Source organism: Ixodes scapularis, unplaced genomic scaffold, assembly GCF_016920785.2.
Source record: "Ixodes scapularis isolate PalLabHiFi unplaced genomic scaffold, ASM1692078v2 PGA_scaffold13__105_contigs__length_92229423, whole genome shotgun sequence".
NCBI classification, from domain to species: domain Eukaryota; kingdom Metazoa; phylum Arthropoda; class Arachnida; order Ixodida; family Ixodidae; genus Ixodes; species Ixodes scapularis.
Genome location: NW_024609839.1, coordinates 81,976,152 through 82,120,330, shown reverse-complemented (window position 1 = coordinate 82,120,330; position 144,179 = coordinate 81,976,152). Strand labels below are relative to the sequence as shown.

General features: G+C 47.2%; 1 protein-coding gene across 1 annotated transcript; it reads left to right on the top strand.

The window, feature by feature from the left end:
- Positions 1-37,183: 37,183 nt before the first annotated feature.
- On the top strand, positions 37,184-134,531 carry LOC8038837 (carbonic anhydrase-related protein 10). Its single transcript, XM_029984383.3, has 10 exons — positions 37,184-37,277; positions 67,917-67,964; positions 101,037-101,173; positions 110,022-110,213; positions 111,474-111,569; positions 115,726-115,792; positions 128,400-128,554; positions 131,441-131,569; positions 132,105-132,141; positions 134,384-134,531. The coding sequence occupies exons 1-10, from the start codon at positions 37,235-37,237 to the stop codon at positions 134,407-134,409; spliced, it is 930 nt and encodes a 309-aa protein (XP_029840243.1). The 5' UTR covers positions 37,184-37,234; the 3' UTR covers positions 134,410-134,531.
- The last annotated feature ends 9,648 nt before the right edge of the window (positions 134,532-144,179 follow it).

Sequence of the window (144,179 nt, the reverse complement as noted above, 5' to 3'; positions counted from 1 at the left end):
TCGAAATATCCGCGAAAAATCGGAGGCCTTACGCATGCTGCTGTCAGACTACGTGTGCCAGAGTCACGTATTAAGATTTGAAGTCTCAACTCGCATTGAGAAGAAACTAGTGAATAACTGTTTGTTTCAACATCGGGACAACAGGCTAGAAAATATGCTTTGTATAGAGAACTGAGACTTTATAAGTAGCTCGGACCAGTAAAACACATATTTGATGAAAATTATATAATCATATGTCAAATCTCTGATTTTTCCGAGCCATTCCAAGCTTCACGCTGTTTGTGTTGTGTGTGTGTGTGTGTGTGCTTGTGTGTGCGCAATGCTATACCAGGTGTTCAAAGTTAAGCTCAACTATTTTCAAGAAAAGAACTACGAGAGGTACGCGGAAGCCGTTTGGGACATTAGTACAAACATGATCGTAGGGTATGTGTTTACATTAGAAACTTCGAGGCTACCGCATTTAAGGATTGTTTCATTTTGTACGATACTCCCTGCCTTCTGATATATCCGCATCCGAATTTCCCAGACGATCTGGCGATACGCAAATATCGTTTATTGTGCCCAGCTTTGCGTATTGCATGCATTTTAGCCGAATTGAGTATCAATCCATCTTTTGCAGAGACATTGCTTCCACGACATGGTGATCCTCTGGCCCGAAAAACACCTCCCTACATTTCCTTGGCTTATTCCGAACTTCTTGACCAGACTCAGGCCCCCTATTTTGCTTTTGACCATGGAGGCGACCATATTTCCCTGAACATGATACAATAAAGGAGGCACCCCCCCCCCCCCCCCCCCCCCCCTCTCTGCTCCACGAAGACGAACGAGGGAGAGAGTAGGAAATCTACAAACCCTCACAAAGTTCACTATAAAGGCCTATCTCTTAACACTAAACTGCTTGGTGGTCTGGCAGCACTGTGCACGCGGCCATCTTGGTAGCGTCAAGTATCTTGAGTTTCGGTTTCTGAACTTTTCCAGGGCACGGAAGCCCTGCCACTAAGTGCGATTCGGAAACATTATTGTTTTCTGACTTCCGATCACCCAACGTGGACACAGAACTAGGCCGTCATGCCTTTCCTTTCTGAGGAAACTTTTAATTATTTTTTCGATGCAAATACGGATGGAGCCGTACTGTTTAGCGGTAGACTGTTCCACGCCAATACATGCAACTCAAGGTTAGTTTTTTTTTTCTTTTTTTTTGTTTTTGTTACTGGCGAAAGTATTCTTTGATAGAAAGCTCTGTGTTCTAAAGAAAACTGTGCCCTGGGCAATATTTTTCAGGCGTTGCGAAGAGCTTAAATTGGTTTCAGTTCAGATAGCATATCCTCAAGCACATGTTGACAGATGCTGAGCTATGAATGAAGATTTGTTCAACCCTGGAAGAAGAACTATTGACTTCTCAACCCCCCCCCCCCCCCCCCCCCCCCCAGCTTCTTTGTACTAAACAAATTGTTCACCTCGCTGCGACGAAAGGGAAAAGAAAAGAAAGAAAAGGTGTTTGTGAAATGAAGTTGGCACCGCCCGTGTTTCTCCATTCGACGTCCGCAACCTAAGTTTTCGCCGCCGCCGACATCCAAGTTTTATCCCCTGCGATGAACCTAAGTCGAACACGCCACGTTCGATGTAATCGAACGTGGCGCTCGGCAAGAAAGACAGCAAAATCTTGTTTCTGTGAGTGTTGAGCAAACAGACACGTCGTCCGTGCCTGTTGTGTTTTCTATTCTACATGACCGCGCTTTAAATATTCAAGGACATTATATCAGCGAACTCTCCTGTTTAGTTTTAGCGGTGTCGTACAAGCGTCGTCTACCGACGCCAGATCAAGTGTACAGAGATCGCCGCAACGTAATGAAATTGTTTTCTGGCTTTCCAAATATTTTTTTTTTTTTTATATGACATTAAAATGAGGGCTCTGTGGTGCTTTCAGCTTTTGTTGTTCACTGTTAACCATACGCATCTTCAATTATGGTTGGTGGCGTAGGTTATTAAAACTGTTATATTTTTGCCTCGCTTAGTCTCGTCCGCATACATTGAGCTGCTTGCGCATCAAGAAAAACTCAAATCGACACTATAACTTGCAAAAAAAAAAAAAGAACAAACAAATATGGTGCAACTCCGTGAAAAGATAGGGCCCAGGTCAATAGCTCTAAATGGCTTCACGCCGCGAGATAACATCCGCATGTTTCTTCGCGTTGTCACCGATTGTTTTAGTCAAAAGCTGCGCCTCAAAAAACAAACGAAAATCAGAAGAAAAAAAAATTGTGAGCCCTGTTCACGTTTGCGTTTACGGCATGCACGAATCGAAGGCTTATCGCTGCGTCCGCAGTGGAACGCAGCAATGAGTTGGCATCGCGTCTCTCGCACGAAGCGTGGTCACTTGTTTACATGGGGTCCTTGCCGGTCGGGTCACTGGTTTCGTTTTCTCGCCGCCATCAAGATGGCTGTCGTAGTTCTCGGCGCGCTACTAGATGGCGCTCTACATTTTGCGTATGGTCTATTACAGTAATAAAAAAGTTAATTAGGGACATTTTATTTATCGAAACCTGACACCTAGGATTATCCATGCATTATCCACCCCTGGGAGCATGACCTAGGTGTACCTCTTGAAGGTTTTTCTTAGAAGTGGTTGAAGCTTAACTTTGAACACCTGGTATATCAGTACACAAGCATCTTCACTAGACGCGGCTCGACGGCTCCCTATAGGGAGCGGGCCATTGCCTTTCAATGGTGAGATATACGGCAGCACACGGGTTTAGTTTACTTGCTTTTAAATTTCTTCCCTGGTGGTTGGTTCGCAAAGTTCGATACTGATCGTCTATCTTGGAAGCTTTTTATTTTCCCCAACTAAGCATTTTGTGACACTGCCTCGTTGAGTTTTAGAGCGCAGCTCTTAGGGGCCCGTTTCCGGCTTGAACGGCGTCGGCGTCGCCGTCGGCGTAACCGCGCGGTGCATCATGGGAAATGTCCCATAATGCACCGCGCGAGCCCCCCACCGGGGTCACGTGACTTCGTGGGGGGCACGTGACCCCCCCCCCCCCGAGGTCACGTGACCCCCCGGTCACGTGACTCCCCTGAGGTCACGTGACCCCCTCCTCGAGGTCACGTGACCCCCCGAGGTCACGTGACCCCCGCCGATGTCGCGTGACCCCCCGATGACGTCATCAGTGATGATGACGATGACGATGTGGATGCCGGTGACGTCATCAGTGATGATGACGATGACGATGTGGATGCCGGTGACGTCATCAGTGATGATGACGATGACGATGTGGATGCCGGTGACGTCATCAGTGATGATGACGATGACGATGTGGATGCGGATGCCGGTGACGTCATCAGTGATGATGACGATGACGATGTGGATGCCGGTGACGTCATCAGTGATGATGACGATGACGATGTGGATGCCGGTGACGTCATCAGTGATGATGACGATGACGATGTGGATGCCGGTGACGTTACCAACATCCGCATTGTCATCGTCATCATCACTGATGACGTCATCAGTGACGTCACTGATGTCGTCACCGGCATCCGCATCGCCATCGTCATCATCACTGATGACGTCGTCAGCGACGTCTGATGACGTCACCGACATTCGCATCGTCATCGTCATCATCACTGGTGAAGTCATCAGTGACGTCACTAATGACGTCATCGGTACCCGCATCGTCATCGTCACTGATGACATCATCAGTGACGTCAGTGATGACATCATCGGCATTGGGGGTCACGTGACCCCCCAAGGTCACGTGACCCCCCCTGGTTAGTCTAGCCCCCCCCCCCCCCCCAGCGCCCTTCCCTCCTCCTCCTCAAGAGCTGCGCTCTAATTCGGCGTTACAGGGAGTTGTAAGCGGCTTTCACTTTTTTTCAATAACATTTTATGCGTGTTCGTTTCTACACTTCTTTCTCGTCTCAATTTATGGTTCGCACATTGAATCACGAGGCCTTGCTGGTGATTATTCAATCATTACAGCCTGTTTGCTCATTCAGGCGTCATGAATTAAAATGGCTCCCCCATTATTCGCTTTTGTTGCCTACCCTGAACTTCACATAAAGAAGTCATCTTCCCTCTCGAATTGTCCAGAACGAAGAGAGGGGTAGTGTTTATGGCCACCAACATGGCAACTGAAGTGGTGTCCATTTTTTAAACAGGCCTCACCCTCTTTCATCATTAAATAGTATTTGAAAGTTGCAAACAAAAGCAGCCCAGTCGGGTATGGGCCTGGAAAATACCTGAGAAAACCTTGAAGTGATCTAAATATAACAGTGTGGAATTCGGTTTTAAGGTTCGAACGTCTCCTGTTTCTTGTTGGCCAATTTTCGACGGAACAGGGCACCGACAATGGAAACACCGTGCCTACACAAGAAAGACTGCGCCTTTCTACGGTAGGTTGCCTTCTGGACATTCTGAAAATACGCGCGGAAAAGATGGACTGAAAACGGGTTGTTTCTTTGATACTTGTAACTCTGCTGTCCATCGTCGTTTTACCTTCCCTGATGTTCTCTAAGCTCCAGCCTATAGTCCAAAACACCGCAAAGATTCGATCCTAAAAGCGTTCCTTTCAAAATACGGCTATTTATTTTTCTTCATTTCAGGCACCTGCCCATGGCTCATCTCAGCGTTCCATCGTTGAACTACTGCCACAGCTTCTCATTTGCCAGCCAGAATGTGCAGGAGACAAGCCAAGCACCGCGAGAAGTCCTAACACCTTTGTACATTCGAGCCCCAACTGAAAGGATGTGGAGAGAAATTGCAGATGCTTTCAACGACCGTTGGAAGTTTCCAAACTGTGTAGGTGCGTTGGACGGTAAACATCTTGCAGTGGAGGCTCGTAAGATGGCAACCTTCAAATATAAAAAGAAAAAGCACAGCATTTTCTTTTTTTGGCAGTGGTTGATGCTCATTGCAAATTTGTTATGGTTGACATGGGTGAGTTTGGCTCTTGCAATGACAGTGGGGTGTTCAGACAGTGCCCCATTGGCCAGAAAATAATGTCAAGTACTCTCCAGCTGCCTCGTTGGAGAGCACTTCCTTGTCATCCACGAAAAATACCTTTGGTGTTAGTTGGGAACGAAGCGTTTCCCCTTATGGCGAACCTCATGAGACATTATCCGGGCCAAACCTTAATATTCCTGGAACGTTGTTACAACTACATGCTGTCGAGGGCTCGACGCATCTCTGAAAATGCATTTGTCATTTTAGTTGCACGGTGGAAGCTTTTCCGACAAACAATTCAGGCAAACCTCAACACAATGGACGACCAAATGTGGTCTGGAGCATTGTTTCACAACTTTATGAGAACATGCAACGACGAGGACACAGGGCCCTCAACAAGTTCACATGTGCCACGCGGATGTGACGAATCGGACGACAACTCTCCATATGGGTAGTGGAAGACAACTGCTCGTAACTCGGGCCTTCAGACTCTAAAACCGTTGAACAGCAACCATGAGTCTCCAAAGGCTATTGATATACGTCAAACTTTTATGAACTATTTCTGCTCGGCGGCTGGAGAGATGCACTTGCCGCAACACACTTTGAGAAGTTCCATGCATTAATCGCAACTCCCCTCAAGCTATATTTTCCTACTAACATACACATGCTTCCTCTCACTCCATGTTGCACCGTCTCGTCTCCGGGCTTGGGCACCGGATGAGAACGCTGACCCTTGCGTAGAAACGGGACAGAGGGACAGGCGGATGTCTATAAGAGCACAGGCGAGACAAAGGGAGGGGCCTTGGGTTCGGTACCTTCAGAGAGATACGAGCCACTCTCTGACGGCGGCCAAGTCCGTGGCTCGAGTCGTCGAGGTCTTTGTGTATTCGTTCCGTCAACTTTCATTCATTCGTATATGTATTCTATTACATTTAAAAAGTTTAAAACCTAGAAGTTGTCCCGTCTGATCCGCTGACTGCCACCAAAGTCAAACGCGAGACCCTTCCTTCGGTCCACCGAGTAAAAAGAACATCCAATTCACCATCAAGAACCTTACTGTTACCGACGTGTAACCCCCCACAGAGTAACCTAAAAAAAAAAAAAAAAAGCGAAAGCGAAATGTTGATATTTGCTTCCTTAAAAATAATGAATATATCGCAGAAATTGGGGCCAAAGCTATGGTCACGTGACAAGACCTGATCTCGGATTCCCCGGCGTCTTGAGCGGTGGACCGTTGTCGGTGTGCTCGAACGGTAATGGCGGTTACAACGCTTGGGGTAAACCTGTTTTTTTTTTTTGTGCGGTTTTCCTTGATACTGTGCGCTCCTAAGGGACGCCAGCGCGGCTCTAAAAAAACAGCGACGTCTTGAGAATATGGATGTATGGGCTATCCTCAGGGAAACTGTTTCGCTGGTAACTTGTTCCCCGCTGCTGAAATCTGGTCGTTGTGGACACGGACCATCAGCGCAAGCAAATTTCGGTACCTCAAGCGACTGGATTCTTCATCTCATCCAAAGAGGCAATTGGCGAAAGTTACTTTATAAATTTATCTGGTGCAAATTTCCGTCTGCGGGAACCGCAATGATAAATCTCACGGCTTCAGCTTGATGTTTATGTCTGGGGCGAAAACCCATATTTTGTTGCCTCCGCGGCGTTTCGCGTTCCTACGCGTGCGCAAATGTTATCTCGACTCCTGTCTTCTGCGCCGTCGAATTTTTGTGTATATCTCATATAAGAATCTTGTTTTACCAGGGCTGACAGGAAACTGAATTGGCACGTTAAAATCTATAATTTTTTTCTTTAAATGTTTGTGATTCGCTACGGCGCAGTTACAGGTTGTTTCTGTCGGCTGTGCACGTTTTTCACTATTCGCGAGTTTTGGCGGGAATCGATAGAACAATGATATCACAATGTATCGTGCCCCAATGCGCCGATAGAGTGAGGGAGAGGAGGACGCGAGACCTGAAGCCTTTGTGTCCACTGCGCTCGTCGAATGCGCTAGAATGCGGAACCGCGGCGTCTGGCCCGTTTGGCTGTCGCATTCGCACGCGTCTGACGAGTGCGATAGAGACAGGCTGCTAGCTTTAGGTCTACTCGCTAAGTAGTCCGACTAGAGCTCGGCGTTTTGATGTGCCCGCGAGCTCTCGCCTCCTATTTTCCCTCGGTTTCTCGGCTGAAGACTTTCAGTAGCAGGAAGAGGAGGAGGAATTTCGTAAAGTAGTAGAAGAGTTGCCACTCCGGAGTTGGAATGATTCCGGAATCGTTCCCCATTTTCACGACCCCGAAATGGAATGGGAATGGAATGGCGGCAACGTTGAAGGGAATGGAATGGGAATGGAATTAGGTGCCTTTTGCCCGGAATGGAATGGGCACGGTTCCTCTTTTTTTTTTTTTTTTTTAATGCTTACGGTCAGCTAAACCGAGCCAGTCAGTGAGTTAGTTGCTCAGAAATAAAATGAGCGGGAAACTGCTAGCCCGCGAGGAGCCCTAACAGACTTATATGCCAACCAAATGCAATACAAAAAAACAAGCGTCAAAGCAAAGAGCAAAGGGGGAAAGGGGGGTAACGTGGCGCCTTTCACGGACGCGCAGGCGTCGGGCTTCGATGGCGTTACACGAGAGCGAAACAAGAAACCAAGCAAAAGAAAAGGGAGCGGCAAAGAAAGAAACCGCCATGCACAACTCCTCATCGTACTTCTTGTCATGATTTTTTTTTTTTGTTGTTGCGACGGTTTGTAGAATGCACGCGCGCGCACAGAGTGAGATCTGGGAGCGGAAGCGACTCATAACTCGCAGAGCTCTGATAACTCGTTGACTTGGGCGCCGTCGAAAGATGATCAGGTATTGTTTTCTTATAGTTCGAGGTGCGTTGTTTAGCAGGCAGCCAACCCTGCTGCCTTCCACGTTCATTCGTGCGCACTCCTTTGAAGTGCGAAATGTGGGTTTGCTTCGACATTAAAACAAAGCGAGATTCACTTCCCTCTTCTCCTCTTGCGCTTTGCTCCGAGGCTTGTTTTTTTTTTTTTTTTTCTGTACTGCGTTTGTATTGTATGTTCGCCTATTACTTGGGTCTTTGTTCCGATGCTTGTTTTCTGTGTTTTATGTTTTAGTGGGTTGAGGTTACAAGCAAGCTAGCGGATTCCCGCTCATTTCCCTTGACTTTAGTCTCTGCATACTTTGTTTCCCCTTGCGATGGACCGCTGCGGACGCTACGAGTCACCCTAGGCGATCCAGTACCGTGAGCGGGACTGCAGGGTGACGCAGCACTCGATGGCTCTCGTGCTGTCTGTTGAGGTCCATCGTAAGGTGAAGCAGACTATCGTCGCCGCTCTTGGTGTGACCGAACTGACTAGACCTGCAGAAAGACCGTCCCGCGCCAGACGAGATGCGACCGTTGCTGTGAGGGCAGCTGAGAAGGAGAGCTGGGTGCTAGCTGCCACTGAGGTTTTGGCTTCCGCGCGTCTCGTCTGTCCGGTCTGCATTCGTGCTCTTTGTCCTGGACCCTATTTGAGGCGGTGAGAAGTCAGTTGGACAGTGTTAATGAGGAAACACGGGGAATGTCAATTCGAACGGTATGGCATTACCCCGTTAATTGTATCTTGATGTGAAGAGCTTTGTCAACGCTGACTTCCCGACCCGTCGCCACTACGCGAACAACCGACACCGAGGTAGAAGAATGAATCGGTTGGTAACGTCTGCTGCCTGAACCCGCCACTCGATCAGCGCGAAGAGGAACATTACAATTCGGACGAGAAGACAAGATAAATACAGATTGAGTCATCGTAGAAGACATTTTTCTACATTAGTCGCGAAGAAAATAAACAAGCTGCACGCTGAAAGTTGTGCAACGAAACTGTACACGGTGCAGTCGGCGTATATCATCGAACTTTATTCGCCGTCTGAAGAGGAAACACGAGAATGGGTATGCGAAGGGTGGAAATGGGCAGGCGAACCATCCAAAAATTGAATTGAGTATGATAAGAAATATCGAGATTCGTAAAGCAAGCGTGAACTTATACGTTTTAAAACAGGTTTCATGACATGGTCTATTCGGTCCCTCGTGCTGCGCCGCAGAGATTGCATTTTGTCAGAGGATGTGTTCTGCCGCTGTGCATGGAGTCGCTTCCAGCAGTGTACTAGCTGTGTTGCTGTATTTGGAGAATACAGTAATATAGCTTATTCCTGCGCCACGGACGAACTGGATATTTTTATGGTCTTATCAAACAAACACGCTGGCCGCGTATGTCTTAAAAGTCAAATGCCAAAAAAAGTTAAAAAAAAAAAGAAAAGAAAATGAGTGGATTTAAGTTTTGCTGTTTGTTGCGAGCGACGTGGTCGCGAGACCGATGTCTTAAACAAGCATTCACATATCAAGGGGATTTCTCGATGTTTGTAGTACATTGTAAAGAAACACTTTCTGCCACCAGCGGTCGGCTTAGTAAAAATCAGTGCTTTTTTAAGGAATTTAACTTTTTTTTCTTTTTTTTTTTTTTGCAATTGTCTCTGCATTTGATAATGTCAGCTTTATGCTGCTTATGCCGGCAACAAAATGTAGCTGTCAAGTGCCAATTTTTGCGTTTAGGAATTAAAGGAATGGAATGGAACAGTTTAGCCATTCCAGGAGTGGGAATGAACTCAGTGTCTCCATTCCTAGGAATTGAAAGGAATTGAATTATCGAAAACTCTAATTCCCCGGAACGGAATTGGAATGGAATGGGGGTGCCCATTCCGCAACATTGGTAGAGACGATAGAGTTTGTCGCGCGGGGAAAAAGCCGACCATGTCCCGTCCGAAAAATAGAGAGAGACGTAAAGAACCGCAGAGGAAGAAGACAGGAGATAGGGAAGGAGGAAGGAAGGAAAGAGGAGGAAAACCGGCGGTCAATGTTAACATTCACTTGTCGCTACACATACACCCCCCCCCCCCCCCCCACACACACACACACACACAACGCGTGCTGTTCTGGAATTGGCTGCTTCGAAATGTGCTACTTCCAGTAGCACATTTATTTGTTCTACCGCAACGTGCAGCAATAAAAAAAAAGGATGTTAAAAAATCGTATGTGTTTGAAGATAGAACAAACATGCACAAAACAAAGGGGGAAAAAAAAATCAAATCCGTACAGTTTTAATTTTTGAATCAGCAAATCGTGATCAAGGTAGTCAAATGCTTTAGTAAAGTCGATAGATAAGCCAAGAGTTAGTTTTTTTTTTTTTCATTTCTTAGAATATTTTTTTTTGTGTAAGAAGGGCAAGTTCAGTGTATCTTTGCTTACGAAAACCAAATTGAAAAGAGCTTAATAAGTTATGGTTATCTGCAGATTGGGTCATTCAAGATAGTAATATTATTTTCGATACTCTTAGAAAACACAGGCAATATTGAAACGGGTCTATAATTGCCCATGTCGTTTCTATTACCTTTCTTGTATGTAACCTTTGCCAGCTACATTCGTGTGCGAAGAATTTAATTGCGCAAACATAGATTAAAATTTGCGTCAAGCAATGGGGAATTAGATCAATCACGTATTTAACAGGTTTATCTGTAGGTCATCGCAGTCGCAACTTTTACTATTTTTAATCCATTAAAGACTGATATAACCTCTGTATCAATTACCGGGTTAAGAAACACTGATGTGCAATTTCTTAGGTTTATTCATCTGCAAGCGTTCGACTCGGCCCTTTCTTTATCTAAATGAACAAAGTACTCATTGAGCGAATTTGCTAGTGCTTGACCCGACACTTCGTGACCCTAAAAGGTTTGTTTTCTTGTTTTTTAGATCTTTTGGGGTGCACGTACAGTTTAAAACAGTGTTAAGCTTTTTTTTTTTCTTTTTTTTCTAAACAACGTTTTTTCTGTTGCTACTCGCTAGGAAGAAATTACGAAAATAATTTTGCCGAGCGTTTCAAAGTTTTTTTTTTTATTTAACCGGCTCCGGTCACGTTTAAAATCAGCACGCGTTTTAATCTTTCTAGTTTACACAAATTGTTAATATGACATGTTCTCCGTGTGAATTCTCGAAAGAAATTCTTTTGTAATCCATGGTTTACGCGTTTTTCTAGAAGTCTTTATCGATACGCATGAAAAACAGACTGCGTAGAGTTTTTTGGAATTTAGTCAGAAACACGGTGTATGCAACGTCTGGATCCGTTTCTCGAAATAGATCGTTCCAGTTTCCAACGTCGTAACGGACAGCAACCGAAGATCTCCGGCGACTTTCCCCTTCGACAATTTTGGAGCCACCCAGTGGGGGACGGTGGGTGTGTAACTGAAACACGTGTTAACCCCCCCCCCCCCCCCCTTCCTCTTTCTCCGTTCACGCCGCCTGTTGGCGACAGTTCGTGGTTGGCTCACTACAAAATATTAACCCACCTTGTGCCACCATCCAATCTTGTGCTGGAAACAATCGCATCTCCTACTCCGCGGGCGTCGCTTCGCCGCAGTGTACGGGTGCTCTGTAAGAAGCGCACTCAACGGAGCCAGCCAACTCGTCCGAACAGACTACGAGCAACAAGTAATACTGCGCAACTTCGGAGTAGTGCCAGGGGGTTCCCTTAAATATGCGTGCCCGTAAGCTGCGGCCATTCTGCTCGTACACCATGGAGACATGATGTGAGAATCGTTCGCGGACATGTTTGCTTCGAACATCTCTGCAGACAGTTTTTGAATGACCAATGTTACAGCAACGTTGAAAAAGGAAGAAGTGCTAACGATATAGATTGAGAAAGAAAAAAAAGGCGTTTAAAACATGGCCTTGTTTTTATTACGAAAAAGATAATTTCTACGGAGTTTCTCCTGTTTGTTTTTCTTGAGGTGGTTGCTATTACCTCCGAAATCAAAATGCCTGGTCTCAATACCAGAAAACACAACGTTCTAAAATGAAAGCGAAAAAATGAAAAAAAAGTGCGATTGAATTTCCGAAAAGAGCGAAGACGACACGATCGCAAAGGGTTGTGTCGTTTCTGCTCTATCGCGACAAAGAGACTCCTACCCTCTCGAAGTTGGAGACGGGCACAATGCTGTCTGCGCCCGCGGTACGTCTTCACTCGCGGCGCGCAAACAGGTGAACGGCACGCTCAAAGCCTTCATCTATTCGGGCTCATGTACTCCCGAACGGCATACATCGTAGCGCCGACACTCTATAACCCGCGAACAACGCCAGAGGCGTCGACGAAGGCGCTGCCATAACACCGACGACGCCAACGCAAACATATCTCGGGGAGAAAACTGTGTCAATATTTGCGCCATAATTGAAGCCCGGAAGGCAGACGACGACGCCAGAGAGCAGACGACAACGCGAAGGCGGCCGGCGAGCCAACACAAGCCGCCTCCTCCTCCGCCCGCGAAACTACTGCGGCTCGGCTGTGGCTTGAGCTACGGATACGACCGGGCTCGAGCCTCGATCAGCGACAGCCATTAGCAGACGACGACGCGCGCACAAACACACACGCGGCGGCAGTGGGCCGTTAGGCCTAGCTGCTCTGACCCCCCGTAAAGCGCGTCCGCCGTTAAAGAGGACTGCCCTACGCACACAACAAAAACAGGACGAGGTCCACTAGATGTCCGACTGACGTATAGGGGGGACCGTCGGAAAGGTTTCGGTACGGAAATCCGCCGTGCGGAAATCAAATTATCGGCGAAGGTTTACGTCCGGAAACCGGCGTCTTTGCATCTTGGGGAGTGGTGGGGGGTGGAGGGGGGGCGAAGGCCGCCAAATGCTGTTAGGAAAGAACGCGCGTTCGTAGCGGAGGACTCCGGGCCCCATTGTCCGGCAACAAAAGCTGCTGCGCTCGGAACAGAAACCTCCAATGTTCGGATATGGTGAGCTATAGCTTGAATCCGACTGGAACGTGCCCCTGGAGGTTGGAGAGGGAAAGAGGAAAGGGGGGGGGGGGGGGCGAAAGGCGAAGCCCTGTAGGAAGAAAAAAAAAGGGGGGGGGGGGGGCAGCTCTGAGCTAGAGCAATCTTGCTGTGCTTCCCTCTGTTGCTTTAGACCCTGCCAGCCATGTTACAGCTCGGAAAAGGGCCTTGGAGAAGAGGAGTGAGGAAGGACGGGAAGGGGGGATGCGAAGCTATCGTGCCAGATTTTTCATTTTCCAGACGACCCGCGTCGACTCTTCTTCTTGGGGCGGCGGGAGAAAATCCTGCTTTTAGAATTCGGAGCGCCGTCTGTGCTTGGTTTTAATCCGGCCTGGCCGAAGGAGGAGAAGCTTGGGTAGCCTCCTCCTCCTCCTTCCCCACATCGGAACTTTAATCCCACATTGAAGAAAAATGGCTGCAAGGCGCGAGAGGAGCGCACGGACCCCTCCCTACGTTCTAAGCTGATTATTTCGGGGAGGACACGCGGGCTAGGCCTGTTGTGCATGCTGTACGCTATACTATAGCCGGCTGCTTGACGGTGCTCGCCGTTTTTGCTTGTTTCTCGGGCGGAGAAAACACCGAGGGCAGGAGCGGCGGCGGCGAAGGCGGCGCTATACTATGTACGTGCTTTGACAACGAAAGCAAAACAAAACTTAAAAAAGAAAAACAACGAAAGAAAAAGTAAAATATGGATGGGAATTGAAGCGGGGAGGGAGTGCGAAAGATCGTCTGCGTCCAAAGTTCTCTTTCTCTTTCCTCTTCAAGAGATTCGAACCACAGACTTTGTAGAGGAGGGGGGGGGGGGGGGGGGGGCTAGAACATTGATCACGGAATCAGGAGACGCGTGCGAACTCTGACGCCGGACGCGTTATCTGGAACGAACCAGATTTGTCTCTTTGTTGTGGAGCCCCGGATATTTTCGTTCGTTTATTGAGTCTACTCGTGGCTATACGTTCCGGATTGAGGCGCTAGGATTATGAGGAAAAAAAATACAGAGAAGAAAAACAAGCTCGCGACACTTTCTCTTCTTCGCCTTTCACGCACACACGAGAGTGTAAAGTTTCGTAAAGCCTGCCTCTTCCTCAAAACTCCGAAACTAAGTTTCCGTACCGGTTCTCATTTTGTCCTCAACACCTTTTTCTGCCAGACTGCAAACGACGTAAATGTGGCATCGTGACATCATAAAAGTTAGGCTCGTCATTCGTTGATGCTCCTTCACACTGAATACTATTTTTACGCAATTTATCGAGTAAAAAGGCTATTCCAGAGGCTTACGTCGATGGCTACAACCTTTCAGCCCCCTTATTTCGAGTACTACACCCTTTTCGATCGTAGCTTTTGCAACTATTACATGAAACACCCTTCATTTTCGCAGGGTGTAAAACGAATGTGGATTGTAAAGAGCGCACACGACCTTTTGGAAGACTGTTCACACTACAATTCCCCGCTACAAAGAGCTTTATTAGAGGCTGTTTTAGTGATTATGTCGAATAATTATAGTTTGTATCAACGCCTTTTACTTGGAAATAGTTTCTGGAACTTGTACAAAATATCCTTTACGTTCAAACGGACACCAAAGCAGCATGCGTGTGACTTCCATAACTGCGGAGACAGCCACCTGCCAACGAGTGTCGTTGAAATATCGAGTATGCGCATACGGAAATGAAGCGGTCAACAAGCTCATGGTTCCTCTCTAGTGCTCGATTCATTGCCTCTTTACCTGTCTTTCCTCTGCATGACGTGACACTTGTCGGTCCTGAACATGTTGCTCCTAAAAATATTTCTACGAGATTTCTAAGATCGCCACCATCCTATTTTAGGGTAACAAGGTGTTGAACTGGGCGAGTTGGTAAAAGTTTGACATGGTGGGTGCAACAGCTTCAAAAAACGAGGACGAATAAAGGAACAGACGCGACAGGACAACAGCTGTATAGTCGCAACTGAAATGTTTTACAGCTGTTGCCCTGTCGTGTCTGTTCCAATCTTCGTCCTCGTCTTTTTTTTTTTGAAGCTGTTACACCCACCGTGTCAAACTATTTTGGGGTGTTCACCATCATCCTAAGAGTGTTGCTGTAACACTATTATGGCTAGATCTTGGAAAAGCCGATATACACCGTTAAAGCTGTAATTCTTTTAGTGTGTTCTGCACATTGCAGTGATTGGCCTGGGCCAGTCCCTCAGAAACAAAAAGTAAAAAAACAAAAACAAAAAAAAAACTCATTGTCGAACGCAAAATAACCGCCGCCTGTGCGAACGACCCCTAGATATAAAGAAATGTAGTATACAATGTAACATCTTTATTTTTATCTCGGTGTCAATAAAACAAAGACATTTACTATCGCTAACGACCGATGCTGTACTCACTGAGAGCGCAGAGCGTCTACAAGTTACAGCATAGTCTTGTTCCCGCCTTGGATGTACATTAACGCCACGACACTGATTAATTGTAGCGTGGACGGCACATTCTTTGCTCTAATGCACTCGCTCTTCTTTTCAAGGCTAGCGAGCGAAACCTAAAGAAAGAAAGATAACTCGAGATTCCACCATCGCTGGTACTCTGCGTGAACGGCCGGCGCCGACTTTTACGACCTGGCATGCCCTTAGATGAGTAAAATTTACAGGGTTCGAGAATGTGTTTAATACACTCTTCCCACGAAGCGATATACTCCTGTCTTAAAAAAGAAAAAAAGAACCGGTACAAGTATTGGTAAAAGAGGTGAGAAGGAATTCAAAGTAAATCTGTTCTGTACGGTTAGACAGTGGTGTTAAGCCTGATTCACCTGATTTCCCATGGTGTGGCTTTACTCGCGATTTCGCAGGTGCGACGGTGAGCACCGCAGCTTCCCCCAGGCTTTTGATGCCGTATGAGCGACGTCGCAACTGCGAAATCGCAAGTAAAATTGCACTATGCGAATCACGGGCATTTTTAAGCGCAGTTAAGTCACCATTAACAACAGTTGCGCTCAACCACAGTTACCACGCTATAGGAGGTATTCACTTTACGCCATATTTTGAGGGCGATGTTTAGAGAGCATGCTCAGAACGAGCTCACATCAATAGCTTGCTAAGACCGGCAATCTTAATGGTGCGGAATGCGCGTTGTAAAATAACTGCTGAAGCTCGCCGTCAGTATGCGCTCAGCAACCGCGCACGGAGATACGGACGCCATTGAATGCTCTTTATACTCTCGCACAGCTAATTCAGAAGGAGTGAAGTGTGCACGTGCGCAGCTTTGATGGTGGCTCAAGTTGCGCAAGCGCACGTGTGCCCCTCGATTTGGCTGCATAGCCACATAACGTTGTCCGTAAGTATAGTGTGGTAACTGTGTCTTGGCGTAAGTGCGGATAAGGGTCAACAAAAACGTTTTGACTGGCGGCCATAGCTGTTTTGGCGACTGCTGAGCGCGTGCGGACGGCGAGCGTCCACAGTTCTTCTGCAACGTGCACTCCGCACCGTCAAGCTTGCCGATCTTAGCAGCCCATTAATGGGGGCCCGTTCTGAGCATGAAATCTTAACATCGCCCTCAAATATGGCGTCCAGTGAATACCCCGGTGTTGATATTCGAGCCACTTGATAACACCGAACTCCGAAAGTGTCTATCCAGTCAATCACACCGCTGGGCGAAATACAGACGTGAACCGCTCGTTGAAGGTGGCTTTCCCACATAAGCTCTATTAGAGCGGGAAAGCCTACTTAAAGGAGACGTTCTGCTTTCGTTGATGCCGTCTTCAGTTGTCTGAGTGAGAGTTTACGCTTCATTTTCATTTTTTTTAATGCGAAAGCACTAGCTGCCTCATGGAGCGAGCTGACGTCATCAGTTTGAAGCGCGAAAACGGCTCCTAGTTTCCGCGATCGCCTTCGGTTCCATTGGCTGGCGCGCGTCGACGAGGCTCCCACTGGCCGCTGCGTCATGGCCTCCCAGATCCCGAAGCGTGCGGAGCGCTAGTACTCAGCAGACGACAAAGGGAGCGGATAAGCAGACGACAAAGGGAGCGGACAAGCAGACGACAAAGGGAGCGGAAGAGCGGTTTGCATGCTTTCGCATTCACAACTCATAAGAAGTGCTTAGGTGTACCTTGAGCTTTTTTGTACGTTTGGTACATTTTTTTATGTACAAACAGAGAGGAATACGAACATAAACCTGGAAAATGAAATCTCGTCTGGCTTTTGTCTAGCATTTAGCGGATCTAGGCGGATAGTTTTCTCCAACATAATAATGGAATCGAGTGTTGGTCTAAGCAGGCGGAGGAAAGTAATCAGACCCATTTGGCATCTGGTGTCTCTGCTGCAGATGACAAATATAGCCAGTGCAGTACAACCTCTAGCCTGGGGACTTTAACGTGCACCACGCAGTAGTGATGCACGACCGCACGCCGACACGGTGCTCATCCAGATCAAATGTGCAGGGGTGAGGATCGAACCCAGAGTACCTTGGTTCTCCAGCGTACCTGGGTTCTCCAGCGTGAGCTCTCGCTCCACGTTCTCCAGTTTCAGTAAGTCATGGTGAGGTAATAGCAGACTCAACCACGGATAAATGTCTTTCTAATCGTCTTGGCTACAGATTTATTCCCACTCATGCCCGTATCGATATGAATAAGCTTGGTACCGGCGTTCTGTCAAGTACCACTTTTGCGTGATGCACGTTAAGGAGCCCAGCCTATAGCGGTCGTACGACACCGGCTAAATTTCTCCTCTACAGCGCAGACACCAGGGGCCCATTGAGGCTGCCTAACTGCCAGCTGTCTAAACGTACACACAACGCGACCACTCTTTCTAAGCGGGTGCCACCGCATATCCGCCATCGAAACGAGGACGGACGAACCGGATTCGCCGCGGCACGTCACTTGGGGATCATACAGAGACGCGTCTCGACTGTAGATGTTGTGTACACCGACAGGTTGTTTGCAAGAGAGCCGGCGTTCGCTCACACCTAATGTTTTGGGCGGTGCGCTAGTGCTGAAACCAGATTCGAGTGAGCCGAAGCTTTTGCGCATGCGTAGTGCCGACAGGAGCTCCACCGGAGGGGCCTGACGTTAAAGAGTTGAGACGGCGCATGCGCGTGTCGCAAAACGGTTTCAACGCAGCTTCGCACACAAGTCCGTGCAAAAGCTTTTTTTTTTTTTTTTTTGAGCTGACGATGCTGTTTGGATTTATACATTTCTGCAAAGCAATGCGGAGTGCAAGTTCGTCTGCTTCTTCAGCAGGGGTTGTGGTGACGTCAGAACGACGTCGAGCTCTGATTGGCTCTAATCGAAGGATAGTGGAAGTTCGACGACGGAGCCATAGAGTGCCCGGTCGCAGATTTGGAGCGCGACGATCTGGTACCACAGAGCATCAAAGAGAGTTTGGTCATACATAGGTTCGAATAGGCGAGCATCTCGGGGCCACCCACAGGCCGTGAAACAGCCCCTAGCGGTGATCTTGAGCTCTAAACATGCGACTCGACTAATTTAAGCCGTTTAGTGTCGCTCGAGTAAGAAGGTATAACTGTTGGTGGCTGAAAACCTGGCGCATGTCAGGTCTTCGTCACGTCCATATTCAACGGTAGAATAAACGAACGTGCGGTCCAAACCAGGGCCGACTTGCTAGAAGCCGCGTCTCAGCTGAGACTGGGGGAAATAAGGCACTGCCAAACCATGGAAGAAGTAGCCAGCTGGGCGTAAGACGTGTCTTTTCGATCGTCAGAGAGCCAGCCGGACCGGTGGCACAGGCCATGTCTTCGATCGACAGGGTGCTCACGCTGCTCGGTTACAAGCTGGACCGCAAGCTGGGAGGCTCCAAGACCCGCTTTCGTAAAGACCGCCGCATGGCCAACACCGGCGCCAACCCCTGGAGTCCCTCGCGTGGGTGCTGGACTCCCTGCGTCGCCGGTAATTTGGCCGGCTCGTATGCAAGTCGGACACGCGAGGAGTCCTCTCCAGGAGCTCGAGACCGGCCTGTTAGAAGTAAGCAGCCCATGGCAGCACCGCGAAGACCACAACCGCGAAGAACGCTGCTAGGCACCTTCCCACTAGTGCCAGTAAGCTGGCGTAAATTTAGGAGCGATCCTACCCAATATCGTTGCACAGACCCTTTAATTCTAGTGGATACTGTTTCGTTTTACGTTCTTTGGCGAAGGGCACACACGGACAACCTATCGTGCCGGAGTCAGGCTGAAGACTGACGTCTCGTTTTTTACATATAAAACGAAATAATAGAAAGGCGCCTCTGGTACGGCGCTCAGGTTACGCGCGAAGCAGAGCCGTATGGCGCGAAGCGGACGAACCGATGTTTATATCTCGGGCTGCGCGCGTCGGCGCGCGCAGCCCGAGATATAAACATCCGTTCGTCCGCTTCACCTTCTCTAGCGTCGACGCGCCGACGCTAGCGAGCTCCAACCAAAGTCCAAAGCGACCGAGAACAAGCGTTCGCGCGTCGGCGACTCCATAACAGATACAGCCGTTGAACTGGTTAGTCGGTAATCAGTTTGTCTTGCCGTTTGATTAAGCATGACCGTATGCTTTCATTTCTTCCTTTGTAAGCCTCCAACGCTCTTCCCAGTTGCCAAAGTTGCCCCGGCGTGTTATTTCCACGCACAAAAACTACATCGCCTACATTTAGGTTTGACCTATGGTTTAGAGCGGTGTGCAGATCTATGTCGGAAAGTGTATTCACGCTGCCAGCGCTTCCATAAGTCGTTCACAAAATTAGCACAATGGACGAACACAGGAAGAAGAAGTAGACAGGACAAAGCGCTCTGTCTTGTCTGCTTCTTCTTCCTGTGTTCGTCTATTGCGCTAATTCTGTCTATTATGTTTAACCAGCCAGGCCATCAAGTTGTTTTCTTCCAGAAGTCGTCCGTTAGGCGTTGTCGGTATTGGACTCTCTCTTTCCGAATTTAAGTTCCGCCTTGATTGTCCCATTTGACAAGCATACTATATTTGTTTTTCAGTAAAATGTCTTCTGGACTTATCGGATTGGGCTCTATGGCGTCTGTGCTGTCAACGGAGAGGCGCCTGGAATTCGCTATTCCTTCGACTTCAGTCAACACCTTCATTGTTGTACTCCTGTTCATCATAACTTGACAAACACGTCACAAAAGCCGGAGTGCACTTATGGTGCGGCGGGTTGTCACGTGCTTCGCTCCCCCTCCCCGATTGGCTGACGGAGGCAATACCGTTACCCTTTACCAAGTGATGTGTGCACAGGTTAACGTACATGTTGTGTGCACGAGCGGACCCTGACCGCTGGCGAAAAGAAGAAGGTGACGAGGAGCACAAGATGGAAGGACTGGTTGTGCTGTCCTACATGCTGTAATCCTCTTCTGCTTGGGCATCACTACGGCCTTGCTTGCTGTAACTAAATAACAAAGTAGTTCATAAAAGAACATAACAAAAAAAAACTTGTGTTTCTGATGTCACGCCCAGGGTAGTGGATCGAAGACTGCTTAGAGGCAAACATTACTAGATTAGCACAGTTTTGGAACTCCTGGGGAGGGGGAAGTTCCACAACTTCCCCCCTCCCCCTCTTCCTCTCCCGCCGAGGGTAGTGGATCGAAGACTGCTTAGAGGCAAACATTACTTGATTAGCACAGTTTTGGAACTCCTGTGGAGGGGGAAGTTCCACAACTTCCTCCTGCCCCTCTCCCCCTCTTCCCCTCAAGTCCGCCACTCGCCACTCGTAAAGCCCCTTTACCCTGGGAAAAGCGGCGCCATTCATTGTTGCGGGAATGCTCAAGACGCGTGCCGCGCGCCACTTCTGGGAAGAACATGGCGTCTGAAATCTAGCTCAGTGCTGCGTTGTGCCGCCATGATCTTCCCATGGGCCGCACGTTGCACGTGTCTCGTGCATCGGCACGCCTTGCGCTACTTTTGAAACATGAAGGGGCTTTAGCCACTCGTCGTTTGAAGCGCCACGTAGAGGCTGCGGTGGCCGAGTGGCTAGCGCACACCGGCTCGGAGCACGTGTGCAAAAGCTCGCGCTGCAGAACCCAGGACCCTGGGTTCAATCCCCAGCCCTGCCCGTTTCGATCTGAATGAGCATCTTACCGGCGTGCGGTCGTGTATCACTACTGCGTGATGCAATTTAAAGACCCCAGGCTAGCGGTTGTACTGCACTGGCTAAATTGCTCATCTACAGCTAGTGACTCGACGCAACTTTGAAATGGCTGACCAGCTACAGTCTGTATAAATATGCACACAACACCAGTTATTTCGTAAAGGCTGAAATCCATGGAGCGAATTATGCGACAAATAACTGACGAACGCAGCCTTACGGCACGCTCGCTATACGCGCGACGTAACACCCACTGTGCTGATGCCACGCGCACAGCAAAAGCCGCCGAGCAAAATTCGTCGACTTTTCGCAGAATATTCGTCCCATAGAGTCCAGCCTCCACAGCAGTTAAGTGCTCTAGGGTATGAGTTTCATTATTCTAATTAACTCTACTTTCTCCCAGTCTCAAAGTTTACCATCATGTTCCCCATCTAGGCGGTGTGCCCCAAAACCTGTGTATTCCCTAGGGTTCTATCTAGTTGCCGTAGAAGCCGTTCTCAAAACGGTTGGCGCGTCATACGATGGGAGGCGGACCTTGGGGAAAGAGGAGGGTATCGTCAAAACACGTTCTATGGGCAGTTCCCTAACTGAGTTGATCTAGTAGCGTTGGCAGAGTCTAAACATTGATACAAACCAAGAATGCTAATTAGTACTTCAATAATTTAACCAAAGCTCTATTGTTGCTGTTTCCACGGTTTCTTTTCAGTTAAGAAAGACGGACAGTCAATGCTTAGTGCAGAACCAATCAATCTATGCTTTTTGGTTGTGGTCCTTGGCGGAAAAGGTTCCTTGCTTTGTTTGTTTGTTGTCATACTATCTCTCGAAAGTAAGACTTCGAGACGAAGTTTCTGTCGCCACACGCACACGCGAGCACTCACTTCGTCGTGCGGTGACGGGTCAATATTTTCTTAATTTAACGTCGCTCGAGAAACAAGAAAAAAAGGTAGGGTTCGAGCTCTTGCGTCTGTCCCAGCCTTTCAGGCGTTTTTCTCTCCATGAAAGCTTCAATGAGGGCTGAAGGGTCGTTGAGTGACGCCACACATCGGCCGACACGAGAATAAAAAGTAATACTTCGGCGGACCGCTGCTCTGTCCCGTTTTTATTTGTTTTGCGGATGAAGAAAAGAAACTGGATGTCGAAGAAGAACACTGCGGGTTTGTTTTTATAAACTCTCGGCAGCGACGGTGTCTCTTGGTTCTTACACAAGAGCCCTGCAAGCGCAACGAACATGACGTGAACAACCTGGGGAGCTCGGTCTTTTACGCGTTGCTTTCGGAGCTTTCAAATGCAGGGCCCTTTATATCTATGAGACCTTCCCCATAAGTGTTTTACTAACACAAAAACAAGGTGGCGTAACGCCATGAAACAATATTTTGGTAAAGTGGGCAAACTTTCCTTTCGCAGAGTTTGCCCACTCGCAGAGTTTGCCTTCTGAGACAAGTCAAGCCCTTCCACATTATATTGATTTTTTTTTTTAATTAATGGCTCGTGTCAGCTCGCTTGAGTTAACAAAAAAAATATAAATACAGGGCAGCAAATTGATGGTTGAGGCATATTTGTAGAAACCACACGGGTGACTATCAATGAATGTAATAGCATTTATCCTTGCACACCGCCCAATTTAGCGGGAAAACTGAATTGGTGCATAGGTCGTGACGTCAATTTTTCTGCTAAATTTAGCAAGGAACTCCCCCCCCCCCCCCCCCCTTTTAAATTTTAGCGTTGTCCTCCTTGAGGTCGTCTTAGACGTCGTTTTCAACGTCCTCCTCTACGTCGTCCTAGAGGATGACTTCAAACAGGGCCGGCACTAGGGGTGGGCGACCTGTGCGGTTGCCCAGGGCGCCATTCATTGGGTTGAAATTATTTTAGCTTTTCTTTATTTATTTGAACACAGCACCCTTCGTTTTTGGAGTGTGGTTATCGTCTGACGAAACGCTTGTGTTGGGCCATTACTCACATGTTTACTATCAACGTGATGCCGTACCTAGTAGATAGGGGCATATAAAAAAAAAAGGGGGGGGGGGGGGGGGGAACCACGGCCGGAGTTCGCCCAGGGCGCTTGATGATGTAAGGCTGGGCCTGACGTCAAAGACGACATCTAGAACGATTTCTAAGACTACCTCTAGGGCGACCTCGAAAGGGACCTCTAAGACGACCTCTATGAAGACATCAAGAACGACGTCTTAGAGTACGACGTCTAGGAGAAGCTTTAGGGTGATTTCAAGGAAGACCTTTAGGGCGACCTCAAGGACGACCTCTAGGACGACGTCGAGGGCGACGTCAAGGTCGTCAGGTCCTTCGAAGTGGGTGCGAATGTGAAGGAGTGCTTACTGCCGCTCTGCATACGCGAAGCGCAATGAGGAGCAAGCACACTAAGCAGTAATGGTGTGCTGCGCATACCTACTGCCCGTTAAGAGGTCAGAATATACAAAGCTGAAAATCTTGAGTAGTAGCCTAATAATGATTCGTGGCGTTTTTCATCGAGCCCACGGGCGCGCATCCAATGCGCGGATTACGTATGTGTTTGACTTGGCTGCACGCCTCTGGGTCAACTGTACTGGGCTACTTTCACTTTCACTCCCCTCCCCGAAATCTTTCATTTTGCAGGGACCTCCTCTCCCCTCCCCCTCATACAGCATTTTGTCATAGGCGCCTATGACTACGTGCCTGCAATGCACAGTGCTCGTCGAATCGAAGCGAATCCGACCAGCGGAGCTCGTGGCCTCACACATATACAGATATTCTAGCGATGCCTAGAATATTCAAAAGGCGGAACCATATGGTTACTCTACGTTAGACTAACTGTATATGCTAGCTGCATACACTAGGTCAGCTGTGTATGCTCCTCAAGCGGAGCCTACGGTATTAGACAAGCAAGGTCAAGCGCTCCGTTGGTCTTTCTTGTTTCGTTGAGCACTGTATATGCTCATTTGTGGTTTTGTTGTGGGCTAGCGCATACCAACTCGGAGCACGTGGAGCGAAAGCTCGCGCTGCAGGACCCAGGAATCCTGGGCTCAATCCCCAGCCCTGCCCGTTTCGATCTGGATGAGCATCGTACCGGCGTGCGGTCGTGTATCACTACTGCGTGGAGCACGTTAAAGATCCCATGGCTAGCGGTTGTACCGCATTGGCTAAATTTCTCATCTATAGCTGGGAGTCAAGTCACCCGTCGAGGCAGACTTAACTTTAGGCTGTATAAACCTACAAACAAACACATGTGCGGTTTTGTTTACATTCTTTATCCAATGTGTTGATACACTCTACGCGTAAGCAAATCTGGGAGCCAGCTATACTCGTTTTCGCCTCGAGGAAAAGGAAAGTTTTGAGCATTGTTCATACACCGCGGAAGTAGTGGTTCTTAAGGCCACGGTCCCATTGAATGTGGCAGTTTAGGTACTTTTTGGCAGGTCATTACTCATCTCCTTTTAAATACTGTTTTGTGGGATTGATGTCATTCGAAAGGCAATGCAATCTTCTTTCATTTGATATTATATGTGTGTTGGTGTTTACTGTTCATGCGCGTCTGTAGCGTTGCGAATATGATGGCGCAGACCCTCACTTGCTCCGCTAGTTCATGTTTTATGAACGATCCATTACAGATAACACGGTTCCAATATAGCAGTTTTGTTAAGATGATGTCGGAGCAGAATGTAACGATACACTTTTTTGGTATTTCCACTACTTTGTTTTTTTCATCCTTCCAAATATTGCCCTAAAATTGACATTTTTCAGCCCACATATTTTTTTAATGACAAGAGCTAGGACAATGAAATTAGCTACAGGTGTAGTGCTTATAATTGATAATATGCAGAAAAAAATTTAATGTTGTGTAAAATTTATTTGTTTAGATATTTTATATCAAACGTAGCACTTTTTTGTGCTTCGAGTCATGGTACTTCAAATGCCGCTGAAGAAATAATTAAACTATGATAAAATCTTTTATAAGATTTAGAGCTACAATGCTTGCCCAAGAGGTGGACGATGGCTCTTTTTCATTTTCAAAGTCATAACGCTCCAGGAGCCCTTCAAACTTACCTGTTTTTGACGCATATCTTTTTTGGACACCAAACAGATTTATTGGCATCTAATAACATTTATTGTTTGGAATAGATATACATTGCGATGTATTAGATTCTCAGAATGATATTGCTTTGGTTTTTTAATAGGTGTAGTGCTTGGCTAATTTTAAAAACAATTAAGAACTGTTTGGGCGTTTGTTGCGCTACCTGGCGGATGGCAGACAAACTGCTGATTTCTAATGTTCAAAAAATTTCCGAGGGCAGCGTTGGCGTCTGTATCATCATCAATCTCCGTGTCTTTTTAGCTTCACATTTAAAAAATATATTGGAAGATTTACTATCGATAAATGAATGGTTTAATTACTGGGTCAGGTTAATAAATCTAAGACAAATTATTACACAAGTGTAGCGTGATATAATGTGGTCATTATTTCATATGATTTAAACCAATAAGCAATAAAGACGAAGAGGAAAAGAATACACCCGAGTTCACTTCATGCCTAGAGTCACTAAATGAGCTCTAAGGTGTCGGCACTCCGTTCACCAAAATTGTTTTGGGCGCCGCCATTTTGGGTCTTGTTCAGAGCAAACGCTACTGCCGATCGTCATGATCCAAAAGTACGACTTCCTCAGCGTTAGATGAGGTGCAAGGAAGTTGATGCAATATGCAATGCTCTGTCGCGGGTTGTCTAAACATTTGAGGAGGACGGAAAAGCGTTTCCTGTGATTTTAGATAAAGCTTCAGATAACTGGCGACCATGATTTTAGGCCACAATATGGCCAAGTGTCGTTACTCTGAACCGTAGCTAATTTACTGGCACAAGCGGGAACAATGAGGAAGAGGCAGGTGTCAAAAGGTAGTGGCTTGTAGAATCCACGGGTCTTACGTGATGGCCCCTCCAGGTATTACAAGCCTATCTTGAACAAGAGCATGAATAGTGTCATTAAATAAGCTACGCTTCAGAGTAGCGACACTTGGCCATATTGTGGCTTAAAATCATGGTTGCCAGTTATTTGAAGCTTTATCTGAAATCACAAGAAACGCTTTTCCGTCCTCCACTTTAAACAGTTTGCGACAAAGCAAAGCAACATTACATGAGCTTCCTAGCACCGAATGTAATGCTGAGGATGTCGCACTTTTGAATCATGACGATCGGCAGTTGCGCCTGCTCTGCTCAAGCACGAAAATGGCGGCGTTCACAACACTGTCGGGGAAGAGACTGCCGATACTCTGATCGCAGCTCATTTATTGGCTCTACTTCCCTCAAATCTCCTTTCCCCTGACTGAAACTGAAACTAAATATGAATAATACACTATTATTATACCTTATTTAGTCATAACCAACTACACACAATGAGAGAAGGAAGCAGCCGGGTAGGAAAAACGCAGGTTTTATGTGCAACCGTTCTTACCGTCTCAAAAGAAACAACGCGCGAGCTTGCGCTGGTTTAAAAAAATACGATCCAAAGAAAAGAGGCGGCATGCTGTGTTCTTTGTGATTGTGCGTCAAATTGCAAATTGTTCCGGGTATGTTTATACAGCCGGAGGTTAGTCTGCCTTAGTGGGCGTCTGGTGTCTTAGCTATAGATGAACAATTTAGCCAGTGCGGTACAACCGCAAACCTGGGGTCTTTAACGTGCATCACGCAGTAGTGATACACGACCGCACGCCGGTACGATGCTCTTCCAGATCAAAACGGGCAGGGGCGGGGTGGGTTCTGCAGTGCGAGCTTTCGCTCCACGTGCTCCGAGCTGGCGTGCGCTATACTCCGTTTCCCCTTATGTTGTACCTCAGAGAAGGCTAGAAGCGCGAGCTCATAGCGTTGGTAGCTGCTCTTAACATACGAGAGCTTGTGTCGCAGAGATGTGCCCTAGAGCAGCCTAGAGCAAGGAGCTCGCGCTTGGACCTTTTACTGCGGTACATCATAAAGTGAAACAGAGTAGAGACCATGCACTCGGCCACCGATTCCCCCCCCCCCCCTCCCCCACCCTTTTTGTGCGTCTAATTTATATACAAGTAGAAGTATTTGAAGATCGACGATGGGCGTCGATCGTCTCGAGGTAATGTAACATAATAGCATTATATAAACGATAAACATATTGAATACTGAACGACTCAATTTTTTCATTCTTGGATTGTAATAAAGCGGTAGCCTATTGTACTTACTGTTGATGAAGAGCAATATGAGGTGACGAGGTAATGATTAAATGATGAGGCTCTATAAGGACGATGACATTAGTGGGTGTCGAACCACAACGTACAGTGCCAGACTTGTTTCAAGTATCGTGTACCCAAAGACCTTTCTTCACCCGCAATAGAATATGGTAGAACCAATGACAATGCTGCTTTACAACTTACGTGGAACAGGAAAACTTCACTGTGTAGAAGTGTGGCTTATTCGTTAATAGGAGGGACGGATTTCTAGCAGCATTCCCTGATTGACTACGTTTTACGCTTGCAGCCACTATCTCAGCTGCTGCATCGTTGCTGGCCGCTTCCGACAAGTGCAAGTGCGGAAGTCCTCAGCCATTGGTCTGGAAAGCAACGTCATCGACACCACTGGCCCACCAGGAGTCGCCGCCATCATCGCACTTATAAAAGCACTCTTCGAGTCGTGGTCACCAAAGGCAGTTAGCGGCGGCAGCGGCAACATCGTCCCACGCTAACTCAGCGTTTTTACGCTTGCAAGTTGGTGCTAACTTTGTTTCTAAACAAATTACGTAACAATTTGGTGCCGCTGCTGTCGCTGCTAAAACTGCTCTTGTGGTTTCATAACATATTTCTTTGATATGTCTGAAGATGAAAGTAGCATATGTGTCGCGTGCAATGAACCACTCCCCCAAAACAACACTGTTATGTGTTGCAGCGTATGCGATTTCAGGTATCATCTCGGAGCATGCTCGGGTGTCTCTGAAAACTCTTTCAAGAAAAAAAAATGCCGAATCTAAGAAAACGTGGAAGTGCCCAACGTGTAAAAAGGCAGAAATGATAGGTAACCTAGCTAGGCAAGAGCAGGGGCCGAGCAACGTACAAGATGATGGCTGTACGCTAACAGACATTAACAAAAAACTCTCTGCGACTTTGACGCTTCATGCCAAAGTTGACGCACTAATGGAAATGAAAGCCACTGTTGACGCTATTGAGCGCTCAGTTCAGCTCATGTCTGATAACTACGACGAGCTGCTCTCTCAAATTCAAGAACAAGGAAAAGAGAAGTAGAACTGAAAAAACGTGTCACAGAAGTGGAATCCAGTAAAGATGTTGAAGTGAAGCAGCTCAAGCGAGAAATAAATAACTTAGAACAATACAGTAGGCGTCAAAATATTGAAGTGCACGGGTTAGCTCCAACCGCAAAAGAACACCTGCTTAACCAACTAAACACGCTCTCTGATCTACTGGAACTGCCCAAGCTCACCGAACAAGACATTGAATCGGTGCACAGACTGCCACCCAAATCTGAGAAAGTGCCAGTTGTTCTGGTCCGGTTTTCTTCATGTGTAACAAGGAACATGTGGTTGCAGAAAAACGCCGCTCTGAAGGAACAAAACTCGACTCTACGTATCTACGAGAACATGACAGCGCAAAATAAGAGACTGTTCTGGCAGATAAAAACTAAAGCAACTGAAAAGGGATACAGGTTTGCGTGGCACAAGGAGGGCAAAATGTTCGTGCAAAAAGCTGCGGGCGATCGTACAGTTAGAATTCAAAGCGAAGACGACCTTGAATTGATTCGATAAAGCGGAAAGGAACGTGCAGCTTCACACTTATATTATTTTTAATGGAAAGCTCACCATTATCTAATCTATGCGTTCAGCCTGAAGAGTTTATAAATGCTATATGTAACCGTAAACAATCTGTGTTATCCTTTTTTCACATGAATGTACGTTCCATGCTATCCAAAGTTGATGAAATTGAAGTTCTTCTTGATACCTTGCGTTTTTCTTTTAGCGTACTCATGTTCTCCGAAACATGGTATACTCCTGATTCAAATGACTTCGTCTTGCCTAATTACAAGCATTTTTCTATACGAAGAAATGCTAGAAGAGGGGGAGGGGTTTCAATGCTTGTGGAATCATCTTTGAATTGTTGCATTATTCCCGATTTTACAGAACTGAATGACTCTTTTGAAATATTGTCAGTACTTTCTGATAATTACGTTTTCAGTGTGCTATATCGACCTCCCTCTGGAAATGTTAACATACTGCTTCCTGCACTTGATAAACTATTCAGCTATGTTAATGACAATAATTATACCCTTTTCTTGGAAGGTGATTTTAATATTGATATATTAGAAACATCAACTATGCGTGATGAGCTATTTTCTGTAGTCGAGTCAAATGGTTTTGAATGTGTTACTACGGATGCAACGAGAATAACAGAAAATAGCTGTACCTTACTTGATTACTTCATTACAAACTGCAACAAGGAAGACATTTATGCATCAGGTTTAATTAGCTGCAGCATTAGTGATCATTTACCCATTTTTCTTCTTGTTAACACGCACTTCACTGCTCGCAAACAGAAATCGGAAGGATTTACAACTCGTAACATTACGTCGCAAAGATTGCAGTTATTTAGGGACTCGGTTGGTACCGTTAATTGGGACTCTGTTTATGCCAATAATTCACCTGATGCAGCATATGAAGCATTTTTGGAAACTTTCAAAGACATTTATAACAAATGCTTTCCTTATAAGTACATAAAGCCTAGCAAGAGAGCAAAAAAAACCATGGGTTTCCCATGATTTATTAAAAAAAATTCGTGTAAAAAATAGCTTATATCATAAATTTATAAATTCTAAAGACAATCATGATTTAGTGGAATTTAAGAAATATAGAAATAAACTGAATACGTTGATGAAAAAAGCCAAGCAAGAATATTATTGCAATCTGTTTGGTAACATTAGGAAAAATGAGCCAGATAAACTTTGGAAAAATATTAACCGGGTATTAAAGCCTCATGATCACAAACAAACTTTAACCGAAATTGTTCACTGTGGGCAAAAGCTATCTGGCACGTCACTCGCAAATGCCTTCAATGATTACTTGGTAAACTTAGCCACCGACACCCCTAATATAATAAATAGTGAAGACCCATGCTGTCATATTAAGGAACATGCGCATTCTTTTTTTTTAAGCCCAACTGATGAAAATGAGGTAATGTTGGCATTTCGAAGCATAAAAAATAGCAAAGGAGACGATGTAAATGACTTGAATATTAAGCCAATTAAATTTGTTATTGACCTTTTGGCTACACCACTCACATTTATATTTAATCTCTCAATGTCTTTAGGCGTATTTCCTACGCTTATGCAAACTGCTAAGGTTGTTTTGTTATTTAAGGGTGGCGATATTAACTTGTTGGGGAATTATAGGCCAATATCAATACTTTCCAATTTTTCTAAGGGATTCGAAAAAATACTGCATAGTAAACTGTCTTTATATTTGGAGCATTTTTCCTTGTTAACGAACAGTCAACACGGGTTCAGAAGAGGAAGGTCCACTGCATCCGCTCTATTGGCCCAAAAAGAAGTAATCATAAATAATATAGAACATAAACTACTGACATTAGCCATATGTATCGACTTTTCTAAGGCATTTGACTTAGTCAACCACAGTATACTTCTGAAAAAGTTACAATGCTATGGTATTCGGGGTCATGTGCTCAATTTATTTAAGTCCTATCTGGCTGAACGGAGACAATTTGTTAAAATCAATAATCCAGTCTCAACTATAAAAACAGTACATACAGGAGTACCTCAAGGGAGCGTTTTAGGTCCTCTATTATTTATTTTATTTTCTAATGACATTGAGCACAGTGTTCCAGATTGCACAGTCATAGCTTACGCCGATGACACTACATTATTTTTGGAAGGCACGACTCTTGATGACATCGAAAAAAGGGCGAATCAGATGCTCTCGCAGCTTCATAGTTGGACGGAAATAAATAGATTACGTATTAACATAAACAAAACTAAGTGCATGCTGTTTCGAGCCAAAAACGTGACTGTTCATTCTAACCCAAATATCACCATAGCCGGGGAGGCAGTCGAGATAGTAAAATCATTCAAGATATTAGGTGTAATATTTTCAGATAATTTATCATGGAATGAGCACATAGAATACATACATAAAAAAGCCAGAAAAGCTGTTGGTACTCTATCCCGGTACCGTACAGTTTTCACCTCATTTGTTAAGTAAATAATTTTTCACGGCCTCGTGCAGTCATATTTTCAATATTGTCACCTGGTATGGGGTACCACCACCATTCAAAATATAAACAAACTTCTAACTCTGCAAAAAAAATCTCTAAGAGTGGTTGCAAATGTGTCCTACTTTTACCATACAGATGCTCTTTTTGTCCGTTTTAATGTTGTCAGAATAACACACCTACATTACTACCGCCTTCTTGTATCTTATAAAATAGCACAAAAAAATCAGCATAGTTGTTTTCTACAAATAGCAAATTTAAATAAAAATATTAGTGTTTATAACACACGGCGAAGTGAAGAGTGGAGTGTACCCACCCCCCGAACAAATTATGGACTGACATCGCTCACATACATACTTCCATCTTTCTTGAATAAGCTGAATGTTGAAACAGATCTTAGCCATAGCTTACCATTTGAAGCTTTAATGTTGATACTGTCGAAGTTGTGAATTTCAGGCTTCGTGTTGTATGTGTACCGTGTCAATTGATATCATATGTTACATTAGAATCTTGTTAATGTCTTTATTTATTTATTAATTTTTTTTTCTTTTTTGGTTTTCTGAACTTGAAGAGTGTTTTCATTTTAGATTTGATTTTTGAGTAAAGCCCTGTACGCGCGCTGCTGTCTTGGAGCTGGGGCCTCGTCAAGCTGCACATGTTGCAGCTTTTTGCCCCAGCTACCTTCTTTCCTGTGAAAGAAAAATAAAACGATTGATTGATTGATTGATTGAACAAATGGCCTCGTTGACGTAAAGTGTCCCCGTTCCAAAATATTCTTGAACCCTGCTGAAACCGCAATGGAGTATGAGGCGAAAAATAAGAAAAATGAGCCTGGTGTGAAAGGTCCCAATCACCACTATAGCTTCTACTACCAAATACAAGGGCAGTTACACAATACACAAAGAGAGTTTTGGGATTTCTTTATATTTACACTGAAGGGCATTGGTATCCAACGTATTCAGAGGGATGACACCTTCTGGTCAATTAAAAAAGAGCCTTTTCCACTCAGCCCGACTTCCGCTGAAATTCCTCAGGTAGACGAGTTGTCCGACCGAATAAACTGCCATTACTCCCGATGTGGGAATCTCTCGATCTTCGTTCGTAGGCCATAGTATCATGAGATCGAGGGGTGTGGCTCTTCGTCCGCCGAACATTTCTTCGGCGGGTGTTTTTACCGTGTAAGATGAGACCGTCGCGTGTTGCTGGAACAAAAACCTGGCGATTCTTCACTGAAGTGTTTCTTCCGTAAGCTTCAAGCGGGCTTTCTTCGCTTCGCACACCATCTGTTTTGCTTGCCCGTTAGTTAAAGCATGGTATGGTACACTAAAGGTGATGCCTGATGCCGGTTTTCTTCTTTTTTTTTTTTTCAAAAACTTGTTTATTTTATTTGAAGCAAGATTTGGAGCGTTATCAGAGAAAAGTATTTTCGGTAGGGTAAAAGTAGGAAAAACAGAGCGTAGAACGTCAATGACGCGTTTGGACGTCGTGGCAGGCATCGTGTAAAGGTACGTTTATACTTCAACGTAACGTCGATGGGCGCAGCGCAGCGCAGCGCACACTGATACTCATTGGTCGCAGATATCAAGTTCCTGGAACTTGATATCTGCGACCTATGAACGCGAGCCTATGAAAGGCGTGCGTTCTGCGCTACGCTGCGTTCACTGCGCACAACGTCGGAGTACAAACAGCCCTTAAACTTCCAACCACTTAGAGTACGCATCGACAATGGCTCCGCAGATGCGGATACTTTCGCCGCCCACTGACCGAATAAAGGATCGTTTTCAATTACTGTTTATGATGGCGCTGGACTCGAGGAAGACTTCTAGTCTTTCCACAAAGTTAGTCCAGGTGCCAGCACTTTTGTTAAAAGCGTAAGTGTTCGAAAAGTCGACAACGTCGGTAGCCACGTGCTGTGCTTGATACTGGACGCTTACCATTCACTGAGAAGAAACTTGCTTCTTCGTCTGCCACGAGTCGTCCGATATCAGGTCATCTCCCGACAAAACAGGTCTTCATTGTCCGCATGTCCATAGTTAGCAATCACGTGAACTGAAAAATTCCCGAACGCTCATAACATGCCGTCGTTAAACGCCGTTCATTCATAGCCCCTTCATTGCAAATAAACGTCTTCCTATTTATTCTGATGGTTTTCATCATATTCCTCCTAAGCTGTACTTACAACATTATGTGTACGGTACTTCCAAAAATATTGGAACGGCGTTTGTTTTCTGGGAACTATAATGTAACAACCTTTGCAACATCTTGCGGATCTCGTGAAACACAATATTTTGTGACCTCACTTTTCAGTCGTCATTATAATGGTGAGGTAAGTACTGTAAATCGCGAAGCAGCTCACTTGACGTCCGCTTCCACTGGTATTTTGGAAGATTGAGTCTACTGAGCGTGCATTCCTGCAGAAGAAGTTTTCAATGATATAATATTGATACGTCAATCAACAAGTGATTCCTTCTTGGTAAGATTTATTGCGAAAACCCGTGACAACCGCCGAACCGCATTTATACCCAGCCTGACGTTCTCGCATACATCCGTTTGATGGGCCACGCTACTTGAACCAGCTGAGCTCAGCTGGCAGCGGCGCGAGCAAGGCCACGAGGGGAACGTGATGGTGCTCGAGCCATCCCATCGTGAACCAATGTTTTGGCCACCCCACGGGTGCGTGTCGCCATCTACTGGTTGAACTAACGCCTTGTTCAAGATGGCTGCCGTGGGACCGCAGCCTTATGGCGAATTCGGGTGGTCAATCGCCGGCGAGCTCACGCCGGCGGCACAGGCAACGAAAACCGCGCCAGCGGCGCACCACGTGACCCTCTCCACCCGAACACAAAGCGCCTGCAACTGGCGTTTTCGTCTGCCTGGGTCGCTCGGGAACTTCGGTAACTTCTTCCACGATTATTTTATGATACAATAGGCACGCTCTAGGCATCAGCAATATATATTCGGACTCTGAGATGTGGGTAAACAAATTGTAATATATTTTGTTTAGATTCTCGAGGAACTGTTGCCATCTTACAAGGATCCTAGAAGGCTCACCAGCGTCGCCATTTTATATTCCATTTTCTTGTTATTACCTTTTTGCTGCAATCCTCAGCATTTTGATTTGACCCAGCCCTCTAAAATAGTAATGCGCGTTCAAGTGTCGAGCTGCAGCACTATCAATACATTTTTTACAGCGGTGTAATAACACGCTGTGTCCCATAGGAAACTGATCTTGCGGAAGCTTCCTTTAAAATATTTTATCTTTATCTCCGTTGTTTTTGCTGTCTTTCTCGGACCACAGAGGGGTGTCTGTCTCAATGGCTTCGTTTTCTACTCGAACACGCTCTCGGCGACCATTGTTTCGTTTGGCTCCCTTTCCCGATTCGGATATGACGATACCGGATACAGTCTGGCAGACAAGCTGCCCGACCTCTTGGAGCTCGGGCAAAAATTGTGCCGGTAAATTGCCAGCACACGCCTGAGAACTGCCACCCGAACGGCGCGCACTCGCCAGCCTTTGACCACGGGAACGCCCTTGGCGGAGATATGGCAAAATATTTTGCCGGGAGATGACCACGCGAATTCGCCATTAAAAAAAATTGGTTGTCGAAGAAACAAGCGATGCTCTTGGCGTTTGAAACGTGTACTCTTGATAGGATAACATATATCTAATCTAAAATGCAGATACATATTGAAGATAGTGTGGGTAGGTAGGCGAGCTGGTTGATGTTGCACATTTCTAAAAAAGTGGAGGCAACAGACGAAAAAGGGGACAACGCCTAAGACGTCTCAACACAGATACATATGTCTTAGTTCTCTGCATAAACGGGGTAATCAGTAATACTCCGCGTGGAGCCGGACTTCTTTAACTACGGCTCTTGGGGTGAAAACGAATATAAAAGCTAGCGCGTGATTCCCTGAGACGTGTTCACCCTAAGCACCCCTCCTCCCCCTTTTTCCCCTCCTTTCTTTTTCTGACGCTCCGTAATCCAGGAGATGTGACGTCCATAAAAACGCACCAATCAGAGTGCCGGAATCGGCCTGTTGAGTTACTTCACAAGCTTTTCCAGATGCACGTTTCGGCTTGATTAAACGACCCGATGTACCCAGATCAATGCAAACCAGACAATTTTTCACATATTCCAATAAATTCAGACTGTTCCCGGCAGAAAAAAAAAATAAAAAAACAACAACAACAACAACTGACGCCGGAGGACAGGCATCGCGTGACAGCCGAACTTTACACCGTAATGTGACGTTATGCGCCGCCGCCCCGTGATTTCGGGTCACTGACATCGTGAGGTTACGTCACGCCACCAGGTCGTGCAACCTTGGGTCACGTGACACCAATTTCTCCCCTAAATTTAGCGGGAAAACTAACAAAAGTCGCGAAGCTTTTTGCGGTAAGAAGCTCGCTAGGGGTACTTTTGTTTTCGGCACTCTGGGTAGTGCTACCCACGGGGTTATGTTCTAAGTTTCATAGTACATAGAAGCTTGGCATTGCACGTGCTTGCACCAGCAGAGGAAGTATCCCCACCTTGGGTTGTAAAGAAATTCCGCCAGGCGGCGATACCCATACTTCTCGCCGCGGATTAGCTATTGAATTTTTAAATTTGGTCTGAGAGGCTCTGCTGCCAACACTGTAGACGTGACGTCAAATGTTGAATTATGGGGGCGGTACAACTTGTCTTACAAGAAGTTTGATGGTGGGAAATGAATGCTGAAATAACTCTCGCTAGCAAAGAAATGAAGGACGTTTACAAATATCTGTAACGCGAAACTAGAGCGCAGCTCTTGAGGAGGAGGAGGGGTAGGTAGGGAGGGGAGGGTATGCGCCTTTTTCTCCTGCGTACCCTCCCCTTCTCGCCCCATTTCCTCCTCAACCTCCTCCTCCTCTTCTCCTCCCACTGAATTTGTTCATGGGTGACGTGACACGAAGCCATGTGACGTCCTTTTTCCCGCTAAATTTAGCGGGGAAACTGAATTGGTGTTGAGGTCAACTGACGTCAATTTCCCAGCTAAATTTAGCGGGGAAACTTAACCCGCTCAATTTAGCGGGAAAATGTCTCCGTTAAATTTAGTGGGTTAAGCTTCCCCGCTAAATTTAGCAGGTTAAGTTTCCCCGCTAAATTTAGCAGGTTAAGTTTCCCCGCTAGATTTAGCAGGGAAATTGACGTCACGTCATGAATCTGAAATTACGGCAAACGCTTTTCCGTCCTCTAAAAATGTTCAAGCAGTTCGTGACAGAAAAAAAAAACACTATTGCGTGAGTTTTCTAATACCGGCTCTAATGCTGAGGAAGTTGCACTTTTGAATCACTGCAATCGGCAGTTGCGTCTGCTCTACTAAGCAGCAAGATGGCGGCGCCTCCACAATATTGGGAAACAAAGTGCCAATACTCTAAGCGCAGCTCATTTAGTGTCCCTAGCTAATGCTTAGACGCCATTTTACCGCCCAAGTCACGCACTGAGTGCGCCAGTGGGTAACGCGCTGGCTCACTGAGTGCAACAAATGATGCTTCAACCCGAGACAGACAGACTTATCGGAAACCGCTTTGAAACGAAACTCTACATGGCGCTTCAAAGGGCGGGAGGCGGACCAAAGGGAGTGATTGGGGGGGGGGGGGGGGGGGGGGCACTCCCTTTCGTGGGAGTTCCGCAACTGAGGTAATCTAATAACGTTGGTCGGTTTATTTAACAAGTGACGTCACCTCACCGGAGAACGCGGAAATATTTGAATGTTGGTCTTGGCGTGACCTTCATTTGCCGTTTTCCCAATAGCTGTTTCGAATGTAGAGATACCAAATAGCATATCGAGAAGAGTAAAGCCCGAACATGCCGAAAATATGTTTAGCTTGGCAATTTGTAAGTTTGGTAAAACCAGATAACGACGGAGGACGCAGATCCGTCGAGCACGTTGCTCCGACACCGACTGCCGCTCTGGGCGAGGAGACAGACCGGGACGCGAGAGGAGGGCGGAGTTGGAGGGGTCACGTGACCTCTTAAAAGGGCGGGGGGGAAAGGGGAGCAAAGAGGGAGAAGGAAGCAGAGTAGGGGGGAAAGGGATGCACCCCTTCTTCGCTGATCGGGAGATGAGGCTCGCCGGAGCAGCACATGTCTTGGCGCAGGCTGCCATGAGGTGTGGCGGGGGTCGCCAGCCGCGATCGTCGACGTCGCCATGCACCGCTCCGTCGTTGTGCTGCTCCTGGCCACGTTGTCCGGTGAGTCTCGGGGTCGGGCCCACGTCTCGGGACGGGAGATGGACAGTTCGATCGGTAGCGCTTCTCCTCAAGCGCTGGTTTGTTGTTTTGTCGACTGCCGCACGGAACAAAGACAGGACGCAGGAAACTTTTGTTTCCCAAAAAAACCTAGTAGGCCGGGGAAGTTTCGCGTGCAATCTACAGATTAGCACGCAGATGTTGGCGGGGTCGCGTACGCAAGCGCGTAAATTTGTTGACGCTGGCTGTTTTTTTTTCTTTTTAGAGTCCTATTTTTTTTTGAAACTTTTATTAAACGCGTTAGCATTTGTTGCTCACCTACGTGCAGTAGTGTTTAGTTTAGATGATCGTGGTTTGCACTGGACCGGAATGGCTTCGCGAGGCAGCAGTGTGGTTCCCGCCGTGCTCTTTGGAAGTTGATCCGGCCGTGCTTCCACGTGGAACTAAATGGCAAAGAAACTTCCCGAAACTCCGCCCTCAAAATCTACCCGTTGGTTCTCCCGTTTGTCACGCGCTTATATTGAACACGTTAATGTGACATCTGCGTTACACCGCGCCGTGATTATTCTAGATTTGTTCTCAAATTCGGGTACTACATCGACACAGATTTGAAGTACAAGGAAGTCCCCGTCTTTCTCCCAAATTCGAAACTCGAGCTCCGCTACGCTGTACGGTCCTTATGGAAGGCGTTTGCGAGTATGGGAAGTTTTAGAATAGCGTAGTTTTCGATTTATCTGTCTTAATGAGCACGGGTACTGCGCCGAGAATTCCCCCTGGAACCGCCGTTCAAAGTCCGCCCACGTGTCCGTTGGGCGCACTTCGTTGCACGACACCGCTGGAACGCGGGAAAGAAACACCCGCGGAACGGTTATCCCGATGATCGAAAGAAACTTGACTAACTTTCTATAGTCGCCGAGAGAATGAAAAAGGCGAAGTGTCTTTTTTTCTCCCCCGGTCTTCAAACACGTGATAGTCGCCTTCCGTCGTGCTTTGGCAGTCAGTGCACGCTCGAAACTCACGAGACGTCGAAATGTTATCAACCGAAATTCCACCCAGCCGTTATCATCCTTTCGGTGTAGATAAATGTTCCTTTGTCAAATATTGGACTCAGTAGATCTTGAATGTTCACAAAGCTCAAAGCGAGAATTAATTTAAAATTTAGAGTTCTAAATAATAAAAAAGATAGAACAACATTTCGAGATGGCTTTGGAACGAAGGGTCACGCGTGTCGCGTGACACATCCAGCTCCGGAAGTACTCATGGTGGCCGCTCTTTCGGCCAAAGTCGCCGACAGGGTGAGAACGACATAACGTCTGCTATGAAAGCCCGGCCTCCAGCACGCCCTCTTCGCCTTCCGTCGTGCTTGAGCTGAGCGTACACGCTGGAGGCCGACGAGATGCCGACGCACATGTGGCAGCTCTAGGACGCTCGCGCTGAATACGGAACAACGAAAGAACCTCCCTGCCGTTCTAGCTCTTTCAGTGATCGCACGTCCATGCTTATTGCTGCTACACAACAAATTTTGAGAGTTCGGCGACATCCGTCACCGCGCTGTAGCAACATCACCTTTGCACTGGAACTTTGACGTCATCACAGTGAGATCGAGCGAAGACACGGATTGGATACGAGCGCCGCGTCAGTGCTCGGATGGGCCTCGTGTCCAATAAAAGCGTCGAATGACGCACTCGGAATCGGGATCGGGTCCAATTGTTGAGCGCCATCTTACCGTGAAGACGTTTCACGGGGGAAGAAGAGGGCGTTCGTAGACCCTGATTATTCTAGCCTGTGTTCACTAAAGCCATAAATGAGCTAGGCTTAGAGTGTCGGCACTCTTTTGCCCGATCTGATCGTGGGTGCCGCCATCAGGGTGCTTAGTGTTGAGAAAATGCAATTGTTGATCGTCACAATTTAAAAATGCGACTTCGTCAGCTTTGAATGCGGTGTTAGGAGGCGCGGGTTATATTGATTTGCTCTGTCGTAATCTGTTTTAACAGTTCTGGAGGGCGGAAGGGTGTTTCCTGGGATTTCAGATAAAGAGCTGGCAAGCGTGACTTTTAAGCACCAAGATGGCTGAAGTTTTGTTATTCTGGAGCGTAGCTTATTTATGGGCTCTAGACTTGATTCACCCTTAAGCTGAGACTGCAGTGAATGCCACAAACACGAGGTAACGGCTGTGAAACATTATTTCGCGGAACGAGCGCTCGCGCTAGAAAGGCACATCTGAAAGGCGGGAGCGAGGGCTTGTTCGCGTCTTGATAGCTTTGGCATGCAGTCTCAGCTTAAACAAAGTATAGTGTTGACTATGCTTTGTTTTAGCTTAAGTTCAGACGTAGCCAATGCGACCAGCGCGAGCATATGACCTTGAACAGTGCTCGCACTGCACGACCGCGCGTACTTGGCAGGGACGCTGAAAGTCCAGGGCTCGCGCTTGTAGCATCGTCTGCGTCTGAACTTCAGCTAAAGCAAAATATAGAGTCACTAAATAAGCTACGCTTCAGAGTAACGACACTTCAGCCGTCTTGGGACTTAAAATCATGGTTGCCAGTTAGCTAAAGTTTTATCTGAATCCCAGAAAACGCTTTTCCGTCCTCCGGAAATGTTAAAACGGTTCGCGGCAAAGCAAAACAACACCACCGAGTTCTCAAACATCGTATCTAAAGCTGAGGAAGTTGCAGTTTTTAATTGTGACGATCGACAGTTGCGTCTGCTCTGCGACGAGCACCAAGATGGCGACGCCCACTAGCAGATCGGGGAACGGAGTGCCGATACTCTGAGCAGCTCATTTAGTGGTTCTAGTGTTGACTATATACTCCGTAGCAGGAGGTACAACAGTGGGCTCCGCGGGCTTTCAGCGCCCCTGCCAGGCACGCGTACTCGTACCGTGAAAGGATCGTTTAAACTATGGTTCAGCGCAGTGTTCTCGTGCTCGTGTGGTCACCGACAGGATGATATCTAAGTGGCTACATTAGACCCTCTTCCAAAGTCAGTGCCAGCTAGTAACCAAAATAGCAACGCAGAATTTATTGTGCCAATGACCGCGGTGCAAATAAGTAAAGCTTCAAAAGTTGAGCTATTGAGCGAAGACATTCGTAGCTCTTCATACTCAGTAAGGTCACAATTGAGTCACCTTGGTGCTTCTAATCATTGTTTCCCATTATCTTGACCTTTACCTGAAATCTCTGGAAACGGCGTTCCGTCCTCCAAAAATAGTTAAAAAAAAAAAAAAGCCCGTGACAGAGCATTATAGTATAGAGCCACCTGATACCATTACATAATTATACTAATACTAGTCTTTAAGTCACGGGTGAGGAGGCAAAGGTAAACAAGCTTTACCTGACTAAGCCCCATTGTGCTCGGGAAGTCGCGTTTTCAAATCATGACGATTATCAATGGCGCCCGCACAGCGCTGAGCACTAAAATGGCGGCGCCCACAACAAAATCGGGGATTGGAGGGGCGATACTCTAGGCGTGCCTTATATAATGACTCATGTCTCCTTTGTACGGCAGTGACATTCCAGGATGCGTTTTGCACTGCACAGTTCTTCCCCCCCCGCCCTTCTTTTTCTCCGCCGTGAACCTAGGGAGGGCAGAGATTTGGACGTAACTTGGGTTACGTCGGACGTAACGCTAGACACTTCGTTTGCACTGCAGAGTTCTTTGGCGATTCGTCCCAAACTTTCGATGGCGACAATTAATTAACGAGCCCGCAGGCGCCACTCACTCGTGTAACGTGCAGTCGATAAAATGTAAAGTTAAAAAGAGAGGCCTTAGGGACGAGTGTGTGCAAACAGACTGAGTGGAACTGAGTTCTGAATAAACGCACGCGCATTGTTTCTTGTTTTTTTTTCTATTGGTTAGAATTAAACAGCCTCACATTCCCCGGTTGGGCTTATTTTGGGACCCTCGCTAAACATTTTTTTAGGAGACAAAAAAATTATACGCTTTTATCCTAGCAAAGTTGAAACTCGCGTGTGGATATATCGTTTGATTTTGTCACCGATGCCACGCTCACGCGTCAGGAGCTTTGACAGAGTTGTACACTGGAACCGCAGTCTCATCTGCTCGTAAATCCTGCAAAAGAAACGCGGCGGTTGCTGCAGACATGACAACAGCGTTGCTTTCAGACACGGCCCCAGCATGATCCAAGCATGTTTTCGTCCCACATGAGCATGTTCCGAACATGAATGTGGACAGTGTTTGCACGACCAGCGTGACGGTGGCATTCGTGAGGGTATACGCCGACTGGCGCCTTGGCCGTGGCGAGCCGAAGAAAGTTCACTCCAAAGCCGGGGAGAGGAACTTCACTCCTCGCCACGACACGTCCCGGCAAGCTATGGCGTCCCCGCCCCGTGACGCGACGAAACCCCACCGGATGCCACCAATCAGGTTCACGAGAGGGGTGGAGAGGAGGTTGAGGCTAGGTTTGCGTGAAGTCGGGCGTCGCAGAGAGTTTGGTCAATTCGAGGCGCCGGCAGAGCGAGCGCGTGCACCAGACTCAGAAAGGGGGCTTGACATGCTCTCTTGACCAACCCGGAGCTGAAAAGAATCCTCTAGCGGTAGTGGAGAGAAACAGTTTTAATCAAAGGTATATGGTTTAATAAGCGCGTAAGGGTTAAATGTAGTAACCCTTGATGGTAGAAAATAGGGTGCACGTGACGTTTCGGTTATGTTCATGCAGAAAGCTGTACGAAACGAATATGTCGCTCCAACTCTGTTTTGCTCGGACAGAGTGTGACCACTCAGACGGCAGATTCCCGGCCCCCGGCGCTTGGCGCACGGATTATGTTGATCGTTCCGCTAGTCGGGCTCTTCCACCATGATTTTGGATGACCGTGATTGAAACATCACGTGCACCATATTTTCAGTCACCGAGAGTTACTCCGACGGACTTGTTAAGTTTGTTTCTCGCGACCACCACCAGGGTATTATTTCCGGCTTCTGGTTGGCCACATTCGAATTTCTGAAGATGCCTTGGAACACGCCCAGCCCGCATTCGGCCAATGGCGCCTCCTCATTTGTCTCCTATACTTCCCAATGAATGGCCAAACTCTCCACATATACGGCCCTGAGGCGTCGCGGCATTGCACGACTAACTGATGCAGTGCGACACGCCGAGCACGTGGGTAGATACGTTTTGCATTGGTGGGCCGGTGGGCCAGTCACGTCGCTTGCTCCTCTTTGACTCGCTACGGCTCGCTATCGTGTTAAAAAAAAATAATACTTTTCTTTTTTTATCAAGAGGGGAGCCGTTTACAGACCACGCCACGAGTTTGCGTACCCCTTTAGACAGTGGGTACAGACTCTTTTTTTTATGATGTATTTGCAGTGTGACCCGCAGCTCAAAGCTGGAACAACGGTCCTAAGATCGGACGATGCGAAAACCTTTTCACAAAAACCGCAAATAGGCATGATCTCGTTAAAAGCATATTTGCAGTTTTTTCTACTGAAAATACCACCGCGCAGTTGGTTTTCCGTAAAATGGTGCGGAAACATTTTTACTTTTAAGTTCCGATCTTTATGCGGTTTTTGATTAATTCCTTACACATATGTTGCAGCCAGAAAGGCTTCACGCGTGCAGAAACCACATATGCGAGAAGGAATTCGAAGATCGGGCGCAAAATCAAAACATGCGAATATCGCTTCACACTATTTTGAAAAACAAAAAATAGGTTTTTTTTTTGTGGATCGTAAGCTGCATTTTCGATACGCACTCATAATGACTGCACGAGCTCCAGCTAGCAACGCAGAGCTGTGGATAACGACCTATGTATTGCGCGCCAATCACAAATATGGTATATTCAAGTTTCGTGCCGCATACACCGTGTGGTGTGTTTTTTGTTCTCCGAAAAATGACGTGGCACTGCTTTTGTTGTTTCTCACGTGATTGAATTCGGCGAATAGCGTCCCGGCGCGACCCGTGGAACAGAAACGCGCAACTCTGGCTCCCCTATGGGGAGCCTATGAAGAAACTTTAGCTGGAACTAAACCTAACTGGAACACGTGCCCCAAAATACGCGCGAAAAGCCCGCAAAAAAACAGAAGACAACAAAAACAGTGCCACACCATTTTTCGGAGAAAAAAAGTAACACAAAAAACACACACCACAAAAAAAAAACAAGAAAAAAAAAACAGTGCCACATCATTTCGGAGAACAAGAAACATACCACAGGCTGTATGCGGCACGAAACTTGAATATACTATATTTGTGATTTGCGTGCAATACTTAGATCGTTTTCCACAGCTCTGCGTTGCTAGCTGGAGCTCGTACCGTCACCATGAGCGCGTATCAAAGACGCAGCTTACGATCCATGAAAAAAACAAAGAACAAAAAACAGAAAAAAAAAAAACACTACTCTCTTTTTTTGAAAAATTGTGTGAAACGATATTCGCATGTTTTGACTTTGCGCCCGATTTTCGAATTCTTTCTCGCACATGTGGTTCAGTACGAAACGGAATCTGCGCTATACGCAGACAAACACGCTTCACTCGTCACGTCTATAGATTTTCCGAACGCGTAAGACAACACCCTCAATCGTCCGAAAAAGAAAAAAAAGTTTAAAGCGATAAGACAAACAAAAAAGAAACCCACGAGAAGGCAGTGCCACCGATTATTTAACTCAGAACGTCAACACGGAGTCGGCTTCGAAACTGAGACGACCGCAGATTCGCGTAACGTCTGTCTGCAATCAGTTCTCGAACGCTGTTTAAACGGACAACGTGCACTAACTCCCAGCACCGAAATACACGAAAGGCACACTGTATATCATTTGATACAATTACAACATTTATGTCATAAACTCCCAGGAAAAAAAAAAAAAATTGATCTCGTATGTTTAAAGGAATATCGAGCCTTTCAGATCGAATCGCACCCGGAGACTAGACATTCGAACAAGGTCGAAGGGCTGAAAGCTTGAGGTATGCACTCCTTTTAGCCCCAAGTAGACAGCGCGGTGGGAGCTGCGCCCTTGACGGACCAATCAACGGCCTCTATTTTATCACGTGACCCCCTCTCGTCGCGTGGGACGGTGCAGAAGGAACGTCACCCCGTGGCGAAAGGTAGGAGCGCGACAGGTTCGACGAGCACGTAGCTCCCACCGCACTGTCAGCTTGGAGGGAAAAAAACAAAAAAACAAAAACAACTAAAAAACAGTGAGCGGCAGTGCCTAAATTTAGCCCCGACTCGATTTATTGGTTCCTTAATGTCTTCTGACAACCCGCTCGGCATATACGCGAGGGAAACGCTTTTTGTTTGAGATGTCTATCGGCTTTTTGAGCGGGAGCGACTCTTACGAGCGCTCCACCATGGCCTCTTCTATACTCGCAAAGCCTGGCAGTTGGACGACGGAGTCATAGAGTGCCCGGTCGCACATTTGCAGCGCGAGGATCTGGTTGCACATAGAATTTCTCGGGGAACTTGGATGTCAGCGAAGCAGGTGTTGCAGCGGCGAGGACCCGAAACGTGGTTTTTAAACCCGACGAGAAAAGAAGCGGTAGCGCGAGGAACGCGAGGAGCACGAGCGGACATTGCATCGCTCGGGAGAAGTGTGTTTCGGCGACTCGCCGTAGCGGGGCGCCCGTCACGTGGCTCTCCTCTCATCCGTTGTCTGCCGCTCTACCTTTTCATACAGGTGCGCCGGTGCAAAGTGGTGAAGCTTGATAGGAAAATACCGGCTCAACGGGGGCTTGGTGAGAGCGGCGCGATCTTTAAAAAAAAATTAGGGGTTCCGCCAGGCCCCTATGCTGCCCCTCCACTGTTCTGTCGATCCAACCAAAACCTACATGAATGGTATGAGATATTTAATCTTATGCCATCTGAGCGTTTGTGCTCCACGAGCAAAGCGATTTTTCTGCTTCCAGGGAACCGTTAGAGTGATGACTGGCATTGTTATCGTGCATCCAGCTCGCAGGTGGTACCTCTTACAAGTGGCACCACTTAAGCAGGGTACCGCTTGCAAGTAGTACCGCTTGCAAGAGGTACCGCTTGCAAATTCCACTTGAAAGTGGTACCGCTTGCAAGTGGTACCGCTTGCAAGAGCTACCGCTTGCAAGATGTACCACTTAATATAACTTTCACTAGGGCTTGGACAACCGTAGCAAAACAGAGTATTGAAGTATGCGCGACTTTAGCGGCTTATAAGGGTTTCCATTCTTGACAATTATGGTGGGCTAAAACAGGTGGTACCGTGCCGTGTGCCAGCTCGAGACATAACGCTCGGCTTTAAGAAGGCAATCGTTGGCTTCGAAATGTTTTTGCCCCGTTATTTTTTCAATACGTTCAAAACTTGCGGCGGTGAGTTTGCGTGAGTGGACTTTCAGGGGGCTTGAAGGGATACTGAACCGAAATCCAAAAAGGGATATTAAACGAACTCCAAAACTTCACTCATACAACAATATCTCCAATCGGAAGGCCGTATTATCAGAAAAGAAGGTAGCGATCGAGCGAGGACTTTGACGTCATGATTCTTCTGGGACAGTTGAGAATGAGGAAAAGCAGCCTCGCTTCTCTCCTCCTCGCTTCGGTTCACCTGCTTGATGGGCGAAGAGGAGAGGGAATGATGATTGCGACGTGACATGTAATCTCATCGGCCTCGTCGGCCGCGTTCAATCGCGCACTTTTCCAGAGATACGACCAACTGTTAGAGATATCGCTGTATGAGTGACGTTCTCGTGTTTTGTAGCGTTTCGCCTATCGCTGGCAGCCTTGTTTTGTGAACTCCAAATTTCGGTTCGGCATCCCTTTAACTTTCTTCCGCGCTGATGAACGTTGATAAACGCACAACGCCGTTCGCGCGGTTGCGTACGGGTCGCGTTCAGAGCAGCCGGGGCAACACGTTGATACGACATTAACGACAGAGTCACCGGTACGACTGTTCCATCGCGCAAACCGCCGACAACATGCAATCACGGAAGCCACAAGGCGCGAGCAGAGATCGCGGAAATACATGTTCCGTTCAGTTCATTGTTTTCCCGTTAGGATGCCGTCCGCTTTAATGAAGTCATGAATAGACCTTTCCACTGAAGGGCTTCTGGCCGGCGTCATTTTTCTGCGTTCGTGAGTATCGACGCGTGATTTGCTCGCTTTGCGAAGCGACGAACACTGCCCGAGCTGGGCTGTGAAGATCTTACGCTGGGCTTTGAGTTTGTCAGCGTTGGGAAGTACTACTTCAAGTACATTGTACTTAAAGTAGTACTTTTAGTGTAGCGTAGAAAACCTGTACTGTACTTAAAGTACATTATCAGAATCTGTACTTTTACTTCGCTTAAAGTATTTTTTTTCTGGTACTTTCCGAGGAAAGGCAGTTTCCAAATTTGGTTCGGTGAAATTAAGCTCTTCCAAAAACCCCGCGCTCGCGTCCTTGGCTTTTCCACTACTATACACAACTTCTGAGGTCGAGTTATAAGAGTTCACCAACTTCTAACAAGAAAATGGTGTGCCATGATATGAAAAGGCGCTCTTGTATTTGACGTCATCTGGTCATTTCTCCGAGTGAAGTAATGGCGGCTATACGACCGATGCAAAGAGGTGCCTTATGAGTTGATTGTGTCAAATAGTTTGCCAGCGAGAGTAAAACAAATGCTCTGTGGCCATTTTACTTTATTCAATATTCTTCATTTCCGCAAACAGCTGATGCACTCCCCGATTACCCCTTGGACAATGCATGCCAGTTTAAAAAGAAAGACAAAATTATAGAAAGGATAGAAGTTTGTAGAGAGGAATCAAAGATTCTGTTAAAAAGTATTTGAACTTTAATTTGAAAGCACATTGTAGTTATTGCACTTTACTTCAGGTACATCTCGGCCGGTGCATTTGCTACTTTACTTGAAGCACATAACCTCTAATTTACTTTGTACTTAACCTCAAGTACTTTTTAGGTGTGCTTTGCCCGTCACTGCGATCTGCAAACATTAGAATGGTGTTTATCTTTGGCCCTATTTCCAGATAAGGATGTCCCCGAGGATGCAGATTGCTTCCGAACGTTAAAAAAAAAACGTAAAAAAAAACTGTAGAAATAGAAAGTTTTAGTAAATCGTTTTTGAACCCGATAACGATACCTCATCTTCTCTCCGGCGGCCTTGGACATGCATCGTATCGTTATCGGGGAGAAAAAACGATCTGCTAAAACGTTTTAATAAGCCAATAAACAGTGTGCAATGAAACTTTTAACAAGGGTGTCTTAAGGTAGTGCATTCATCGTACTAATATGTCGTAAGTGTAGACTTTTGGCTTCCCTTCCCTTCCCCCTCCCCCCCCCCCCCCCCCCCGCACACACACACACAAAAGGCAAGAAACAGAAAAAAAATGAAAGCCGCTTACAACTCCCTGTAACGCCGAATTAGAGCGCAGCTCTTGAGGAGGAGGAGGGAAGGGCACTGGGGGGGGGGGTTAAACTAACCAGGGGGGGGGGGTCACGTTACCTTGGGGGTCACGTGACCCCCAATGCCGATGATGTCATCACTGACGTCACTGATGACGTCATCAGTGACGATGACGATGCGGGTACCGATGACGTCATTAGTGACGTCACTGATGACTTCACCAGTGATGATGACGATGACGATGCGAATGTCGGTGACGTCATCAGTGACGTCGCTGATGACGTCATCAGTGATGATGACGATGACGATGCGGATGCCGGTGACGACATCAGTGACGTCACTGATGACGTCATCAGTGATGATGACGATGACAATGCGGATGTCGGTGACGTCATCAGTGATGATGACGATGACGATGTGGATGCCGGTGACGTCATCAGTGATGATGACGATGACGATGTGGATGCCGGTGACGTCATCACTGATGATGACGATGACGATGTGGATGCCGGTGACGTCATCAGTGATGATGACGATGACGATGCGGATGCCGGTGACGTCATCAGTGATGATGACGATGACGATGTGGATGCCGGTGACGTCATCAGTGATGATGACGATGACGATGTGGATGCCGGTGACGTCATCAGTGATGATGACGATGACGATGCGGATGCCGGTGACGTCATCAGTGATGACGATGACGATGTGGATGCCGGTGACGTCATCAGTGATGATGACGATGACGATGTGGATGCCGGTGACGTCATCAGTGATGATGACGATGACGATGTGGATGCCGGTGACGTCATCAGTGACGATGACGTCATCGGGGGGTCACGCGACATCGGCGGGGGTCACGTGACCTCGAGGAGGGGGCCACGTGACCTCAGGGGAGTCACGTGACTTCGGGGGGTCACGTGACCCCCCACGAGGTCACGTGACCTTGGTGGGGGGCTCGCGCGGTGCATTATGGGACATTTCCCATGATGCACCGCGCGGTTACGCCGACGCCGACGCCGACGCCGCTCAAGCCGGAAACGGGCCCCTAAGAGCTGCGCTCTAAAACTTGTGCTTTCATATGGGCGGGAGGAAAACCGGGAAACCGCCGGGTCGACGCTGCTACTCACATCTGGCGCCACCTGGTACAAGAAACTCGAAAGTTTCTTAGAGATGAACACCCCAGAGCAGATTCAGAAGATCCGAGCGTTTGTGGTACGACACGTAAATAACAACGTCAACCAGACTTTTTTTTATTATTATCTTTCTCTCTCTCTTTCTCTGCTGTGTTGCATATGAAATACGGAGTGTTTCTTTTTATTTTTCTTGCATTTCTTTTTAAAAAACTAAAAGTAACGAAATTTGAGTATGATCAATGCGCCCTCTAGAGACACCGTTGTAAAAAGTTTCAATGCACTCCGTCCATTGGCTTATCTATAATATATATATATATATATTTGTACACCTGAAAGCGCAGGGAAACAACCTGTACACGATGCTCCACCGGAGCGAAATGCCACCGACTCCACGCGTGACAGCTGCGAGGCCAAACGTCGCTGTCATACGTCCGCCAAATCCTCCGGGAAAAGAGCGTCGGCTTCCTGGAGGCGTCCGTCAGCCGATCATCCCTCGCCGTCGCCCCTCAATAAGCCGACGCCTCGTGTGCCTGGATCGCTGTACCGGGCGCCTTTTTCGGCTGAACGGATCAGGCGAGCCCCGCATCGCGTGTCCTGATATACGCTCGACGTATGGACGCACCAACTCCAGTGTGCCTAGATTACGAAGAGTTTCCACCCGCTCGATCGGTTTGTGTTTATGAACCGCGTCTGCAATACGAGCTGCGTGGAGATGACGAAATCGTCGGTCGTCTGCAAACGACTCCGCCTTTCCGCCCGTTTTCCTCCTGGCCACGCAAAACCGCAGCGCATGCGCAGTTGCAACCAATCTCCGCAGGAGGCGTCCGCAATTACGTTGCGAAGGCTCCCCACGCACTGTGAAGGGCCCTCTTTGCAATCTAGGCACTCTACTCTAGAGGGAGGAGGCCGCGCCATCTCGCGATAAAGACGCGAAGGAGAGAAGCGGGGATCTAGCGCGGCTATCCGAGTGTGCCGCGAAAACTGACGCGGCCTAGCGGCCGAATTGTGAAGCAGATGAAAATGAAAAGGGATTAAATCCAGGGGTTGGAGTTGCGTAAACTCGTGTCTCGAGGCACTTCAGCACGGAACTTTAATCCACTTAAAGGCTTTTTTTTTTTCCTTCTTTTTTGTTGTTGTTGTTGTTCGGATTGCGTGAGACTGCCTGAAAACTGACAGGCGCGCAGTACGTAACTAATAACTGACAATTTATTTCCGACCGGGCGCGTCGGTCGTACGAAAGTATTATTCCAGAAGAAGGCTTAAAGGGCGATTCACACACTTGCGTTGAGTACGACCGACTGGGAGGGTTGCTAAGGCAACAGATGCGTCGGCTCCAACAAAACGGGGTCAAAACCGGTTTGGCTGGAGCCGAAGCAGCTGTTGTCATAGCAACCCTCGCAGTCGGTCGGACTCAACGCGAGTGTGTGAATCGCCCTTCAACCTTGTTTCGCATAAATCAACGTTTTAGGAAGAAACAAGAAAATCGCGTGCTTCGCGTGCATGCTCTTTGCATGCACGCGAAGCACGCGAGCATGTGAGGGCGTGGAGAGATCAAAACGATGTTTTACCGCATATCAAAAGTGACGGCATTCAAGATGGCTGCGCCCTTGTGGAAAAGCTGTATACACGGCTCTGGATGGTTGTAAATTGAACCACGCTGCCCATACATCAAAAGTGGTTCCAAAGTCACGCCAAATCACGTCAAACAAGCCGAAGTGTCATGCGTTTGCATGTCGCGATCCTGGCGGTTGGTCGTAGAAATGCTAACAAGAGGCTGCGAATATACCACAAGCGAACGCGACAGCTGCTGTCGTCACGGCGTCAAAAGTCCTGGCTTCCGAAGCTTCCGTGGCCTGTCAAGCTGGAGATTGACCTGCAGCAAAACAGGCGTCTGCATCAGGTTGCTCTCCAGGCGGAATTCGCTCCGCCTGATGACGTCATAGAAGTAAACACACCAGTAACGCGGTAAACACACCATTCTGCTCTTGGAGGGGATGTATACTCCCTTTCACTTTAAAGGGACCATGAAACGAATTTTGGGTTGGGATGAATGATTTCAAATTGGGACTTTACTGATCGCATATCGTTTAGTTGGCCCAAAGAAAGAGGCTAGAAAGTCAATAGCCAGCTTTTCGGTACGAACATTTGAAAATATAGCGGACTATTTTGTACCTTCTTGCCTTCGAAAGCTCTCCGCCTTTTCACTATGATACATCCGCGGTTCCAAAAGCGCGTCCCCGGCGCCAAACTGACGTCAGCAGAGCTCAGCTCGCGCATTAGCCACGAGAACTGCGTCACTCGAACGTATGCGCTCGTCAACAATCAATCCGTCGACGAATATTTGGATTCGCGTTCGTGGCCAATGAGTGCCCTGACGGAACTTATTGTCACTGGGGAATGACAAGTTCTATGGTGTGCATAAACAGCACGGTGGAAGCTAGGAGTCATCGCACCGGTGCCGAAGGAATGTCACGACCACGTGATTTCACAATTCGCATTTGAGTTGAGGATTAAGGCTAAGGAGGAAGAAGTAGGAAAATCGTTTCATGACCCCTTTAAGCGCAAGCGGGACCGAAACCACAAGCGTGAGCATGTGGCCCTGAACAGTGCTGTACTGCACGAGCGCGCGTGCTTGGCAGAATAAAGATTGCACTGGGGGCACGGTGCAAGATACACTCTTTAGGTGAGGACACGGCGGGGGCTGAACGCGCGGCGCGAGGAATCAGATAGAGTTCGTTCGACGGGCATCCGAAAGGCTGCACCATCCCGCTGCCACCGTGCCCGCGGCTGACAGTGTCGCCGCCGGCCAAACGGCGAAACTGTGTGAGAACGAAATACATTCTCTCGTTGCCATGACACCCCGGTACACCGTGGTCTTTCTGCACGTGCAACAACCTCGCTGGAGCTTTGCGTGTGTGGTACATGAGGCGACACGAGCCGTCTTGTACGTGCCCACGGGTCGACGAGTCGCCTGTCGGTGCCGCTTGAAACCACAGTAAGAGAAAGTGAAGAGAGAAACTTTATCGGGCACGTCGCGAGGAGCGCGCTGTCCTCACCTGAAGAGTATTATCTTACACCGTGACTGGGGGTGACTGGGGGCAAGCGGGGGACGGGACACGAAAGGGTTAGTTCGAGCCTGGGCACCAACGAAGTCGGCAGTGGTCATCTAGGGCTTCATATTTGCAACCAAAATTACCGAAAGTGCGCGAAGTTTAGCTTCTGCGGACCCTGCTGGCAAACCATGCGTGGATAAGTTTTTAGGGAATACCATTAACGTGAGTCACGATGTCAGCCTTGCCGAAAGTCTGGGCGAGGGAAAAGAAGAAAAGGACAAAGTGTCACCCCAAGCTCGTGGAACTAAGTCAGTCGTCAACTGCAAAGAATCGTCTTCTCCGGCACAGTAACTGCGAAGAGCCGTGGAAAATGGCGGGTGAACTTCTCCGTCCCCCTAACTATCTCCACAAGCTCCATTTAAACCAACGTCACAATTTTTTTACTCATTTGTTCAATACCATTTTATCACCGTTAGACGCGGCGTTGCGGGCCTTCACGGTACGGGCGACTTGCCTTTCTGCGGGCGCCACTGCTGTCCTGAGCCGAAATAACTATCACTATCTCCTTTCAGGGAAACTGAAGCTAGTGCTGCAACGCCCTCGACATGCAAAGTTGTTGTTCAACCGTATTCATTGAGTGGGGGTGTGCCATCATGGTCTCCACACCAGAGAGAGCCCTCGAATTTGACACTTCCGCCAACGTCGACCAGACGCAGTGCCCTCAGCCAAGATAGGACGAAGATGGCTGGGGTTCACACTCGGGAGAGACATCCAGGGGGTTTCTTTAAAGTTGGACATCATCGAAGTCGGCAGTGGTCCTTTCAGGCTCCGTATTAGCACAATAAATTAGCAAAATTACTTCTTGCGAAGATTAGAGTCGGCGAAGATACTCCAAAAGCAGGAGGCAGCCGTCAGCCATTTAATCAAGATATTCAACATCTGTTTGCCACTGCTCAAGATATGACCAGTTTATGAAGTTCGCCTCCCGCGGATCCTGCTGGCGAATTACATGCAGGAGGTTGAGGTTTTAGGGGAGATAATCAACTCGAGCCATGATATCAGCCTCGCCGAAGATCTTGGCTAGTGAAAAGAAGAAAAAGACCAAGAGTCACCCAAAGGACCTGAATTCCAAGTCAGTCGCCAACAGTAAAAAAATCGTCGCCTCCAGGGAAGGCTGCGGAGCCGCATTTGAAAGTGCATCCACAAGGTTCAGGCACTGCGAAGAGCCGCAAGAAATGGCGGGTGAACCACCTGTGTTTCAGCTATCTTTTTTTTTTATTAACATTGTGTATAAGGGCAGAGGTACCCTGGTCTTTGCTCCCGGCAAGATGAATGCCGGCAGCACTCCCAAGTCCACGGCTTGGATGACGGCCTTCATCAGCCGCGGGTATTAATCCCAGTCGTCATTCTGCGGTGTCCCCAGAAGCATCGGAGGCCCCCCTGAAGACACCTCACTGTCATTAGCTTGAGGTCCAACTTGGTCAGTCCCAATGATAGGAGGTCCCTCGCACTGTCCTTGGACCAAATGCCCCTAAAGTTCATGGTTGCTGCGGTGACCTGTGGTGGCTCCTGTCGGTTTCCTTAGACTTGTAGCAGGTCCGAGACTGTGTACTTGGCAGTCTTGCGCTCGTGTAAGAAGGCCAACTCTGTTCGATGTGGGAAAAGGGCAAGCTTTCAACATGGAGTCAGGCACGCAAAAAGCCCTTTATTCACTTCTTCCTCTTCCCTCGTGTCGGCCAAACCGATACGAGAGGTGAATTACCTCACACATCTCCCCTACTAAGTCTCGCGCCAACAACCAATCACACATCTCCCCTCCTAAGTCTCGCAACAAACACTCACACCTTTCTCCCTCTAAGTCACACCTGCATCGTTCATTGTTCTTGATACCTCTTTGGTGCTCGAACACATCCTCCACTTTTGTGTGAGCGTGGCCGCCATCGGCGCAATGAGGCCCAGCCTCTGGTGAATCAGCACCGTCTTCTTGCACATTCTCGGGTACCTGTAGTTCTGATCCAGAAGCCTGACTGGGTAAGGGAATCAGGTGTGTTCTGTTTCTGCGGATAGAGTCTCCGGCGTCAGTGTCGATCCAGTATGATCTGGGTTCATTTGCACTGCTTTGGACGACTCCTTGTCGTTGCAGGTCGACTACCCACACGTCAGTTCCTTCGTCCAAGTCGACTAAGTCTCGGACGCCATGCCGGCGGTCGAAGTCTTCTTTTTGTTTTCGTCGCTGAGTCATTTCAAAGTTTCTTACGTTGTTGAGATCTGGAAGGCAGGGAACGAGGCGGCTAGACGAGACTGGGAGATTTGTTCGTAACCTCCTGCCCATCAGAAGTTCTGCCGGACTGTATCCATTTTGCAATGGACTCGTTCTATAAGCGAGTAGGGTCTTGTACGGGTCTTCTGTTTTCTTCAGAGACGACTTTATTATTTTGACCGCGGCTTCTGCCATTCCATTGCTTTGAGGGTACCTTGGACTGGAAGTGATGTGGCGAAAACCATAATCCTTTGCGAATTCATCAAATTCGCGATTAGCGAACTGGGGTCCGTTGTCGGATACCACCACGTCCGGTATCCCATGCCTCGCAAAAATAGACTTGCAATGGGTGATCACAGTTCCCGATGAGAGACCAACAAGGCGGACCAGTTCTGGATACCGTGAAAAATAGAGTTATGATTAGCCACCAGGCTCCGTCCCAGAAGAACAAATCCATCGCTATTCTTTCCCAGGGACGCTGTGAGAATTCTGTTTGCAGAAGAGGCATTTTGCGGTTGACACTCTGTTTGAGGCATACGTGACAGTTTTTGATGAGCCGCTCAATATCAGAGTCAATTCCAGGCCACCAAACAGAATCTCTTGCTCGTCCTTTGCATTTGTCTATCCCGAAATTACCTTCATGAAGTTGGCGAAGGACGGTGTCGCGCATTTTCTCAGGGATTATCACTCTAGAGGTACGAACTATTACGTCGTCAACGAGTGAGATGTTGTCTTTATCTTCCCAATAGGGTTTGAGCTCCTGCTCGAGATCTCTTCTTCTTGGCCACACTGTTAGAATGAGTTGACGAAGCCGCGCGCATACTCCGTCTTTCTGTTGTTCACTGGCGACCTGCTGAACACTGTATGATGTCAGCGGCATAGAGGAGACGATGTGTTTGATGTAGCCATCGATCTCATTTTCGAGGTCGAAAGGCTCCGATTGTGAAATAGGAGACCTTGACAGAGCGTCGGCTGCCGTTAGATCCTTGCCGGGGACGTAGACGATGGCATACGTGAAACGCATGAGTCGCATGCGCATTCTTTGTAACCTTGGTGTCAAGTCATCGAGTGCTTTGGACCCAAAAAGTGAGATGAGAGGCTTGTGATCAGTTTCGAGAGTGAAGACTCTTCCTACGAGGTAGTCTCGAAACTTTTCACAGGCCCACACGAGTGATAAGCCTTCTTTTTCTATTTGTGCATATCGACGTTCGGTCTCTGTCATAAGCCTTGACGCGTAGGCAATTACCTTGAACCGTTGTCCCTCCTTCTGGCGCAAGACAGCACCTAGTCCGTATGCTGATGCGTCTGCACTTACAACGGTTTCTTTCATGGGATCGTAGATACCCAAAACTGGGTCTGAAGAAAGCATAGCTTTCCACTGGTCAAATGCAAGCTGTTGGGGTTGGTTCCACACAAATTCATGTTTTGTGCTTAACATCGATGACAGTGGTTCCAAGACCTGTGCACCATTGGGGACAAAACGTGCAAGATACGTAGCCATTCCCATGATGCGGCGTAACTCCTTTTTTGATGTGGGACTTGGCATCTGCAGAATAGCAGACAGCTTTGCTGGATCCGGACGAACCAGATTGTTCTCGATCAGGTGTCCTAAAAAGGAAATCTTCGTAACGCTGAAGAGACATTTCTCTTTGTTTAGCGTGATCCCAGCTTGAGTGAGGCGCTCCAGTACTGTTCTTAGACGACCATCGTGTTGATCTTGTGTGGACCCCCAGATTAGGACGTCGTTCATATGGCATGCAACTCCTTCCAGTCCTAAAAGAACATCGGCCATCCTCCTTTGAAAATGTTCTGGCGCCGAAGAAATTCCGAACGGCAGCCTGTTAAAACAGAACCTGCCAAAAGGTGTTATAAAGGTCGTCAGGGTTTTACTGTCCTCGCTTAAAGGTATTTGCCAAAACCCTGAGTTGGCGTCAATCTTCGAGAAAACGGTTGCTTTCTGGAGCATTCCCAAAGTGTGTTCTACAGATGGAATCGGGTGCCATTCCCTCTGGACGTACTTGTTCAGTTGCGTAAAGTCAACGCAGATACGTATGGCTCCTGAGGGCTCAGGAACCACTACCATCGGTGCACACCACGCCACTGGTTTTGTCACTGGTGAAATTACTCCGAGTTGTTGCATCCTCTCCAGCTCCATCTTTGTCTTGTTGAAAAGAGGCAGGGGCACCCTGCGAGGCGATGTCAGGGCAAAGGCCGTTGCATCAGGTGCTAGCTTTATCTCGTAGTCTCCTTTCATAGTGCCGAGCCCTTCAAAAAGACAGGGAAACTCCTCCTCGGGGCAGAGGCTCCGCACCTGGCAAATCTCTGAGAGAACCTTGAGCTTTTCTATAGCTGGCCTTCCAAGAAGCGGTGTTTTGAGGCCTCGGAGGACGTAAACTTCCTCTTCGTTCGTGTAGTTTTTGAATGAGAGGTTCAGGTTTACGACGCCCAAGACGTGAAGTCGTCTTCCGTCGGGCCCCTGAAGCTGGCGCCTCGGCGGGTTTAGAGTAGGGTCTTTGAAGAGACTCCTAAAAAGGTCTTCGGGGACTACTGTTTCGTCTGCCCCGGTGTCTACCTTGGATAGTACTGGGTGGTTCTCAACCAGTATCATTAGTTCCCACTTTGAAGTTTGGGTGTTTGACGTTGTGCCGAGGAATCCTGGCTCTTGACCGTCGTTTCTTGTTTGGGTAGCTGGACCTGAGGCCGTCATCAAATGTCCCTTTGAGAAAAATCCTTCTTGCTCGGTGACATTTCTGAGAGAAGACGTCGACCGACAAACTGTCATAAAGTGTCCTCTTTTTCCACAACCTCTGCACACCGCGTCTTTTGCTGGACAACTTGCCCGAGAGTGTGTTGCGTGTCCGCACCAGGTGCAGGATCGTTCTGGATTTTTGGCGTCATGCTGGTGACGTTTTGACAAAGTCCTATCCCAAACGACCGCAGCCTTTTGTGGCACTGTAAATCATCTGCTAGTGCGAACCTGGTGTACTGACTCTGGGCTTTCTGTGGGACGTAGCTGTTTCTGTTGTATTCGAACTGTTTCATGTTGACGGGCGATCATGAGCGCCTTCATCAAGTCTAACGAAGAGTCCAACTGTAGCTTTTCTGAAACTTTCTTGTCCTGCAGGCCTACTACCAAGCGGTCTCTGATTAGTTCTTCTCTGAGTTCGCCGAAGTTGCACGTGTCGGCTAACGTGTGCAGGGCCGTTGAAAATTCCTCCACTGATTCACTCTCCCCTTGAGTTCGGGTGTTGAATCGTGCTCTTTCCTAGATTATGTTGCGTTTTGGAAAAAAGTAGGCTTCGTAGTGGGCTAGCACGACATCGAACTTCTGGGCGTTTTCTGTACTTAGCTTGAAAGTGTTGAAGATATCTTCTGCTTGAGTGCCCATCAAATAGACGAGCGTATCAACTTGTCTTTCTTCGGCTGCATCTTGCAATCCAGAGGCTGTGCGGTACCGAAGAAAACGTTTCTTCCATGAGGGCCATTCATTAGGAGTGGCGAAGGAAAAAGGCTCAGGCGGATCTATCTGGAACGATGCCATGGCGTACCTGGTGTCCGATTTCGTACCTTGAGCTTGACCCGAGATATTGCCCGTAGCAGCTACTTTAGCGGTCGCTTCGGCGTCTGAAGAGGAGCCGGTTGCTTCGCGAGCTGACGGGTTAAAACAGGTAGTATTCCGATCCCACTTCTCACACCATGTTCGATGTGGGAAAAGGGCAAGCTTTCAACATGGAGTCAGGCACGCAAAAAGCCCTTTATTCACTTCTTCCTCTTCCCTCGTGTCGGCCAAACCGATACGAGAGGAGAATTACCTGACACATCTCCCCTACTAAGTCTCGCACCAACAACGAATCACACAAACTCCATGCCGGTGCCGACGACCTGGACACTGGAACTGGTGCTGCAATGGCCTCGACAGGCAATGCTGTTGTTCAAACGTATATATGCACTGCAAGGGTGACATCGTACTCTCCATTGCGGAAGAAGCCCTCGACTGCGACGCTTTCGGCAACGCTGTCTAGATGCCGCGTCCTCAGAACGAGATCGAATATATATGTGATCCTTTCGCCTCGCCGAATATCCCTGTGGTAAAGGAATAGGGTGACCTGGAGCCACCGCAAGCTTCTGAATCTAAGTTAGTCGCCAACAGCAAAGTATCGTCGCCTCCAGGCAAAGATCCAGTGCCGCATCCGAAAGTGCATCCACAAGGTACAGGCACTGCGAAGAGCCGCGGCAAATGGCAGTCGAACCTACCTCTGCCCCAGCTATCTCAGTCCTCTCAAGGAAACGAGCCGGAGCTGGCGCAAAGCCCCCGACAAGCAATGCTAATGTTCGGACGGAGTTATTGTCTGGAAGGGTTACATCACAAATTCTTGATACACACCGACAAGCCATGCTGCCGGTGAAGACGAGTGGGCGGAATCCAAGAGCGATGAAGATGGCGAAGCTTTAAAACTGGAGCTCCAAACTCTTAAAACCTCAGAGCCCACACAGTCCAGACTCCAAGACTATAAAAAGAGCCCTCGACACCGGCCCTCGCGCCAACACTGGCCAAACGCCGTGTCCTCCACAGGAGGTCGAACATATAGTGTGACCCTTTCGACAGACGTTGAGATAACCCTATCCGACTCCTTTCCTGTCCTTGACCGCATGATTCTGGAAATGGTCGTTGGTTCTAGGATTTTGGAGAACTCAAGGTCGTTTGATGACCTAGTGGGTGAGACAGGAGAACAAAATAACAGAAGGAAGGCGTGTTTAAAGCCACCATCGGTGACTTTAAATTGGTTGGCACCACGATCGACGCTAGGCGAAACGGCATTGACAAGTCCGATTGAGCCGTGGGACATAATTGACAAGTCCGATTCAGCCCTGGGGCGCAGAAGGTGGGACATAATAAATTAAAAAGCGCAAACCAACTAGCCCACCTTAATATTTAAGTAGAAGGTGGGACATTGCCGCGGTAGACACCCAAACATAAAGATACGTGTTAGCGAGTGTCAGTGCGCCCAATTAGATTAGACAGGAGCCCCATAGCATTCCCTAAGGGAGGCTCATGTGCTTTTGTGAAAAACGGGGGGAGGATTAATGGTTAGTATACCTGACCGGTTCCCGGAATTTGAATCCCGCCTCTGCCATACAAGATTTTCGGCGTCTTTCAAACCTTGATTCACACTTGATCAATAGAGCTTATTTGAGTGCATACTTCGACTATTACAATAATTGTAATGAGTACTGTTACAGCCTTCCCCCCAGGCACGTAGCCAGGATTTTGGTTCGGGGGGGAGGAGGGGGGGGGGGGGGGACCCGTACCAAATGCTGTATGAGGGGAAGGGGGAGAGGAGGTCCCAGCAGATTGAAAGATTTCGGGGGGGAGGGGGGGGGGGGGCCCATGGGCCTCCCCCTGGCTACGTTCCTGCTTCCACCATGCCATTTATGACAATATTTGGCGAATCAATACATGTTGCACAATTTACACAGCGAACTGTTTCATCTCACCGACTACAACGTATCACAAGCTCACATCGAAGTTAAAAAAAAAAAAAAAAAAATCACTCGTTATAGAAAGTTGTAAAATATAACCGCATATCAGTTGACTCAGAGCAAGATTACACGGCTGTGACAACTGACAATCACAGAAGAAGGAGACTAGACCATTCCAGGCGCCCGACCCGCTGACGAAGCCACCGGTAAGAGCGTTTCGTGAGACAGGTTCGAAAGAGCTTACGCAAGGGCTTTGAGTCGTAGGACTCGTTCGAGAGGCAGACACGGTACTTTTTTTCCTCTGGCTCTTATCCCTCCTCCCTTTGGATTTAAATCCACGTTCGCCTCATCCTAATCTATTTTCTACTTGTCGTTTCTTCTTTTTTTTTTTTTTTTTTTGGGGGGGGGGGGGGGGGGGGATCGAGACTGGGCCAACAAGCCGCGCGGTTTCTGTGCTCCGTTTCAGCCTACGGTAGACCGCAGCGGACGCTACGAGCTATCGGAGCTAATCAAATGCCATCTGAATGTAACGTGACTTTCCGGAGTGACGCAAGCGACATGCGAGGCACGAGGTCACGTGATGCGCTCACCGCGCTCGACTGGCTGGGGCAGCTCGTAGCTAGGAAATGTCGCGAACCTGCCGAGGTTCGAGTTCGACCGGGTTCGACAAAGTTCGACCATCGAATGAAGTTCGCCTCTTATGTGCATGCTGACGAGCTGACACCGCCTGGCAGAAGAAAAGCGAAATATTTGTTGGGTGTATTTATTCTATTTATTTATTAACCCGAGGACCCGTCTGCGGGTAATATAGAAAACAGCATAGAACAAAACACGTACAGGGATACAATTGAGACCATAACAAAGTTACCGATCTTATTAAAGTTTTAACTCTCACCACCATGATTAATAAAGACAGTGAGCATTTCTTGAAATTTAACAATGGCTAGTTTCTGTAATAACCTTACTTGGCACGAGATTCCATTCTGCAATTGCTAGTGGTAGTGTTGAATTTGAAAATCGTTTTATCGTTTCACAATATAAAACCCGGTTGCCTTTATATTACTTAAACGTTGTTAATCCTCTAATAAAATGCAAGATAAACTACTTAATAAACATTTTGTTTGCAGACAATTTTAAATTTTCGCCTGGAAGTCGGACAGCACTGTTCGCAAGTCGAACTTCGTCGAACTTTACTAGAAGTTTCGAAGGTTCGCCGAACCAGTCGAAACCTCAGGTTCGACAGGAGTTCGCAATCTTCCCACTCGTAGCGTCTGTTGCGGTCCATTCCAAAGTGAAAGGGAGCGCAAAACGATTGGGATCGTGGCTCGGGGGTTTGGACTCCGCGCCGCAAAACAAAAATAGAGCGTGCGCCGCGCAACAACTGTTCTTCCGCCCGAGCTCTTGGCGTCTCAAAAATCCCCTTTTTGCGCTGATGTCCTTTGGCACAATGATGCTGTCCCGTTTTTCACGTTGGAGATTGTTTTCTTGCAGGAATTTTTGGTACTTTTCTTGTTGTTGTTTACGCGAATGTCTAAATAAACGAATAAGGCCGCGGTATTCTTGCCTGAGTAAGCCAATTTTTACTTTTCCGGTACGAAGCGCGTGGTCTTTATTTCAGGGAACCTATTTTTCTATATGGGAATGCGTGTCTGTAAATAAATCTTTTCCTCTCTATTTTTTTCTTTTCATCTATTTTGGATACCAGCGATGGAGGTTCAGGCCGCGCGACTCGGAGATTTGTCGTCCTGCGTTTTGAAAATGTTTCATTTGGAAAGTGCCACCGTATATCCTCAAAATAGGGACCTTTTAGTATATCGTTTCGATAGCTCCGATAACGATACCCGGTAACGATACCCGATAACGATTCGATGCTTGTGCAAAGGTGCAGGCATCGCATCGTTATCGGGTGTCGTTATCGACTCAAAACTTCTTAATGAATACCTATTAGTTATCGAAACACTAAAAAAGCATTACGTGTGGGGTAGAAAGACTTAAGCCCGGTTCAGACAGTTGCGTTTGACTGCGTTGCGGCTGCGAGAAACCAGGACATCCCTGCTGCTTTTATCGCATGCCAAGATGATTCCTTGAATTGGATTGCACGCTTCATACGAAGCACAGATGTGCCGGTGACTCGCTTTCGGTTCTCGACGCAACGCAGTCAAACGCACTCAAACGCAAGTGTCTGAACCGGCCTTAACTTAGGTTGGAATCCGAATAAAACCGAACATATCCATAGGGAGTTTCGGTCCGATCTCCATGAGCATCGTAGCGACGTTCGGTCGCGTCTCACAACTCCGTGATGAGTACGCTAAAGACCCCAGGCTAGTAGTTGTACTACACTGGCTACATTTATCGTCTGCAGCGTAAACCAGCTACACCTCAAAGGCAAAAAGAATTTCGCAAATGCGACATTGTAGTATCGGGTAGCGTAATCGGGATTATCGGGACGATTTACCAATACTCCCCAATGGTGAACTCGTGCACTCCGGTATAACGTAGAGTTCCGCGGCGCCTCTATTCGCCAAGTTTAGTCACGTGAGGTGCAAAGCATCCAGGGCGTGCAGGAAAGCCGGCGCTACGGCCACCCGCCGAGGCTGAATGCGCAACTCTGCTACCGTAGGTACCTATATACAGGAACTCTAGTATAATGCTCATGTCAATTGTACTGCCTCTCATGAGTGTAACATGAAACGCCTTTTTGTTGTTTCGTTTTTGTTTTTTTCGTGTTTTTTTTTTCCTTTCTGCTAATAAATTGCTTTGTTTCGCGCGCTCGTCGCTTGGAGGAGCAAAGAAAATATTATACTGTTAGCAATACGAACGTAATAGGATTTTAATCCTGATGAAGGCTTTCCATAGTAATTTCACTTTAAGCTATAGTTAAAAAAAAGAACACTTCATTAGCTTCGCTTATTTTAATTTGGGTAAGTGCACGATGGTGTATATAGAACACCCGCAAGCAGACAGTGAAACAAATAGAATATACACAATGTTTCAAAGTTCGGCAATGACGAGGTATTCACAAAAAAAAAAAAAAAAAAGAGCCACGGATACAAACAAGACGCGAGAAAACAACAAGTTGGCTACACAAGCCGCTCGCAAGAGCAGGTACGACGCTTGTAGCAGCAGTACATACCCTTTGAACTTTCGAATATACAACCTGTTCGCGAGCGTGCGCCGCGCGCTCGTGAACTTATACATGTCAGGGGCAGACTGCCGCAGTGTACTTCTGCTTAGGGTGGTGACACTCTTTGTAGTACTTAATTGATGACGACAACAGCACCCGTTCGTCTAGAAAGTACAAAGAAATTACCGGAAACAAAATGCGGCCTCAGCCCGGTCAGAAGTTCGTGCCAGAAGAAAAACAAACAAACAAAAAAAAAAACTCTTCTATCTGCTTAAAAAAAAAAGTTTGAAAAAACAATTTATTAGATGTCATTCATCACCATACGGAAAACGTACACGAAGGCACCTTAGTCACAGTTTGCAGGTCTTAGCCAGGGGTTAGGGCCAAGGGTCATTCACTCGCGGCCATCGGTGACATGCACGACCAGAAGCGTCCACACGTTAAAAAGCAACGTGGAATACCGTCAAGATTCCGGTCTTATCAGACCATAAGTGTGCGCTCGCTCTTAGCACGCGCCGTGAATGGCGTCCGGTAAATTCCTGCTATTGCAAGAAAAAAATTGAACATTACAAAATGAAACAAAATAGAAAAAGGGAGAACAAAAAAATCGAAAAGGGACCGCCTGAGTTGTTGACATTCCTCGGGATCCGTCTTTACGGCCGTGCGATCGACAGGGCTGCTGACGCGATGGCCGACAAACAGCCCGGCGCTGATTAAAGCCTCGGACGAACGCGCGGTGCAAGGCTGCGCGCTCGGCGAGCCAGGGCCGATTTATGGCGTCGCCCGGATTCAACCCCGGACTCGTAAAGCAGCGCAGAACGGAGCCCGTGACTGTTTCTACGGCCGCTACATAAACAAGAAGTGGGGAGGGAGACATTGGCTTCTGCAAATACCACCTCGAACACGGGGGCTAGGCCTATCCCCAAACTTCATCGCAAGTGGATGCACGCACGCCTCCCCAGCTTGCGTCAGCGTCGCCGGCAACGCGTCCCGCAGCGTCTCACTACCCAGCGCGACACTAGCAGACGGCGACGCCAAGATGGACGCGTCTGCCGCTTTGCGGCGACGCGTCCGTTGTGTTTGTGGCGTCGCCGTCTGCCAGCGCGACGCTAGCAGACGGTGACGCCATGACGGACGCGTCGGCCACCTTGCGACGAAGCTTGAGCATGTTGACCGCTAGGGGCGGGTCGGAGATCGACCAACGATGACGTCACGCTCGGGCCTCGTCTCCTAGGTGGTATTGTTTGTGAGCTCCAAGCAAACAAGAAAAACATTGTTAAGGTGCGGTTCGGACTTCGTGTCCCTCCCGTCCCCCCCCCCCCCCCCCCCCCCCCCCCCCCCGGAAACGAATAACATATATCCGTTCTAAATCACCGGGTGTCTTCACAGAAAAACAAAACAAAAAAGAGCGGCATTTCGGGTTACTTAATGTTATTTGTTAAACACGTTTGTTTAGATAAAAAAAAAAAAAATGTGCGCGTAACATTGTCAAGAACACAAGAGAGGGGAGGGGAGAGGAAGGGGAAGGGGGGAAACAGGTATAGTTATTAACTGCTTAAAATGGTCAAGGCGTGGCGATGTCCGCGTAATTTTACCATCAAAGCATAGCGAAGGAGCTTGCGGCATCAGCCGACAGCAATACCGAAGAACGATGCGCAAAGCAAGAAACGAGAGCAAGAGACGCTTGTCTGTCACCTTTCTTCAGTTTCTTCTAATTTATCTTCAAGTTCCCTTCTCAGTTTTTTTTTTTTTTTTTTTTTCACGAAATGAGAACATTGCGATTTGTAAGCGACGTCCCGGGTTCCTTAAAGTGACCATGGCAGACCGGACATGGAACCCGATCCGAATAGCGAACGGGTAACGTCATGTACTTGGAGCTACATTTACGTTTCACCCAAGTCAGAGCGCGGTCAAAAGAGCCAACCGAGCGGTGAGAAAGGCGTGTGACGTCACGGATGCATCAACAAATGCCGCAATGTCCGCAGCCACATGCCCGCGAGGCGCGTTTGTTCCCTGCACGACGGTCACATGTTGGTCGCACACAAACTTTCCGCAAAGCTGTTTCGAAGCATACATATGCGGGAAGATGCCGTGCTTCGAACATTCCCCGAGGCATACCCCAGATGTTTCGTCATCATGTCGGCAGAGAACGCCGTGTATTTTGTATGACAGTGTGACTGAGTGGCAGTCAATGTATACCCACAGGGATATTTATTATCCAGTTTTTAGAAGGACGTTGTCATATCACGCGACTGACTAAACAAAACGCGGCTGTTTGTTTCTTCTTTTGGGCAAAAATTGCTCGATTGCCGCTATCATTTGACTTCGCCTCTACCCAAAACCGAAGCGACGGCAATAGACACCACTCGGCGTCGGGTCCGTTCTTCGAAGAAACCAATCCTGCAAAACTCGAAGGGGAAAAAAAAAAAAAAAAAAAAGAAAGAATCTCGGGCATCCAGATTCCGGGGAGGAGATGGTTCGCCCGTTCGGCGGGTTTGAACTGCAGGTCCGAGACGCACAGAGGAATGAGGAGGGGGGAGGGGGAGCGTGACTCGCGGGTGACACGTTCTGCTGCGTCAGCGTGCGTGTCCGGCGACAGGTCCCCCGAGGACGCGTTGCCATGACCACGTGAGGGAGAGGGACGGGAGAGCAGCCCTGACGGACGGGACACCTCTTCTCCACGTGGGTTCACACGAGGAGAGTCCCGAAGCTGGAGGCGGAGAGTTTGAGGGAGGAGAGATCAATGTAAAGAAAGAGAGAGAGAGAGAGAGACGCTTGACGAGTTGTCGGATCTAAGGTTCTCCTAGTCGGATCGGGTTCAAAGAGCTGTCGAATTGCTTCCGGATTGAGCCCCCTCAGGCCCCCCTCCCACTTTTTTTTTCTTTTCTTCGAAAGTGTCTCGTCGTCTGTCGGTGAACTAAAAGCAGTGTTGGAGGAAACGTTGGAGGAAACACGCGGAACGTGTTTTATGAGTCGTTTTTTATGAGAAAATCGTCATGAACGAGCGTCGTGCGCGAGCGGCACGCTGGGAGCGCTAGACAATCCCAAAATGCCAAATTTAGCGGCGAAATTCGCGTTCTGACGACGTCTCGTGACGTAAACACCAATCCAGTTTTCCCGCTAAATTTAACGGGCTCAATCGACGTCACGTGACCTGATGCCACGTGACCAATAAAGTATTACAGCTTCTACGCCGAATTCGGTGGAGAAACTAGGGAGTTTTTGTAAATCAATTTCGCCGTCCCGCAAGGCCCTCCGAAACTCGACGATAGCGGGAACTCCACAGTCAAGGCTACCGGCGCGCAGGCGCAGTGGCAACTTCTTCATTGCGGAACGCTTAGCGGAGGAAGCAACGCTGTTTACGAAAACTCCCTACTGACGTCCCATGACCTAAACACCAATCCAGTTTTTCGGCTAAATCTAGCGGGGAAAAGCGACGTCACGCGGAAAATAAAATTATTCGGTTTCTTCACTATATTTAACCTGGGAAAAGAACTAAATTGCTTCCGGTTTGTGCGCGGCACATTGGGTGGTCCCCGGTCTATGTCAACATGATCAAGCCTGTGTCATTAGAAGTGACGCAGTAATGTACGCGTTAGGTGTCTTCTTAATGACTAACCGGTAATTATTTTCGTTGCATTTTTCTGTGTACCGTCCATTAAATTACGTTACTTGTTACTTTAGAATAATGTTTTGTTCGTTTTAGCGGAAAAAACAAACAAATTGTGTACTGTGTAACGTGAGGAATTGCACGCTAGAGCTAAATTTAGCACTTGCATTAGCGCGTGCTTGGCAAGAGTGTTTTGGGATAGCGCTTCTCCGTCGCGACGGCAAAATACTAAGCATCTGGCGCTCCCAACGCCACCAAGGTAAAGTAACAACTTATATTTCACACACGAGATTCTGTTACTCAAGAAAAAAATAGTTTTTTTTTCCGTTGTTCAGAGTAACATTTTAGATTAGCTTACTTGTGAGAATGCGAGGTAAGCGGTCGACCGACCGGTTCCGCTTGCATCGCCTCGGCAAGAGAGGTCTCGTGTACTGATCCTTCGCGACACCGCACCTTTGCCGAGAAATGCTCGCGCGTCGCAAGCAGCAAGTGTCCGGCGATCGTTGCTTACCTCGCTGGGTCTTCCAAACTGTTCGTGACGCGCACCACCCTAGGAGTGCCTTGTCGTCCTGCGTTGGAAAGCGCAGTCGCGAGGATCCCGCCGACGTCGTGCTCACAACGCCGCCAAAGCGGCCGCAGTCGCGGTCCTGAGAGCCGCCATTTTTTAACTGTGCTATTCTTGACTTTAGCCGACTTCACATCACGAATCCTTCTTGGAGCGGCGCACAGACTCTTTATGTACGCACGTAATTTCCAAAAAAAAAATAGCGTACGCTAAGATAGCGTGCGCAAAGGCGCAAACCGCAGTTCGCGTTCGACGGATGCGCAGTCATGAAGACGCTATTCTTTGCATACGCACTTTTTTTTTTTTTGCGTACGCTGCTTTAAAACGCCCTATTAAATTGAATTCTGTAAACTTGGCCGAAAAGGGGAAATATTACGTTTTCCGCGGCATCATTCTTCCAACCCGGTCAGAAAAAAACAAAAAAAAAACATTGTACAAATTTGATTTTGAAATAAAATAAACGCCGCGAAATCACTTCGTAAAAGTTTAATCGTTGTCCATGCAAGTTCGTATCTACGGCTTAGCGCTGCCAGATGATACTGAAATCGGAAGTAACGCAAACGTTACGGTCATTAGATTTTGAAAGCAACGGTAAAGGTATTTCGTTGCACTTGTCGGACAGTAACGAATCCCAGTAACGCGTTCATTTTCGACGAACTAACGAGCTAAAACTGCGTCGTAACTTATAGTCGGTAACGGGCACGGTGAGTCCTCGGCCGCACGTTTTGACTTCAGTCGTCGACAGAGCCACTCGGCACACTTCCGCGTTTCGCAAACGCCAAAAACGACGCCCATAACTAATCGTCTTCGTACAACCAAATGGGGAAGGTGGCAGACGATGGAAATCAATATGGCGGAACGCGGCTTAGTGTAAGAGAAAAGGGGGTTCGTCAAACCGCTCTATGAGGGCAGAAAGCAAGGGAGAAGGAGAGACGAGACATCCGGCAGAATTAGACCGGGCAACTCGAACGTGCTCAAGGACACGCTCTGCCGTTCTCTGTAAACATACTGCCATGATCATACTAGGGAAGATCTAAGATAGCTAGGCATGTTTTTTTGTTTTGTTTTCTCTGAAAAGCGCAATTGTCTTTTGCAGGAGTTCTTGCCAACTGGGACGACTGGTGGACCTACGAGGGAATATCTGGTGAGTACACGGCGGCATAACTAGCTCGGGACGTGGGCAGTTCCGAGCATCTACATGGTGATTCAAGGAGGCCCCAGGCTCTTGAAATCGACCGCAAAATTCGGGTTCTTAACCTATCGCGCTACGACTTTGTGCAGCGTTGCCCACAGATGGTGCATTTTTTCTTTTTGTAAAATTTGCAAAAGAGCGAGCTTACCCGAGGAAAAAGTAAAGAAAGAAAAAGGCTTAGCTCCTATGGAAACGCAGCGACGCCACCGGTCTTCAAACAACACGGCGCCGTTTCGCACGGGAGACAAGAGATGGCGCAACGAACGCCGCCAACGAACGAGCATACGGCGTCGAGAGCCGGCGTATTTAGATCTTTTCGACTCAAAAGCGGCGCGCGTTCCGCAGGCGTCGACAGTCGCAGAAACAAAAACTGGCTCGGTAACAACAAGGAACTGCAGTTGCTTGTCTGCTAAAGACGCCGGCTCTCGGCGTCGTATGCTGGTTCGTTGGCGGCAGTTGGCGTCGCGACCGCTTGCGCCATCTCTTGTCTCCCGTGCGAAACGGCGCCGTGTTGTTTGAAGACCGGTGGCTTCGCTGCATTTTCATAGGAGCTAAGCCTCTTTCTTTCTTTACTTTTTCCTCAGGTAAGTTCGCTCTTTGCAAATTTTACAAAAAGGAAATGCACCATCCGTGGGCAACGCTGCACAAAGTCGTAGCGCGATAAGTTAAGAAACTGAATTTTGCGGTCGATTTAAAGAGCCTGGCGTCTCCTTGAATCACCCTGCATATATGATATCGCTGGTGACAGGGACGAGCAGGTTTGTTGGTTCGACAGTCAAGAGACGTTGACGATTATACCTTGACGGTCGGTACGAAAGGAGGCCCGGTAATATTCGTAACTATAATAACTCTATTGCCTCTGGCGGGATTAGAACTGAAAGAAGATCCCTCGGTCTCCAGCACGAGCATTCTTGCTTCGTTAAAGGCCGATTGACACGTTCGCGTCCGAGCGCGACCTCCTGCGTTACGACGGGTTGTGACTGAGCTTACAACCGGAGAACACTAGAGGGCCTAGATTGCAGAGCGGGTCCATCGCAAACCATCGGGAGCGTTTGCAAAGTAATGGCGGACGCTTTCTGCGGAGATTTGTCGCAAGTGCGCGTGCGCTGCGCTTTCGCGCGGCGAGAAGGAACACAGGCGGAAAGGCTAGGTGGCGCAAACTACAACTATAACTATAACCCGCCACCGCCCGTTACAAAGGGTATGCGGAACGCAAGTTCGTCTGCTTCTTTTGCATGGGCTGTGGTGACGTCGAACGCCGAGCTCTGATTGGTTCTGACTGAAGGGTAGTGGGTAGACCTCGAAGCAAGCTGCCTTAAGGCCTACCCACTATTCTTCAATCAGAGATCGGCGTTCTAACTTCACCACAACCCCTGCAAGAAGAAGCAGACGAACTTGCGCTTTGCATCTGTCTCCACGAGAGAAGCAGGCAGAGCCAGGGTCTGCACCGGACGCAGAAAGAGGGCTTGACATGCTCTCTTGGTTAACCAGGAGCCGAAAAAAATCCCCTAGCGGTAGCAGCGAGAAACATTTTTAATCGTAGATATGTAGTTTTAAGAAGCACGTAAGGGCTAACCGCTAACCGCCGAATTCAGAAACCTCACTCAAACTACACTCAAACTGAAGGGCCCCTCCACTTCCTCGAGGAAGTGGAGGGGCCCTCTAGTTTGAGTGTAGTTTGAGTGAGGTTTCTGAATTCGGCGGTAAATGTAGTAACACTTCATGGTTGAAAATAGGGTGCACGTGATGTTTCGATTATGATCACGCGATCACGCAGAAAGATGTGAGAAACGAATGTGCCACTCGAACTCTGTTTTGCTCGAACAGAGTGTGACCGCTCGGATTGCAGATTCCCGGCCCTCGGCGCCTGGAGTACGGATTACGTCGATCGCTCCGCTAGTCGCACTCTTCCACCATGATTTGGTCGGATTGCAGATTCCCGGCCCTCGGCGCCTGGAGTACGGATTACGTCGATCGCTCCGCTAGTCGCACTCTTCCACCATGATTTGGATGACTGCGATTGAAACACCACGTGGACCATATTTTCAGTCACCGCGAGTTACTCCGACGCACTTATTAATTTTGTTTCTCGCCACCACCACCAGGGTATTATTTCCGGCTTCTGGTTGGCCACATTAGCCCAATTCGAATTTGTGAAGACACCCTTTAACACGCCCAGCACGCTTTCGGCTAATGGCGTTTCCTCATTTCGATGGATAAACGGATGGGTGAACATTGCTCCATCCATCCAGGCGGAACCACTCGCAGACGACCAACGCGTTCGCTACCTCCTTGCGGCCCGTATCGCAAACGCAGCCCTAAACCACGTAACCCCGAGAGAGCGGTTGGAAATTCTGCAATGTAGGCTCTCTAAGGAGCACACTGACGGACTGGCACCATCCATCAGGCAGCACCTGATAGAGGACGGATTAAGTAGTTGGATGAAGTTTGCTTTCATCGACGGAAATGAGAGTAACGTAGGACTAGCAATGTTGACCGTGTCGGTTTAAGAACGCAACGACTCCAGTTCTTCCACCGTGTTTTTCACGGACACCATCGAACTTGTCGTTCGGGACTGATGATAGTAGATTACCTCAGTTGTGGAACTCCCGCGGAAGGGCGTACCCCCCCCCCCCCCCCCCCCCCTCACTCACTTCAGTCCGCCTCCCATCGTTCGAAGCGCCATCTATATTTTTGTTTACGAACTGCGTTTTCCATAGAGTACGGTGAAACGCCATCTAGACGCTGTGCTTGGAAACCTACGTATCCCATAGAATACACTGGAGTTACCATGGCAGCCTTGTGGCGCGTCGGATGACGGGAGGTGAGTCGTGGTGAGTGAAGGGGGCCACTGCTCGTGCATCCAGGCGTCTATGAGCAGTTCCGTAACCGAGCTAATCTAATAACGTTGGCTAGGACTACAACTCGTGACGTCACAGGGAGGCAAAAAACCCGGTCGTCACGTCACGGAAGGGAGTCATAAGAGGGCGGCATCGAAACACCTCGGGGCTCGGACTGACGACGCGTGGGAACACCCTTCAGGAGTCGATCATTTAAAACACGCAAACACTCAGAGAACCGAGAAAGCCAAAGTTTCCACCGCAGCGGCGGTTAGGTCGTGCGAGCTGTTCGGAGCGACGCGAGCCAAAGGAAAAACCTTCGAGGAGTATAGATCAGCCTCAAAGTCCCTCCTTATCGGAGAACGGGTCGTTGCCGCGTCGAGGGTTTTAACCCCACCGTTTTGTTACGAGATAAAAAGGGGATGCTCGTTACACACACACGCACAGACACGCTCAAACGCAACCATGTATCGAGCGCGTCATGCGTCCCAAAAATATGTTCCGACGATCCGCCGAACGACGCAGGTGCCCCCCTCCCCCCCCCAAACCCAGTGTTCGCAGACAAGGGCCCGTGTCGCTCGCATGAAAAATGCACGTCCCCGAAAAGAGAACAAGGGGGGGGGGGGGGGGGGGGGTCGACACCGTTGTGCCCCCCTCCTCCTTTTCATCCGGGGTCCTCCTAGCCCCAGACCATAATCCGATAATGGGGGCGGACCTAGGGTTCGGACCCCGGGGTCCCGGAATGAAAAAATGGGCGGCTCCAAATTGCAGGGCCAGCGGGACGCACCGTTGATTAAGCGGACGGAGGGTACGGTACGGTCGCCGCCGGCGCACGCCAAGGTTTGGCCCTCCTCTCCCTTTATATTTTGTGCCTCTCTCCCGCGCTGCGTCCTGCCCAAATCTTCTTCGTTCACTCCCCGAGGGATGAGAGGGTGGGAGAGAGAACACAGGGTCGGTGATAAAGTCATTCGCGTCTCCACCGACGATGGGGACTGAGAGGTTGAACGATCATCCCCGTGCCAGGCCGCAAGCAGTCGGGGTTTGCCGAGATATGGGGAACCGAAGCATTTTTACGTGAGGGAGATACCTTGGAGTGGTACTGTTATCGCGTAATCGAAATTTTTTTTTTTCTTTGCAGCATAAGTTGTATATTATCAACACGCTGTTTACAAACAAGCGCCAGCACCACCGCAGTGGCTTGCAGTCAAAGAGTTGAGTCGCTCTATAACATGAACTCCTTTCTGTAAACTATATGGTATAACATAAATACTAGGGATGTGCAGTTCGTCCATCAGCCTACCGATCTAGCGAGTAATTTATTTACCACCATCTAACATTTTAACCGATTGAATGTGAGAGAGTGGAACATGAGTGACTATCAGTATACTTCCAAAAAGCATTTCAAACGAGCTGAACTGTATTTGCTGCTCAGTCTTTTGTCGGGACATATTCCTTTCAAATTTGCATTGTGCATTGTTTTTAATGCTCTGACTGCCTACGGTAAAAAAAGGGGGGGAGTGGGCTGGGGAATCGGTAAGACACCACGCTGCTCTTTAAATGCGATTGCGGCTTATGTTTACGATTGGGCGATTGTCGCCGACACTAAACTGGCGGTCTGCAACTAACTCTGACACAGATAGCACGAGCACTCGACTCGAAGACTTTTTTGCGATATCTCTCCCAGCTGGATGTTTTTTTTTTATATTGAAACTATTAGCGTAATGGAGTGCTAAGTGGGGCAACCACTCACCCAGAAACCTTCAGTGTAGTACTTTAGCATGCACGATGAAATAAGAAAAAGAATACGGAGGTCAAGGGCGTGATAGCTGTATCGCCCACTGTACACCTCGCTGTTCCAATGAGACGAACGTAAGCCCCTGATTACGTAATACAACTTTTTTTTTTCATCATGGCGTCGAGCTAGTTTGGGTAAAAAAAGGCTGCAGATAATAATTTAGGCGCTGAAATTGTGAAGAATTGAACAGCTCGGTGTCGAATTTTACGTTCCAACGGCACTTCACTCATTCAGCACTAGTCGCAGCCGAACACTGACGCAGATCCCTTTGGTGTCCCTTCAGTGTCGTTCGATGGTTTCACGTGGGCGATAAAGAAAATCCAGCCGTAAGGCCTTGTCGTCTATAGACGTTCGCAAGTACGGCCTCTGGGAGGCGACATCTTGCTGCTAGTGTGGCGCCGCCCCGTGTGACGGCGGTGCGGAAATGTGTGCTTCCTTCCCCGGTGTGTGGATAGCGAAATCTCGGTATTCAAGAAACGTCTCCAGAAAGCTACCCGTCACCAGAGAATTTAGATCGGTTGGAGAATGGAGAGGACAATGAGTAAAACCTGCTCATTCCATAAACCAAAATGGCGACCATAAAGGGGAGGGGGGCTGGCGCTACTTTTTGAGGATCCAGTCGGCTGATGACTCAGTTTGGCTGAAAGAACCAACTCGGCTGGGCGCTCCATTTAGGCTAAGTGTTCAGTATGGCTTTTCGCTTTGGCTAAATGAACAGTTTGGCCAGAATCTCCATTTCGGCGAGATGCTTCGGGACTTTTAAACGGCAGAAAGTTTTGATTTGCAATCAAAGCATGATGCAGACAAAGTTCAGCCTCTCAAGTTAATTGCTGACATCTCAACCTACCATACCTCAGACCCTTTCATTGAATGCACGTGTGAAAGTAGTGAACCCCCAGAGGACACACCATGAATTCTCGCAAAGGGATGGCAGGCGCGCTCATCAGCCCGGACAAAAAGCAAGCCATTCTTCGGCAGCAACGAGTGTGGCACCGTTTCCTGGGTATCGCGGCAGTCCGACGTACATCCTTAGTGCCACACGGTGAAATGTTTCAACTTCACGTTGTTCTGCTGGTCCGATGTTGAGAAGTGGCAGAGTATAATGAAGGCGGGAAAGGATTAAACCTTTATATAACTGAAGGAGGGCGTGCTGTGGTGTTCCCCAGGTATGGTCGCGGAGGCACCGCAGAACTCCGAGAAGGCTGTGGCACTTGGATAGCACTTTGCGGACTTCCGGTCTCCAGGTTACCCGATCATCCACCAACAACCCACGATATCTCTGTGTCCTCACTCTCTTGACTGGCATCCCAGTCATCTTGAGTTGCAGCGCTCGTTCCGGGGTGCATCCCCTCGGACGGTAAAGCAGCGCTGCTCAATGGCATTGCAGATTGTATTGAGTGCTTCTTGGAGTTGACAACGAATCTACCTTGCCCTTCGTGTTGGGCCAGCGCACCAAAGAGCCACATCATCTGCATAGATGGATATCTGCACAAGGAACGGTCCCTGCTGGCGAAGTGAGTTTGGAAGAGTTGCCATGGCCACATTGAAAAGTAAAGGACTAAGGACACTTCACAGAGGAACGCCCTGAGTCACAGAACGTGGACTGCTGAGTGCTCCCGGGACCCTGACCCGGAGCGATCTACCAGAGAGAAATGCCTGAATATATTTGAGCATTTTCCCTTTTGCTCCGAAATGTCTGAGGCACTGGAGGATAGCATTATGCGGAGGTGTATCAAATGCCCATTTTATGTCTAAAAAGACACAGTGAAGCATGTTGCGGCGTGCTTTTGCCACTTCGAGTGCAGATGCCAAGTCGCCCATTGCGTCTGCAGTACACCTCTTCGCACGCAATCCTGACAGCTGGTGTGGCATCGCTTGTGATTTCTCTAGGTGCCATGTCAGGCGCCTCAAGACCAGGTGCTCAAGCAGTTTTCCCAGGCAGCTTGTCAGGGATACAGGTCTATAAGACGAGGAGGAGTGGCTCGCTTACCGCATGCCAAAACCGGAATTACAATTGATTCTAGCCAGGTCATAGGCAGAATGCCTGTTTTCCATATTGAGTTGGGTGCCTCTAACAGTTGAGGATGACGAGCTTGGTCTATGTTTTTCAATGCTTGATACGTGATTTCATCTGGGCCGGGTGCACTTCGGCGTTTGCAGTGTCGGAGCGCATACTGCAGTTCAAAGATGGTTAAATCGTCATCTGCTGTAGATGTCTCATACATGGAAGCGCCTATCAGCTCTTCGGGCCAAATTGAGCCTTTAGCCAAATTGGCCCTTTCGGCCAAACTGAGCTATGAACAGAATGGTTACCTTCAGCCGAACTGGGATGAGACCGGTGTGGGCACTGCCGCAACCGTCCTTACCGGCGGAAACCTCCGACGGACGTTCGACCCGAAACGGACGTCACAGACGTCCCGGACTAGAAAAAGCGCGCGTCGGTGGATAGCCACCCCACGATTCCGCAGCTGCCGCGTCAAACGTCGTCGTCGTCGTCGTCCCTAGAAGCGGGGCTCGCTTGGCCGATTCCGAGCAAGTCCCCGCGTCGTCGAAATTGCGAGAGACGGGAAACGTCGCCCGCCCGGCTCGGCAGAGAGCGCAGTGCAGCGCGGGGCCGGCAACAGCCGCTGCCTCCTTCAATATGAACGCGAAACTATACGCCTGTTGAGCGGCAGATCTCACGACGGCGGCAATATCGGCGAGCCTCTGTCCCCCTCCGCGTATATGCTCGAGCGGCCAGCGCAGCGCGGAGAAGGCATTCGTCAAAATGTCCCATGTTGTGGAGGAGGAGGGAAGGAAACATACGTTCTCTTCTCAAGGTTTTCTCTTGAGTTTCCCATCAGTTCAGCCCGATGGTCGCACTGGCTGATTGTACGGAACACCGGGGAACGAGTGTGGCACGCACGAGCAAAAAAATTGAGAACATGTTCTCGTGCGGAGTAGCGCCAACAAATGACTGAACCGTCGAGAGATTCGTACGATTCTCGAAGGGTTCCGATTTGTTTCGTGAAAACACGCATGGTGGGTTGAATGTATATAAACCGACAGTTATAATAACGCCGCGGCGATCTGCGATTGGCTGGATGTATGACCGACCAGTCCCTCTCCACCATGTTTTTGTTTCGATGGCGGGTCGTGACTGGCTGAGTGATAGACACGTAACTGGGCAGTCGTATTTCTTAGATGGCAGCCGCAATTTTCTGGGTGAGCAACACGGTGACAACTTCCTTTATAGTAACCTAGATTCACGAACACTCCCCCCTCCCCGTTTTATTCCTCCTTCCCCCATCCTGCAAAATTGTATTGACAATTTGTACGCCCACCGGCAAAACTTAATGAGCTTACGTTCCACTAAATTTTGCAGGATATGACGCCACTTGGCATCGTTAGATTACATGGCTATTGTTCTGGGACAGTCCGTGAAATAAAAAGTTTTCAGTGAAATATTCAAATTCGAGTTTATTTGCGTTTTATGGTACCCAGGCAGTTGCAGTCCTCGGGAACATTACGATCATTTGTCAAGGAAAAAGCATAAATAGATAATATTGTGAATATGGCCTTTAGGATTCAATGGAAAGAAACTCTATACTCGTTCAAAAACATTAATCGCTGCTTATTGATATATGTTAAGACTGTCATATAAAATATTCCCGGGGAACAATGCGATGATTGTTGTTGTTCAGTTGTTGTTGGACACCCAGCAAGGCATTGGTATCCAGGAAAGTTGTTGATGCGTGACCTAGCCTCAAGCCACTTTGTCACATGACATACTCTGGCACCAATCACGCGACCGCGTAACCCATAGCGGCACAAATACCTGAGCACGTAACCGATAATGACAAAGACCATCTTGCCACGAAACTCACAGTGGCACACACCAGTGACTCCATAACCCATGTTGGAACGCACTACATCACCACGCAACCCATAGTGACACACACCGCGTGGCCACATAACTCACAACTGAACACACCACGGGACCACGTAACCTATAGTGGCAGAAATCAGATGACCACATAGCCCACAGCAATTAGCAGTACAAATTACGTGAGCACGTAGTTCATAGCGGCAGACACTGTGTGACCACGAAACTTAAAGGGGTACACATAATTGACTCCGTAACCCATAGTGAAAAACACAACGTGACCACATAACTCATATTGGGACGCACCACATGACCACGTAACCCATAGTGACACACAACAGGTACCCCACAGTGACACACGCCACGTGACCACGTAACCAGTGGCGTGGCAGTGGCAGATACCACGTGACCTCGTAACCCATACCGGCCCAAACCACGTGATCAAGTAACTCATAGTGGCATACACCATGCAACTGGCCGTCCGCATTCTACGTAGAAGATTTTGTCAGGTACAACCGAAGTGCTAAAAAATTTCGCAAGCCTAACTCCTAAACATAGATGTCAAGCTAGTCATAACGTCTGTTTGAGGGGATGATCTATACGCCGTCCCAATGTGGGACGTCGACGAGACGCAGCATGACCTTCCAACGCGACCTGTTGCACGGCGTCCCGGCTTGCTATAGCGTGCCTAGATTTGAGACTGCTTCCGAATGCTTGACTGCGGTCACGTGGTTCATGAGCCACCTTTGCAATACAAGCTGGGAGGAGTCTGTATCGAATCGTTCATCGAGTGGGATCTGATGAAAGCCGCCGTTTGCGCCAGGGAGGCTGGAAATACTTCGCACGCCCTAGCTTGCCCTGCTCACAAACGACGAACTGAACGATCCCATACAGAGTCGAAGGCGTCGGCCGTCCGCAAGCGTCTCCGCCTCGTACAGCTTCCGCCATTTTCCGCTCGCTATCCTCCTTGCCACTCACCCAACCTGCACGGGAGGCCTCCGCCATTTTACTGCCGAAACGCTCGCCATGGTTTTCGTTGTTCCCTCTCTTAAACCTAGGCTCTCTATGGTTGTTCGTCTGCCACATCGACGACGACGCTCCCTCGGCCCGCGCTGATTTCCCTCGAGCCGATGGCAAATTTGTCCGTTCACCCCTAAGCTGGCAGTGAGGCGGACGCTATACGTGTTCGTTGGACCAATCGCACGCCTACCTTTGGTCACGTGATCACGCTCCCGCCGATAACCATGCGTAGTTTGCGGGGTCAGGTGATGAAAGGGGGGGGGGGGGCGGCGGTTGATTGATCCGGCGAGAGCGTTCTTGTACCATACTGTGGAGTGTAGTCATCTGGCGTGCACTTGTTCCCGATTACGGAAGTTATTGGTTCTCGCGTGCCCATGATTTGAATCTGGAGACAGCGACGTTGCGTGTGTCGTTTTCTTCCGTGCTCTGTATAGCTGATTTTTAGAGAGTGTACTTTGAACGGTTGAAGTTGGTCCACCTTTTTTTTTATTGTGATTTGTTACTTATTTCGTATCGACAGGGAGAATCTAGCTTGTCAATAAGTCGTTCTACAGATAATTATTTTTAGAATAAAGCAATGAATCGTCCATTTCCTCACCCCAATCAATGAGCCCTTTAACAGCCCAGTCCCCTAGAATCGCTTCGTCAAATGGATTTTTTGTACTGTTAGAGGCAATACATTAGGAATAAAAGGACGCTGTCCTGTAGAACCCCCGATTTCAATGATAATTTGGAAGAGTTTCTCTCCCCAACACTTGTAGCTTCCTTACGGTTAATAAGAAAGCTAGCGATTCACTGTACAGTAACGAGATGAATGTTGAGTTGGCTTATGGAGCAAACGTTGGTGGGGCATGGCATTGAAAGCTTTAGCAAAATCAACGAAAATGGAGTCAGTGGTTTTAGAAACATGGATATTGTGGTGCAAATTAGTAGCAAATTCAAAATGTTGGCTTTCGCACGAAAATCCTTTCCTAAAGCCATCTTGGTTAATGACAAGAAGGTGGTGGTCATTTAAATAGATAAAAATATAGAAATTTATATTATGACCCATAAGTGTACATGGTATGCGTGTTAAGAGTATTGGCCTATAATTACATACATAATTTATACCTCTATATTTGAAAATTGGCACCACTTTCCCAAACCTATAGTTCTGCCGGAAAGTTCATTTCTTCTACTGACTCCTTGAAAATAAGAAAAAGCAAATAACAATATATTGTTCGGGTTATTTTAAGAAGTTGTGGACGTATTTGGTCATCACCGGGTGCAAAGCTTGGACAAAGTCGCTCAATGCTGGCCAAAATTCCTTCTTTTGTAAATGTGACAGGCTCAAAAAATGCAGCGGGTGTAACGCGTACTAAATCCCATGGTAAGGGAAACAGCTCCTCAGTAAAAATAGATACAAAATACTCATTAAAGACGGATGCTGATTCGTTTTGGGAGAGCTCCTGTCCATGATTATTATAGATGTTGGACAAAGTTCGCTTTTTCTTGGGACCAATGATCTTCTAAAAGTATTTTAGGATTAGTTTTCAATAAATTTAGGAGATCACTCATGCAATACTTGCTTTTTTGCCTTCTTAATTTCTCATTTGTTTTTCTTACCAGACTTAAGCTGAGACAGTTTGTTCATACTTCATATTAAGGCCAACAGAACTAGAAAAAACATACAGACAGGATCATACACACCAGCGGAGTGTGTGGTCTTTTCTTTGTGTGTATGTTTATTCTAGTTCAGCTGGACTTATCTCAAATCTGTTGTATTCCTTGTGGCACCGGTTATACTTAGACCAATCTGAAGCAAAGTCACTTAACTTTTGTTGGACAGTATCTTTAATCTGTTAGTAAACCAAGGCCGTTCATCCTTCGTTTTAGTACAATTTCTGGGATGGAAGTACATTTCAGTCTTTTCAACTCTGTTTCTAGCATATTCCAGTTTGCTTCAACAGATCAAAATCGCATAGGTATGTAGATGCGACACCTTGCAAAGAAGCAACAAGGGCGTTTTCGTCCATGTTTACTGTAGTCATAAATTGCATTTGGGGCTGTAGATCTATTAGCGGCGAGATGTTTTTGTGGCGCCCTCCTATGGTTCCCCCTTGTGACGTCATTACCTTGCAAACAACAAGTTCGATGGTGTTTGTTATTAGCATGGTGGAAGCTTGAAATCATTGAGCTCTTAAAGCAACACTGCCAACACCGTCAAAATTAAAGTTTTTTCATTCCTCTTATTTACGTCGATGAGAAATCCCCTTTCCTACGTCATAGTCGGCGTTCGGCCAATCGTGGAAGGCCGACCACAGCGACGCTTTCGGTCGCGCACGGGGCTAATATTCGGTCGGAAGTCGCGTTTCAACAGAGACCAATATTATAGTCACTGATTTTATCAAGAACATAAACTGTTCTTATATCACATGGGGAAGAAACAAAAATGAAAGACGTTTACGATTCTCTGTAATGTGAAATTAGAGCGCAGCTCGTGAGGAGGAGAAGGAAAGGACAGTACAGAGGAAGAGTATGCCCCTCTTCCTACTACTCCTTCCTTCGTCCTCTCCTCCTCCCATTGAATTTCCGCGCTAAATTTAGTGGGGAAACTTAGCCCACAAAATTTAGTAGGAAATTAAGCGAAAACATTTCTGCAAAATTAAACGGGAAATTTGAAAAAAAAAAAAAAAATTTCGCACTACATTTAGCGGGTTAAGTTCCTGTATATATTTAGCGAGGAAATTGCCGTCACGTGACTTTAACACCACTTCAGTTTCTCCACCAAATTTAGCGGGAAAATGACGTCGTATGACTTGGTGTGACGTCACCTATAAACCAATTTAGTTTCTCCGCTAGATTTAACGCGAAAATCGACGTCACGGGAGGTCAACATCAATTCAGTTTCCCGCTAAATTTAGCGGGGCAGTAATGCCGACGCCGCAAAACGCGGAGACGGGAGCCTAAGAGCTGCGCTCTAAAACTAAGTCTAGAGTAGCAGTGTTTTTCGTGGGCTGAGTCACGACTCGAAAATGATTTAAAACGCTTACCATATCAGCTGGCTTCAACTGGCTTTGAACATGAAGTTTCAATGTTTTCTTCTTTCGAGTTAACACCAGGGTTGTTAAAGTCCCCGCCTAACATTTTACAACAATCAGGGTAGCGATATAAGACCCTTTAAATGAAATCAAACAATATTTCTGAAAGGCTGCTCCCTCGTCCCGGTGACAGGCGCCGAGAATAAGTCACGAACGAGCGAATTCTAATCGGGCCCAAACTACTTCGAGGTTGCAGTATACAGATAACAGTATCGCAGTAATAGATTTGCTAACCGCAATGAGGACCCCCATGACGTCATGCCCCTTTCCCCCCCTCCCTTCCCCACCCCTTCCCGAATCCAAGGAAGCTCGACGGGCGAACAGTTTCGTAGTCAGTTGAAGGAACGCGCGGCGTGTCTTTCGCACTCCTTGACTCGTGATTGGTTCTTCGGCGATCTTATTGGCGAATGCTGCGATCTGATTGGCCCGCGAAGAGATAATGAGATGCTCGGGGCTCGTCGCGGCGCTGCGGTGGCGCTGCTGTCTGCTCCGCGCATGCGCAGACGAAATTTACTCGACGTTAATCGGGTGTCTGCGCAGGCGCACTCCCCACACTCGGTGTGGGCAAACGCCGACTCGTTTCTGAACGGCGTGTCGGTCTACAGACGAGACCCGAGAGCACGCATCGGACACGAGCACTGTCAGTGGCCCACTGTGCCACGGTTCGGTGTGAACTCCGTCGAGCTCGCAACGCAAACGAGAGCTTCGTCTGCGTTCGGCGAGGTCTCGGACCCAATCACACGTTTCGTGATCGCCAACGTTGCCTGATGGGGTTTTGAAAAGGGTCTATTGCGGGCCGTCACCGACATACAACCTCCTCCCCCCCCCCCCTCCCAAAAAAAAATAAATATATATATATATATTACAGCAAAATTAAATTGCACTGTCGAAAGCCCATTCTCCACCCAAATGTAGGCCTAATGTTCCAAACCAGATGCCATAATTTCAGAACTATAGGCGTTATTTTATTAGAAAGTTCCTTGTACGTGATTTTATGAAATTTTCAATGGGCGAATGCCGGCCGACGGAGCTCTCGAATGCATGGAGCTGAATAGCGCCGTTTAGTGTATACGGGCAAAAACGAGCTTCAGAAAATCACGTAACTTTTGAATGCGATAATAGATAGTCCAGCAATTTTGGCAACTGGTTTCGGACCGCTAGCGCTGCATAAGGGAGAATGAGCGTTCGGTGAGGCCTAGTTTATTTTCGCGGTGAAAAGACACTTTTTTTTTCTTTTTTTTTTACGTTTCTCTTCACATTAGTGACATCGACGCACTATTTTAAAGTTTCCACTACAGGTTAAAACAACAACCGATCCTACAACGGCCATTTGCTGTTTTCACCTCTAGTGAAAACCTCAGAAACACCACGAGTCTGACTGAATGACTTCTTAAAACAACACTGAACTCACAAAAAGAAAATAGATGCCTGCCGATGGCACGTATGTCATAAAACCAACTGCCTTCCTCCGCCCCCCTCTCCCCCTTCCTACCACCCCCAGAAAAGATATTTAGAATCTAGCACAATAGTCTTGTCACAGGACTCATTTTAAGTTAGAAGGAATCCCAAAACATGCTTTCATTTCGAGATCTCCCATCCCAAAATAATATATAATATAATATATCTTTATTCAGAATTTGCGTCTAGGCTGAGGAAGCAAAACGCAATCTAACGCCGCCTGACGAGGCCCCACCAGCCCTACACATATCACTCAGCAGAAAAAAAAAGAATAATAATAAAGAAAATGCCTCAAATAACTAATCAATGGCGGACATATCAAAAGCGGTCACGCATTGACCATACAAAGCACTTACAACTGCCTATACAGAAATGGTTACTTTATACAATACTTAATACATAACAAAGTTAAAATGACGGAATGACAGGCACAAATTAACACTAAGGAGAGTCTGATAAGAAGTGACTGTTTGCACTCTTTTTGAAAGCTATAAAACGACTATAGCACTTATAATCATTTCTTCAATCTTTCTTCAATCTCCCGATATCTGTTTAAAAATTCAGGAACCTGATATTCCAAGCTTTGAATTCCATAATTTGTTCTCGTCTTTGGTTTGACATATTTTTCTTCTCTGAAATTGTATTTTTTTTTTTGTTTTTTTTTTGTTTTGCTTGAGGATACTGCTCATGAAATGCGGCTTGTTTCAGTCAAAGCTTGGTCATTTCAGTCAAAGCTTGTTTTAAAGGCCCGTTCACACTCTTGCGACTGCTTGCGACCTCTTAAACCTGGGTTCCTTAAAACTTCTTAAACCAGAGAACACACTGACGCCATCTATTGGGAAGCAGTGTAAACTCGGCGGTCCGGCATATTTTTTTTTTTATTTCTCGCGCAATATCCTTTCTTTTTTGGCTCGAAAAGCTTTTGTCAATGTTATAAACGAGCCTTTCTATTTGTATTACGCACATTTGACCTCGGAAATCCCGCAAAACCTTCGCTTTTGTGAAATGCAGTTCTAGGGTCACCGCAAAGATGGCGCCACAATGTCAGTGTGTCCCCTCATTCTAGAAACATTTAAGAAGTTGTAAGAGATCTCGTCTCTCTCAGTCGTACTCGGTCGCAAGAGTGTGAACGGGCCTTAAGACTACTCCTGGCTCGAAGTCTGACTCGAAAAGTAAATATAGCGCTATCTAATTATTTTCTGGCGGAGAATGTTCACTTTACGAAGTACACGCGTCCTACAAAGGTACGAAAAAAAAAAAGTGTTTTTATGAAGGGAAAAAAAGGGGGGGGGGGGTGAGGGGAAAGTTCAATGTCCTGTAACTGTTGGAATATAAAACAGAAGTTGTTTAATACACGCACACATTTTACTGCAGATATTTAATTTCGGTTGATGAATAGACGGTGCAAATAAACAGAAAAAAAAATACAACGGGATAAGTTTTGTTAACTAACCCCATTACTTGCTTCTTATATATATTTTTTGTTCTTCTACATTAGTGGAGATTTCATTCACGTCCCTTATGTCCGGCGCCAAGAGACATATATGCCTCGGCACGCGTCTCAAGGCGCCATTCCGCTTTCCGGACGCTTCTTCGCCCGCCATTACGGGTTCACAGCTTTACGACTTCAATGCATTACGGATTTACTGCTTGCTTATTGTTTATCAGCGGGAGCGTCGAGCTGCAGTTATCGGCTACAGCTCGCCTCTGTCTTTTGCAGTTTACGCAATCATTTTTTTTTTTTTATGTTTTAGTGCAGAAAACTTGAATTTGGCGCCGTTTGCGGGAAAAAATTTTCATACGAAAGTCACACAAAAACAGCAAAAGTAAAAAAAAAAAAAAAAAAAAAAAAAAAAAAAACAGCAAGTGTGGGATGTGTTTCGCCCGAGCAGCTTTGCACCTTTTTCGAGTAACGAGCGCCGTCTGGGGAGTTGTCAGCGAACTACAAATGAAAAGCATCCCAATATGCTTCCGCCCGTCAAAACGCATTGGCATCGTGCCGTTGTATTGGTTTTCGGTGCTTTTTATACCTTATACTACCGATACGAAAAAACAAAGTGTTGGAATAGACTAAATACGCGCGAAGATAAATGCTGACGATGTTGCTGTCGCCATTTTCGCAGGGCACCGCGTCCCGCTGTCCTGTGAAAATGGCGACAGCGGGAGTGTACGCATGCGCAGAAGCTTACTGGAAAAAGGTCCATTGCGCATGAGCTGAAATTCTGCGTGCGCACAATGCGACGCCCGAAACTGCTCAAAGCCGGAGACGGGGGAAGGGGGGGGGGGGGGGGGGGGGCGTTTCAAGCGCTGGCGTTTTCTAAGTTCTACAATTTTCTAATAACGTGACAAAAATGCGTGTATTTACCCAGTACGCCCCGAAAATGTTCACTATATACAGTGCGGTATTTAACATATTAACGGGAGGCGCATTAACGAGGCACAATTCTGTGTATCTAATAAACAGGATTCCGCGTTTTCGGAGTTCATTTCTCATAAAATTCGGAGGGTGTTTTTTTTTTTTTTTTTTTTTTTTCGGAGTTTATTTTTTTGCTGAACATTCTGAGTTTATCAGAGTTTATTGTTGTTGGACCTTTCATAATCGGGAATTCGGTATCTATTTTACTGCGTTTCAAATAAAAAAGAAATGAAAAACAAAAGAAATGATGGTTGGGTACCGCGGCCCGTCGTCCTAAAGGAACCTTGACGAGCTAAGAAACAAATAACTTTAGTCAGCTGTACGAGGTCTTAAAGGGAACTGAAGTGGCATCTCCTCAGGTCCACTGACGCTGTGCTCGAATCAAGCTTATTTGTAAAACACCGTCTTTCTTTTTTTCTTTTTTTTTTTTTGCTTTTTATTTTGCCGTGTTAACCTTAAACTTCGGAGTTTTTTAGAAATCCAAATTGACAAAAAGCGTACCCGGTAAGTATTTTTCGGGGTTTTTTTTCGAATTTTTTTTCAAAAACACGGAACCGTACTAGCAAGGTCTGTTCGAGATTGAGAGAAGAGAGCTCGTCTTCGTATACGGCGCTCTTTCATGCAACTAAAACGGGGCCCGGGTTAGTAGCCCCACCAACCGTACCTTTGTTTTACTGTCTACGATTGTTTACATTCTAGTAAGACGTGTCATGTCGATTCTCACAACAATCCCCGACACAATGAAAGTAGTAGGCCATGTCTCTCGAATGGCCGGCTAAGGTCGAGACTAAAGGCCCGTTCACACTCTTGCGACCGAGTACGGCTGAGAGAGACGAGATCTCTTACAACTTCTTAAATGTTTCTAGAATGAGAGGACACACTGACATTGTGGCGCCATCTATGCGGTGACCCTAGAACTGCATTTCACAAAAGCGAAGGTTTTGCGGGATTTCCGAGGTCAAATGTGCGTAATACAAATAGAAAGGCTCGTTTATAACATTGACAAAAGTTTTTCGAGCCACAAAAGAAAGGATATTGCGCGAGAAATAAAAAAAAAAAAATATGCCGAACCGCCGAGTTTACACTGCTTCCCAATAGATGGCGCCAGTGTGTTCTCTGGTTTAAGAAGTTTTAAGGAACCCAGGTTTAAGAGGTCGCAAGCAGTCGCAAGAGTGTGAACGGGCCTTAATGCAGAGCAGAAATTCCGACGGGTCGTACGACGCGTCGGGAGTTAAAATACGGCCGAATCCGACCAGGCCTCGTCCATTTGCCACGCTTCGGGCGTTCACGTGACGCCGTGTGACTGGCCGGCGCCCGGTGCCGGTTTCGGTCACCTTTCCGACGCGTCGCGCAACCCGCCGGACGTTTCGTCGCGCATGCTTGTCGCGCTTTACGCACATGACGGACGTCTGACTGGTCAAGTTTAGGTTCATTCGCACGGCATTCGGAAAGACGGCGTCGGCTGTTGCTGCCTTTGGAGTCTACGTTCGCTCGTGCGTCTATTCAGCAGACGCCTTGTTGCCATGGTGACGGTGATCATAGCAGACGGACTTTATCGTGCGGAAGGAGACGGTGGTGCGATGAAATCCGGTGCGTGCTTCGGCTCTTTTGCCGCATGCTTTTCAATAAGCAAAACGTGGAAAAAAAAATCCTAGATCGCTGCTGCTGTTACGCTGGTTCTCAACGAAATACGTAAGCATTTAGCGAAAATGTTCCGACTCGGCCATCGAGGAGAAGTCCAACCTTGCAACGGTTCGCATAGCGTTGTGGCCAGGTTCACATGCAGCCGACCTGAAGGCCATTTCACGTGGCGGGATTCTTCAGGTGGAAACGCGCGGACGTCGTGCACACAGAATCGCTATTCACTGAGAAGGAAATGAAGCGAATGAACAAAGCAAAAGAGGACGGCGGGAACCGCGGTGCGACAAATCCAGTTCAGAAAAGTCCAATAGTCGAGACCACTGGGATCCAAACCATGACCGTTCAAACGGAAGTCGGTTGCATACACCAAAGACATAAATAATTACGCACTTCAAAAAAAAAAAAAAAAAATTCGAATGAAAGATTTAACGGAGAGGCAGATTCTCTCCAATGCTTAACATTCTGAAGAGCCTCACACGGAAAGCGTGCTTTTTCTGAACACGGGTCAAGAGTATCGATGGCCATTTGCAGGGCTACGTTGTTTGGCATAGTAACTGCGGCCGGCAGTCATGGTGCCATTTTAACGGCACGTTCAAAAGACCAATAGGCACTTTTAGCAAACTTTTTCTCTGTTCCGCGTACCCTGTTTCCGTGTTCTACTCCAGTAGTGTGGTACGTGGAACACGGTAACGGTTTGCTAAAGGTCCCCAATAAGAACACAACCGTCCAGACCCGTCGGCTCCATTGATTGCCAAAGCAACAAGCAGACAACCTTCTAAGGCTTTACTGCACACTTGGCGAAGAGAAAAAAAAAAAAAGCATCGTGTCATCCTACTAGGCAACATATGCCTCGAGTAGATAATAATAAGCGAGTCACTATATCTTTTCTCTCGTCAAGAGCCGAATTTGCCGACAGGAGCGCCGACAGGCGACGTAGTCCGTGTCGTCCGTCTCCCCTCCCCCCGACCATCATCGTTTGGGGCGGGCGCCCTCGATAAGCCGTCATAAATCGGAGGCTTCAATTAATAATCGCCGAACTAATTACCCTTAATGGGCTAATTACGCGGTGCCGCTGCTTGTGCCGTCAACGTCCGGCAGCGCTTCACGCTCACTCGTCCCTTGACGCAGCTCGGCGGGTTCTCTCCAGAGACGCCATTGTTCGCGTTCGCGTTATGCGTCGCGTCCCGCTGAGATGAAGCGGAGCGAAGGATACGAGCCAGCCGGACAAATCACGTGCCGCAAACGCCCTGCGTCATCGCATTTTTTTTTTTTTTTCATTCCAGTTTTTGGGGATGCGTAACGTAAAGTTATTTGCGAGGCAGTGTTCCCTTGTGAATAGGCGTCTGCTTGCTTTCAGTTGTCTATTAAAAAATTAAAGGAAACTGAACGTGTTGGAAATAGACTACTTTTTCTTCATTCTCTTCTCTCCGTCACCCCATCCCCCCCCCCCCCCCCCAAAAAAAAAAAAAAAGCGACTGGAATTGTTTTAACGATAGGACCATCGCCATCTGTGTTTAATCGTTTAATCGAAATTGTTGAGAAAAAAAAAAGTGGGGGATCTAAGAAATCTAGATTTGTCAAGCACACACCCTGTGGAAAGTTTTTTTTTATGCAAATCTGTTGACTTTACGGATTTGGAATGGGGGAAGCGGGGATGTCTATTGGCCCCATCAAAGGTTTACGCAACTGATTTTGCTCGGAGGGTAAATGACGACGTTCCTAACTTGGCTAACGACCGAACGAAGATGTGATACCAGGCACGAAGATATCTCTCTGTGCCCTCGTTTCTCATTTTGGACAGCGTCGAATTGGAATGATTGTCTCTGCTTTGTCGCGCAGTTGCCGACAACCGCACACCTTGTGAAATAGTGCTCGCAAGAGTGCGTCCAGACTTTGCCAAAGCGTTCGACCGCATTGATCAGCACTAGTATAGTTGGCCCCGCACTCTTTTCAATCTACGTTAATTGAATTGCAAAAAACCTGCACTCCACTGCCATCTTGTATGCAGACGACCTGACACCAGTAAAATTTATCAGTTTCCCTCATTTTTACCACGAACTCCAAGGCGACTTGGATCCGTGCCATCAGTGTCTACTGACCATCTTCTTCAACTAAACCACCAACAAAAAAAAAATCTGATTTTGGTCACGGGTATACTTCTACTCAAGCGAGTTAATCAGACCACACTGCTGGGAGTAGCCTTTGACGACCGCCTGAGCTTCGCTGACCACATAGGTACCATCATAACAGAGGGACGCCGGATGCTCGGCTTTTTAACCCGCATTACACGTTAAGTTCCACCAAGCGCATTTAACATCTCTACCCCGCAGCACTAACACTTCCCCACCTGTAGTTCTGCTCACCAGTGTGGTGCCCCCCACCAGAAGACCCTACCAGATGGCTCGGAAACTGTGCAACGCAGGGCCGCTTGCACACTCTACCGTCGCAGCATTCCCCGCTCCGCTCTCTCGCCTCACAAAAAAGTCTCCACCTCGGCCCTCTTAAGATCTGCAAGATGGCGTACCATCACTCATCGCAGAAAATTTGCCTATGATTTTCTCTTCAAACTGCAACCTTATGAATCCATCCCTTGAAGCGTGTAGAAGCTCCCCGCTGGAGTAGCCGTACTGGCAGACTGCAACCTCTCGTAGCACGTACACTACGCCACAAAGACACCCGCCTGGTGCGGGCCGCCCAAACGAGAAAGTCTACATCCCCCCCCCCCCCCCCCCCCCGGAAGTGACTTAGCCTATCCCCACCAACCCGGAGGACACTTGGGGCACTCCGCCGACAGGCCTCGAGGCAACTCTCTTCCTGAAGTGCGCGTGCGTGTGGGGACTCTCATTTTTTTCCCCCCTTATCTTCATTTACTCTCACCCGCAAGCGTCATCGTGATCATCGCGTTTTCAATATCGTGCATCGTCATCATAGTTTCAACGGCGCTGCAGGCCTACACGATTTTGTCTTCATACTCTTTCCCCTGTTTCGTGGCTTTGCTGAGCGTGAATGAATATTATCGTTATGGTTATCGATTCCCAACTGGCGACCAAGTAAAAAAAAAAAAAAAAAAAACTGAACATCTATAATGTTTAGGAGTCTCGCTGTATGCATGATGAAAGAAATATCTACGTACATGTGTCAAGCTTCGTAACATATACGCACCTCAGACTGTCTCTCCAGATTGTCGTTTATGTGATGGATTAGCGGTGTGAGTGTGGCTCAATGTCATTTTGCAGCTTTTTTCCCTGTCTCCGTCACCCATATGTAAAAATGGGAGTAAATAAATAAATGAATTGAAATGAATTGATCTACGAGTGACGTGGCGCTCACTCAAGGTTTGTCGACACGTGTATCATTAAAAGCGCCACATTTAATTTTATTCTACAGTTACGGACAGTTTAAGAAACGCAGGAGGCGTGGCTTATTATGATACTTTTTTTTTTTTATTCGTGATTGTTTCTTTGTCGTTCTTGTCAGCTAATCTCGCAGTCTCGTTGGCTGCGGCGAGGTAAGTATATGCACGGAGTTTGCCACGCTCTTCAGCTGTCGGCTACTGTATAGCATAGTGTCACGAGGAAAAGCGGTACTATAGACAACCGCATAAATTATCATTACTAATAACACCTTTTCAATGCGGAGCAGAGGTTCGTCTGCTTCATGCGCAGGGGGTTTCGGTGGCGTCAAAGCATTGAGATATATGATTGGCTCAGAATGGAAGGATGGTGAATGGATTTCAAGGCGGCTCGGATTGATGTCTACCCACTATCCTTTCAACCGAAGCCAATCGGAGCTCAGCGTTCTGACGTCACTGCATCTTCCAGATCAAGAAGCAGACAAGCTTGCGCTCCGTATAGCAGACTTCTATTAATCGGCGCCTTCGAGAAGGCGCCGATTAATAGAGGATACTGAGGCTGCGTCGAGCACATCAGTGAATCACATCTGTCATGTTCGATTGCCTTTCACTTTACCGATTAATAAAGTTTACGATGATGATTAATGTTGGGACAACGCGAGCTTCACGAAAATAACTACTCACGCGCACCCTGCCGCGCGCGAACGCGATGATTTCGAGATATATATCTTTCTTCTCATTTCGCTTTTTCGAATGGTCGAATTTTGCCTTCGTTCGCAATCGTTCGTCACCGAGTTAAACTTTGATAAACATCAACGATCCACAGCTCGCCCCAATTATCAGGATGTTTCGCTCCATTTGTCTCCGCCAATGTATAGGCGAAGGGAATCGACGACGCAGTTGGCAACGTTTGGGGAGTGGGGGAGCGAAGCGGCCTTCTCTTATCTCGAAGCGACATCGCGGCTGAAGTAATCGCTCATCTCGCGGCAAAGAAGGGCCGCAGTTACCCTCTGCGCTGTTTCCTCTGCGCAGACGCAGGCGTGCGGAGGACTCCCGATTCGCTAGAACCCCGACTACGGTTATTGGGGGAGACATAACTTTCCCGCGTGGCGCATCTAGCGCGGTATGAGCCAAAACATTTACAATGCCGAAGTAATAAAGCGAGGGATGACTCCACATGTGCCACATGGGCCTTATTTATAAACATGAGCTGCCTGCGCCACAAAACCGAACTCGTACCGATCATACATCATACGAAATGCACTGCATTCGCTGGTGTCATCATGTTTTTGTATGACTAATATGTAGGGTCCTGCGTTTTCGGTTTCTATTTTTTCAAAATTCGGCGTACTTTTTTCGGTGTTTATTTCAAAATTCAATTTTCGTTTTTTTTCGGCGTATATTTATGTCCACAAAAGTTTATCGGCTTTTTTCGGTGGATATGAAAGGAACAACAACGGACACCGGATCAGATGATCCCTCTTGCTCTGATACTTGGGATCACTCAAAGAATAACGGCACAGATACATTGAAAAAGAAATGGACACTTTATTTGGCAAATCTGTGCAACTGTAAAATAAACAAGAAAAACCTGAGAAGCACAAACAAGTCAGATATGAAGCCTATGTGCAAAAAACATGGAACTTCACCTTCTGTATATCAGGATTACGTTATCTTATTATAGTACACACACACGTACGTTCCCAGGTTCTCCTCGTTGATCCGCACTCTTTCTTTCCTGTTAATATGGCCCTGAGCTTCGAGAATGCCATCTCAACACTAATACTGGACACTGGCAGGCTGAGGAGGTGAAGCGCTGCCTGAGCCAAAATCGGCCAATCAACCAATTGTGACCGCCAAAAGAGTGACGGTGCGACTCTTTGAAGCTCAACACAACATGCAGAGCTTGCATCAAGTCAGTCTTCCTTACAACGAGTTTGAAAACACGCTCGTACGTGGCGAAGTTATGGGGCATTTCGGACTTCAAGTTCCGATCGATGATGCGCACATTAAACCAAAACGTCGAGGTGACACCGGTGTATCCCATACATTCGGACACGTTTCGATAGACACTGCCGTTCCACTTTTTCGCCACGGCTCTGCTGTACGACTGGAAGGTCAAAGTGACCTTTTCCGGTTAAAACTGAATCTTAGAAAGTGGATTCGACGTACATTTATCAGTTTTTATCGGTTTAAATAAAAAAATGCCGAATCTAAAAACTGACCTTTTTCGGTTAAAACCGAATTTCCGAAAATGGATTCGGCGTACTTTTATCGGTTTTTATCGGTTTAAACCGAAAACTCCGAACCCTACTAATATGACAGGGAAGTCCTAAACAAAAATACACAACCCAGACAATGTCTGGACCCTGTTTTGTATGACGTATTATCAGTGCACGTGATTGTAGCTTGAGTCAGCAGATCTGATTTGGCGCGGTTTCATTTCTGCTCTGGAAGCGGATAAAAAATGCGTCCGTTATATTATTTTCCCTGCCTCGCAGTTTAGTATACGATGTTTCGTAATCAGCTAGCCCATATAGCGAGCAGGGGTGGTCAGACGAAGATATGCAAAGAATCATAAAAAATATTTGAAAAAAAAAATAAAGGAAGAGCCGTAGTAAAAAGAAGGCGTGACGGTCATTTTATTTATGCAATCTTCGTTGACCACCGAGGCGAATTTCACTCATAAAGTGATTCCTCAATATGTTTCTTCATTGTGCGTAACACGTTCGCGAAACAAGCACCTCGAAGGTCCAATCGAATGACGTCGTTGCAGTCCTGGGCACCTCAGTTGGGACTTTGTGCGTCGCAACGCCATATTTGAATTAGGTTCCTTCATCGTCGAAAAGGGTGCATCGCAACAGTACGTTATGACCCGCAAGTTTGACACGTGAATACTTTGCTTCTTACACCTGTCACAAGAATCGCGCAGATTCGCAAGACCGCATCGCGTCCAGAGCACCTCGTATCTTTAAGTCCAAAGAGCTCCATTGTGAGCAGTCCAAAATCTCGTACAATATTACCACGGTTAAACAACCACCGTACCAACCGTAAAAGGGCTGGTCAGATTCGAGAAAAACAACTTGAGCTCTTGAATACAATGTCGTAAAAGCAAAATAAAAAAAAAAAAACATTTAAAAAACCTCTTGCAACTCTTTCAGACTCGTCAAAATATTTATCGAGCTTAGTTCCGGTCAGGTCACAGTTAGGTTTAAAGTGTATGCCCTTCCTTCTTTTTTTTTTTTTTTTTTTTTAAGGCACAATATGTTACAAGGTTGGTTTTGACATTTGAGTGTTATGTAAGCAAGTTACCATGAATCGATAAATACTCATTCTATTGGGATTTCTTTTTCGAACTTTAGGAAAAGGGAGGTGGGATATCATATATTGCACGGTTCAATGTGCGAAAAAACTTGTATGTAGAAATAGAATAAAACCTAACAAACATAGTACAAGCATACGCACATATACATATAAGAACTGAGCAAAAACGAATTTTGCGTAGTTTAGATTTTTAGGTGTTTCTATTTTTTATATAAAGACCAATCGGCATGTTCCTTTTCTGTTAGAATTACGTCACACGACGAAAGGCGAAAATTGTACGAATTAGGAACGCTCACGTTTAAGACATAAGTAGCTACGTTTAGCAAGAAGATAAATTGTTGCTAAGATGTAGTTAATCCTTTTCCGTGCCCTAACACAATGCATGTTTACTGCCTGAGAGCTTTTGCGAAATCCCTTAAGCGCACCGGCCCGCGCGCGAGGAATTGTGGCAGAGGCTGCCCCTCGCCTTGCCGCTCTGCCTTGAGATCGCATTGTCCTGTCGCTTGTCTCCTTTTAATCCTCTGTTTTTCGATTCTATTACCTATTTTATCAATTCCAGTGTATTTTTTATTGCTTCTAAATGTTTCTATTCATTTCGGCGCGCGATATATATATAGAGTATTTGAGTCTTTATTTTGCCTTTTTCGACGGGAGTGCCAACGGACAAAACGCCGCTTTGCGCGTCGTTCCCCGGGTGAGTACTACCGTTGCTACCAATTCCTATCGTGCTGTTAGCTGTTCATTTTCGGTTCATTTGAACCGGAACTCGAAGGCATACGTTGCAGTGCGAGTCAACGGAGCGAGAGCGCGCGCGGCCAAATCACAGTGCGTGCACTCGGCTCTCGCGTCGCGATTGTTGATTCAGAACTCCGCTGACCCCTATGACATGTGCGCAGGTGTTCATAAATAGCTCCTCTCTACTGCACGCGGGTCAAATGAACCAAAATGAATAGCTAACGGCGTGATAAGAATCGGTAGCAACGGCAGTACTCTCCCGGGGAACGACGCGCGAAGCGGCGTGTTGTCTGTCGGCACTCCCGTCGAAAAAGGCGAAATAAAGACACAAATACTATATACATACAAGAAATATCGCGCGTAGAAGAGAAGAAAAACACTTAAAAGAAGCAATAATCAAACACACTGGAATTGATAAAAAATAGGTAATAAAATCAAAAACAGAGGATTAAGAGGCGACAAGCGAAAAGTCAATGCGATCTCAAGGCAGAGCGGCCAGGCGAGCCACAGTTTCTCCCACAATTCCTCGCGCGCGGGCCGGGGCGCTTGGGAAAATTGCAAATCGTCTATTGTCTCTACGTCTTCGGAATAATGTGTGTCGGTACGGCGTAGCAGACGACTTCGCATCTACATTCCTTCTCTACTTCACAATAACTTATAGTCGTAAGCTGGGGATACAAGCAAAAGCATAATTATTCTGATTATCTTTATCAGATATTCCTACAAACGAGACTTGGTGTAAAAAAATGTATAAAATATGTTAGAATAATTGCACACCGTTTTAAAACGCAAAAAAATAAAATTCCACAATCGCGTAATTAAAGCATACACGACAAGGGTTAAGAACTTATCCACGCGTTACAAGCTATTAATATTAATTGATAATCAATGTTTCAACAGCGCCAAAAATTAACCTACTACACCGCATCGTTTTCAAGTTTTCAATAGCTTACTCGTCGTGTACTCCTTCCCACCTTCCCCCCACCCCCTCCCCCAGACAAACACAGATGCAGAGGCCATAAAAGATGTTCAAACATTCTCTTTGACTTCGTTGCGTTCCACACAGACGCAATGACCACTGGTTACAAAAGCAACAGAATGTCGCCGTAAGCACACTCTCAGAAAAAAAGGTGTATTATTACACCCCAAAACTTCAATTCGACGTACAGCGCCCCATAATCGAACAGGCGGCCCCAAAGTTTACGAGGGGCTTGATAGCCGTGTGGTACAACTTATTAAGATAGCTGATATACGTATTATTGACTACAAAAAAGATTATCGGAGTTTTCTTGGCTGTACTGAAAAAGCTCAGTGTTTTCTTTCTTTGGTTTTTGATACGTAATTTAGCAATTTAATAAGTTATATCGCACCGTTATCAAGCCCCTGGTAAAATTTGGGGCCGTTTGTTCGACTATAGGGCGCTGTACGTCGAAATGAAGTTTTGAGGTGTATTATATGGGACAAAAGGGTGTAAGGTGATACCCTTTTTTTTTAGAGTGCAGGCTTAAGCGATCGTAATGCAATCGGCCGTATTCAAAACGCAAATGCTTTGTGTCCGGCGTTTAATTCATATATAGCTAACCTCCCATATCACACAAACGGAGAAAGATGCATCGTGCCAACAACGGCCAAATCAGAAACCAAACAAAAAATATACTCTTTTGACAAACGCGAGCACCTTTTGAAGCCAACCTACGTTTCAGCACGGTGCGATCATCCAAATAAAGTTTTTAAGTGTTTTATATTACAAACTATTTTTCTTTTGTTTTTTGTAAGAACGATCAGAGATTGGAAACTTGTGAAACTAAGAGTGTGAATGTCAATCTCCTGTATTTTTCTCTCTTTCCTCTACATAATGCCCTTGAGACGTAGTAGGAATTCTGTAAATAAAGAAATAAAAAAGAGAACAAACGGGATTTAGCGTTCAGTCCTGTCCTTGTTTTTCGTCCTTGCCCGCTTGCGCTGTTTTTACTCCAAGATGTCGAACAACCAAGTAGCCCAAACAAACCTTGCATCAAACTCCCTTACTCCTGTCGGATTCTACGGTACACAGTCCGCTCCCGATACTCTGTCCCCCTTCCCCCCTCTCCCCCATTCCATAGCCCTCCCGTCAGCGTCGACCGCACACGCTCGACCGCCGCTCGTCAATGGGACAACTCCGGAGCGACGGGCTTGACCTCCCCTTCAGCCCTCTCCCCTTCAGCACTCTCCCCTTCAGCACTCTAAACGACGGCTCAGAGGGAGAACCTGTCCCTTCCCTGTCTCTTTTTCATTCCCAAATTGACAGTGCGGTGGGGGCTACGCGCTCGCCGAACCAATCACATGTCCCCTTTCATCACGCGACCCGGCTTTCCGCGCTTGAATATACGTGGGAGAAGCGTGATGACGTGGTCAAAGATAGACGTACGGCCGGTTCAACGAGCACGTAGCCTCCACCGCAATGCCAACTTGGGGACGCAGGGAGCGTAGTCCCGTTCATGTCCCCACGATCAATGCCCCGGTGCAAATCGGCGTACCGCGAGGAACACACGCAACACGTCTTCCGTACACGGTGTTCGGAGCAAGCCAAGGTAAACAGGACGGGCCCGCGGCCACGGCAGCGGGAACGACCGCTTGCCTGGTTGTTTTGGTCGTCCGGCCCGGGATCGATCACCCGAGAAAGAGTTACGTGCCCGATGCCGTCTCCGGGAAGCCATCGTCTCCTCCTCGTCTTTGGTAGGGGTCTGTGATACAAGGCGGAGAAGGAGAAGGAGACGTCCCACAACCACGAAACTGCTGTGGTCCTCTGTACGGGACGTTTTTTAATGTAGAGCACGTCTGTTTGTTTGTTTTTATTCTTTATTCAGGTAGCTCCTGCAGCGCCGTTGAGGCATTATTGCAGGGGGCGAACAACATAGAAAAAAAACATTTCTGCATTTGCGGCACAAACAGTTTCAACACTTAAATTGTTCCAATCCCTAATGGTCCTAACAAAGAAAGAATTTTTGCACAGTTCCGTCCTGGTGGAATATTCGCGTATTTTGTGGATATGATCTTTACGTTGGGAAATATAGTAAGGGGGTAGAAGGTAATGAAAACCGTTAATACCAGTGTGTTTATTATAAATGCTATATAGAAATTTTAAGCGCAAATTTTTCCGCCTGAATGTCAGCAAATCCCAGCCTAATGTACTCTTCATGTCCGTGACGCTCGAAAAGCAGTCGTACAGCCCCAGGACGAAGCGTGCCGCACGATTTTGGATCCTCTCTAAAGCGTCTATGTGATTTTGCTGAGCAGGATCCCACACAGTGCAAGCATAATCTGTAAGAGGTCGAACGTAGGTAAGGTATGCAAGTTCTTTTATTTTCTGTGTAGACCTTTTTAGATTACGCTGGATAAAACCGAGTGCCCGTCCCGCCCTCATGACGACATCGTCAATTTGCGCATTCCACTTGCAGTCTGCTAATAAGGTCACCCCCAGGTACTTTACTTTACCGTCACTTTTTAGTGGTTTATTATTTAAATAATACTGAGTGTGAAGGTTATTTTTTTTTTGCGGGTGAAGGTGACATGTACACATTTGCTGACGTTTAACTGTAATTTTAATAGACTGCACCAGAGTTCAATTTGATCCAAATCAGCCTGCAGTTGTGTGGAATCCTCATCGTTTTTATACATCTATATACAACACAATCGTCAGCAAACAATCTTAGCTGAGAGGTCACGCCAACGTGAATATCATTTATAAATATTAAGAACAGCAAAGGTCCAAGTACCGACCCCTGCGGCACGCCAGAGGTAACTTCAACAAAATCTGATGTTTCACCATCTAGAACCGTACATTGCCGATGCGAACACAAATATGCCTGTATCCAATTATGTACCGAAGTATCTAGATTCAAAAGTGCCAATTTTTGGATTAAGAGGGAATGCGATACTGTATCAAACGCTTTTCTAAAATCGAGAAACACACAATCAATTTGCTCACCCCTATCAACGGTAGTAACAAGATCATGATAAAATTCAGTGAGTTGTGTAGTACAAGAATAACCCTTTCTAAATCCATGTTGATAATCAATAAAAAAGTTCTGAAACGTGAGATGTTGCATTATCTGGGAATATAAAATGTGCTCAAACAACTTGCAGCAAACCGACGTTAAGGAGATCGGCCTGTAATTCGTGACATCATTTTTGGGACCTTTCTTATGTATTGGAGTAACATTAGCTAATTTCCAGTCCCGTGGCAAAGCTCCATTAAGTAATGACTTGTTAAATATTATGAAAAGGTAAGGCGCTATTGCGTCTGCAGAACTCTTTAGAACCCGAGGGGAAATTTTATCAGGGCCCATCGCTTTGGTTTCATCGATATGTTCCAAAAGATTAAATACACCTTCCATACTTATTTCTACGGGTGGCATCACATCGTAATTGCTTGAACACATTTCTAGTGTTGTATCTTCTGGAGGCAGAAAGACTGATTTAAAATAATTGTTAAAAACGCAAGCTTTCTGCCCTGCGTCAGTGAGTAGTTCGCCATGTACCATTATATCCGGTATTCCCATCTGATCCTTACCACAGAGCTTCATAAACTTCCAGAGCTGCTTATTGTTAGTTTTCATCGTGTCTTCAAGACGTTGAAGATAATCCTGTTTAGATTTTTTTGCGGTCTCTTTGTACGTCGTAGTCAATTCCTGTAATATCTGGAGGTTTGAGGCCGAACTTTTCTTTTTATATCTTGCGTACGCACGCTTGCGTTTTTTAATAATTCTTAATAGACCACCCTTGATCCATGGTTTTTCTCTTTTCTTTAGCTTACGTACCTCAATACTCGGAATGTATTTCTCTGTGAGGCTAATAACTCTCTGTTTAAAAAGCCTCCACACGTCCTCAACACTCATTTCTTCGGCAATACATTCGAAAGAAAGGAAGCTCTCGCGAAGTTCAGAACTGATACCCTCATAATCACCCCTTGCGTACAGAAATACGTTTCGATTTGCATTCAATTTTTTACGGGGAGATTGAAAACTAAGCGTGGCCACAATAGCGTCATGATCGCTAATACCAGGAATGACGTCAACTCGTTTAACAATGCCAGGATAGTTACAAAATAATAAATCGAGTATGTTCGAGCCACGCGTAGGTGTGAGAACATGCTGTGTGAAGCCTAAAGTGTCAACCATGCATTTTAAATCAAGGTTTAAACGACTGAGTGATCCACAGGTACACATTTCGTCACTCCATATCATATCTGGAAGGTTAAAATCCCCACCAAGTAGCACACAGTCATTAGAAACACTAGAAACCAGATCGCTAAGTTGGCATAAAACAGTGGGGTCAGAACTTGGGGGTCTGTAGAATACGCCTACAATAAGATTAAAACCATCAGGCAGTCTGACCCGGCACCACACTGACTCAACTGTATTTCCAGCTATATCTAGTTGGTAACTTTGTAAGGAGGTACTAATAAGCAAAAAAACTCCTCCTCCGTGCAGCGACCTATCTCTTCTGTAAACATTGAAATTGCTGGGAAAGACTTCATGATCAGGAACAGAGTCATCCAACCATGACTCCGTCCCAAGGATAACATCAGCCTGTACAGATTTGATCAAACCGGACAATTCCTCTATTTTGTTTTTTACACTTCTGCAATTCACGACCATCAAAACAACATCCCTCCGTGATACTATTTTTTTTTTTTTATCAGAGGGGCGTCAGGCACGTTTCACGGGTACAACCTGCTCGGTCTCGGTATCCCAAGTAAACACTTTTCCGTTGATTACAAGCTTATCATGCGTTAGTTTTACTTTGTTCGTTACGTCCTCTCTTTTAGCTTTAGCGTACGCCCAAAGATGACGTCGCTTTTCTCTAACTTCCAATGAGTAATCGTCAGACAAAGACACGAACGTACCCTTTAACTTGTATGCTTTTCTCATGATAGCATTTTTTTCATCGAGGGACGAGAAACGCACTAACACCGGTCGTGCTCTTTCCGCTGAGTATCTCCCAAGCCGGTGAATTTTTTCTATAACCGACGGCCTAATATCAAGTTTCTTTTCAAAAATTTCTAAAATCACCTTTTCGTTTAGCAATGCGGGCGTTTCAGCCTCACTCTCGGCCACCCCGTAAACGACAATATTGTTTCGCTTGCCGGCGTTTTCTAGGTAGCTAATCCTGGAACCCAAGGAGTGAACCCTGCATCCGAGGTCCTTGACTAAGTTCTCACATCTTTCGAGGTTGGGGACAAGTTGCGAAAATCCCTCGACTTTCGTTTCAAAGATAACCGCTGATTTGTTTGGCGAATATGTTCGTCCAATCTGTCTCCAATCGACGATATGCTGGCATTAAGGGCCCTCTGGCCATCGAGAATTGCCGCAAGCTGAGCTTCAGAAAACGGACCCGGGTTAAGCTCAACGTCACCGCTCAGCAAAAGAACAATAAGACAGAGCGAATCAAAACAGTCGGCAACACACTTCAAGAAGGCCCTCGGGCGAGGCAGCACTACCAGGCAGACATTATTGCTTTTCACATCAAAATAAAAACGGTCTTTACCAACCTGGATGACGAACAACAGGTGGTTAGGTCGTGGCCGCATGCCTGGAGTGCTATCTCGCCCACTGACGAGGTTGGCAAAAGGGGCGTTGCAGGAAGGTTCCGGTGATGTTTATGACACTGGGGCTACACGCACATAGAACGGCGTTGCCAGATGAAATGTCCCGGCGGCCGTTAGAACCAACGGGAATCCGCAGGCCCCGACGTGGTCCGAACAAGCTGTTTCGTCGATAATATCCCAACCGTTGTACGAAGCGGGGAGCGTTGTAAATCCACCGTCATCAGCTGGCCGCAGAACCCAAGATGACAGGACCTGGATGACGAACAACAGGTGGTTAGGTCGTGGCCGCATGCCTGGAGTGCTCTCTGGTTAGAAGGTTGATTTTGAAAAAAAATCTGACGTCACGGACAGATGTAACACTAATAGCAGGTGTAACTTCATGGACGGAGGTAACCTCATAGACAGATGTAACGTCACGAGTAGATGGAACCTCACGGAAAGACGTAACATCATGGATATATGTAACATCATGAATAGTTTTAACCTCAGAGGTAGCTGCAACGCCAACGACAGACATAACATCACGAATAGATGTAACCTCACGGAGAGGTGTAACGCCATGAGTAAATTTAGCGTCGTGGATAGGTGTAGCGTCACACATAAGTGTAGCATTTTTCTTCCGGCGAACAATTACCACTCACACACCAACGAAGGAGGAAATCACGGCATAATTGTTGTCTGCTTTTCACCACGCTGCCACCGCTTAAGAGCAAACAACAACTGAGAGGGCGGAACTTCCTCGCGTTTGTCGAACACGTGATCACCACGCTCTCCCATTTGCAAAAAAAAAAAAAAAAAAAACGCGCGTGCTTCAACAGTTTACTGCGTGAAAAAGACGCGCGTACTTCAAAAGTTTACCGCGTGAAGTTTGAGAAAGTCCTTTCCCGGGTGTCGAAACACCCGACGCAGGTCCCGACTTCTGGGGACGTCTGAACCCGGCCTGGACCCTGTGCAGCACCGGACGACGCCAGTCCCCCGTCAACATCGAGCCGAGGCAGCTGCTCTTCGACCCCAACCTCAAGCCGGTCGCCGTCACCAGTCACAGAGTGAGCGGCAAGGCCACTGAATACTAAAGTCACACAGCTCACGTATAGCCTACAAAAGACGCGGAGCTTCTCGACAGGCACGATAACAGAATTATCTCTGTACACTGCTTTTAGTATGATGCATTAACAGCGGGACATCGGCTTTACATAACAATCCCACGGCGCAATCAAGCGGGAAGCGCTATCAGAACTGTCGATAGCGATTGAGATGATGCTGTTTATTTAGTGATAGCATAAAACGTTGCCTGGTGGAGACATTCTCGCATATGCAGGGAAGGTACGATAGCACTAATACGGCAGTTCCTACCACGCATACGAAACAGGTTCCGTTCCTACGCAGTGGAGGGAAGGGGGGCGGGGAGGAAGAAGAGGGGAGTGTTAGCGCAGCACTCAACCACCTCCCCTCCCATAAACGCAATCATTCACGCACATTTCGCGCAACTTTGTTTGGGCGCATCTTGTAGGATGTAGCATCAAACTCGCTTTGTGATTGCGTACGTCTCGAACGTGCCACTTGGAAGGAAGTGTCGTTTCTCTTCCAAAAGGCCGCCGAAAACAATTTAAAAATAAAGCGTTTCGTCCGGGGCTCGGAACCGGACAGATTGTAACTAAAACCCTCGAGGGCGTCGCCTAACTAAAGGTGACAGAAATCAAGAACTGCGTGCATATAGGCATGGTTCATAAACCGGTATCAGGTATGCACGACGTTGAGACACATATCTGATTGACAACTTTGAGTTTAAGCTTGAGCCATCACCAACTGGTCAAAAAAAAAGCATGGTTGGTAAAACATGAATAATTGTGCAGTTTGATATTTTAAACCCATATTCTATAGAGAAATACCAACCACCAGATGCCTCCCCCCCCCCCCCCCCCCCCTTTTCCAAAAAAAAAAAAAAGTTTAATTTTGGCGTTGTAGAAAATCGGCCATCAGCATTAACCGTGCCCTGAGGAGGGTTCTGAGATCGCCTAAATATGTCGATAACTCACTCTACGTGCTCTAAGCATTGTAGAAAACCATAAATCATAACACTGTGTCGCCGATTTCTCTATTAAAAAAAACAATCAAAGATCAAACACACCGAGGTTGTCTCCGGTGATGGGAGGAGCATTGTTCCTGCAGCCAAGACGACATGTGTCCAATGAAAACCCGATGTTTCGTTGAGGTTGCAAACGCTGTTATTACAAAATGTGTATGCTTCTGTAGATGTACAAAGCAAATGAGAGTAGATGAAACTTCCGATTTTTTGGGGGCGAGATTATAATACTGCAATAATTGTCTAAAAATCAACGCACTCTGTTTCCTCCCCCCCCCCCCCCCCCCCCCTTTCCTTCCCACGAGAGAGCTGTGTCCGGTCGTCAGCGCTCGAGCGATCGCTCGCTGTGTACAATCGTAGTCCGGGCTGTATGGGCAACAAGCCGCGCGCATTTAAGATAATCGCTTCGCGGTTCTCCCTGTCGAAGGCGCGAGGACCCTTCGCTGACTATTGGCTGACATTGTTCCTGGTTTCGGAACATGCTCCTCGGTGTGTTGCGATCTTTGATTGCTTTTTAATATAAAAATTAGCCACGTATCGCCATGATTTAAGGATTTCTTGGATGCTTAAGGCCAACAGAGTAAGTTATCGCCATATTTAGGCGATCTTAGAAACCTCGCAGGGCTCCCTTAGGTCCCTATTTCGACCTCCTTTTGTTCCCGTTCTGCAGATTGCAGGCCCCATTTCACGGAGAAAGAGCCAAACCACACACCTCATCTCGCCAAAATCGCCATGTCCTTCTGGATTCTAAATTCCGTAGGCTGTAGTCCCCATCACCGACGATCACTAACGACGCGTCTGCTTAATAGCTGCACACGCGAACGCAGGCTCTGAAGCCAGCACAAGCTTGGCTTCCATATACCATAGACCTCGCTACGCGCGGTCACCCCTTGCATCCCCCCGCACCGGTCCGGAAAAATGAATTACAATCTCAGGTTTGAGCTATCGGCAACCACCGTCAGGACCGCCGACGGTTCGCCAGGTGATCGCTTCCCGCTTTCGACGGCGGCCATAGCAGACGAACTTTATCGTGTGGAGGGAGGCGGCAGTGTCGAGACCGGGCGCGTGTTTCGGATCTTTCATTGTGCTTTTCAATGAGCGAAGCGTGAACCAAACGAGTTCGAAAAAAGTACTCAACGGGGATGGCTGGGTTTCTCCGGCACCTGATATTTTGACGAACATTGCAGGATTTCAGCACACAATTCAAACTCAGCTTTTTTTCGCCCGACGAAATAGTGCTAAGCTATCGATGTGCTGAAAATTAACTAAATAACAAAACAAGATTTTTTTTTTTTGTCGGAGTACGAAAGTGCGGCTTTCCAGACAGACTTGTACAAAGCTAAGCCCGCATTGCTTCCATGAGAGCGCATTTGAGGGTGGGTACACTGAAAGCGCCAGAGCGGCGACTCCAACACACGTCTGGACAGGACGTGTCTATGATGAGAAGGCTGTTGCTACGGGAGTGCGTCTGCTATCACCCCCGCCTCCCGAACGAGAGGCCCGACAAAACAGCGGAAACGAGGTTCGTTATCGGGGGCACGTCGAGAGCGACCAAAACAACAACAACAACCACAGTCTGAGGACCCCATTTCTGGAAGGTTCCATGGGCACGCCCCCTCTGCGAGACAAATGGCACTTCCGATCTCCAGAGACCATCTGCGAACGGTTACTCCCTTTTTTTTGCTCCTCTTATCGGGGAGCTTCCCTTCCCGGTTTTCCCTTTTGGGGAGGAGAGTTCGGGCGTGTATGACGCGGGCATCGTCAGATCGGTTGCCACTTGCAGTGGGGGCAGAAAAGCGGGACACCAGACGTCGGGAATCTGTTGCTTTTGTTGGTTCGTGGAGGCGGTACCGCTTAAAGTTAGGCCGGTTAAAGTCCCGCCGAGTTTATAGGAACGCCGTGGCCCGTAAACCCGCGCTCACATTAGGGAGTTTTAGGGAACCGCTTTTCCACATCCGAAACGGTACGATAAGCCCTCCGGTACGAACTGCGCATGCGCGAAATCTTTCGTCGTTGCACATGCGCATTTCGTACCGGAGGGCCCATGGTAGCGTATCGGATGTATAAAAACGCTTCCCTAAAACTCCCTACTGTCTGAGGCGTGCTCATTTCTTGTCGGACGGTTCAGTTGAGTTGAGCGTACAAAACCTCCTTGCAGACATGTTTGACTCCAACATCCGTGTCTTTCGTATTAAGCACGAGCTTAACTGTCGCGCTGACTAAAAAGAAACAAACTGGAGCGGAACTTGTATTATACAGCAGTTTGCACCTCGTTCACGTTTTCCTTTCGGTGAGGAGGAAGCTTCGAACGCGAACTTACTGTTAACTCCCGTTCGTGTGACGCAAGTCAACGTTGCCCTCGCACAAAACCGGATATCCGCCATGATAAAGGGCAGACCGGTGGCCGAGCGTGTTCGCTCACCGCAGCTCGGAGCACGTGGAGCAATAGCGCGCGCTCCAGGAAGCAGGGATCTCGGGTTCGATCCTCATCTCCTGCCCGTTTCGACCAGGATGAGCATCGCAACGGCTTGATGTCGTGTGAACAGTACCGCGTGGTGCACGTTGAAGACTCCAGGCCAGCAGTGGTACTCCACTGCCTAAATGTCTGCTCTACAGCGGAGACACCGGACGCCAAATGGGGCTGCCTAACTTGTCGCCGTCTAAACAGACACAACACAATTATTATATTAGAAAAAAAGTCCTGGTTCATCCGCCTAATGTCTGATAAAATCCAAGACGAAACTCAGGTTGGCGTATTATTCGCTTTGTGTATATTCGTACGTTATGAATATACAGGATTTAGAAAGATGAATAGAAAGAAATAGCGGTGATGTTCAGTCCGTAGAAGAAGACGCGAAAACGAAGCGTCTCCCGCAAGTAGTCTTTCCGTTTGCAGGAGTAATAATGTGGGAAAGCCACCTTCGGCGAGCTGTTCAGACGTTTTTAGGGGCGAAGCTCCTTAGGGGCTAGCCATGTCCGTATGTCCATCCGATGTCCGGCGTCAAGTGTGCACCCGTGCTCGTGTAAAGCAAAAAACAAACAAAAAAAAAACGCATATTTACGTGGTGAATGATGTTGATTGGGACGAAGCTCTGGTGGTGCTTGTCTGCGTAGACGCTGAGCCGCAGCATGCCGAGCCTTTCGTTCGTTTTCATCCATGTCAGAAAGAGAATGTGTGGTACGGAACCTGGTTATATACGCATTTGAGCATTTGACCGCAGCGTGACATGCATGAAAACGAACGAAAGGCTCGGCATGCTGCGGCTCAGCGCCTACGCAGACAAGCACCACCAGAGCTTCGCCCCAATCAACATCATTCACCACGTGAAGATTCGGTTGTTGTTTTTTTTTCTTCCGTTCTCTGTAACGTGGGTTCCGTATCTGGTACTATGCGGGACCAAAAAATAGTAGGTTATTTCCACCTGGAATATGCGAGAAAATATAGGTGAGGTGAAACAACAACGCGCCACAACCGCGCATTTTTCGTGGGCATCTTCCAGCGGCCTGGAGAGATCAAAACGAGGTTTTAACGGATACCAGAAGCGACGACATCTATAGATCTTTTGCAAAATTTGTTGCCATCCCATGGCTTAAATATCAGCCTACCTATGAACACGCTGATGGCGGAGGGCATGCCACAGATGCCACAAATTCTAATATTGATGGACGATCGGTGGTCAAGTGCGTTAACACAGCGCAGCTCGGAGAACGTTGAGCGAAAGCTCCCTCTGCAGAGCCCAGGGGTCCCGGCTTCATCCCCACCCCTTCCGTTTCGACCTGGATGAACATCGTAACGGTCCGCGGTCGTGTATCACTACTGACTCCTGAGTGATGCACGTTAAAGGCCCCAGGCAAGGAGGGATACTGCGGTGGCTAAAGTTTTCTTCTACGGCGTGAAACAGTGACGGTTATGCAGACGAAACTCAAGCTGTCTAATCGTCTAACGACTCATTTGTTTGCTTTTGGAAATGATAATAGTTATCAAAGTGACTACAGGTATATTTAAAGGGTTTCTTTGACACACCACTGGCCTATATTATAGCACTCGCATCCAGGCATGCGCCGTCAGGTGACTTCCGGTAACAGTGACAATATTTTAAAAATCATTCAAGGTACATCTGTTTTACGCTATGGCCCAGGCAACCAGAAATACAGGGTAAATAATTTTCGGTCTTTGCCAGTGATCTGTCGCTAATTATGTCAACGTTACTAGACAACTGATAGTTTGGAAGCTTTCATGAAGCTGGCTTGCAAGAAATGACTCTCACCCACGTTTGCCAGTAGCCGATTCAAGCGTTTGTCAGTAGCTGACCTCAATGCTAGACGCCGTCTACCCACTATTTTGTTTTTTTCAATCAGCCAATAAGAGCTCGCCGTTCTGACATCATCGCAACCTCTCTGCAAATAGCAGACAAACTTTCGCGCCGTATGCGGAGCGCACGTTTTCTGCTTCGTGCACAGGTGTTGCGATGATGTCAGAACGGCGAGCTCTTATTGGCTTATTGAAAAAACAAAATAGGGGGTAGACCTGAAGGCGTCTAGCATCGAGGTCTACCCACTATCCTTTCAATCAGAGCCAATCAGAGCTCGGTGTGGTTCTGACGTCACCGCAGCTCTTGTGCGAGAAGCAGACGACTTGCTTTCTTTATACCCAACACTCGGAACGCTTATTTTGATTGATTCTGGCAACCTCGTGCACAACTGTACAGTCTAACAACGATGACTTCCAAATGTCAGGTAGATGGGTACCGCGAGCTACCGCGCGTGACAAGGTGGATACGTCCGTTATGATCCACTTTATCCGTCCATCAATCCATCCGGAAAAAACAGACAAACCCTCCACCACGCTGCGCCTTCGAAGCTTCAGAGAAAGCTGTCTGCGTCTCCCGATACACAATATACCCTTTTTCAGAAGTTCATTCGGAAGCACCGGTGAACCGCCATATTTTATATGCCACTTTCTTCGAGAAGTGTGTGTTTAAATTCAATCACGCACAAACAAACAAAAAGCACAACATCAAGGTGACGAACATCGTGCCGACGCCTTTTCGGCGCAATTTGATTGCCTCCATCAAATCCTAGCGACGGCTTCGCTTGAACCTGCGAAACGGCGGCCGGTGTTGGCTGTGTTGGCCGAGCTCCGGTGCGTGAACACACACATAACGGATCGATAATAACCGACGCGATTAAAAGAGAAGACAGCGCTCGTTTCTTCCCCTCGAGGCGCGATGAAGAAATAGACGTTTCGAGTAAAGTGGAATGGACTCCCCTCCCCCCCCCCCCCCCCTCCCCCGGCCACCGGCGCTTGCTATGATAGCCGACGCTGCGGTCGAAACAAAGGAGACAGTTGGGCGTGGGCCAATTATTAAAGGCCCACAAAGCACCGGAGTGAGAGTGTGGCTCGAGGACTTACTACAATGGGTCCGACTTTTAGAAGATTCTTTTGTGTCGAGGAACAAAGACGGCAGAGACGTACCAAGAGAAGGACCAACCCAAACGTACTGTACATCATGAGACTTTGTGTTTTCATAGCTTTTAGTTTCCTGCTTGTTCCTCGAAGAGAAGGTGAATCTCTCATTCGAGTGTGTTTTTAAGAACCGGAATATCGCCGGCTTTTTATTTGCCCGTTCACTGTCCCGTTCATAGAATACCGAGATATAGACACGAATTAGTGACTGTCGACGCAGGACCGGGAAATTTGTATACATTGTCAGCCGCGCAGAGTGTGAGTATTAAAAGGCGGTAGACATATGCTTGTCGTATGCGGGCATCTGTCAAGGAAGTATTAAGAGTGTTTGATGCGAGAAATAAACGGGCCAAAGTGGTGAATGGGAGGCGTTTTGCCGCAAGAAATAAGGAGGACACTGCGCTATGCGCATAAAGCAGTAAAGGGTGTTTGCGAGGAAAAAATGGTATTTCTTTTTTTGTTTTGTTTTTTCACCACAAAAATAAACAATGCATCGCGCGGACGCTCAGCATCAGTCTAAATGTAGCGCTACATATCGGTTGGAACAAGCTGCCAGACATACGCAACTTACTGGTATTTTAATTAGAAATTATAAAAAAATTTTGCAAATATTTTTAATTTGAAAATGGGGATGTTTCCTTTGGTCGTAGACGCCATTCATATCCGTGTATTCGCTGTATTCGGTGACCCGCCACCTTCCGGCATAATGACGCTGTTTCGACCAAGCCGGCCTTAGCTTTCCAGTTTCAACCAAGCTAAATACGCAAAATTCGTTTTAGAAAAAAAAATGCAAAGGTCCCTGGCGCAGTTCATTTGTAGCCAAAAGGTTGTACCTTTTGGCGCACTCTTTTGGCTTTTGGCAAAGACCTAAAAGCTGCACACAAACACGCCGCACACTAATCATGAAGTCGTGCAGAACTGGTGTCGACGAGTGGTGTCGTGTCATCACGCGAGAGCGTGAAGGCCCGTTCACACTCTTGCGACCGAGTACGACTGGGAGAGACGAGATCTTTTAAAACTTCTTAAATGTTTTTAGAACGAGGGAACACACTGGCATTGTGGCGCCATCTATGCGGTGACCCTAGAACTGCATTTCACCAGAGCGAAGGTTTTGCGGGATTTCCGAGGTCAAATGTGCGTAATACCCATAGAAAGACTTGTTTATAACATTGACAAAAGTTTTTCGAGCCAAGAAAGAAAGGATAATGCGCGAGAAATAAAAAAAAATATGCCGGACCGCCAAGTTTACACTGCTTCCCAATAGATGGCGCCAGTGTGTTCTCTGGTTTAACAAGTTTTAAGGAACCCAGGTTTAAGAGGTCGCTAGAGTGTGAACGGGCCTTAACGCTTAGCGGATAAACGTGCCGGTAAGCGGACCCTTTTCAAAACCCCATCAAGCAACACTGGCGGTCTCCACCTCTCGGGATAGGTGGCGCAAGCTACCACCCGCTACAAAGCCAGTAACATCCGTCGATCCATGCATTCGTGCCCGAAGCCTGTGATTGGATCCGAGTCGGTGCCGAACACCCAAATTGCAGTCGTGTCCAATGCGAGCTGAGCCGAGTTCACGCCGAACGGTTACGCAGCGCTCGTATCTAATAAGTGCTCAGAGTGCCCAGCAATCGACCTGCGGCTGACTGCGGACGTCTTGAATAACTGACGCATCCCCCATAAATAATTTCACCGTGTTTCGTTTACACCGAACATAAGCTATGCAGAGACTGATGCTGGGTCCACGCCCAAATGTAGCGCTAGCGCGGTTAGGACCACATGCCAAAAGGTACAGAGCTACTCGTCATCTAACACTAAGGTTTACGCAATTATAAAAAAAAAATTAATAGAAAGTCACGATCGACGATACCCACAAATACATGAACATGCATGGCGTGAGCTAAAGAAAATGGGTGCCATTTTTGTGTATTTAAATTTCTAGAAATTGACCGATCTCTCTTGAACGTGATAACATTTTCGCCTCAAGTACTATCGCCGTCTGGCGCACTACGAAGGCAACTGGGTGATGAAGACATCTTTCGCATAAAAAAAGAGGTTAGAAAACTGGCTTATACATTTTTCACCAAGAACCTTTTTTGGGAAAAACGTTTCAGGGTGCAAAATATCAACGAGCTGAAGAACGCCTAAGGGTTCTTTTACGGCCAGACTTGTCTTAGAGTGCACCGTATACACTGGGGAGTGCGGGCCTAGCGGACGCATGCTCAGTCAACACGAGTTCCCGCTAGCAACGCGAAGGTCTAGCGTATTGTCTGCTAAAAGAGTCTCTAGTGACGTCTGTCGTCGAAAAAGGTCCATTCAGCGTTCGGTTGACCGGCCCCGCGGAACTGCGCAGGTGAACGGCCAACTGCAGAACACGGGCCAGGGCATCGTGTTCCGACTGTCCGAGGACGACCACGGCGGGGTCAACATCAGCATGGGTCCGCTCTCGTACCGCTACCGCGTCTACGAGCTCCGGCTTCACTTCGGGCGCACGGACGACCGCGGCTCAGAACACTCCGTGTCGGGATTCGTATTTCCCGCCGAGGTGGGTCGTCGTCATCATTGTTCATAACCAACATTTTCATCAACTTCACTATCCTCAAACCTATCTGGAGCGGAGCACGTACTACCATGGCCTCCTCTACAGTCACAAAGCCTGGCAGTTCGACGACGGAGCCATAAAGTGCCCGGTCGCAGATTTGGAGCGCGAGGATCTGGTAGCACAGAGCATCAAAGAACCATTTTTCGGGAAACCTGGACGTCAGCGCACAGGACTCAAAACACACTTGTTCACTCGAGGGAAGTGTGTTTCGGCGTCTCGCCGCAGTGGGGCGCCAGTCACGTGGCTTTCCTCTCATCCGTTGTCTGCCGCTCCACCTTTTCCATTTCGGCGGCCGCTTCTCGTGGCGATGGATCTGCCAGGCTTTGTCAGGATATATGAGGCTATGGCACTTACACTGCTTTTTCGGTACGAAAAGAGAAGCTAACAGACCTTATCTAGCCCAAGCATCATCCCAATAATTGCGATCACCATCATCAATTATTTCGTTATCTAGGGGTTCCATAATTCGTTTCGCGCTGTCGTTCGTAAAGTGTGCTAAGGCCTGCAGGCTACGCTGATATGGAAAAGATGAACTATACATAAGTGGTGCAAGTGCACGCGCGTAGCATTTTAGCGGCCTTTTTTAGCGGCCGGCACACTGCTGCTGCGTTAATTGTCGCCGTCTGCGCGCCACCATTTTGTTCCGCTGGGCAGTGGAACGCGTTTTGAGCGTGCGCAGTACCTCTTTTTCAGGAAACATAAGACGCTGCCCATGCTTCCACAGCCCAGTTATTCATCGCTTCTCGCCTGGGTGCGCTGGAAAGGTGTATAAAACCAGGAAAAGGTGTAACTCATGTAACTAAACAAACAGTTTTCAATAGTCTAATTTTGCCAAGCGTCCGGGGCAGTCGCGACGCCGCCATAACTGTAGTCCACGGGAGAGATTCGACAGTGTATACGAGATGGCACGTGCCGTCTCAGGCGCTGCGCCTTGCCTCTTGGGGACTAGCATCCAGCATTCATTGGCCATTCAGAGAACTTCGAGTTAAATGGGACAGCCGCTAAAATATCGCGCAAGCGCACCACGTGCCCTGTCAAAAATCAGCTTTTGTTTGTTAGGCGGAGCTAAAGGCCTAAGAAATCACGCACTCGCTCGGCCTTCCCTATTTTGCTCGCGACTGCCCACGTTCGGGGCTGTTATGTTTGCCAAAACGAGAACTCCGTCTAAAAGTTTCCCCCCGCGTGTTCGGCTTCCGCGTACAGCTCCAGATCCTGGGCTACAACTGCGACCTGTACGCCAACGTGTCCGAGGCTCGGCAAAGAGCGCAGGGCCTCGTCGCTGTCGCGGCCATCATTAAGGTAAGTCCAACGAAAAGCCATCTTATGCATACAGACGCTTTTTTTTTTAGAATTATACCCCTTTCCCACCTCAAAAACCGCAGTAAAAAAAAAAATTCCGGTTCGTCGCGGATAAGTATTATTTCCTTCTTTATTTGAAGAATTAAGATATATTTTGGTGCAGTTTAGATTAGATAAATGTCATTCTATCAAGACGCCCTTGGTCGTAGCCTCTCAGACAAAGGAGCGTCGGGCGAACCTCGTGCAAACTTTGAACAAGAAGTCTCCGAAAGTCGCACCCGCATTAAGAAAACAATTTAACCTTTGACAGCAAAGTGAACGCCTTGCAAGAAATATTCCTTCCGTTCCCCATCTAGTCTACAGGCGCTCACGATATCTTAGGGACGCCATTGTCGGGCCTAAGACAACCTGCGCTGAAAGCACTGGCAGTCCGCCCATGCGGAAGAACAAATCGCGAGGTGTATCAACACTCGCCACCTAAGACCAGGTAGAGTGTACGAATTCCAATTTTACTACATATTTCACGGTAACCTAAAACTGCGGCACATGTACTCCGATATACCTCCTGATATGTGGCACCTGGTGTAAGCAGTACGTGGGTCAGACGAGCACACCTTTTCGAATGAGACCTAACAGCCAAAGAGCACATGTAAAATCATTTCCTAAACTCCCCCTTTCAAAACAAATGAGTTTACCCAAAGAAACTTTTGACAAAGTGGACGTTACATTTTTACAATCTAACATCAGAAGCAAACGTGATCGCGATCAGAGAAAATCCCATCTTATTTACAAATTTAATTTAATACGAACCGGACTTAACGAGGATCCTGGTATAATGTCATCCAAGCAAGCAGTAATTACCGTCGACTCCTCACCTGTAAGGGAGTGAATGGAGCGAATGCAATCCTATCCGTTCACCCTTCGCCTTTTACCAAGTATCTTTCCGTATTACGCTTCGACGGCTTAGTGTTGGCTTAAGTCACTGACTTTAGTCGACACTTCTTATTCAAGCGAATCTTGGCGGTAGCTGTCCTGCCCTCCGACGGCCACAGCGCGGAACCAAGGCCAGACAATTCGTCAGTCTCGCCCGCCCGCCTCCCTATCTTGCAACGTCATGATCTTTCGAACAGAAGTGTTGCGAGACTGGCGAATTGTCTGGCCTTGGTTCTGCGCCTCGGCCGTCCAAGGGCAGGAAAGCTGCCGCCAAGATGCGCTTGGATAAGAAGCCGAAACCGGAGTGCGCGTCAAAATTGAAGGGTTTTTCAAAACATGATAAAACGCTCAGCATGCTTTATACTTGCCTAAAAAGGGTTGATATAGGGGTTATTGAAAATGCCCAGTAAGGTTCTAGTTGGAACTTTGGCCTTAATACGAACAAATAAAAAGTTACTTTCTTAAAAAAAAAAGCTTGTTTATCTAAACGTTATCATTTTTTCTAAATAGGCTCTTAAGCCAACAATACGGCATCAAACTGTTTTCTGTGCGATGCTTAATTTTCGCAGAAGCGATGTGGCCTGCATTTTTTAAACACACTGTGTGTTTGTGTGTGTGTGTGTGTGTGTTTTATCTTATCAAGACGCACAAGTGACAAACGCCAAAAATATCGCTTCTTCCTCCAACAATCAAATCTTGTATAAACCACTTCGCGCGGCGTATAAACAATCAGGCGAAACGGGGTATAGAGTCACAATGAACGTGCCAAGAAAATAATAGGGTCTGTCGCAATCAGCGTTACTATACCACACTTCACTCTAACCGCAGCCCACGCTACGATCTAGTACAGAGCCCGTCAAGCAACGCCTAAAGTTGCTCATCGCCCGCGTTGCCAATCACCGACGAAACCGATCACGCAGAGCAAAGGCGACGCGTTCTCACGTTTTGTGCATGCGTGCGTGCGCGTGTGCATGTGCGTGTGCGTGTATGCGTGCGGGGGTGGGTGTGTGCTGTCTCGATGGGTCCGAGGCACAGCGCTGCGGCCTATGGATCCCCAGGTGGCGGGTTCGAATCCCGGTCGAGGGGCGCCGCAATCTGACGATGGAGGCTTATTGCGGACGAGGCGCCGTGAGGTCGAACTTTCGGTTGCACGTCAAAATATCCTTAGGGTGGTCTAAATGAATCCCCAGTCCTCCGTTGGAGCGTGCCAAATGCCCTTCGTTGGTTGAACACGTAAAACCAGAAATTTGACTTTTGATTGTTTGTTTGTGTGTGTGTGTGTGCGTGCGTGTGTTTGCGTGTGTGGTTTAGCCCGGGAAAAAAACGCACCACCTTTTACACTGTTTGATTGGGTCCATACATTGTGGTCGCGTTGGCTGCGCGGTCCAAGTAAAATGAAGTACAGCGGCGTCACATTGACGTCACCAATCCTCTTTTAGATGACCAGCAGATGTTGAGAAAAGAAAGTTCTTATCTACGCCGGTTAGGTAGAAAACCGTATCTTCCTCGATTAAAAACAAACATAAAACTTTTAGCGTCGTTAAACAATTTTGGCGGCATTCTGTGATTGGAGTGCCTGAAAAACGCTCTAGGCGAGGTTAAAACTCTACCTCGGGAGTTTATCGGCAAGTAGGAGCAAATTGTTGGCTTTAAAAAAAACTTACTTGTATTGTTTTTTTTTTAATGTTTTCTTATTTGACAACCTGCCTCAGGAAAGAAGCGTCCCTGATTGCCGGCCTAAAGCGCCCCGGGAGCGGAAGAATTTACGCTTTTATACCGCTTATCTACACCTCTGGACTTTCTTAGAAAAGATAAAATTGAGCACTTCATTCAGGCTGAGCCGATAGGTATATATATATATTTTTTTGTTCATCCTAAAAGAGCTAGGGGAATGTTCTTAAAAAGGGGAAATTGTCGCGCACGCTGACCCAGTTTTTATACGACGCTACGCTACCTCGTGTCCATAGAAGTAATTTCGTTAGCGAGTATGTAATAACAATGGGGAGAAGAAAAATCGACAAGTTTATAGCCGAAGCACGACTGGAGATCCGGGAATAAATGTATTATAGCCGATGAAGCCGTTTTTAAAAGACTCGTCTGGAAACCTTCATTGGAGTGAGCAGAACTCGTTTTCATCTCACAAGAAAAGGAGGTTTTTGTACATTGTTCATACGCTGCGCGAAATAGTTCTTACAATACCTCGTTCTGGGAGAAAGAAACTATGCTTTTAGCATTTAGAGCGTGTACTTCCTGATAAGATAACATACATATAATTTAAAAATTTACATATATATATAGATATATATTCATTCTCTACATAAAGGCGAAAATTAATAATACTCCGCGAGGAGGGGGACATTTTTAAATCTGGTTCTTGAGGGGAAGACAAGTATATGTATGTCGCGAACCTGCGGATGTTCAAGTTCGACCAGGTTCGACTTCGTCGAACTTCTTACGCGAAGTTTTTCGAAAGTTCGACTGAAGTTCGACCGAAGTTTGACAACAGTTAGTCTAAGTCTCGACTTTTGTGCGGGTGCGCGAAAATCGAAAAAGCGAGCAGACGAAACTGAGCGGAGGTAACGAACATAACTTTATTGCACATATTGTCTCCTTGTTTCACAATAATAACAAAAAAAAATGTATTAAAACCAGATATGGTCTCTTTTTTTAATTTTATAAATTACAAAATAATAAACTTTTAAGCTTTTTGTTGCCCAAATCTCGAAAATTTTGTGCGGAAGTCTCGCGACACTTTTCCCAAGTAGAAATTCGACGAATTTTGCTAAACGTTTGTAGGTTCTCCGAACCTGTGATCTAGAGGAACCTTGAGATGCAACATTGAATGTTGAGGTTCGAAATACGGTTGGCGACATCCATAATCAAAACATAGTTGCTGAAAAAAAAAAAAAAAAACACGGCAACAAGCGTTTTAATGGGATAATTGCTTGGACGAAGAGAGACGTGTTCGAACGTGTTAGTTCAAAAGTAATATTTAAAACAAAATATAGTCAACTTAACCTAAAACTCCAAAAGAAGTAATCACATAACCTCTTAAAGACGTTGCGGCATTAGGAAGACTTATTTTTGCTGCCTAAAAATCCGCGCCATCAATTTTAAACATTGAATTCTGCGCAGGTCTCGCGCATCAGCACAGTGCAAGTATAGAAAGGATGCAGGCTTCGCAAAACGCCGTGTTTTCTTTTTCTTCTTATTTATCCCTCAGCTACGGGACTCCGCCAACTTGGAGCTCCGACTACTCACGAGTCAGCTGCTCCATCTAGGCTTCAAAGGTAAGTCGCCATACAGTAATTTTCATCATCTAGAAAATTATCGCCGATCGTCAACCCTTCATCGGCGCACTAAACTCCCGAAAACATTTTTTTTTTGGCTCCTTTAAAGTGACCGAATAAAAAGGCATATTTTAAATGAATTAATCTGCTTTAAATTCTAACAGACTTAAAATGCCGTCTTCGCCATGTATTTGCGAGGCTCGGCGGAAATTAAATGGGGGAAGGCTCGTCATGGTGAGTTGACCAATTAACTAAAATCTGTTCATTATTTGTTATCGAATGGTTTTAGGGGTCTTGTTACAATTGCAGTATTAGCGGCAAGTACAACTAGAGGCCAGAACAGCTGGTATGAATTTGCACAAAAAAAGGTAGAATTCCATAGTTTTAGATGATCATTAATGAATTTTCAAGTTCTGTTTTTTTTTTAGCCCGATTTAGAAATTGTTTACAAAACGCGCCGTAAGTTCTGCCCACACAGTGACGTAGTGGTTTCAGTCAGAGCGTCATTTATGTCGTCTGGGTACCCACCAACGACACGTCGCCGAGACAGTGATTGAAACGACTGCGTCCATATTCCAAGTGTCATTGTGAGCAAAGCTTGCGGCGTGCAATCTTTAAATCGGGTTAATAAACGTGAAAATGCATAAAATAATATATAAAATCCATTACCCTTTTTGGAAATACTTCCTATCGGGTCTGGCCTCTAATTGTAATTTCTGTCAATACCGCGATTGCAACATGACACCGAAAACCGATAACCGAAATGTTAATTAACGGCCTTTAATTGATTAACGTACGTTTAATGACGATGACCCCTCGCCTATTTGACCGCCGAACCAGATGAATACATGGTGAAAACGGCACTCGTCTAGCTCTCCCCCTTTTTTCTTTAATTTGTTTCGAGTTAAAATTGAACGCCCTGAATATCGCACATTAAACTTTCAAAGACAAAAATAAATAGCGGAATTTTTACTATGCGAGCCTCAATTTAAGTCTTGAGTATCGTGCTTGTATTTCGTGCCTCGATTCCGGGTCGATGTGCCGAAAGAGAACCACGTTTCTAATCACATCTCACTCAAAAATTTGTCTCACAACGTAAATGCTGCGCTACAAATCATGTTTGGCGGCGGAGAGTTAATTTTGCGACATAGATGTACAACCCAGAAACTCAAAATATGTCTCGCAACCTAAATATCACGCGAACGGTTTCGTTTCCTGGGAGGCATTTTTTTTTTGTAACACACGTGTCCTATTAATTTAATTATTAAAAATACATTGGGAGTTTAGTGCCCATTTAAACTGCGCAATGAAGTCGATGAGAAGTTACATGGCAACACTGCGTGACTCCTTTAAAAACACTGGTTTCGAATACGAAAACCCCAAATGTCCATGAGGAGCTAGCCACGAAACGACTATCTCTCCCGGGATTGGTGCCTTTGTGCTATATTGTGGTTCACCTCTTTAAACTGGCTATCCGTACCGCTGCTCAATCCACAAGGGCACTGATCAGTATACGCATGCGCAGTAGCGACGCCCTGTTTTCCCATCTTAGCTCCTTGATCCTCTCATTTGCTACCCTCGTAGGTTAAGAAGGAAGAAAGCTCAAAGGTTCTCCAGTATTTCACTAAATCGTGGACGCGGTACGCTGCCTTTTGAACGCGTATTAAATCAGGCGTAGCAGTGACGAAAAACAAATCACTAAAGAACTCGCAACGCATTTTAGAACTTTGTCAGGACGAACTAAATAGGTACGACCGGAAACTGGCGTTAATGTCTTAAAAGCGAAGTCAAAAGCGCGTCACCCCCGCCGCCAAGTGGAAATCCGTGTTCGAAAAAGTTGTTTTCTCCGGGAGGCTTCTCCTTGTGCAGCAGAGCTATGCGGATAGAGCACGCTTTACAGGCGGCGAGGCAACCGTGAATAGGCGGGCATTCCAATTCGTTCACGAAACCGCCTCTGAAACAGGCTTTGCCTGCATTAATACCGCGTCACGAGAAATAGTAATGACGGTAATGATAATGAGTTCAATCAAATCAAAGACCGGCTGTTGAGGGTTTTGATGTGCGGGCGCTTCGCTTCTAACGCGCTATGGATTGCTTATGTCCGTCTCCCATATCTTATCAGGCATTATAGGCACTGCCAACCTAAGAAACACGGGACGTGGTGAGTCCCGAGCGCCCCCGATTTCTTAAGCTGTGAGTGAATTTAGATAGAGGCCTTAAATACAGGGTGTCCCGAGCGGGCCTTCCGCTGGAAAACAAACCAGAAAAATTGGCGTCTGCACAAAAAAACAACAACAAAAAACTTGAACTTTAATTGAGTGTGCAATGAGCAGGTCAGTTTTATTCCCGTAAAAAATTAAAGCAAAAAAAAGAAAAAGCTTAATTAAGTCAATGTTTTCCACGTTCGCAGACGACCAAGTCAGCGACGCCATTCACTTGTGGCGCCATCTCACGATAGGTGCGGCGAACAGACAACGCACTGTGTTGTCTGCTTGCTGCGCCTATCGGGAGATGGTGCCGGAAGTAAATCACGTCACTAACTCGGTCGTCTCCGAACGCGCCCAAGCTTGAATTTGGCACGTTTTTGTTTGTTCTCAGTTCCTTGAAACTTGACACGGTAAAACTGACCTGGGAGGCTAACTTCGGTACGGAGAGATCAACCCGAGTTCTCCGCCGCGATTGGTCGGTGACGTGCATGACGACACGCGCCGTCACTCCCTAGATCGTGACGTCATAACGAAGGGTTCGAGGCGGTCGGAGAGTGGCATATTCGGAACTCGCGGGGAGGTGCTGTGACGTCATTGTGACGTGGGAGAAGCCACCGCGGATGGGAAAAGCTTGCCGGCTCCGACCTTGGCAAGTTTGGGTAATTTGGCTGCGAGATGTGGGAGAACCGTCCAGAATGGCAGCGTTTCTGTTCGTGTTCCACCGTCGGTGTAGGTATTTAAGCCACGCCAATGTGTTTGGCATGGACGACGTTGATTTTCAACCACACAACCGCCTGTCGAAAGGCGTTGGTAAGGTGGCTGCGCGATGAACTGCGCGGCCAACCGGGCTTGAGGCGATGGAGCCGTGAATGGACCGTCATTCCCGTCACGAATCCTACAAACAAATCCTACAAAGTAAATCCTAGAAACAAATGTGTTTTTACGCCATCTGCAACCAGGAACGCAATTTATCATTACCTACAGGCTTTTATAATTATTGTGATCGTTTGCTGCGTTGCGTAGATGCGAGAAAAAATACACTTGATAAAATTTAAAATAAATCAGAGAATAGAAGAAAACCAATGTACATGAATGGCGCAGACTAAGAATTCTGTAATTTCTTTCTCATCTTTTTTTCTCTACACCGTATACAGCAGGAGTTTAGTCTGCCAGAAAATGGCGACATTGTTACCTGTAGATGAGAAATATAGCCAGTGGAGTACAACCGCTAGACTGGGGTCTTTAAGTGCACCACGCAGTATAGTGATACTGGAGTGCACGCCGGTACGATGCTCATCCAGATCGAAACGGGCAGAGGTGGGGATTGAACCCATTCGCTCCACGTGCTCTGAGCTGGTGTGCGCAGACCAACCGGCCACCGATCCCCCGATTTAAATAAAACTAAACCCTTCACTGCGGAGTGTAGGGACAAATCGGAGCTACGCTGGGACACTCGCCACCGGGGGGTGGGTGGGGACGTAAATGTAAAAGGAGGAGTTTGAAACTCGCCCTCGCCAGGGTGGAGTCAAAAGAAGCTCCTCTCCTCCCCCGCGACGTCGCATCGGAGAGATTCTTGCCGAACTCGAGCTTAGCCCCCCTGCTCGGTACACATTTGGTGAAAGTTTGAATTTTTCTACGTTCGAGCGTCAAATCTTCCGACTCGTTTTACACTGGAATTTTCGCTCGGAACACCCCTATAGATCGACGCGCTCTTTCCAAATAAATCCGCGTTCGCCCATACAACGTGCGCGCATTGCGCGTGCGCAGAAGTCAGATTCGCGTGAAGTGAGGCGTCTGCGCATGTGCTCTCCCGACAGCAGCGCCACCTGAGTGGCGAGACGTCAGCGCCGCGCGACGGTCTGTAGGCAAAGTACGTTGTCCCGGCTTGCACTTTCCATTGGCAACGTGAAAATATACCCCTTCGAGTTTTTATAACGTCGTAAAAATATGCCATTAATGCTTGTAGACATGCGCCGAGAGGGTGAGGGAGAGGAGGAACCGAGAGCGCGCAGCAACTTCAGAACGCCGAGCTTCGTTTGGTATAAATAGTGGGTAGACCTAAAGCTTGCAGCCTTTGTCCCTACTGCAACGTACCAAAGTACCAACTGACGCTGAAACCTAGTGTAATGACCTCCACGAACGCGTTTCGGAAAGACGGTAAAAATCGTTCGACGCATGTATTTTTAAGGAAACATATATTTTTTTTCTTTGTTACCTTCAAAAGCTACGAATAGCGGCATGTATTTCCTGCCCACGTGCGCATGTTCGGACATGCCCCATGAGTCTCCATTCGGAGAGTAAATGGGGTTATAAATTATCCGACGCTAAAATAACGACCGGGTTCGTCGCGGAACCGCAGAGGCTTGGACATAAAGCGCCCACGTCCGATGAAGGGCACGGAGCTACACGCGCAAAAGGATGTTTCATTCCGCACGACAACACGTCGATAAGCGGACGCGGAAACACTACTCGGGTCTCGTGGATCGTTCGAGGTCCGGTCGATATTATGCAAACGCCGACACGCTTAATCTCTCGAATCGACGTCGAAATGTTTTTCTTTTTATTATTGCGGTGCTTTTTTTTTAAGTTATATTATCAATCCCTACCCGAAACAAATTATGTTGGACATAAACAATGATATACCTACATCTCACATTTAACGTCGACGCACGAAAAAAAATAATTATGTGTTGTAACATCCCCAGATATAACCCCACCTAAAATCGAAAGCAAATGGGGTGAAACTAAGGGTTAAGCTAATTTTCGGTGTGTCATCAAAAAATGCTAGTTTTAGATTTTGTGACCTTAGAGACTTGTGATTTCCGGGAGGATCGATGGACCAAAAACCAAAGACGGCTGTCCTTCCCGGTCAGCAATATTCGCATTGCTCCCAAGTAGCACCGTTATTGCTGAGGTCATCATTGGCCAGGACCTTGCAAAATATGCGGATGAATGAGCCGTACTTGATCGAATAAACCAAAGTTCACGAAGCCGGCGACAGACAAAAGGTTTTGGCGGAGTCGGGATTTGAACCCCGGGCCTCCCAATATCAGGTCGACTGTGCTAACCACTACACCACTCCACCTCGTTTTTCTGGCGTTTCCTGCCCGTCTTAATAATGCGAAAAAACCGAAATCTATCCAAGCAGTGCCCCTGATACATATAGATATATATCAGGGGCACTGTTATGCTAGTTCCGAGCTGCGGCAGTGACGTAGCATGTCATTTCAGTTTGCAAACGTCGGAAAGGGCCCGTCTTCCAAGGTGTTTTAGGGAACCACTCCTCCCCATGGGGACAGGCTGCGCCGTATACATATATGTATATATATATATTGACCCCAATATATATCTATATGTATAAATATCTTTGGGAGGGACGTATGATCGACATGTGCAGCCGTAGGAATATTGTGAATGACGAGGGGGAAAAGTGGTTATTGAATTCATTGCAATAAAGTTCGGGGAAGGGAAATGCAATGAGCTTCCCAACTTTGCAAGCTGAAATAACGTGCTCCGTCACTTCCGCAACTCCGAACTAAAATGGGCCTGAAACCAGCAACGGTTGTTGTCTACCCAGCAAAGCGAATTTGAAACTGACAGTACACAGAGAGCTGATCAAGAGTTGAGTCCGCCGAAACCAGTAACCGAGATGGTCGAATCGGTTAAGGCGCCGCCCCGGATAGGCGAATGTTGAGGGTTCGAACCCGCTCCTGGCCCAATTTTTAGCCAGCTCTCTTTCCCCTTCCCTCCGTCTGACCTCAAAGTAAAAAAAGAAATAAATAATTACTCTCTACCCTCTTCGTAAAGAAATTATTATTTCGAGACACCGAATTCGACTGCGGCGGACGTCATCTTAGGAGTGCAAGGTGATAATTAATGATTTAATAACGCAACATACACCATTTTCGTTTCTAATTATTCCTAATAGCTGGCAGTTCCAGTTCAGCCGCGGGCTAAAGAGCCGGGCCGCACTGCTTTATACATCACACAAAGGACAGCCTCCAAACAGATTGGAACGCGAGTCGCCCCGAGATCCGTTCTTCGACAGCCGAATGCCAATGAATTCGAGGAAAAAAACTCGGCACGGGGCATTCGAACCGCGGATAGTGCGGTGGCTCGTCTTTGCAGACACCTCCCACACTATTTTAACTTCGAATTATTCGCCATAGCTGGCACGCTCGAGTTAGGGATTTAATACCTGTCATCAAATTGTGGCATAGTTCTTTTTAGTCACTGAGAGGGGGAGAACGATAAAGAGGTTACGTTCTCACAGGTAAGGATAAGAAGGACACCTTCGGGAGTGGCACTTCAATGTATCGTGACGATGGATGGATGGATGTTAATGGCTATACCCTTTGTAACGGGCAGTAGCTTGCGCCACCTAGCCTAAGTCTAAAAAGACCCTCGAGCGCGCGTGCGCTGCCATTTTACACAACGCTGACCCTATTACCCGACTGCAACTGGTTTTTAACAAATTCGAATCCAACTGAGATGAACTTGGTATTGATATTTTTGGATGCGAACGAACATTTAGAAAGTGCATCGATGTCTTCCTTTCGTTCTGACATGTCAACATTTGTTCTCGAGATTCGAGTTCTTTTTATTTTAGACGTAGTGCACCACTAAGAAGGCGCATAGCTGTTGGTGTGGCACTGAACATAAAGCAAATGAATGAACGAATGAAAGCACGGTGAATGGCAACAGGCCCTTGCTCAAGGCTGGGGCGCTCGAAAGAGACGTCTTGCGGTTTCCAACTCGTCCGTTATTTTAGAATTCAGACAACTAAATTCTGCTCCGCACTATTTTTTGGCAAATTCAAGCCGCGAAGAGACTGAGATACCCCTGACTAGCGCCGGGTTGTACTGCATCGGCTAAATGCAGAACAACCGCTGCTCAGACACCAGACGCCCGTTCGCGGCTGACTAACATCCGGCTGTATAAACGTACACGCAACACAATTTTGAGACAAAGACGCCGAAAAGAAAAAGGCGACGGAAGCTCCAGTCGAATGTAACGTCGGACTCCGTTGAGAACGGGGGTGTCAAACCATCGCAAACCAATCTGGCAGCGGCGACTCACTTGAAAGCCCCGTGGTCGTAAGTAATTCCTGCCACAATCCTACGTCTGCTCGAACGCCAAGCTCTCAACGCCCAAAAGACCGTTGCTAATTTCTCCCTTTCATATCTTGAATTTAGATGTAAACATTCATAGGTGCATCCTAACTTAGCGTTATGTCATTTTATCAAGAAAGACGCTGTCAAATGATAAGAGCATTATTTCCTCCTTCGAAAACCATTTTTTTTTTTAAATACTACTATTTTGTGCAGCGCACAAATAATTTGCGAAAAAAAAATGGTTTTGTTTAAAGATATTACGATTTTCACTAAAGCCACTTGACAAATCATGCGAAAAACAATCAATTTACTTAAACAGAAGAACAACAGAGTTTACTCGGCAGCAGTTTTTTTTTTTTTTTCGAAAATATTCGCAAGTTTGATTATACATGTAACAAGCCGGATTGCCATAGCCGTCTGCCAGCCGTTATATCGAACCGGGCCGACCTTATCCGAGCCCAGCCAAGCCAAGCCGAGATAGCCAGTCTAACGCCTCGCAGCATCCTCTTCTGATCGGGACGGCGACCGACACATGTTGAGCGCTGTTGCCGCTGGCCCATCGGAGCCAGCGTCCGAGCGAGCGTCGGCGGCGGCGGCGACGGGTAATCCCCGTAATTGGGAGGCGATCAGGGGCGCAGCGGTCCGGGTCCGCACTAGTGGCAGTAGCCATCGACGGGTAATGAGGCCCGGCCCTTAATCGGCCGCAGGGGAAAACGAGCCCGGCCGTGCGGGGGCGCCCAAAGTGTCGGCGGGCCGGCAAGCGCCGTGTTGGTCGCGAGCTCGGCTCGGATTGCGCGCTTGGCTTCTTCTGTGGAGGGGCCAGCGTCTGTGGACAGCGTGTTTAGGAGGGAGAGAGGGGGAGGAAGAGAGAGAGATAGAGAAGAGGAAGAAGAAGAGAGAGATGGAGAACACAGTGAAAGAAAAACACAAAAAGAGAGTAATAACGAGAGAGAAAACGAGAGGAAGAAAGAGGGAGGCAGAGAGAGCCACCAGGATGTGCGATTGCTGCGACATAAACCTATGTCCGCAATGCCCACGCGTAACGTATAAGGCTGCTGCAGAGGCAAGCGGAACATGTAAAGTTAAATAAGCGACGATATACTAGGTTTAACTTGGCCAAGAACGAAGAGCTTTACGGTCCCTTCGATCCAATCAGAACGACGGAGAGGAAGCACGTGACAACCCTCGATTACCCAGTGTACAGGGGCGAGAACGTAACCCGAGCTGTTGGAGATGAGGGGAAGGAGGAACTCCTCTCTTTGTCCCGGTTTCGTGCGGCCCAAACTTCGCTTTTGTACCCCTCGGTGATGAGCCCGTGATTCAAAATTCGTACAAAAGCATCTTTCCCCTCCCTCTCTCGCGCGCGCCTGTAGCCTTCGCTGTTTACCGCGTTACGGTGAGACGGAATATAGTGTATAACAACAGGAACGGCCGGAAAAATACACACCGTTTCAGCTTGGTATAGACCGCAGAGGAGGCCACAATCTATCTCAGCCAATCCAGCCCCGTGACCAGCGTCACGTGACCAAGCGTTCCGTGGCGCGTCGCGCTGCGTCTCTCCCGAAGGACGCGCCACACTTGCGCGGCATTGGATGGGAATGGCTTTGACGGCTCCTGGCGCCATCCGAACGAGCCCATCGTAGGGTCCGGATTGAGCGGAGAAAATGACAGAACAGAAATACATAAGAGAGAGGGAGAGAGAGAGGAAAAGAAAATATAATTGGGGAAGAGGGAAAGAGAGAGAGAGAGAGAGAGCGAACCCGTGTTCGGTGTCTTGGGACGGTCTCGATCCTTTTGGGGTTTTGCGAGGATTGGGAGATTGACGCGGAAGGCGGAATTGGTGGAGATGCACTACCTTCCGTGAGAGAGCACGGGGGGAAAAAAAGAAGCGCTTTTTGTGTACTGGTGACGCGGCAGTTTTTTTTTTTTTTTTTTTTTGTTTCTCTTAAGAACGGCGTGTTTTTTATGTTGCTGTGCTACTTAAGGTGATTCGGAGCGTTTGTTTCCTTTTTCGTTTTCTATCGCTGTCCAATGTTTGGTGTGTTTGCTTGTAGACAGGTGATGATCCTAATGTAAGTGTATTAATACGAATTGCTTCCTCCGAATCGGTTCCCATTACCATTGCCGAAACGATCGCATGTTTGTCCTCCTTACCTGTTTATTTTCTTTCCCTTTCGGTTTGGGAAAAGTGAGGGGGGGGAGGCTTAAGAAGCGCTTCTTTATGCCGATCAGAACTTACTTACGCAGGATAAGCGAGCAAAGAAGATTATGGGGCTTAGTTCTACTCTCGATAACTGGCACCAGAGCAGAGTTCACCTTATACCCTCGCGTCTTTGGCGGTGGCAAGGATGGAAGGGGAGGTCCCTTGAGCACACTGCTCCTAACGCCGTAACGAGTGTAAGCGCTTCCATTTCGCGGAGTGGACTCGCTTGGAGGCTTGTGTTTTCTTTGATTTGTAATGCGGGTTGGGACGGATGGGTTTTTGCCGCTTTCGTGATGGCTTTTGCAACGTGTAGCTGCGAAGCTAGCGCTTATGTGTATCGACTGAACGGCATCCCGACGTCCGCTTCGGCACGGTGTGCTGGAACGCTGTAGCAGTGTACCGAAAAGAATACTTGCGTAGGCATTTGAACTGTGACGAATGGGTGCTATAGTGGCTAAACCCTTTTGAATCAGACGGTAGCCTGCGCCACCTATACTCCAAGAAATCTGTGTCGTCTGCTTTCCCACAAACCGTTTGAGAAAGCCAGTCGCGGGAGAATAAAAAGATGTTTATGCCGGAAAGAAACACTCTGGGTTGTTACGTCGAACGTAATGTTTCACCCTGTCCAGTGTCACAGCGCAGATTGTTTCTTTTCTTAGGTCTCAAGGTATTTTATTTTTGTCATTCACCGAACTACCTCCGTAGATTGCTGCGATTCGGCTTTTCTAGGCGTTTTGCGGGGAAGTGCACGCTCCAGTTGTCTTAGAGTGCAGCTGGCCCAAGCTACCCCCCGATTAATAAAAGTCCAACCACTACTTTTCATTCATATAACGTAGAATGTTGGCGCGAATACTTTCACCTACAAATTGTTACATCCCTTCCGTTTAACGACTTGACGGTAACGATTGCGGTGGGGTTGAATTGTACTCATTCGAAATGAAAATAAAAACAAATAATATACATGGTATTCAGGTCACTTTCGGCCACCATCACAGGGAGCAGGAAACACTTCCGGTTTGGGTATTGTTTGCATGCTTTTAAAGGACAACGTCACCGCTATGTTTTGTGTTTTCTTCTCTGAATTTGTGAAAGGGTCTTTTGGTGACGTGCGGCCTTCTACGATTGGCCGAATGCTGACTATGACGTCAGCAAAGGTTTTCTCGTCGACAGGAATAACACTAATGCAAGAACTTCAATTTTGATGATTTTGTAGCGTTGGTTTTAAAGAGCAATGATTTCAAGCTTCCACCGTGTTAATTGCAAACACCACCGAACTTGTTGTTCGCAATATAAGGAACCATAGGAGGACGCTACCAGAACATCTCGCCATTCACTGGTCGCCATTTTAATCGCTCATATTAATAAACTGCAAGGACCCCGAATCTTGGCGGTGCGGAAAGCACGTTGCAAGAAGAACTGCGGAAGCTCGCCGTGAGCACGCGTTCAGCAGTCGCGAACACAGCTTTTAGCGACGTGAGCGACCGAAAGCGTCGCTGTGGTAGACCCACCACAATTAGCCGAACGCTGACTATGACGTCAGCAAAGGATGTCTCATCGACGGAAATCGAGAAAAGAAGCGGTAGCGCGAGGAACGCGAGGAACACGAGCGGACATTCCATCGCTCGGAAAAAGTGTGTTTCCGCGTCTCGACACAGTAGGGCGCCCGTCACGTGGCTCTCCTTTCATCCGTTGTCTGCCGCTGTACCTCTTCTATTTCGGCGGCCGCTTCTCGTGGCGATCTGCCAGGCTTTGTCAGTGTAGAGGAGGCTATAGCTCTCCTCGTCTGCGTTAAAGGTTCCAAGTAAATAACCAAAATAAGGCGTTGATGAATGAGCGTGCAATTGAGTGTCATTTGTTTTGAGTCTTTGCTTTAGAAAAGTCACTGCAGCAGACGCCAGAAAACACAGCGCGTGTAACTACGCTCACGTTCGCTCCTTGGTTCTTACGTGATTTCGCAAAAGGTCTAGCGGAACTGGTGGCCGAGTGTGTTATACTCCGTATCAGCTTAAGTCCAGATGCAGCCGATGCTACAAGCGCGAGCCATGAACTTCCAGTGTCCTTGCCATGAACACGCACTCATGCAGTGCAAGCACTGTTCAGGGCCACATGCTCGCGCTTGTAGCATCAGCTGCGTCTGGATTAAAGCTGAAACGAAGTTTTTTTTTTTTTTTCTTTATAGCGCAGCTCAGCTCGGAGCACGTGGAGCGAAACGCTCGTGCTGCAGAACTCAGGAACCCCTACCCGTTTCGAGGATGAGCATCGTACCGGCGGTCGGTCGTGTATTGCTACTGCGTGGTGCACGTTAAAGACCCAAGGCTAGCGGTTGTACTGCACTGGCTAAATTGCTCATCTACAGCTGGAGACAAGTCGTCCGTTAGAGCTGGCTTATAACTTCCGGCTGTATAAACATAGACACTACACAATTATGAAAGTTCTACTCCCCATTTAAACGCAGCCAATAAAAGCATCCTGCTTTAAAAAGAAGCATAATTACCTTAAACGGACAAAGAAATGTTTTTTTCGACTTCTTTCTCCTTAGCTTTAATCCTCAACTCAAAGGTAAAACGAAGAATCGCGTCATCGTGACATGCTTGGACACCGGAAGCGACGACTCTAAGCTTCCATCGTGCTTTTTAAGCATAAAATGGAACTTGTCCTTTTCAAGTGACGATAAGTGCCGTCACAGAACGCATTGGCCACGTACGCGATTTCAAATATCCGTCGACGGGTTGATTGCTGACGAGCGCATATATATACGTCCAAGAATGACGCAGTGCTCGTGTTCGATGCGTGAGCTGTGTTCGGCTGACGTGCTTTGGTACCGCGAATGTATCCCAGTGAAAAGGCGGAGAGCTTTCGAGGGAAAGGAGGTACAAAATTGACCGCAATATTTTCACAATTTCTTACCAAAAAGCAGGCTTTGCGCTTTCTACGCTCGTGCACCAGTTTTATTTTGGCGCACTAAACAATAGTGTTTTCATGGTTTCTTTAGATAAACACTGGGTGTCCGCGTGGCAGTGCGTTTGACCACGAGGTACTGAAAAGCCGAGTCGTGAATAGCTTCCACCCGTCCCGTCTTTTAGGGTCGCAGGTTCCGGTGAAGTCTGTGTCAATCCAGGACTTGGTGCCTGCGACGGACAGCTACATGACGTACGAGGGTTCAGCCACGACGCCCGGCTGCGAGGAGACGGTCACCTGGATACTGATGAATCGGCCGCTCTACATGACGCGCCAACAGGTAATGCCCAACCCCCGTCTCTCCCTCTTAGCTTCACTGTCCCCCCTATGTATGATGTAGGACCTGACGGTAAGGTTATTGCCAGTCTTGGGTAGTAGCGCGTTACTGCTATTTCGTTACCTTTTTGGTAACTTGTAAATGTAACGAGTTACTTTTTTAAAATGTAACTTGTAACTGTAGTTCTATTACTTTTTCTGAGGTAACGATGAAGGTAACGACGTTGCTTTTTTTTGTTACTTTCCAGTGTTTTATGAATAATATATCACTGAGCGAGTACAATGTAGATTTTCCTTGCACTTTTCAAATCGTTTTGGTTCTTTCTCACGAGTCACGACCCGAATATAGCCACGTGTAAATTTCATAAAAAAGAAAAAAAGATCTAGTAATTATTACGCACGCGCTTGTACTTTGGAAGTGAACACATCTTAGCGTCTTGAAGCACTATCGACGTCGTGGTTTTTCTTTTTTCTGTGAAAACGCTTTTTAATCGGGTGAATCAACCGTGAAACGACAATACACGCGGAGGGCACTGCGCATGTTTCGTATTTTGATTAGCGCCAGTACTCCGCACTGCGCATGTTTCGTATTTTGATTTGCGCCACTACTCTGGCGTCTAAATTTTCAAACACTAATTTCGAGAAGCAACTTCTGCTAAGTTAGAATATGAAGTAAAAAGCGTACTTTTTAATTGTATGCAATTAAACTTAGTGAAGGGCATTTTCTAGTTTTTCTTAATTTTTTTTGTGTTATAGGAAGGTAACTGAAAAGTAACGTCGTTACTTTTTAAAAGTAACTGTAACTGTAACGAGTTACTCTTTTGTTGCGGTAACTGTAACGGTAACTTCGCTACTTTTTTAGAAAGTAACTGCTACTGTAACGAATTACCTTTAACAAGTAACTTACCCAAGGCTGCTTATTGCACTGACCTCTATGACAATTTGCTGGATAGCGCATCTCGGCTTGGTCGCTGCAGCCCATGTGCGACCACCGGACAGCCATCTTAGGACACGGAAAAGCGACCTTTTTGGAGCGTTGCGGAGGCTGGGCGGCAGCGTGCTGAAGACACATTTTATGCTCATTCGTGGTCATTTGCCGAAGAAGTTCGTTAAAACCCCGAGTAAACGGTGAGAGTTGCCTTTGAGAATACGTAATTTTTTTTACAAAAGCGCAGCGCCGCGGGAAAAGGCGCAACTCGTCAAACTAAGTATCGCCGGTCTCGAGGCGTGATCAAAGCTTCCTTGGCACGCCGAAGTGCTGCGTCTCAGCCTTCGCACGCTTGGATACCGATCAAGAATCGACGGCGTGTGGATTTGTTTTTGCGAGTGCAACGGGGGGGGGGGGGGGGGGGGGGGGGGGGGGGGGGAGGCGTGAAGACGTGTGTGCCTCTGGAGCAGCGTTTTACATTACTTTTACAACTGTATTTGTAACTTACGACACTAGCGGTCCAGAAACGGGTTTGATCCAGTGGCGACAGAAGAAAGTTAGGAGGTACGGCGACGGCGACAGATAGCCCACGACCATATGGGTCGCGTTTAAAACAAATTCGATCAAGCCATTTTATACTTTTGCGTTCGAAAACCTACCTTCCTCGACAGCATTGCCCCATTTGTTCTGTCATGTGATCCATTCGAGTAGATTTTGGAAGATAGCCATGGCTAATTGTGGATAATAGCAACCACTCATTTCTTTTCTCTTATTGATAGGAACTCGCCGGAAAAAACTGGGCGATCCAGAAGACATCTACGCGCGACACACTTTAAAAACTTTGCCACGGCGTCGATTTTTGATAAGTATCCAAGCTTGCGAAGGCACAGAGACGCAATTAACACTTCAGCGTGCCAAGGCAGCTTTGATCACCCCGCGAGAACGGCGAGACTTGCGTTCGACGAGTTGTGTTTTTTTCCTGCGGTGCTGCGCTTTTGTAAAAATGTTCACGTGTTCTCAAAGGCAATTCTCACCGTTTACACAAGGTCTTGAAAAACGACTTCGGCGAATGACAACGAACAAACAAAAAACGTGTCTTCCGCACGCTGCCGGCCAGCCACCGGAACGCTCCAAAGGGTCGATTTTTCTTGTGACCGCATTTGTGGAGAGGGGAAGCGCGATCCAGCAATTTTCATAGAGATCAGTGGGTTAATGTATATAAAAAAACTGACAAAGGCCAATACGTTCAACCTGACAATCTAGTGTTTTTGAAACGACCCAAGGCGACCCGACCCGACCCGACCCGACCCGACCCGACCCGACCCGACCCGACCCGACCCGACCCAACCCGACCCGACCCGACCCGACCCGACCCGACCCGACCCGACCCCGACCCGACCCCGACCCGACCCGACCCGACCCAGACCAAACCAAACCAAACCAAACCGAACGGAACCGAACCGAATCGAACGGAACCGAACCGAACCGAACCGGCTTGAACCGATCCATGCCGACTCAATCCGATGAGGACCTACCCCAACAAACCCGGCTCGACTGGACGAGACTCAACTTGAACCGAACCGAACCGACCCAACGCGAGCCAACTCGACCTGACTGGACCAAAGTTTATTTGATCTGACCCGGCCCGGTCCGGCCCGGCCCGGTTCTATCAAACCCAATTGACTACGATGAATTTTTATCTATTTATTTCTCAGCCCAACAAAAAAGGGTTAACCACTTCTTTTCTACTTCCTGCACCCAAGATGGTTCACGCCGAACTATATCTTACCGCTGCCTGTGCCGCACCTCCGTAGGTATCCAAATTGCCACTTGCGAGTATATAATCGTTACATATCACCATCATGGAAACAAACAATGTCTATTTCACACACAGCAAAAACGACGATTCTTCCTTCGTTCAAATTTTAACTTCTTTTTAAGCCTTCGTTTCGCTTTCCTCAGCTGTTTGCCACTCGGAAGCTGATGCAAGGAGACAGCTTCCACCCGAAGGCGCCGCTAGGAAACAACTTCAGGCCCACGCAACCGCTCCACGGCCGCGTCGTTCGCACCAACATCGACATGAGGAACGAGGTTGGTACAAACCCGCGTTCGCACCACTAATGAACATTTTGGGGTACAACTATAAATGACCTCTAACTGATCCCAGCTGATGAAGTGCCATGCCCCGACCCAATTATATGCTCAAATAAACGCAGTCTGTCTTTTATGCGGTACCTGGAACACGTCTTAGAGTTGGGTGTTTAGCGCCCTATAGACCACCCATGCATCGAAAGGAGGCCCGAGGTGGCCACAAATGACGTCACGGAAAGGACCACTAATGAGAACGCAGTAAGCGTACGAATGGGGGCACCTTCCAGGCACCATAAGGTACTTTAGAAGAATGTAATACCACAATCGCCCCCTAACGTGTGCGAGATATAGGCACTGTGATGCGCCGACTTGATATCATGCACGGCTGAAAGCGGTCTGCGTCAATAATGAACGTTGTCTCACAATTGATCGCAATCTTTGCGAGATGATGAGCAGTGTGAAAGGTCATTCTTGATCAATCTCAGACATACAACTCGTTTATAGCGTGCTTTGTGTTCTCTCGATTCTCTCTCAGGACTGTCCAGGAATGCAGACGAACAAGTTTTACCAGGGTAAGCCGCCATCTGCCAAAAATGTGACTCCCCCGCGAAGCTATACCGCAAACGGGTTAGCCTATCGGATATGTCCAAGGAAAGCTTAAAATCAGGCGTAAAATCGCTATTTTTGGTAAAGGCCGACGTACAACGCTGCTTTCCGCGAGAAAAAAAAAATCCCATCCAGAGTTCTCCTCTCCCAAACCAGAAAGTTATCAAGGGGAAAAAAACTTTACAGTGTGCGTTAACATTTAAAAGCTATTAGAAAAATATATTTCACGCAGACTAAAAATCATTCTCGACACACTCCTTCTTTGGTCTTCTCCCACTGGTCACGTGACAGCAGGAACTGCTTTTTTTTTTTTTTCATCGCTTTTCGGGAACTGATATGATTATCAGCTCTAGCACCTCTATGCGAATCGCAAGTTCGTCTGCTCCTTTTGCAGGGGCTGCGGTGACGTAGGAACGCCGAGCTCTGAATGGCTGTGATTGAAGAATAGAGGGTAGAGTTCAAGGCAGCTGGCTTTGAGGTTTAAGGCCCGTTCACACTCTTGCGACCGAGTACGACTGAGAGAGACGAGATCTCTTACCACTTCTTAAATGTTTCTAGAATGAGGGAACACACTGACATTGTGGCGCCATCTATGCGGTGACCCTGGAACTACATTTCACAAGAGCGAAGGTTTTGCGTGATTTCCGAGGTCAAACGTTCGTAATACCCATAGAAAGACTCGTTTATAACATTGAAAAAAGTTTCCCGAGTCAAGAAAGAAAGGATAACGCGTGAGAAATAAAAAAAAAAAAAATATGCGCCGGACCGCCGAGTTTACACTGCTTCCCAATAGATGGCGCCAGTGTGTTCTCTGGTTTAAGAAGTTTTAAGGAACCCAGGTTTAAGAGGTCGCAAGAGTGTGAACGGGCCTTTACTCGCTATCCTTGAATCAGAGTCAAGCAGAATTAGGCGTCGTTCTAACGTCACCGCATAGATCCGGATCCGGATCTATGCGGTGAACCGGATCCGGTTTCGCATAGAACCGGATCTATGCGGATCCGGTTCTATCCGGATCCGCATAGATCCGGATAGAACTCCCGCAAAAGGGGCAGACGACTTGCTCTCCACACAGCGTCTGCCACCGTTGGGAGAGGAAAACGAAAGAGGGCGAGGGAGTAGGCGGGGTCGAAACCTTTGGGAAATCTGGATGTCGGTCTTACGTAAGATCGTATACGCCCAATATTTGGAGAAGTCAGTGGTTCGCCCAACGAGATATTTATAGACGGACTTGAGCAACGTCTCTACGTCAAAGCCCTTGGTTTTCGGATATGACATTTGCCCATGACAGGGACTCCAAATAAATATTTACGAGCCTGCCCCCCGTGATTCGATTTGTTTGGAAAGGCTACTCAAATTCAGTTACCTTTTTTTATAGTTAACTAAATTGCGTTAATAAGACATATTCGTGATAATGCCTCTGTCGTGTGTACTTTTTACACGGTAGAAATAACTCAAATTGTTTTTTAAGTCTTTAGACCAAATACGTGTAATTATAAATTTAATTAAAGTTTTGAGTACTGTAGGTTTTGGGACGAACGGCTCTCAAGATTTAAGCACGAATAAAGGCCGAATCTTGTCAATCAGTTTGGTACTAAGTGCAGAAAACGGTGACAAAACACGGTAAAGCAGTAATCCAATATATATGTTTTGTGTATTTTCACTATAGTGGTTTCTCGTTCTTTAGATTTCCCACGAGGCAATAGTGCGTTTTTGTTGATCGATTCCACCAACCCGCGACTCTCCGCAAACTCTTGAGAGAGATGCAGAACTCCGCAGACGAGGCTATGGCTGCGCGCATGCGCAGTAGACGCCTCCTGGTTGCGGAGACCGTAAGGCGAGCGGGGAAACGGTCCACGAAAACTCCCCAAAGCTACAGTCTCACTGCTCGTACGTCGTGCCGAAGACACGATTGGTCTCATTAGGGAGTTTTCCTAGACCGCGTTTCCCCCTCCGCTGAGCCCTCCGCAACGAAGAAGTTGCTACTGCGCCTGCGCGCCGATAGCCTTGACTGTAGAGTTCCGGGTAACGTATAGTGGTTGCGGAGGGCGTTGCGGGACGGCGAAAACGATCTACGAAAACTCCCTATTAGCTCGTAGCGTCGGCTGCGTCTCCACTTAAGGTGAAACGAAATATAATCATTCCAACCACAGCTTTATATCTAAAATTATTACATCTAAAAAAAAAACGTTTCTTTTTCATTTTATGCAGCCAACATGGATCTTCTGACGCGGTAGCGAAGGAAATACGCTACGGACTACGTCACGGATTACGTCACGGATTACGTCACCTCCGCAAGACCTCACAGCTCCCCCGCCGTAGCAGGAGATGCGAGCAGAAGCTCGGCCCGCTACCGCGAGAAGCGGCATGAAGTGCGTTTCGGGGACGAACTCAAAACCCTGAGGACTATCACGTGACCAGATTTAAGATTAACATGGACTTCAACCGATCCCAGGCGCAGCCGAACACAGTCGTAGCCATATCCAGAAATTCGAAGCCGAGATCCACGGAGAGAGCAGACAGGTGGCATTCGTGTGTGAGGGCGCGGACAGCGCCACATGAGTCGAGTGCTGGTCGTAGGTACTAGGATAGTGGGGATCGTTTCACGGAGGTGTCTGGGGAAGTATGACACTGTCACCGGCTCCAAACAAAGTTAAAACGAGAAAATAATAAAGAGTAAGTGCTCGCTTCCAATAATCTGTCTTACTTTCAAGTCATGACCATGTCCCGAGTAGATAAAGACATTGCGAAACCTACACGTCATTGCTAGCGTAGTTCATTCGTGCTTACATTCTGGCCAGCTGAAATACTATATCAATATGAAATCTGAGACTGTGGTTTTTCAGACCACAGTCTCAGGTTTCAATCATCATGTATAACTTACGCCAGCTCGCTTGCACTTTAACCGTTTTTCCGTGAACATAGTTCACGGCCGCGCGTTTCCAGTACGGGTTTACATGCTTGCGGATTTTCCTAGTCTTCACCTGTGCTCAGACAAAGAAAAAAAAGACAGTATTATGGGCATCAAACTTGGTGTTGGGCGATGGGCTGTCCTTTCGTGCATGGCGAGAATAAAGTGTAGCGCAAAGCACTGTATACAACCAAACTGGCACAAGACGACTCTACAATCAAAATAACACCCCGTTTAGAAAACGCATAAATTGACGTCATACATATTAAATAAAAAGGTGTCGAATATTAAACGCCTTCCACGACAAATTTAGACATCCAGCTACGTTATTACATACACGTCGCAAACTTAATTCCTAGCCATGACTTCACTCTAACTTTTTTGTCAGGTGTCAGTGACCACACCCGTTTTCACCGCACACCGAACTGGTCACTGCGCTGCCCAGGCAGCTCTTTTATACTATTAATATTAAATCTTACTTGTATCGTAAATTGAGTTATTTATCAGGTTTCCTGGTCCCCTCTTGATTCTGAATAATGGATTCCCGATGTACGGACAAGAAGAGACGCCGTCGCAGACAGAAAGACAGACAGACAGACACAGACAAACACGTAAAATGGTTATTGACTGGAAGCGGCACTACTAGAATAATGTTACAGACCACGGGGCTCCGCGCAGAATCACAACACGCAATGTATGATTCTCTACTACGCTCGCCCCTGAACCCAAAAGTGCAGTGGAAGCTACGCGATCGCCGGACCAATCACAGGCGTCCCTTGCATCCATCCACCCGTCCCCTCTTTCTGCGCATGCGTGGTCACGTGGCGAAAGGCAGCGCGCATGACTGGTCCAACGAACACGTAGGCAGCACCGCACTGTCAGCTTAGGGGTGGACGGAGCACGGCAGACTACGAACCGGGAAGACGTATTACCCTGTCTCGGATGGCTGCGTGTGCGCGCGCGGGATTTCGGTAACTCGACTTCGTACACTACGATTTGTGATCGAAAGAGCAGAAGAATTCATTCCGCGCAACATAAGAGGCAACGGGTTTTATTTATTTTTTATTTATTTATTTTTTTTAAGGAAAAGGAGGGGGGGGGGGGTTGTAGCTCTCGACGAGGTCACGAGCCAGTGCGGGGATTCCCATCATCGATTCGTTATGGATCCAATATTGGTTTCATATTTCGCAATGTATAGTATATATACCTGGGTGGCTGCGAATAAGACCGTTATATAGGGAAGCAGTTGGGGAGTCTCGTGTTTTCATTTTAGTTTCCTCTCTTTTTTCTTCTTTCGAGGAGATATGCCTACATATAAAACGTGGATTTTTTTTTCTTTTCTTTTATGGAACACAAGTGTGGAAAAATTTATTTGGTGCTCCTCCAAACAGCCTCCTCCTCTGTAGCCTCGGTTGTGGAGAAGAACAAACCGATGCACTTTTTTTTTCAATAAAGAAATACAAACAAGGAAAGAAACTACCTTGTCGACAGCACACCAGGTCTCGACTTCTTCCGTCTTCAAGTGGTTTTCTTCCGTCCTTTTTTTTTTTTTTTTTTTTTTGTCAATGGGAAGTTGTTATGCGTACTGCACTTCTCAAGTTTGCGCGTCAACGCGTTTAATGCAATTCAACACTCGCAAAAACAAAATATTTTATAAGTTTAATTTTCGAATTGGTACTTCTTTTTCTCCGCCCATTCAGGCGTTAGAAACCGGTGCTTTCTTTGTGAAAAAAAAAAAATCAACTTTCCATCTATTTCCTAAGTTCACGATTTTGCTCTAGCAAAGCGGCGTAGAGGAGCGAACGCTACAGAGCAGCATCGTAGCCCCTGACGTCTTATGAAACGCGCAGGGCACATTCAGTCCCGAGCCTCCTATTATATTACCCCGCAGCCAATCAAATCGCGCCAATGGCCAATGAGAACGCCAATAAACCAATCACGAAGCAGGAAGCGCCGACACAATCAGCCCTACCCTGCCTGTCTTAAGCTGACTACGCTGAGCGCAAGTTCGTCTGCTTTTTGCGCAGGGGTCGCACTGACTTCAGAACGCCGAGCCCGGATTGGCTCTGACAGAGGGTAGACCTCAAGGCTAGCTGCCTTGAGGTCTACTAACTATTCTTCCAATCTGAGCCAATCGGAGCTCGGCATTCTGACGTCACCGCAACCCCTGCGTAAGAAGCAAACGAACTAGCGCTCCCGATAGCCTCACTGAGCCAGTTTCCGCTGATTATACTTGGTTCATTACACCTCATAAGTCAGAGCGCAGTGAAATGCTGGGAAGCATACAAACAGGGACACCAAGTCTAAAAGTGCGAGGTCACGATGCATCCAGCGTGCCGGATTGGTATAGCCTAAAGCCCCTAGATATCTGTTTTTACAAGTAACGAGAAGCAATACAGATGACAAAACACATTCCGCTCAAACAAAATGGCGTCATTCGGTTCAGTCTTCTCTTCTTCGCCGCCATTCGCCCCCTAAAACCTGCACCGTCACGCAGTCGGCACTTCAAAGAATGTCGCTTCTTGTAGGAAGCTCTTTAACCGCGGCGTGATACAACACCTTCTTAGACCTCAAGAAAAAATAAAAAAAAAACATGTTTTGCCCATTCTTCATACGCGGCGCGAAGTAGTTCTAACTTCTTACGAGATATGGTTGACGGACGAAATTCGATGCTTTTGGAGTTTGAAACGTGCACCTCTTGACAAGGTAACATATAAATAGTATAACATTCTCCTACATGTATCTTAATTATCAACATAAAGGGGGAAATGAGTAATGCTCCGCGAGGTGCCGGTCTTTTTTTACAACGATTCTTGAGGTGAAAACGGGTTTAGAAACTAAGGCCTGCTCGCCCGCGCCGTGACGTCGCTGTAGCTAGGCCAGCGAGCGGAAAAGCGGCATTCGGCTGGGCGATGGGCTTCGCTGTGCCGATGCGCTGACGGGACCATTTGTAGCTTTGACTGGAAATATTGTACGAATGTCACTTTCCCATGTGTGACAACAACGTAATTAATCGGACTAGAGTATTTTAAGATTAGAATATTATATAACAACTCTAACTTCTATAGTTCGTTTGTTAAGTTACGACGACTGATAAAACTCATATGAGTGACTACACTTTTTCCACAATTATTTAACTTAATATCATTTTTAAAGGAAAGCGCTGCTCTGCAATCATAACTATTTTAGTTTGAAATATATTTTTGACGTCCATACTTACCACACTGCTAGACAATATGTGAAATAGTATTTTACGTATAGCACCTTCCAGGTTGTTTTCTGAAAGATAAAATAAAAGTAACAGGACGCTCTCGACCTCCTACCACAAGTTGGAGGGCCACTTTTGTAGTTGAAATGTACGAAAATAAGTGACGGTGCGTTATTTACGAAGTCATTTGGTTTATTTTAAAAAAGATGTAGTTTTTATAAAGTGAAACAAGCAAATACGACACAAAATGTGTCTGATTAATTACGTGTTCAATCGCCATCATGAAATGAATGAACATGAAAAAATGTATAGTTCGTATCATAAGACAACTTTCTTTTTGCCTCCGTTTCGGGTTTTAGTGTGTCAATTAGAGGTGTCGTGGATCCTTGATATTTATTTTTAAACGACGCTAACATTTGTGGAAAACAGAGAGTGGCTTTCTGAATTCAGCAGACAAGGCATCATTTTTCTATTTGCAAACATTGTTGATCACGTAACTGCAAAAACTGAGCGATGTGCTGGGACGACACAAGTTTGCTCGCAACAACTTCAGCATGTATTACCACACTGATGACTTGTTGTGCTGAAATGTGCAGTCCCCTTGAATTTAAAGCATCTGTCAGAGGATGAACCACTGCATGCATCATAAGAAAGTGTCTTCTCTAAAACCAAATGTTCTCTGCGGTATTCGCTCTTAAGTGTTTTCACAGTCACAGTAGCGAAGTATTCACCTACATAGGTCAGAATAGGAGTTTAGGACAACAGCCTGCGAAATCATACTCGGTGATGGCCAATGCCAAAGGACATAAAGAAAATAATTTGCGCAGGTGACTCGCATGATAAAACCAACGAACTATTTCAAAACACTTTGCAAGTGGTAATTCGTTCTATAGATAACTACTATGCCTCTTTAAGGCATACAAAAAAAGTTGCCGCAGTTGTTTAGTCTACTATTGTCCTTCTGAACACATTGACAATTCGGAAGTACAAGATTGCACGGATAAAACAAACAGATGTCAAATGAACATACCTTCGAAGAGCTCGCAACTTGAACTACTTTCTGCGGAATGGCCATAATCCATTGCTCTTCAGTGGGGAAGGAGATTTGAACCTTCGGTTCTCCGGCAAAAGTTTCCCAACACCGCGGCACACAACACTTATCAAGCATTAATCCTCACATTCGCACACGGAAACATTATACTCGTTTTCACCTAAAGAAGGAAGTTTTGCGCATTGTTCATGCGCCGTACGAAGTAGTTCTTATAAGATTTGGTTGTCCGAGGAAAAACCGATGTTTTTGGAATTTGAAACGTGTACAGGTTGATAAGATATCCACTATCTAATCTACAGTGCACCCTACATATATCTTAATTCTCTACATAAAGGGGAAAATTAGTAATGCTCCGCGAATAGCCGGACTTTTTTTACTACAATTCTGGAGGTGAAAACGGGTATAGAGATTGTGGTCGCCGACGGACGGGGTGAATATGCAGGCGCCATGTCTCCGCATTTCACACGGCTTCTACGTTGCCCGATTGCCCACCTAATGTCTGGCTCTGCATCGCTTGCAAGCCGCCTGCAGTCTGACAAAGTTGCGTCGCCACGTCGCGTAATCTTCTTATTTTATTATTTTTATTAGATTTAGTCGGTACAACCTATAACACACTTTCATCTTAACGCTCGGACCGAGCCCAACAAAAATAACAGAGCTTCAAAAAAAAAAAAAAAGTGTTTTCCCGGGTCCTTCGGGCTGCTTTGTCATCGTCGTCGCAGATGCTCGGCGGGGAAAACCCTCTGCTGGCTGTCCTCGCTTGGCCTAGGAGCAGTGACGTAGCTGACGTAACAAAACAAGGCGCGCAGGTTTTAGTTTTTAGAAGGTGCTGGGTGATAGCGCACGTAAAGATAGACCAAAGACACCGTGACATTGCACTTTTAGCGCTTCTCGAAGGGCCCCAAAGCTCGTAGCATCGGTCGCACCCTGAATGCGGTGAAACCAAATATAGTAACTATTCTACACGCGCACGATGCCTCAGTACACGAACACTCTAAAAGCAATCATGGAAAAAAAAAAAAAAAAAAAAAAGCAGCGGTGCCTAAGAGCAAGCAATAGCGCTGCAACGACGAAACACCTGGGACTTCAGAAGAATGTACAGGCTGCCCTAAACCAGTGGATGAAGCAGCCGCCTGTGGAAGGAAAATACAATGTACAAAACAAGCGGGACAAAGGATTGCGAAAAGAGCGTCTCGTAACTTTTCAGATGCACGCACGTGCGACATTCCAAAATAAAAGCAACCACGCATGCACAATATATATATATATATAGTGACTTACTTTTTTATGTGGGTGTTCACGCGTGAAAAAGGCGACGTCAAAAAGTTTGCACAGTCGAAATAACAAGACGGGAACGACGCAAAGCAAAACCTCGGAACCGACCGACGCTCAAACAGCTTCGCGAGCAAAAGCGATCTGGTGCCAGTGCTTGACTCCGCGCATTTCTCAACGCACATTTCCGATTCAAGGTGAAGGGACGAAACGCATACCCAGACATCGCCGTTCCAAGAATCGCTTGTCCAGACAAGCTCACGCGCATAAACGGACGCAGAAAAAAAAAAAAAACTCGGGATCACTGCGAGGAGATCGGCGCGTTTTCTGAGGAACTCCAAAGATGCCTCGTTGCGCAAAAACACAGTCTCCAGAAGATTCGTGGGTGTCTCCTGATGGTTGTATTATGCACCACGCCAACAGGGTAGGGGACCTCGGGTCTATCTCTGCTTTCTTCTTGTTTTTTTTTTTTTTTTTTTCATTGCCGGAAGGCGAATATACCTTGAAGACTACGAACGTACGACACAAGCACGCGAAAAATGGAACACGCAACGGAACGTTTCGTTCGGGGTCGAGTGTTCCCGAAGAGACCGAGCTCGGGGTACGGGTAAAGTCACCGGAATTTAAGCCACGGTCACACAGCAAACACACCATACAAAAGTGAAAAGTCATTCAGTTCAACGAATCTCGAAAGTTCGAAAAGTCAGAGTCGGGAGTGTGGTGTTGAGTTAGCGCCAGGGGTTTCCCCAGGAATTGAAATTAAGATTGAGGGGAGGGGGCATTGAGAATAGAGGAGTCGTTGCGAATTAAGAGGATGCCTTCAGAAAAACAAGGCGGGTGTACACCGCCTCCCCCCCCCCCCCCCCCCCCTTTTTAGGGGGTGTGTAGGGAAATCACTGGTTAGCGCTGCGTTGTATGTGTGCATAATAGGAAGGGGAGGGGGTGAATAGTGGTACGGATCGAATAGTACTGCATCATTCCTAGCCTTCACTGTATCAAAAAAAAAAAAAAAACGACACAGCGGTTTTTTTTTTTTTTCTGAGTTTGTGCAGTGTTGAAGCTTGGAATAACACTGAGCTATTCGATTTGTAGTGATCTTTGCCCACGTCTAATTATTAGGGGTGAGAGGGTCGAATATTTTTTTTTCCGGCGATGTGATTGAGATCTTTCTTTTCCGGCAGCCAGGTGTTCACCGCCTTCGTCAACATGAGACATTTTGACGCTCAGCATTTATTGTCGGTGGCGGTAGATCGAACGGTTTGGAAAAGGATCGGGACACTTTCACCGAACTTATCAAAATGTCATCGGATTTCATTGAAATTAGCGTTAAAGGAGCCTAAAAGATATCGAGCGTTTGTAGTCGGAATATATATATTAAGATGAACACATATTACCCAAATCAATTTTAAGTGCTCAGCTACTTCAAGCGAAACGGACCGGCGAACCGCGAATATCGCCCTGGTCGTTGCAATGTCACATCGAGAGAAGAAAACGAAAATCCGCATAGCACTTGCGCCGCACGAAATAGCTTTCGAAAGTTTTTGTTCTCTGAAAAAGAAGGCCGTTGTTAATTTTTTTTCTCCGTCATTTCAAGCGTGAACCTCAAAAAGAAAAGAAAACGAAAGATGTGATCTTAGAAGCGCACACAAAACTATCGTCGCCGGTCGGAAAATCATTTGTTGCCTAACGTGCTACCTTATGGTGTAAGTACTCCCTGTGTGGTTGCTTTTCTGTGACCATTTTTCGTGACCTGGATTTTTCCATCTGTGTCTCCATACCACTCTACGGTTTTACCTCAATAAAGCGGCTGCTCGCGTCACCACGTTCTGGCCACTTTAATGCAGCGCTTTCATTTTCTCGGTGTCCACGAGGCGTTTCTCCCCAAATTTCCCCATATCTTGTCTGGTGCGGTGGTTCACTAACCACAGTGTTTCACCACTTGGCAACACTGAAGTATAATACAAACGCTAGGACACAATAGACCCCTTTCGAAAGTCACCAGCTCATTGTCAAAAGGTCTAAAATACTGCACAATGGCGGAGCAAGCGACACCACAGAATGTGAGATTCTAAAACTACATCATCTAGAAATGAAGTGTAATTAGTAGAGTTTCTAAGGTTCTAACATTAGCGGTGTCTTTTGCGTTCGCCATTGTGCAGGGATTCCACTGCTTCCAGCCGAGGGCACACCTTCGAAAGGGGTCTATTTCTCTTTGTGCCGACTTCGTAAACTGGCGGAGGCACATGCCTCTATGAAGAGCAAGTTCGTCTGCTGCTTTTGCAGGGGTTGCGATGATGTCGAAACGCCAAACTCTTATTGGCTGCTAAAAAAATAGTGGTTAGACCGTAAGGCAAATGGCGTTGAAGTCTACCCACTATCCTTCCAACCAAAGCCAATCAGAATTCGGCGTCGTTCTGACGTCATCGCAACCCTTGCTAAAGAAGCAGACGACTTACTCTCGAATACGCATCGATCACATTCGACCGATTTTAATTGCCACAAGTACTCAGGTTGCGAAGCCTATCCTCGCAAACTGACTCCGCCAGATGCCGAATCAACTCAGAACCTCAACACCGTCACCCTACACATGCCTCCCCCCCCCCCCCCCCCCCCCTGTCCCCAAACCACTTAAAAAAAAAAAAAAGAGAAAAGTAGCGAATTTGCCGCAGCATTTGACCATAAACGACCCGCGGCGATCGTTCCCATCCTACTCTAATTAGCGGCTCATCGGCTCCGGGTATTGATGGAACTTTTCACACATCAAGCCTCCGTCTCCCCCTCACCACCGCCTAAAGGTCACCTCGCCGCTGTGCCGTACACGTCACTAAGCCTAACTCGTTCTCCCACCTATATACTCGAACAGATCATAAGATTCGCTTAACGGCAACGAACGCATAAAACGAGGCGTCGACAACGCACGCGTATCCACGCGATACGTGAGACCGGGAACCGCGTCCTTCAGCTTCAGCGGGGAAATGACCCGTTCACTTTTCAGCTGAGAGTGCGGCGAGGACTACGGGCTCGCCGGACCAATCCGTCGCCTCCCTTTCATCGCCTGACCACGGTTACACCTCCTAGAGTGATCAAAGCCTGCACGCACAAGAACCGTGACGTCATCGCAGTTGAGATCGAGCGAGAACTCCGATTGGAGCCGAGTGACGCGTCGGCAATCGGCCGGGCCTCGGGTCCAATCAACGCTCGGCATTCGGCTCGGGTTCAATCCTCGAGTTTGCATCCTCCGAATGTCATGGCGTTGCATCGATGTAGAAGAGTGTGTTCTCGGGTCACGATTATTCGACGCAACGCTGCTGGGTACAAACAGGAGCGCGATCACGTGCCTGAATCTAGGCGTGTGATTGGTGTAACGAGCACGTATAACTTCCACCGCGCTGTCAGCTTAGGGCTGAAATGAGTAAAGCGTCGCCCCGACGCCGCAGTCGAAAAACTCGCGGAAGCATAACTCCCTCGGGCAAGCGACATTGCATCGCTGCGCTCTATCCTTCGGAGAGGAACAACACGGACCACTACACACTGCTAAAACTACTTACGTAACAAAACAATCACG

Coding starts and splice junctions, on each gene's coding strand:
- LOC8038837 (XM_029984383.3), top strand. CDS start 37,235: ATGCACCGCTCCGTCGTTGTGCTGCTCCTGGCCACGTTGTCCG. Junction 131,570..132,104: donor ACATCGACATGAGGAACGAG/GTTGGTACAAAC, acceptor ATTCTCTCTCAG/GACTGTCCAGGAATGCAGAC. Junction 132,142..134,383: donor GACGAACAAGTTTTACCAGG/GTAAGCCGCCAT, acceptor CATTTTATGCAG/CCAACATGGATCTTCTGACG.